Below are 107,354 nucleotides of genomic sequence, written 5' to 3' on the forward strand. Positions count from 1 at the left end.
CAGTGCGACACGTAGGTCCCTCCCCTGCCGCTCTCACCCCTTCTTGATAGGCAGAGTGAAGATCTACTAAGCTTTCACTCTGATGAAAGTTTTCGTTATGCCTCTGAGTTTTGATTTTTGGGGGATGGGGAGGTCTTTGGGCCACACCCAGCGGTGCTCAGGGGTTACTTGCTGGCTATCTGCTCAGAAATAGCTCCTGGCAGGCACGGGGGACCATATGGGACACTGGGATTAGAAACAACCACCGTTGGTCCTGGATCGGCTGCTTGCAAGGCAAACGCTGCTGTGCCAACTCTCCGGCCCCTGATTTTATATTCATTTTATAACGTACTCTTTGAGATGCTTTTGCTTTTGGGTGAAAAATTTTAGAGATGCCACTCTGACGACACCTGGAATAAACTTCCCTGTTCCAAGTTAAAAAAATGCTGATTTTCTTACTGAAAGACTCTTATGATGTAAGCAATTTCTTGCCTTGCTAAAATGATCTAGAATAGATCATGATGAGTTTGTGCTACTACCCTATAAAATAGCTGTTGAGGCCCTTGAGCTTGGTCTGGGGTGCTTTGCCTAGCCCAGACTCAAGTGTCTGATTGCCCAGTGTACTAAATACCTCCTTGTTCTGTCCCCATGACTTTGTCTTGGTGTGCTCCATTAAGGGAACTTCTGTTACAACAAAATAAATGCTTGAATGAGGGAGATGAGGGACGTTGGTGGTGGGAATGTTGCACTGGTGAAGGGGCGTGATCTTGTTATGACTGAAACCCAATTACAATCATGTTTGTAATCACGATATTTAAATAAAAATATTTTTAAAAATAAGCTTAAAGATCCCAGCATTAAAGACGTGTCCTCAGATGGAAACTTGATTTTTCAACTCAGCCTTGTGTTGCAAGCCAATGTTAATGTTAAGTTTGGGTGTTAATGAGACTGAAATCTTAATTCTTTTCCCTCTGGAAGTAGAATGGAACTAAGGATCTCACATCTACTCTGGACACTCTCTAAACAACTGAGACACCACTTTGGAGCCCTTTTCTAGGGGCAAATGATTGTGATTCTGGCCCCAGCAATCTTGAATGAAGACAATGGAAGAGGCAACGGGCCTTCCTGCTTCTGTTGTGGGGTGGGCCCATCATCTTAGTTGCTCAGGGCCTACTCCTGACTGCTTAGGGATTACTCTTGGCAGTACTTGGGAGAACATCTGACTGCTTTTATAGCTTCTACTTTTTAAGTCATCCTCCTCCTTTAGGATAAGGAGTATGAATTTCTTTTATAATGCTAAAGAAAATTTTTATTTTTTAATTTACTTTAAAGAATGTGTCACATAGTTTATCATAATACCTTTGTTTCTAGATAAGAGAGCAAAATTATTTAAATAAAAAGAAGCAAGAGAAAAAAATGTACAGTGACAAGCAAATTTGTGAAAATTATTTTGTCACCCTTGTCCCCAGAGTATAGAAAGAAGGAAAGAAACTGAATGGAGAAGTAAACACTCAAATATGAAAAGATGGGGGCCAGGGGCCAAGTGATCTCAAGTGCATTGGTAGAGAAAAAAAGACTCAAACTCAAACAATCTTAACTTTAAATGGGCCTGTTACATTTGCAGGCTGGGGGACAAAGGGTGGTGGTTGGAGTACAATCTGAGTATATGGTGGAGAGAGGTCAACTCTGGTGGTGGAATTGACCCTGATTCGTTGTATATCTGAAACCCAACTAACTATGAAGGACTTTGTAAATAACAACGGTTTCAATAACATAAAATAAAATTGTGTCAAATTAGGTTATTAAGACATTGTCAGAGGTTTAGTAAGCTCTTGTTTCTAGTTGACCATTCTGTTATGAAAGTTTTTATTTTTTTAATAGAGCTATCATAGTTCACAACTGCATTAAAGGCATCACTATGTTGTTTTTGTTTGTCACAAAATATAATAAAAAGGTCACTTAGTAAGTCTGAAATACTAGGCACAAACTGCTGACATTTTCCCCCCAAAGACTAATTTCCATGTTAACTAGATCTGGAATGACCTGTTTTCTCATATGTATTCACGAAAGGTCACAAAAATCATGTGCATATCCAAACATCATCAAATAGACATGGGGGTTCAGTGAGATAGTACAGCAGGTAAGGTGATTGTCTTGCACATGGTCTACAATCCTCATTCCATATGGTTCCCAGCCTATCAGGAGTAATTCCTGAATGCAGATTTAGGAATAAGCCCTGAGGTCCCAAAACTAAACCCAAAACAAAACAAAACAAACAGATGAGAAGACATCTCCTTTCATCAGTATCTCATTTCATTATATGAATTGTTTGCTTTTCTGAGCCAGACTCATCAGTGCATATGTATACAATTTCCCAGAACATGAAACTCTAGATTAATCTTTTTTGCAAAATATAATAGTAAATGTGATAGTAAGATAAAATTTTAAAATTAATTACATTTTAATTTTTTAAATGAAAAATTTTCACATCTATACTGCAGGCATTTATTTGTCTCCTAGGAAATCTATTGTGCAACTAAATGAAACAGAAGATAAGTTCAGAAAATTCTTCTTTGAAGATATAGCAGAGCCATGTATTTCTGTGGCAAAAGTTTTGGGTTTGAGGTGATTCTGTTAATTTTTGGGCCACTTTGAAAACTTAAAAACGATTTCCATTACCATCATGGGACACAGACAAAAATATAAAGAGCTAATTTGGGAAACCTTACAAAATAGACAATCTTTGATTAATGTGTAGATGAAATAAAAACAGAATAAAGTTACATTCATTAGCATTTTACTTTTAAAATAAAACCCAGTATGTGTTTAAATACCTACAGGAGATCTTCTACAGGTTATTTAAGGAAGCTAGACACAACACAAACATTTTATTATTGACAATCAATAATAAAACAAATTATTTTCATCTTAGAAGAAAATAGAATTAAAAGTAAATAACTCCATTTTGGAAAGTGTCTCAGATGTGGAGCTTTACAAGTTTACTGTAGAGGCCACACTTTCCACTGTACATTTCCGTCATTGTTTGGTTGCTTTCCCCTGTGAAAGCTGTTAGGTTCTGAAGCAAAGATTTTAAAGGCTGTTTTGTTGGCAGCCTCGGATGCATCTGTGACCTCACCAAAGTGGAAGTGAAAGCTCTCCGTTTTTCTTCATTCTTCTTCTTCTTCTTCTTTTTTATTTTTGCAACAGTAAATCTACCAATTTTACAGTCAGTTGAACAGCAATAGATTAATTTGTGTCAAGTCTGCATTCACAAAGAAAATCTGAACTTCAGGGCCTTGAATGGTTGAAACTGCAGTGTGATGGCTGAAAGATAGACACTTACAGCTTGTTCTAGAAAGATGCAGGCAGCACACTGTCACCTGCTTCTCTGCACAGGTGCTGACCCCTCGGTCGATGCAGGGCCTCCTGATGGGGTAGCAGGAGGGCTGGGCCTTTGTGTGTTACAGAGAAGGCTTTTCCAAGGCCTGGCCCAATGTGCTCCGGCAGCCACAGGAAACAGAAGAAAGAAAAGGTTAAGGGCCATTTCGAGGGCCAAGATGGGTTAAATTTAGTTAACATCTGAGGTTATAGCTTTTAACAACAGCTTCAAGAAAACTTATTCCAAGATGCAATTTGTTTCTTCTTTGTCAACTGTTTTATTTTTTCACTCTATTGATAGTGACAGCTTAACAAAGTTTTTATATTCTAGAGGTTTTCATCCTTTAGAAAATAAAGAACTGTGTTCTTAAAAAGAGATGCAGGTGGACGACTTTATAAATGCTTCCATGATTTTTAAATTGGGGGCTTAAAAATAGGCTCCCTGCTTGGATAAGCTAAAAAATAATCTGGGAGGGGTATTGACAAACTCCCCATTAGAAATGGAGGAATGCTTCAGCAGTCAAACACATCTATATTAGATGCTTCTTTGTATGTGTTTTACTTTCAACCAGCATAGTTGAATTTTCCAACTTGGGGCTGAGAATTAAGGAAGACACCATTTCAATTTTGACATATGTATTTTTTTAATGCAGGAAACAACCATAAATACAACTAGTTGTTTATTATTTTATTTATTTTATTTTTTGGTTTTCGGGGCTCTGTGCTCAGGAATCATTCATAGTAGGCTCAGGGAACTCTAAGGGGTGTCAGGGATCAAATCCAGGTTGCCTCATGCAAGGCAAGAATCCTATCTGCTGCTTACTGCTCTGGACCCAGTGTTTATTATTTTATGAAAGTAAAAATGTTGGCCACAGATTGTGCCCATTATATTCTTGTCAGTTTGTTATTTCATGTTTAGTGCTTAAGGACTACTGTATTTAGAAAACTAGTCTCTCAAGAAGGAGACATGCCTTTCAAAGTTTATGATCACCTCAGTCTGAGATTGAGTGTCTTCTGCTAGACTAAGGCCTGTTTATCTCTAAACTATGTTCTGATGATCAATAAGAGTGTTGGTTTTTTTGAGAAGATATTCTTTTAACTAAAATTTTTATATGTTGAGTTTGGGTTCCTAGAATCACATTTTCTACCTGATGGTCAGCATGATAATGTAGATTATACAGCTAATACTGAATTATAATATATACTTGCAAACATGTATGTTCAAATATGATTATGTTCATGTTTGAAGAGCACATACTAATTCTCATTTGATAAAAGATGTATTTTGCATAAAAGAACTTTCCAAATACCTAAATTTTCATTTCAAATGAACACAAAGCTTCTTACCATTTTGAGTATGGTACTCTATATATTGCATTAACAAATTTATTGTTTCTGAAAATGGAGTAATGATTATCTTTCTAAGAATGGGGTTACTATTAAAACTTATTATGTAGTAGAATTTAGTATAGTCACAGCTGTCTATACTAATTATTCAAGCCCCAACTTTTAAAAATGCAATTCTACTTTTTTTTTCTTTTTTGGTTTTTGGGCCACACCCGGCGATGCTCAGGGGTTACTCCTGGCTGTCTGCTCATAAATAGCTCCTGGCAGGCACAGGGGACCATATGGGACACCGGGATTCGAACCAACCACCTTTGGTCCTGGATCAGCTGCTTGCAAGGCAAATGCCGCTGTGCTATCTCTCTGGGCCCGCAATTCTACTTTTTATAGATTTTTCTTAAACTTCTCTCTTACCCTTATGCTTTCAAGTACCTTTTTTTGCTGCTGCAATTGCCTACCTAACTTTGATAGTTCTTCTCATCTGTACAGTTCAGTCTGGTTTAATGCAAGATAATATTTAGGCTTTTACTAACTTATTCCAAATCAGCCCACAAACAATGTCCCTGGGGACCGCCATACCATTCATTTTCTAGCTTTTAAAGGAATATGTCTGACAGTGTGTTAAAAAGAATGCACCAGGCAGTCTATATATTTAAAAAGAATATATCTGCCAGAATAATATTTGAGCCTCCCTGCTTAAGTGGTTGTGATATTCTCCCTTAATGTTTTCTCCTCTGGATTATATAAGTGTCTGTGTAGAGATAAGTCAGCTTTCTTGCTCTGCTCAGACCTCACTTTCAGTCTCTGCTCCTAAACTTGTGCCCTAAACTGGGAGCTTTCCAGTCCAAATGCCTAACTCCCACCTTTTCCTATTCATAGTTGATTGGACAAAGCTGGAACCCATATCTATATCAGGCCACAGACTGTGACAACTTGTTTATTCAAACTGGGAGCCATGTAAGATGGCAAAGCCCTATAATATTAATTAAAAATCCATCTCCATGGGACACATACATAGATGTACAGAATAACCTACAGAACTTTAAGTTCAGTATGCTTAGAGATGAGTATAGGCTTACAGCCAAGTTCTTCCCAATAGAATATATAAAGCAGAATACCTATGTTTTGAGAAAAACCTGGTGTGCTGTTAATGGCTTAGAGGTGGTCTCTTTAATTCTCACAAGTGTTTTTGTGTAGGGTACTGGAGAGATAATATGGCTAGTAAGGTGCTTGCCTTGCATGTGACTGCCCTGGGTTCAATCCCTGGCACCCCATATGGTCCCCCAAGTCCTACCAGGAGTGATCTCAGAGCACAGAACTAGGATTAAGCCCTAAGCAACAGAAGTAATGACCTCCCCACAACAAAAATACCTCAAGTATTTAAAGTATAGATAGCACATTACATGATCACCATTATAAGCAGATATATGTGGAACTTCTAAAAGGTTTTCTTAGGAGTGTAGGATTTCCTTTATTTTAACTGGAGCTGGAGTTTGGAGAGCTTCTGGATCATGAGAGTATCATGTAATGAAAACCATATGTGGCATAATGAAGTGCATTCATGAATGCTTTATGAGGAGAGAAAAGCAAACTTGTAACCCTGAAGCTAAATGTGGTTCTCAGCTAGCTGGTGCCTAAGCTACAATGTCTTCTGTTAAGTTAGTAACATGAGCATGCTGATCCTAAAGATGTGTTGTGTATGTAAATATTTCATGGGATTATTATGTTACTGACCCTACCCTGATGGTGATTGTGCCCTACCCTAGGGTGTGACCTGGCATTCTGCCCCCACCCTAGAGTGGTACCTGATTCTGCTTCCACCATTGGGTGGTATCTGATCCCACCATTGGGTGGTACCTGATTCTGAGGGATAAAAACAAGGGTCTGTGGAAGGTGAGAGGCTTTTTGCTGGAACTAAGGCTGAGACTTTGGACTTCAGTCTTGTCCACCGAATAAAGCTAATATTTCCACAGGCCTGACAGTCTGTGAGCTGTTTATCTGCCATTTCAACTCAGAACCATCGGCTGGACGGGGCGGCACTCCGAGCTGGAGGGGAAAGACCTCATCCTCCATCCCTCCATCAGTCAACCCCTTCAGGGGCTGACTTGCAACACAGATGAATTGGCCTACAAAGAAAATTGAGAGAGTAGAATAGATATGGGAAACAGAATAATGAGACTGAGAAAAGAACACAGAAATGAGGCATAACATTTCATTTCTAACATTCTATTTCCCATGGTATTCCTTTGCTACTTTTAGATCATCAGACATCTGTGCAGCTTTAACTCTTTTTTATCTATTGTTGTGAAGTGTAGTGCAGATATACAAATGACTACTTGCAATTTTCTAACCACAATTTGTGCTTTTTGCTTCTATGTCAAATCTTGCTTCACCTTCTACCCAGAATTCTCAATCATCTTTCAGCTTCAGTATTACCTCTTCCATAAGATGCTTCCTTCCCACTGTTGGATCAATTCCTTCTTGGATCCTTTCATTGTAAGTATACTTATTCTAGAACATTCCTTTTTCCTCTCTTCTAATACCATCGCAACTTTTGTCACTTTCATTGTCTACATCATCATTCTCTTAAAGGCCAGGGCTACCTACCCATTTGCTAGTTATGTGTCATCTTTAGCAGCCAGCCTAAGCCCTGTATATCTTCAACGTGTATTAAATATTTGTTGGACGATTGTGGCATTGTTCAATAGCACAGCCATTGTACTAGGCATTTTTCAGTTGTCTCTGGAAAGTAAGAGAAATATTAAATAATATAAGTAAGGAGTCAGAGGAAGACTGAATGAATATAGGAGCTTTGGTACCATGATTCATGTCTTCCTTTGGAAGTTTCACTTTTTTTCTTTGACTTGAGTGCTTAACATGAAGATGTATTTCTTTTTTTCTTTTTGTTCATTTTTTTTGTTTGTTTTTGGACCATACCCAATGATGCTCAAGAGTTACTCCCAGCTCTACACTCAAGAATCACTCCTAACTGGCTCTGGTGACCATATAGGTTGTAATTGATAATCTTTGACAAGTGACACTATTGTATCATGTATAGTCTCCATGTACTGATTAAGTCCTGGATAGTAAAGATGTTTGTCTATAAACTGTCACTAATTTTAATGATTGAATTTTTGCTATTAGAACAAAGTTGAAGTTTTTTCTTTTTTTAATTGGCCTTCAGGTTATTTGTTTTCTAGAATGGGGCAGTGAAAGCTCTGAATCATAGTTGGCACAATCAAAGCTACCTCTCATTTGAACTTAGATCATTGTCTGTTTCCCCGACACCCTTGAGTGGCCCATGACTCACATGCATGCTTCATCAGCATGTGCAGACTGCCCTGAAAGGAAAGGAGAGGAAATAGGCAAAGGAGATGCTATAAAAGCACTACAAAATGAGATAGGAAGGATGTTCATATGCTTTAGTGTTGCAAAGTTAGAGAATGAAGCACAGGACAAGAAAAACTTAAACCTGTGTGGGATGTCTAAAGACCACGGAGGCATATACTGGCTACCAGTAATGCCAGCAAGAGGAGTATAGACCAGAACCTGGTGGAAGGGCCAGCTGGTTTGACCACATTGTGTCTTTGGTGATGTCCAGGAGTCCCTTACCTAGAAGGCTTCTAGTCTCTCAGTGGTGTAGGATTTACATCTCTGTGTCTCAGTTGATTACATCTCAGAGCTCTCAGAATACTATGCTGGACAGAGTCAGCTTCTGAGGAAAAGCAACATGCTGATTTGATCCCTTAATCCACCATAGATAACTGTAGCTCTCCTGAGGGGGGCAGTACACACAACCTTTAGGAGAGCCAAGCTGGAAAAAGCTGTAGTATCAGAAGCCATCTGCCAGTGAGGGAGAGGACTAGGAGAGGGAAGAAAGGGGTGGGGTGGGGGTTGGAGAGGAAAGAAAAAAAGGATCACATCAACACTGAGAAGTGACTTCCAGTTAGTGCCACACCCTGGCTCTGAGAGAGCTCTCTGGTCTCACTGAACTGCCTTCACTATCTGTATCATCTGCAGCTTCAGTGCTTTCTGGAAATGCTTCTGTCACCAGGATGACCCAGGCACAAGAACTGGAAGGGTGGGAAGCTAGTTATAAAATATTGGCCAGTGTTACTATTATTGCAGCACTCTCTGGGGCTTACCTAGATATGTCAGGCAAACATTTCTTCTACCTAGAATCTAGTCCTGATGAACTTTGTTTTGTATGATGCCCAGGGGCACTCATGCTATATGCATTATCCTCTTGTTTTCTCTTCTCTCTCCTTCACCCTTTGACCACCAACATGAAACCTTTCCTGCACCCCCAAGAAGGTGAGTCTTATTTTGGATTCCCTCCGCATTTGAAAGCAGCTTACAGGCAGAATGATTAAACATTTGTGTCTGGTTTGTCTCTAAACTAGAAGCCTGGATATTTGCCATTTTTCTACTTTCAGAGCTTGCTACTTTGCTATATTTGCCATTTTTCTACTTTCAGAGCTTGCTATTTTGCTGAATTCTGCTGCTCATTTCTGCAACAGAAGATAGGAAGGAATGAAGGGACAGAAGATGTGGGAGCGGAGGGTTAGATGGGAAGTTTTTAGCATGTTATGGCAGGAGTTAATAGTTGTTCTCTGAACCACATCAGCTTTATTCCCCTGATGCTCACATAGGATGATGTAGACTTCCAAGAAGGAAATTCTCAAAGCATGACTTTTGACATGATCTGGAAATTTTAAGCCCAGTTACTGCTGATTTTATGCCATAACCTAGTAGGCATGTGTTAGATGCAGTGAACCACACTTTGACCTTCCCTTGGGTCAGATCTAATCTAGCAGAGGAAAAGACTTCAACTCATTGTTCTTGTGCCTACAGCTGCTTGAATTGCTGCTTGGAGGTGAGGGGGGGTGGAGAGCAGGACTCCAGAGGAACTACACAATGGACAAGCAAGGTCAAGGAGACCAGAAAAAAGGCAACAGAACATGTATGATGAAAGACAATAGGGTCTTTCCCTAAGTCCAAATAAAAATGGGCTTCCATCCAGAAATGAAGAATAGTTTAAGAACCCTGTTCCTACAGTTTATTACAATAGCTATGGTTGAGAAGACCATGGGCTAAACAGCTATCATGTTACAGCAGCCTCATGTTTTCCTTGCAAGAAAGAGGGCGACAGAGCCTGCTGCTGCTACAGAATCAGGGAACCATAACTGAACCCTATTTCCCTTTTGAGAATGAAAATATGACATCAGTAACTTTCCTTCAAGTTTATGGTTCTAACCATGTACTCTGTATGATGCCTACATCCTTACATTTGCAGTCTCTGAGAGCAAAAATGAGCTCAACCTGGAGGGAAGAAGATAGTATTCCAGGCAGCATCAGCCACTCAGAGTGGCTATCCCTGGATGGAGATCCCTGGCACTGGACTGAGTGGGAGAGAGTGTGGGCTTTGCTAGAATATGTGACTGCACTTACACCCGAGCTTTGTTAACTCATTTTCTTTTCCAGGTTATTGAAGATCTTTTCTTTTCCCGTTTGCTTGTTTATCAGCCATATGAGCATACAAACCTAAGTGGAATGTCTAGTAAATATTAACTGCAGTTTTATTGCAATTATTCTGAGACAAAATTTTCCACAAAGTACTATTCAAGGTTCCCATGAAATAGAGATGTCAGAAGCCCAAAGAAGAAGCAGTAACATTGGGTCCATTCTGAAAGAGATCTGTAAGAAATGTTTTGCATCACTTTGACCAAGGGCCAGTGGATGAGAGTGGTACCTTCACATCTGCTGGTCTTTGTGCTGCTTTACAGCCAAGAATTCCTGCTCCTTTGCCTCCTGCCAGAAACTTGTCCCTACCTTCCTAGTACTATTGCATGTAGGTCAGCATGGGGCATGTTTTTGTTGACATTATAATTCCTACAATTACTTTGGTAGGGCATGGGGATTCCCAAATTGGGCTCAAGAGGCTTCAGAGGCTCCATCAGTGATTTTGTCCCACTGAATGGGGTGGTTCAATGCAAAGGGTAAAGATGAGATACTACTCTACCCTACTGTGCCCGAGATACTGGCTCTCCCCATCGGTGATTTCTCTACAGCTACACCCACTAATGTATGTAGACTCTGCTCCCCAAATATATTCTTTTGTTATTTATTTTTGGGGCCAGCCCTGGCTGTGTTCAAGGCTTATACCTAATTCTGTGCTCAGGTATCATACCTGCATCTGCTTTTGAGTACCCTATGCAGTACTGGGGATCAAACTGGAGTTGACCACTTTCAGGTATTTTTTTTTTGGTTTTGGGGTCACACCTGGCGGTGCTCAGGGGTTACTCCTGGCTGTCTGCTCAGAAATAGCTCCTGGCAGGCACGGGGGACCATATGGGACACCGGGATTCAAACCAACCACCTTTGGTCCTGGATCGGCTGCTTGCAAGGCAAACACCACTGTGCTATCTCCCCGGGCCCTTCAGGTATTTTTAATCCCTGTTCCATCTCTCTGCCCTCTCCATTTTTGGGACAGGGGCCATAGCTCCTGGTGTTCAGTACTTACTCCTGGTGCTCAGTAGTTACTCAAGACTACATGTGATGCAGGGGATCAAAACCAAGTCTCCTGAGTACAAGACAAGTCCCTCCCCCACTGTGCTATCTCTCTGGCCCCACCCAATCCCAATACACTCTCCAGCTACTGCTGACTACTTCCTAAATGGTGCAACCTGTTGTCCCATGTTTCTTCCAGAATTTGTCATCCAATAGCTCCTGGAGAGCACAGGCTGTTCTAGTTGAACTTCTCAATACAGTGCTTGAGTGGGGTTGTGGAAAGAAGGAGGAAGAGAAGTGAAGAGGGGTGTGAAATGTGGAAGCATCTGTGCAGAGGAGGGTGGGGTTGTGACTGGGCTGATAAGAGTTATGTTCCCAGGAGCACAGAGGCGCCTTTGAAATATGGCTGCCTGGATGGAGGTCCCAGCCCAGCCTTTGTTGTGCCTTCAGAGGGGTTATTTATACATTTGTTCTGCTGCAGTGTTGCCTCCTCTGTTGGTGGCATTCAAATGTCACTGAAGTAGTGTTTAAGAAGCAAGCAGTAATTATTCGTTGGGTACCCAGAGGTGGGGATCAGAACTGATAGGGAACAAAAGCATCCACACTTGCTTTCTGTTCCTACTTCAGGGGAGATCTATTATTTCTTCATTTCTAGCCAGAGGAAAGTTCTTGGAATCAATGAAATGAGAGCATTCATGCTGTCAAAATGCATCAAAATGCATCCATATTTAGAATTTTGGAGGCAGGGAGTATACATTCTGGCCTTTATGCTGAGGTAATTTTATCTTTCTTTTTTTTCTCTTATTTCAACATAATTACAAAGTTATTCATGATTGAGTTTCAGTCTTTCACTATACACCAGCTTTTTACCCATGATTTTATCTTTAATTCTTCACACATAACTAGGTTAAAAGTAAAGGAGGTACCGTGTCCATGCATCCAAACTAAAAAAAAAAAAAAAAGTAAAGGAGTAAAGGATGTTGAAATATTTGACTTAAAGCAATTTTCACATGCCTTAATTCTTTTCCTTCCCATTCTTAGTTTAGCAGCTTATTTGACAGAAGCCTAGAGCTTTATCTTTTTTTAATTTTAATTTTTTACTAATTGAGCTTCTGTGATTTTCAATACTGTGACTGGTTTCTCACATAATTCCAACTCATATTCACTACCAGTCTAACTCAACTCTCTTCCTCTCTTCCCTCAAGGACTCCAACACTTCTTCCTTTCAATCCCTTCCTCCCACTGACTCATTGGCTCAGTCCTTTGTTACTATCTTTCATTCCATTATGTACTACAACTTCTTAAACATTCATCCATCATTGGGCATTTGTAATTGTTTCTATACTTGGCCAATGTACTAAGTGTAACGATGAAATAGGTGTGCATATATCCTTTCAAAATAATGTTTCTGTGTTTAGGGGATAGATACCAAAAAGTATTATCATTGAATTGTATGGGAGTTCTTTTCCTGGGTTTTTTTTTTTTTTTGAGAGATTCCATATTGCTTTCAAGAAAGAATGTCTGAACCAGACAACATTCCCATTAACAGTGAATAAAGGCTCCTTTCTCACCACAACCTCATCAAAACTTGCTGTTTCCAGACCTTCTTATATGTTCCATTTTTACTGGCATGCGATGGTATCTCAGTGTTGTTTTGACCTGCTTTAACCATGAAAAATGATGAGAACTTTTTCATAAACCTGTTGGTCATCTGTGTATCTTCCATGGGGTGGGCAAGTGTTTCCTTGCCCCATTTGTAAATGGGGTTTGTGGGGGTTTTTGTTGTTGAATTTTGTGAGTGCAAAAGCCTAAAGCTCTACTATTATATTATCAAAACAAGTTCTGCTGTTCTGACTACAACTGAGATCAGTCGAAGAATCATTCAACTAAACCCTGATCAACCTGCAGATCCACGAGAAATAATGACAAGGATAAACAATGTAAAGAACTAGATTAGAGAGTGCTTTGGTATATAGTAATAGAAAACCACAATTGAGCAGAACATTTCCTGGAACCACAAAGAAAGACTTTGGGCTTCAACAATGAAAAGGTCCAGAGCCCACACTGTCGGGCTCATGACAGTATGCTTCAATAGTGGAGACATCCTGTATCTCTTAGCCAAGGGAATTTCCCAAATACTTGATGTGCAAAAACAAAAACAAAATCCCTTACCATACCAGCCCCATCTTTTTTTTTTAATTTATATTTATAGCTTTTAGACAGGGGCTCCTGCCTGCTTTTTTATTTTTCTTTTTTAATTAGAACCATAGAACATGAATCATCTTATTTGACCTCATATTTCTCTAGCTTCCTATAAACTGGAGGGAAAAAGTGGATGGTACCAGGGGCAAAGCAAAGCAGTCTCATTAGCATTGAGTGGAGATAAAAAATGATCAGACCTAAATACTCAACCCAAAATCAATGACAATAGAATCAAGAGATCCAAACTACAACAAGCTATACACAAACAGGACCTGTTAAACTAGCAGTCCAGGGACTGAGAGTGAAGGTATAGAATGCATGTTTATTGCACCATTTATAGGACTTTCTATATTTCTGTAAAGGGGATGGACAGATGGCTTGCTAGAACGTCATAGCATGGATAACTGTTTCAAATTATCCCCAAGGAATTTTAACCAAAAGGCCCACTGTGGACGTCTCACCACTGCATGGATAGTTGGTGAAATTCCATAGAGATATTTTTGAGATTCATATAATGGTACTGACATTATATTTCCTTCATATTATTTGGTCTAAAATTATTCTCCCTTCTGCTGTGCATATTTACAGGCAAAAAATATAGGCTCTATTAATCTCTTTACCTGAAAGATTCAGCATCAAAAACAATTTCTTTTTTCCTTGTCTTTGAATGCCATAGCAGTTTGTAACAGAAAAGATTGCCTTGCTTCAGGGACTTCCCCTAGATACTTGAATACCTGCTAACTAATCTGCACTTCAAAAAGGTTCGGTCAGAATAGCATTGGGCTATAGAACTAATTAAATTAATATGAGTCGTTGATGGTGCTAGATGATGGTGGATGAATGGTGAGGCCTTTCTCAGCCAGGCACCTGCATCCCATCCCAGCCAGCAGGTCTGTGGGTTCAGAGTAGTGGCAAGGAAATGACCCACAGCAGTTAGATTTCAGGAGACATGACACTTTATTAATAATAAACCCTAACCACCATATGTGGCTTCTAGGCTAGCCTTTAAAGTAGGCTCTCTAAGCAGCCCTGCACTTAAGCCTGTTTCTGTTCTCTCTCTCTCCCTGCCTCCTCCTGAGGCTTCTACTGAATCTCTTTACACCCCTCAGGCAACTACTTTGTTACCTTCCATAGACCCCTCCCAAAAATGGACTGATCTTACCATCAGGTAAGATTAACATTTTGCCCTGGGTGGGGATGACATTGGGCTATTTAATTTTATTAGGTATAGATTATGTACCCCTTTCAAAATCTGACCTTAGGAAGTTAGTTATTTGTTATGAGCCTCTAGATCTAAAGCAGGGGTCCTCAAACTTTTTAAACAGGAAGCCAGTTCACTGTCCCTAAGACCATTGGAGGGTCTGACTATAGTAAAAACAAAACTTATGAACGAATTCTTATGCACACTTGATCAAAACTCTCAGCAAGATGAGAATGAAAGGAACCTTTTTCAATATAGTTAAGGCCATCTACCATAAGCCAGTGGCAAATATTATCCTCAATGGAGCAAAACTAAAATACTTCCCTGTAAATCTGGCACAAGGCAAGGCTGTCCTCTCTCACCACTCCTATTCAACATAGCACTGAAAGTCCTTGCTATAGGGATCAGGCAAGAAAAAGATATCAAGGGAATCCAGATAGGAAAGGAAAAAGTCAAGTTCTCACTGTTTGCAGATGACATGATACTCTACTTAGAAAACCCTAAAAACTCTACCAAAAAAGCTTCTAGAAACAATATACTCATATAGCAAGGAGGCAGGCTACAAAATTAACACACAAAAATCAATGGCCTTTCTATACACCAATAATAATAGGGAAGAAATTGATATTAAGAAAACAACCCATTTACATTAGTGCCACACAAACTCAAATATCTTTGAGTCAACTTGACTGAAGATGTGAAGGATCTATACAAAGAAAACTATAAAACTCTGCTCCAAGAAATAAGAGAGGACACGTGGAAATGGAAACACATGCCCTGATCATAGGGCATTAAAATGACAATACTCCCCAAAGCATTGTACAGATTTAATGCAATCCCTCTAAAGATACCCATGACATTCTTCAAAGAAGTGGATCAGGCACTTTGGAAATTCATTTGGAACAATAAACACCCTCGAATAGCCAAAGCAATTATTGGGAAAAAGAATATGGGAAGCATTACTTTCCCCAAATTTAAACTTTACTACAAAGCAATACTTATCAAAACAGCATGGTATTGGAATAAAGACAGACCCTCAGATCAGTGGAAGAGGCTTGAGTACTCAGCAACTGTTCCCCAGACATACAATCACCTAATCTTTGATAAAGGAGCAAGAAGTCCTAAATGGAGCAAAGAAAGCCTCTTCAACAAGTGGTGTTGGCACAATTGGATAGCCACTTGCAAAAAAGTGAATTTAGACCCCCAGCTAACATCATGTATGAAGGTAAAATCCAAATGGATTAAAGACCTTGAAACCATAAGGTATATAGAACAACACGTAGGTAAAACACTCCAGGACATTGAGACTAAAGGCATCTTCAAGAAGGAAACTGCACTCTCCAAGCAAGTGAAAGCAGAGATTAACAGATGGGAATATATTAAGCTGAGAAGCTTCTGTACCTCGAAGGAAATAGTGCCCAGAATACAAGAGCCACCCACTGATTGGGAGAAACTATTCACCAAATACCCATCAGATAAGGGGCTAATATCCCAAATATACAGGGCACTGGCAGCACTCTACAAGAAAAAAATATCTAATCCCATCAAGAAATGGGGAGAAGAAGTGGACAGACGCTTTGATAAAGAAGAAATACAAATGGCCAAAAGGCACATGAAAAAATGCTCCACATCACTAATCATCAGGGAGATGCAAATCAAAACAACTATGAGGGACCACCTCACACCCCAGAGATTGGCACACATCACAAAGAATGAGAGCAAGCAGTGTTGGTGGGGATGTGGTGAGAAAGGAACTTTTTTTTTTTTTGCGTTTTTTTCTTTATTTAAACATCTTGATTACAAATATGATTGTGATTAGGTTTCAGTCATGTAAAGAATACGCCCCTTCACCAGTGAAACATTCTCACCATCAATGTTTCAAATCTCCCTCCATCCCACCTTACCCCCACCAGTACTCTAGACAGGCTTTCCAGTTCCTTCATTCATTCACATGATTATGGTAGTTCTCAGTGTAGTTATTCTATGACTGCACTCACCACTCTTTGTGGTGAGCTTCATGAAGTGAGCTGGAAGTTCCAGCCCTCCTCTCATTGTCTCTGAGGATTGTTGCAAAGATGACATTTATTTTTCTTAAAACCCATAGATGTGTGAGACTATTCTGCATCTCTCTCTCCCTCTGACTTATTTCACTCAGCATAATAGACTCCAGAGAAAGAAACTCTTATCCACTGCTGGTGGGAATGCCAACTAGTTCAACCTTTCTGGAGAACGATATGGAAATTCCTCCAAAAACTGGAAATTGAGCTCCCATAATATCCAGCTATACCACTCCTAGGAATATACCCTAGGAACACAAAAATACAATACAAAAACCCCTTGCTTACACCTATATTTATTGCAGCCTATTGCAATATTGCACCTATATATATTTACCATAGCAAGACTCTGGAAACAACCAAGATGCCCCACAACAGATGAATGGCTAAAGAAACTGTGGTACATATGCACAATGGAATATTATGCAGCCGTCAAAAGAGATGAAGTCATGAAATTTTTCTATACATGGATGTACATGGAATCTATTATGCTGCGTGAAATAAGTCAGAGAAAGAGAATAAGAGGCAGAATGGTCTCACTCATATGGGTTTTAAGAAAAATGAAAGACATTTCTCAACTATTTTCAGAGACAAAAGAGAGGAGGGCTGGACGTTACAGCCCACCTCATGAACCTCACCACAAATAGTAATGAGTTTAGTTAGAGAAATAACTACCTTGCAAGCTATCCTAAAAATGAGAATATATGAGAGAATTAGAAAGCCTGTCTAGAGTACAGGTGGGGGCGAGGAGGGGAGGAGGGATATTTGGTACACTGGTGATGGGAATGTTGCACTGGTGATGGGGGGATGTCCTCTTATATGACTGAAACCCAACCTCAATCATGTTTGTAACCAAGGTGTTTAAATAAAAAATAATTAAAATTTTTTAATTTGATTAAAAATAATAATTTAATTTAAAATAAATATATAAAACAATGATAAAAAGAAGAGTTTAATCAGATCAAAGTTCCTGTGTCCACAAAGTGGTTCCAGTTATAATGTTTTTTTGCTATTTTAGGCCTATTGACAGAGTAAATTCTTTAATTTCCATTAGTTTTATTATATCCCAAGACCTCATTGCTAGGATGGGGGGCTATCTATATGCCTGTATCAGATTCATCATTTGGATCACTCGTCTGCCTTTTTCCAAGAACTTACCTACTGGGAAACTGAGTTAATGGGTTGATGGTACTTTGTATATATGAGGTTGATGGAACCATAAATTAATTAAAAACAAACCTGATTCTGTATCTACAACGGGAGAATTTCCCCCATTGAAGAAGCTGACGTGGCTGTGTTCCTTTTTCAGTGCTAACTCTAGCCTTCCATTTATTTTACTTTATGGTTTTATGTTTGTTTGTTTGTTTGTTTTGGGGGGCCACACCCGGGGGCTCTTGGTATTTACTCCTGGCTCTGTGCTCAGAAACTGCTCCTGGCAGGCATGGGGGACCACCATATGGGATACCGGGATTCGAACCGTCCTGGGTCAGCCGCTTGCAAGGCAAACCACCATACCACTGTGCTATCTCTCCGGCCCCTGGCCTTCCATTTTATGGCTTCATACTTGGAGGTGCTGTCTCTGGGTCTTTGCTTTCAGGGCATGCCTCCAGGATCCTATTCCGTCAGTTATGCTCTGCAAGTTCCTCTGGGCTTCTTCCCAGCACTGCCAATCTCTACTGTTGGTTCTGATGTTAGCTTCATCTCCCATGCAAGATGTCAACCTAGGGTTCTGGTTGCCTCTGAATAGTGATTTACATGCTTGTGGGGGGCTACCTATTTAACTTTGAACTATGCTGATGACCTCGAATGAGGCACCTGGCTTCTCAGAATTTTCGTTTTGTCACCTGCAATTGCCTCGCTCTTGCAGGTTTGTTGAGAGATTTAAAGAAAATAAAGCACCACCTTGGCACATAGCACATGATAGGAAATGTCATTGCCTTGCTTGTCTCATCGCAAATCAATTGTTAAGGGCTAAGGAATAGAAAGTGCTTGCTCTCATTGCACCTTCAAATGGGGCTGGTTCTGTGAGAGATGGTGTTTCCTTTATTTTATTTTATTTTTTTTGAAAAGGGGATGCTGAAGATGGTCTGAGGCTCCAGTACCTCATGGGGTTCAGAAATTCTCTTTAGGACCCAGAGAGATAGCACAGCGGCATTTGCCTTGCAAGCAGCCGATCCAGGACCAAAGGTGGTTGGTTCGAATCTCGGTGTCCCATATGGTCCCCCATGCCTGCCAGGAGCTATTTCTGAGCAGACAGCCAGGAGTAACCCCTGAGCAATGCCGGGTGTGGCCCAAAAACAAAAACAAAAAAAAAAAAGAAAAGAAAAGAAAAGAAAAAAAAAAGAAAAGAAAGAAAGAAATTCTCATTTGTCCTGAACCTCCACTTCCTCTCCTTTTCATTCTGTGACCATATTATTAGCTCAAAGGAGAGGTGGTGAAAAAGTAGAGGATGAAATCCTCCTTAGAATTGCTACGATTCAGTCACTTGGCCACCGAACTTCTGCTGCTCATCTTGATTGAGAGAGATAACCACAAGTCCAGGATTTCATTTTGTTTGTCTCCAGTACAGCCAGCAGAGCTACATGTTCCCTCATGGGGCTTCATACAGAGCAGTGTCAGGGTTATTAATGGGCATGATTAGAATAAACCTTGGTACAAACACACAGACCTTTGTTAAATGATTGATAGTTCCCATTGGAAATGCCAGACTAGAGCCTCAGAAGTATTTATCTGGTAAGAGAGGAGTTCTGAATTTGTGTTCAAGCATTCTTTTAGATTCAGAGCTGACAAAGGAAGGCACATAATGTGGGACACCTCCACTGGGACTTTCTTTTCAAATATCATTTGGGTCAGGCTACTTCTATGCAAATCATTTAGAACATTTGTTCTATTTTTCATTAGCATAATATCTCCTAGGTCATCACCTCAGCTTCATTTCTTTGAAACCTTTCTGAGACAAGAAAGGCTACATGGGGAGGTAATTCTGCCTCTTTGTGAGAGAGGTAAGAGTGTTTCTTCACTTCTCTGGCTGCTCTAGGTGTGTGCTTTCCCAACATTGTAGAAACCGTATTTTTCAGTCAAGAATGAAATTAAAACCCTGGATTACACAGCTCTGTATCTCCAAAGAGCTCTGAATTCTCCCCAGAGTGCACTTCTGTACCAGTATATACATGTTAGCTAGGAGACATGCCCACACCGAGTAGAGGCAAAGGGTTTTGTGCATCACAGACTCCTTGAAGAGGACACTTAGGATACACCTCCAGATGGAGGGTCTGTTTTGTATAGGGATATCTATGTTTCAGTTTTTTTAAGGGATGGCTTCTGTTTCAGTTTTTCAGCTACACTCAGTGATTTCTGACTCTACTCAGGAATCACTCCTTGCTAGGTTCAGAAGATCTTAGAGCCAGGAATTGAGCATACAAGACAAGCATCCTATCTACTGCACTTCCGCTCTGGCTTTCTAAGGGTAATCTCTACCATCATTTTATGATCTGGAAGAAAATGTTCTATTTCTAAAATAAATAAATAAATAAATAAATGAATAAATAAAGTGAATGAGACAAAGCATCAGTACTCTGGCAGTATGGTCTTGCTGCTCTTTACTTTCCCCAAAGCCTCGTTTTTCAGTTTGGCACTTTATTTGCATGGGCACAGAGAATGAGCACAGATGTTGCCTTTGCTGGAAACAGCCAGGAGGCCAGGAGAGCCATGAGAATGCTGCTTTCAGGAACCACCACATTACCTAACTGCATAGAATAGGTGTTGGTATCCTTGTGGCAGCTGCTACTTTCTGTGGATTTGAGGCTGGAGAAGCTTGCATGGCAGGGGAAAGTGCTGGTATCTTTCTCCCTTACCCTCCTTCTCTCTTCCACTTAAGACTCCTGCTCCAAACTCACCAATATTAGCTAAGCTTGAAGTCTTGGGATTTCCTCCTGGAAGCTAGCCAGAAAGGACAGGCTCTTCCATATCGAGGGCAGACAGGCTGTGCATCACACATGATTAGACCTGTCCATGATTCAGAATGTCCTTGAATCATGCCAGGTAGATGTTTTTTAAATCTCCATATCACTACATGTGACAAAGCTGGACAGACCATTAGTTTAAAAGGGCTGCCTCTAAATATTTATAAATAATGGGGCTTCCTGATTTCCTGCATGAGGCTGCAGAGAAAGACCTCCAGCAAACGTAATCCCATCAAGGCTCACCAGCAAGGTAGGCTGTCCCCACCCACAAAGGGTGGTGCCAGAGGAGTGTGGCAGCTCTGCTTCACTTCGCAGCTGCCTGCACTTTCTAGACAATGAACTCCACCATTATGCTTAGAAAAAAACCACACTACTGAGAAGTGCTCAAATCAAGCAGAAGAGGGCAACACAAAGCCTTGACTATCCTTTATATCATAAAGGAACTAGCAACAATGGAAACTGGTTTAGAGTGAACAGGTGTGCAATCAATCTCTAACTACAAAGGCCTATAATAATGTCCTAATGTATTTATCTACAGAACCAGGTGAAGAATATGATTGGAAGCCAGGGACTCTGACTGTAGTGATTACTAACAATATATTTTAATGCCTTAATTTTATTAGGTATAAAATAACCCTTCAGCTTCTTTGCCCACAGTAATTATTAGAAACATAGGGTAGACACCTAATTTTGTGCCTCCATACTCAATCATACTAGATACCATATACAGTGTCTTGGTAAAATACTCCAATTTACCCATTTTCTTTTGCTTATGTCTTCTATTAGGACCTAAAGCATATTATGAGTGGGACCTGTAACTTAAGTCTGTGGCGTGCTGTTGACTGTTTCAGTGGTTTGAATGATCATTTCCTTTTCCACCATATTTTTTCCTACTTCTTTCCCTCTCTCTTTTCTTCTTCTTCTTCTTCTTCTTCTTCTTCTTCTTCTTCTTCTTCTTCTTCTTCTTCTTCTTCGTCTTCTTCTTCTTCTTCTTCTTCTTCTTCTCCTCCTCTTCCTCCTCCTCCTCTTCCTCCTCCTCCTCCTCCTCTTCCTCCTCCTCCTCTTCCTCCTCCTCCTCCTCCTCCTCCTCCTCCTCCTCTTCTTCTTCTTCTTCTTCTTCTTCTTCTTCTTCTTCTTCTTCTTCTTCTTCTTCTTCTTCTTCTTCTTCTTCTTCTTCATCAATTCAGTCTATGTCACATAAAGCCCACGCTGTAAGTTTCTCTTTAGGAAAGGAACAGAAAGCAACAGAAGATACTACATAGGGTAGCCATCTCTTATAGTCCTCACTACCACATTGCTTATTACTCTTGATATGAAATAATATTTTATTTAAACACATTGATTACAAACATTATTGTGGTTGGGTTTCTGTCATGTAAAAAACACCCCCCATCACCAGTGCAGCATTCCAATCACCAATGTCCCAATTCTCCCTCCTCCCCACCCCACCTGTACTCTACACAGGCTTTCTATTTCCCTCATACATTCTCATTGTTAGGATAGTTCTCAATGTAGTTATTTATCTAACTAACCTCATCACTCTCTGTGGTGAGCTTCATGAGGTGAGCTGGAATTTCCAGGCCACCTCTCTTTTGTCTTTAAAAGTTATTGCAAAAATGTCTTTCATTTTTCTTAAAACCCATATATGAGTGAGACCATTCTGTGTCTTTCTCTCTCTCTATGACTTATTTCACTCAGCATAATAAATTCTATGTACATCCATGTATAGGAAAAATTCATGACTTCATCTCTTCTGACTGCTGCATGATATTCCATTGTGTATATGTCCCATAGTTTCTTTAGCCATTCATCTGTTGAGGAGCATCTTGCTTGTTTTCAGAGTCTTGCTATAGTAAATAGTGCTGCAATGAATATTGGTGTAAGGAAGGGATTTTTGTATTGTATTTTTGGCTTCCTAGGGTATATTCCTAGGAGTGGTATAGCTAGATCGCATGGGACCTCAATTTCCAATTTTTGAAGGTTGTAAGTCTTTCCTCTAAATTCTAGCACAAGGCAAGGCTGTCCTCTCTCACCACTCCTATTCAACATAGCACTGGAAGTACCTGCTATAGCGATTAGGCAAGAGAAAGATATCAAGGGAATCCAGATAGGAAAGGAAGAAGTCAAGCTCTCACTGTTTGCAGATGACATGATACTCTACTTAGAAAACCCTAAATAATCTACTAAAAAGCTTCTAGAAACAATAGACTCATATAGCAATGTGGCAGGCTACAAAATTAACACACAAAAATCAATGGCTTTTTTTTAATACACCAATAATAAGGAAGAAATGGGCCGGGCGGTGGCGCTGGAGCTAAGGTGCCTGCCTTGCCTGCGCACGGACCGCGGTTCGATCCCCCGGCGTCCCATATGGTCCCCCAAGAAGCCAGGAGCAACTTCTGAGCGCATAGCCAGGAGTAACCCCTGAGCGTCACAGGGTGTGGCCCAAAAACAAAAAAAAAAAAAAAAAAAAAAAAAAAGAAAACAACCCCATTCACATTAGTGCCACACAAACTCAAATATCTTGGAGTCAACTTGACGAAAGATGTGAAGGACCTATACAAAGAAAACTTTAAAACCCTGCTCCAAGAAATAAGAGAGGATACACAGAAATGGAAAAAACATACCCTGCTCATGGATTGGCAGGACTAACATCATTAAAATGGCAATACTCCCCAAAGCATTATACAAATTTAATGCAATCCCTCTAAAGATATCCATAACATTCTTCAAAGGAGTGGATCAAACACTGTTGAAAACCCTGCTCCAAGAAATAAGAGAGGACACACAGAAATGGAAAAACATACCCTGCTCATGGATTGGCAGGATTAACATCATTAAAATGGCAATACTCCCCAAAGCATTATACAAATTTAATGCAATCCCTCTAAAGATATCCATAACATTCTTCAAGGAGTGGATCAAACACTGTTGAAAATCATCTGGAACAATAAACAACCTCGAATAGCTAAAGCAATCATTAGGGAGAAGAATATGGGAGGCATAACTTTCCCCAACTTTAAACTGTATTACAAAGCAATAGTTATCAAAACAGCATGGTACTGAAATAAAAACAGACCCTCAGATCAGTGAAATAGGCTTGAATACTCAGAGAATGTTCCCCAGACATACAGTCATCTAATATTTGATAAAGGAGCAAGAAGTCCTAAATGGAGCAAAGAAAGCCTCTTCAACAAGTGGTGTTGGCACAATTGTCTAGCCACTTGCAAAAAAGCGAACTTAGACCCCCAGCTAAAATCATGTAAGAAAGTAAAATCCAAATAGATTAAAAATCTTGATATCAGGCCTGATACCATAAGTTATATAGAACAACACATAGGTAAAACACTCCATGACATTGAGACTAAAGGCATCTTCAAGGAGGAAATGGCACTCTCCATACAAGTGAAAGCAGAGATTAACAGATGGGAATACATTAAGCTGAGAAGCTTCTGAACCTCAAAGGAAATAATGCCCAGGATACAAAAGCCACCCACTGAGTGGGAGAAACTATTCACCCAATACCCATCAGATAAGGGGCTAATATCCCAAATATATAGGGCACTGACAGAACTTTACAAGAAAAAAAAATCTAATCCCATCAAGAAATGGGGAGAAGTGGACAGACACTTTGATAAATATGAAATACAAATGGCCAAAAGGCACATGAAAAAAATCACTAATCATCAAGGAGATGCAAACCAAAACAACTATGAGGGACCACTTCACACCACAGAGATTGGCACACATCACAAAGAATAAGAACAAGTAGTGTTGGCGGGGATGTGAAGAGAAAGGAACTCTTATTCACTGCTGATGGGAATGCTGTCTAGTGAAACCTTCATTTAGCGAAGTTCATCCCTGTCATTGATGAATTGCCTAGAAATTGGAAAACCTTCCAACTCCAAGGCACCGGACCAACTGTATTTACTTATTTTTCTGTTTTCTTCTCTCTTATAATTTGTTTTCCCTTTCTTTTTCTCCTAATATATATCTTAACTAATTATTTTTCTTAATTCAATTATTTCTTAATAGCTCAGATATATCCTATGGGCCTCCAAAAACTTAAGAATAGATCTCTAGTGCCTGTCTATATGTAGGCATGAGTTTGTATACACTGGACTCCTCTCTGATTGCCAAATCAAAATTGTAAATAATTCATGCCTATAGTGTGTATAGTTCCTCTTATTTATTATCCCTCCTCCCCCACATCAGAAATAATTCTATCCTCTCATCCCCAAATTCTGATCCATTATCCCTCCTTATTTAACCTCTTTACACTCAGTTCTTAACTCACTAGGTACTGAGACCAAGCTCCTCCCCCAATCAGCCACAACCCAGCTCCCAAAGTGAAAGGACACCCTCTCAGTCCCATATCTGATGCCCTGGCTAGAAACAACAACCAACACTCCTGCTGACACATTCTATGTGGCCCTTCTTCTCACCCCCCCCCCCAAATGTGAACTGTTGCATGCTACTGGATTCAGCTTCATAAGGGCCCCCAGCTAAAGGACACTACCTGATCCCTTACTGCTGCAAATCATCTACAAATCATTTCTCAAACTCAACAGGACCATGGTGTGGAGTGAAAATGTGCCCTGGATGAAAATGTGACACAAGAATATCTCAAAAGACTTCAAGGAAATGCCTATAATTCCTTTGTATGTTTAATACCTCTATAATAATGCCTCTTAGTGTATTTATTCTCAGGAATCAAACTCCCCCTTGAAAATTTCTAATACTGCTCTGGCACCAACTTGCCCCAGTTTTGATATGACATCCAGACAACGAAGAAACTGCAACAACTTGATCTAAGAGCAGGTTGCCCTATCTCATCACCTAATGGTACGATGAAATCAGGAGAGCGTGTCATCCTTTAATCCAGGGGTCCTCAAACTTTTTAAACAGGGGGTCAGTTCACTGTCTCTCAGACCATTGGAGGGTCTGACTATAGTAAAAACAAAACTTATGAACGAATTATCATGCACACTGCATATATCTTATTTTGCAATGAAGAAACAAAACAGATACAAATACAATATGTGGCCCACGGGCCATAGTTTGAGGACCACTGCCTGTGGAAAAAAAAAATAAGATCACTAACTATAGAAGACTGACTTTGACAATCATGACTGGGCAGAACTTATCCTGGGACAAATAAGAAAGAACCTAGCCTAGGCTTAGGCCTAGCATTTGTACAAAAACCAAGATCTCTAATTCCAGAGGTCTGACTTTGACTACTGTGACTGAGCAGAAGTTCTGGAACTATAAAGAAAGACTCTATCCTGGACTTTGTCCTATGACCTGTGCAAATACCAAGATCTCTAGCTACAGAGGCCTTATCATCCACAACTGAGCGGGACATTTCCTGGCACAATAAAAAGGCCTTGGGGTTTGATAATAGCATGTACAGAGCCTGTAGTTGTTCCCATGGCAGTATGCATCACGAGCAAGAAACAATGTATTTCTTAGGCTAAGGGAATTCCCTTTCTACTATCCCCAATACTTACTGTGCATATGTAAAATAAAAAAAAAAACACAAAATGTTGCCACACCAGCCCTTCTTCCTTTTTTCTTTATCTTCTTTTTCTTTCTTTTTTTTCATTCTTGTGGTTGTTATGTTGTTGTTGTTGTTGTTTTGTTGCTGTTGTGCTTTTTTGTAGTTGTTGGTTTGTCTTATTTTGTTTTTGTTTTTTTTATTTTTGTTATGCTTTTCTTCTTTTTTTCTCATTCTTCTCTTAAACTGATATTTATAGCCTCAAGAAGGACCCCTTTCAGTTTATTTTTTCCAACAGAAATACATAACTTGAATCATCTTGTTCTGTCTCATAAACAAGCTATACACAGAGGAGACCAGTTACTCTAGCAGTCCAGGAAGGGGGGAGGGGCAAATGAGGAAGATGCAAGCTGAGAACTGGGGTGAAAGGAGGACAACACTGGTGGTTCCTGATTCCTTGTCATTATGTACCTTAAATATTAATATAAATATTTATAATTCACTTTGGTCACAATAAATATTATTAAATAAAAAAGTGAAAAAAAGAAAAACACATCACAAGCAAGACAGTGGAGAAACAATGCAGGCAAACTCCATACATAGAGAATGAAGGTGGCAGCTCTGATGACCTGAGAAGAGCCAATTACCTATTTAGCATCTCAGGTAAGAAGTTTAGAGAAGAAATATGGAGGATCCTCATAGAAATCAAAGAAAGCATAGATAGAGCTAAAGAGACCACAAAAGTAGAAATCAGAAACTCAAAACTGAAATAAGAGGCCTGAAAAACTCAGTAAATAAGATGAAAACCATAATGGAAAGTCTCTACAACAGAGTAACAGCAGCTAAGGACAGAGTCGTGAGCTGGAAGAAGAGATGCAAAAACAACTCCATACAGCAGAGGAGATTGGGAAAGAGCCTTAAAGTAAATGATCAGACAATGAAAAATATACTCAAAGAATGCGAACAGATGAAAATAGAAGTCTTTGATAAACTCAGCAGAAACACATAAGAATCCTTGGAGTCCCAGAGACACAGGAAGAAAATACCCAGGAAGATCAACAGTTAAGGACATCATTGTAGAGAAATTCCCAGAACTAAATACGCATGCAACCAAATTCTGCATGCTCAAAGAGGATCAGCTAAAACAGACCTGAAGAAAAGCAGCCCAAGACACATTCAAGTCATAATGATGAATCCAACAGACCTGAAGAAAAGCAGCCCAAGACACATTCAAGTCATAATGATGAATCCAACAGATAGGGATAGAATACTGAAATCAGTAAAAATCAAAAAGGGAAAGTACATTCAAAGAAACATCCCTAAGATTTACAGCAGACCTGTCACAAGAAACCCTCAAGGCCAGAAGGCAGTGGTGGGATATAGTGGCAAATTCAATGACATGAATGCTTCATCTAGAATATTGCACCCAGCCAGACTCACTTTCAGGTTTGATGGAAGTATATTTAGCTTCACAGATAAGTATTATCTTCGCAAATAAGAATTTATCCGTTTCTTCCAGGTTCTCATGTTTAGTGGTATAGAGTTTCTCAAAGTAGTCTTTTAGAATCTCTCTACATTATCTATAGCATCTCCCCTTGTTCATTTCTAAACCAGTTTATTAAGTTTCTCTCTCTTTTTCTTTGTGAGTTTTGCTAATGCTTTATCAATCTTGCTTATTTTTTTAAAAAACCAACTTTTGCTTTCGTTGACCCTTTGAATTGCTTTTTGGATTTTCTCTCATTGATTTCTGCTCTAAACTTTATTATTTCCTTTTGTCTAGCTATTTTTGGTTCCTTTTATTGATCATTTTCTAATTTTATAAGCTGTGTCATTAAGCTTTTTATATAGGCCAATTCTTTCTTTCTGATGAGTGCTTGCAAATCAATAAATTTTCCTCTTAGTACTGCTTTTGCTCTGTCCTATAAATTATTACAATTTTGTGTCTTCATCTTCATTTGTTTCCAGGAATGTTTTATTTTTTCTTTGATTTTATTTCTGAGCCACTGATTGTTCAGTAGTGAGCTGTTTAATTTCCAGATTTTAAAGTTTTTCTTCTAAAACTACAAAACCCTGCTTCAAGAAATAAAAGAGGACACAAGGAAATGGAGACGCATACCCTGCTCATGGATTAACATGATTAACATCATTAAAATGACAATACTCCCCAAAGCATTGTACAGATTTAATGCAATCCCTCTAAGGATACCCATGATGTTCTTCAAAGAAATAGATCAAACATTCATGAAATTCATTTGGAACAATAGACATCCACAAATAGCTAGAGCAACCCTTGGATAAAGGAGTATGGGAGGCATCACTTTTCCAAATTTTAAATTGTATTACAAAGCTATAGTCATTATAAAAGCTTGGTACTGGAATAAAGACAGACACTCAGATCAGTGGAATAGACTTGAGTATTCAGAGAATGTGCCCAGATATACAATCAATTAATCTTTGATAAAGGGCCAAGAAATGCAAAATGGAGCAAGGAAAGCCTCTTTAACAAGTGGTATTGGAGCCGCTTTGCAAAAAAGCAAACTCAGACGTTTATCTAATACCATGCGCAAAAGTCAAATCCAAATGGATTAAAGACCTTGATATCAGACCGAAACCACAAAGTATATTGAACAACATGTAGGTAAAACACTCCATGACACTGAGACTAAGGACATCTTCAAGGCAGAAACAGCACTCTCCATACAAGTGAAACAGAGATAAACTGATGTGACTATATTAAGCTGAGAAGTTTCTGCACCTCAAAGAAAATAGTGCCTCAGATACAAAAGCCACTTACAGATTAGGAGAAACTATTCACCCAATACTCGTCAGACAAGGGGTTAATATCTAATATATACAAGTTACTGACAGAACTTAATAAGAAAAAATCTAACCCCATCAAAAAAATACAAATGGCCAAATGGCACATGAAAAAATGCTATACCACTCCTAGGGATATACCCCAGGAACACAAAAAAGAAATACAAAAATGCCTTCCTCACATCTACATTCATCGCAGCACTATTAATAGACAGAATCATCTGGAAACAACCAAGATGCCCTTCAACAGATGAATGACTAAAGAAATTGTCCTACATATACATAATGGAATATTATGCAGCTGTCAGGAGAGATGAAGTCATGAAATTTTCATACACTGGATGGACATAGTGAGTGAAATAAGTCAGAGGTAAAGAGAGACACACAGAATAGTCTGACTTATCTATGGGTTTTAAGAAAAATAAAAGACATTATTGTAATATTCCCCAGAGATAAGGGCTAGAGGACTGGCTCATAATATGAAGCTCACCTCAAGGAGTGAGTGCAGTTAGAACACTAACAACTAATCATGACAATGTTAAGGAGTGAGAGAAGTAGAATGTCTGTGTCGAATACAGGCAGGGGGTGTGGGAGGAGGGATATGGGGTGAACTGGTCTTGGGAACGTTGCCCTGGTGAAGGGGGTGTTCTTTTTGTGACTAAAGTTTAACTATAGTCAGATTTGTAATCATGGTGTCTAACTAAAGATAATAATTTTTCTTCTGTGTCATTTTGTAGTTCACATCTAATTTCAGTGCATTGTGATCAGCAAAGTTAGTCTGAGTAATTTCTATCCTCTTGATTTTTTGGAGGTATGTTTTATGGGCCAGCATGTGGTCTATTCTGGATAATGACCCATGTGCATTGGAATAGAATGCGTATTCAGGTTTCTGGCAATAGAGTGCCCTATGTATATCTACTAGTCCACTTTTTTTCATTTCTCTTTTCAGAGCTAGTATATTTTTGGTGGGTTTCAGTCTGGTTGACCTATTAAGGGGCAACTGGGGCTGACCTATTAAGGGGCAACAGGGCAGTGTTGAGGCCTCCCACAATTATTGTGTTGCTATTAATATCTTCTTTCAGGTTTTTTGTTTGTTTGTTTGTTTGTTTTTGTTTTTTGTTTTTGTTTTGGTTTTTGGGCCACACCCAGCGGTGCTCAGGGGTTACTCCTGGCTGTCTGCTCAGAAATAGCTCCTGGCAGGCATGGGGGACCATATAGGACTCCGGGATTCGAACCAACCACCTTAGGTTCTGGATTGGCTGCTTGCAAGGTAAACACCGCTGTGCTATCTCTCTGGGCTCTCTTCTTTCAGATTTGTCAACAATTGTATTAAATGTTTTGCTGATCCCTCAGTAGTTGCATATATGTTCAGGAGTGTGATTTCTTTCTGCTGTACATATTCTTTGATTAGTAAAACATGTCCATCTTTGTTTGTTATAACTTTTCTGTAAATAACGTTTGTTTCTGTCATTTGATATTAATATAGCCACTCCAGCTTTTTTAAGGGTATAGGTGTAGTTAGTTTGGATGATTTTTCCTCCAGCTTTTGACTTTGAGTCTATATTTGTTCTGACTACTCAGATGTGGTTTTTTGTAGGCAGCAAAATATTAGATTCAACTTTTTGATCCATTTTGCCACTCTATGCCTTTTAAAAGGTGCATTTAATCCATTAATGTTGAGAGAGATAATTTTCATGGGACTTATTGTCATCTTTGTGTAGAGGTTTTGTGTGTCTGTTGGTCTGTATTGTCTTAAAGTAGACCTTCAAGTTTTACTTTTAAGGCTGGTTTTGAGTCTGTAAAGTTTCTGAGCTGTTATTTATCTGTGAAGCTAAATATATTTTCTTCAAACCTGAAAGTGAGTCTGGCTGGATGCAATATTCTAGGCAAAATACTCATATCATTGAGTTTTGTCACTATTTCCCACCACTGCCTTCTGATCTTGAAGGCTGTTTGTGACAATTCTGCTGTAAGTCTTAAGAATGTTCCTTTGAATGTACTTTCCTTTTTTGATATTGCTACTTTCAGTATTCTATCTCTATCTGTGGGATTTGTCATTGTGACTAGGATGTGTCTTGGGGTGCTTTTTTTAGGGTCTCTCTTAGCTGGTACTCTTCGGACATGCAGGATTTGGTTGCATACAGGGAGTTTCTCTGTAATGATGTCCTTGACTGTTGATTCTTCCTGGAGATTATCTGTTTCTGTTGAGTTTCTATTGTGTTCTATTTTCATCTGTTCACATTCTTTGAGTAATTTTTCCATTGTCTGATCATTTGCTTTAAGGTTCTTTTCCCATCTCTGCTGTATGGATTTGTTTTTGTATCTCATCTTCCAGCTCATTGTTTCTGCCCTCAGCTGCTGTGACTCTATTGAAGAGACTTTCTATTGAGGTTTTCATTTCATCTACCGAGTTTTTAAAACCTGTTATTTCAGTTTGAAGGTTTCTGATTTCTATCTTTATATCTCCTTGATTCTTATTTGTGCTCTGTTCAGCTTTATCTATGCTTTCTTTGAGTTCTGTGAACATCCTCCTTATTTCTACTCAAATTCCTTATCTGACAGGAAAACTAGGTGGTTGGCACCCTTCAGGTCTTCAGAGCTGCCATCTGCATCCTTTGTGCATAATATTGTCCTGCATTGTTTACCCATTGACACACTTGTAGCATGGATTTTCACTACCTGGTGTTCATGGGCTAGAGGATGTGCACAGCCATGATGAAAAGTAAAGTGGCCTCACACCTCTGGCTCCACCTTTTGTGGGTGGCATCAGCCTCCATTGTTCAGAGCCCTGAATTAATTCTGTCTGCTGGGGCCTTTCTTGGCTGTTCTGGCTCCTGATGACATTATGTCTGCTGGGGCCTTTCTTGGCTACCTCATGCAGAAAAGCCTCCTGTTAAGTTCTGTCAGTGCCATGTATATTTTTTTTAATATTAACTCTTTATCTGGTGGATATTGGGTGAATAGTTTCTCCCATTCTGTGAGTGGCTTTTGTAACCTAGGCACTATTTCCTTTAAAGTTCAGAAGCTTCTCAGCTTAATATAGTCCCATCTGTTGATCTCTGCTTCAACTTGTTTTAAAAGTGCTGTTTTCTCCTTGAAGATGCCTTTAGTTTTAATGTCATTTCAGCACCATGTTGTTTTAATGAAATCAGAAGACACATTATTCTTTGACATGTCTTTGTAGTGCCTTTGTAGTTTTTTTTGTATAGGTCCTTCACCTCTTTAGTTAAGTTGACTCCAAGATATTTGAGTTTGTATGACACTAATGTGAATGGGATTTTTTTTGTTGTTGTTGTTTTTGGGCCACACCCGGCGGTGCTCAGGGGTTACTCCTGGCTGTCTGTTCAGAAATAGCTCCTGGCAGGCCCGGGGGGCCATATAGGACACTGGGATTCGAATCAACCACCTTTGGTCCTTGATCGGCTGCTTGCAAGGCAAACGCCGCTGTTCTATCTCTCCGGGCCCATGAATGAGATTTTTTTTTGGGGGGGGCCACACCCGGCGGTGCTCAGGGGTTACTCCTGGCTGTCTGCTCAGAAATAGCTCCTGGCAGGCACGGGGGACCATATGGGACACCGGGATTCGAACCAACCACCTTTGGTCCTGGATCGGCTGCTTGCAAGGCAAACGCCGCTGTGCTATCTCCGGGCCCATGAATGAGATTTTTAATGTCCATTTTTTCCTCTATCATTATTGGTGTACAAGAAGACCATTGATTTTTGCGTGTTAATTTTGTAGCCTGCCACTTTGCTATATAAATCTATATATGAAGTAGAATGCCTGTCTCTAATACAGGTGGAGGGGAAAGAGGGATATGGGGTACATTGGTGATGGGAATGTTGCACTGGTTAAGGGGGGGGGGAGTCTTTATATGACTGAAACCCAACTACAATCATGTCTGTCATCAAGGTGCTTAAGTAAAGGAAAAAATGTAAAATAAGAGAGGACAAGAGTCATTAAACTGGCACTAAAAACACCACCGGCCATTAAGACAACCCTACTTGCTAATTTTGATATCTCATGTTCTCCAAGTAACTATGCAATTGGAATTTGGTCTCTCTTTGAACTCCAATTTAGAGAGAAATTATTCATTTTAGTCTCTCTTTGAACTACTATTTAAGTAGTACTTAAAATAATAAATGAGCACTTACTAAAAAAATGTTAGGTGTGTTTGATCTACTTATTTGAAAAAATATCATGAATATCCTGATAGGGATTGTATTAACTTTGTACAGTATTTTGGAAAGAATTGACATTTTAATGATATTAATCTTCCCAATAATAAGCAAGGTGTGTTTTAATTTCCTGTGTCTTTTATTTTGTAAAGTAATGTATATTTTTGTTTGCATATGTCATCTGCAAATAGTGAGAGCTTGCCTTCTTCCTTTTATATTTGGATGCCCTGACATACTTTTCTTGCCTAATTGCTATGACAAGTACTTCAAGTATTATGTTGAATAGAAGTGGTGAGAGGGCAAAACCTTGTGTTGTGTCAGATCTTAGAGTAAAGGCTTTTAGTTTTTCCCCATTTAGTATAATGCTTTCTATGAGCTTGTAAATGGCTTTGGCTATATTGGGGAAAGTTCCTTCAATTTCTATCTTGTAGAGAATTTTTTTTATCATGAATGGGTGCTGAACTTTGTCAAATGCTATGATAATATAATCTTTATATTTTCTTTTGTTGATATGATGTATTTATTATAGTTTTACTTTAATTTTTATTTATTTAAAGGAAATAAAATCACATAGTTGATCATAATACATTTGTTTCCAGATAAGTGAAAGCTAAGTTACTGAAAAAAAAAATGGAAAAAAATAAAATGGAAGAGAAGAGAGAAAAGAAAAAAAAGTATAGTAGCAAGCTCATCTGTGAAAATTACTGTATCATCATGAAGTAATTAATACAATGGTGGAAGGTTTAGTAAGCTCTTGTTGTTATATGTCTAATCTATTAAATTGAGTGTTCCTTTAAGGATGAAAGCATTAAATGAAGTTGTCCAGAAATCCAAAGATATGATACTATGAATTTTTGAGGCATATACTCAGCTGCATCCATTCTTGAAGAAGAACCAGTTCTAACATGGAGACTGCATTCGTAGGTGTGGTTACAGCTGCTTGGCTTTTCTGTAAGAAGAAAGATATGGGAAAGGATGCCCAAACTCACCCCCCAAAAAACCCTGGTGATATCAGCCTAATAACCAGTTTATTTGAAGTGTAGTCAGATGGAAGTTTCTGTAGGTTTGTATAGGGTCAGTGATGAGGCAGGCCAGCCAGAAAACGGTGATTCATTGGGGCCCGAGCAGTGGTGCAGCAGTAGGGCATTTGCCTTGCAAGCAGCTGACCTAGGACGGATCATGGTTTGATACCCCAGCATCCCATATGGTTCCCCAAGCCAAGAATGATTTCTGAGCGCAGAACCAGGAGTACCCCTGAGCGTCACTGGGAGTGACATTAAAAAAAGAAAGAAAAGAAAATGGTAATTCTGGGTGAGAGAGGCAGCAAGTGTGACTTTGGCAGGATGAGGGCTTGGCCTACCCTCTCCTCCTGAGTTGGCTGGCTTTGTGCTTCCTGGGTCAGTGCTGCCATAATCTTTCACAGCTTGACTTAAATCTAGTTTGAAAAAAAAAGTGAGTCTATAGAGCTGGCACAGTTTAAACATGGCAACTGCTTTTGTGGGCATGGTTACAGCTCTGTATTTATTATATTGATTGACTTGCATATGTTAAACCATCCTTGCATTTCTGGAATGATTCCTGCTTGCTCATGATGTATGGCCTTCTTGATGAACTGTTAGATCTTATTTTCTAGTATTTTTGTTGAGGATCTTTTTGTTTTATTTTGGTTTGGTTTTTGGCCACACCGGGTGAGTTATAGGAATTCAAGAATTTATCTATTTCTTCCAGTTTCTCTCATTTTGTGGCATAATAATTCTCAAAGTAATTTCTGATTACCATTTGAATTTCTGTAGTATTTCTATTGACATTCCCCCTTTCATTTCTGATTCAATTAAGTTTCTCTATGAGATTTACTAATGGTCTATTAATCTTGTTTATTTTAAGCAGAACTCTTGCTTTCATTGATATTTTGGATTTTTTGGATGTCCAGTTCATTAATTTCTGATCTAAATTTTATTGTTTTCTTCCTCCTGACTTGGCAGATTTTTAAGAACAGATGCTCTTACTCCAAAATGAGTTGAGTGGATGACATTTATTTGTTCCTGCTGACATTTAATGTCACCCATTTGGGCAGGTTGTCTTTTGGGGGGCCACACTGGCAGTGCTCTGGACTTAATCTGGATTTTGCACTCAGAGATCACTCCTAATGAGCTAAGGGGACCATATGGAATGTGAGGGATCAAACCCAGGTCAGCCACATACAATTTAAGCCCTGTAATCTACTGCACTGACTCTCCAACTCTTCATTCCTTTCTTTCTTGTATACCTATTGATATTGGTGTAGTTGCATCTTAATCTGCCTTTGGTTTTCAGCATCTTTAGGTGATATTTGATCTCCTTTTTCAAGCTCATCTTTTGCTATGTTAAGATGTGATGCCTCACAGTCTCATTCTTTAACAGCATTCAGGTTTAGCTGCTCATTCACAACTCTGCTGTTCTCTAATTCCTTTCAGTTTGCAAAGTCTCTGTTTTTCTTCATTTGAATTTTGTTTCAGCTTACTGGTTGATGATGAGCTCATGCTCATCTTGCTATTTTGTCAGATTTTGTAAAGATCACACATTTGAGGCTTCTTATTTCTGATTGTTAGGTTTTTATGACTAAGTTGTCAGTGTTTCCTTTTCACAAAGACTCTTGTTGAGTGCTGTGCTCCAATTTGCCCTTACATTCTTAGTCTGGAATTTATCTGCACTGTTTTTATGGTTCTAAGAGAATCACCTATGGAGTTGAACTTATCAGTGATCTCTGAGGCTACTCCTCCTCTTGAGATGGTCTCTTTTTCCTGACTCTTAATCATATGTTTTTAATTTTAGATTTTCTCCAGCAAGATTATTTGATTTTATATGAGTCTCCAGACTTCAGTTTCAGCACCTTCAGTTGGTGCTTTCTACAATCAGAAAACATTTTCTCCGGATAGACTCTGAGAAGAATTTCTCCCTTTGTTGTCATTTTCTTTTCTGTCACACCCACAATATGGATTATTCCCTTAATCATCATATAATGCCCATCCCTGTGTGTCTCTACATTTATTGTTTTGATTTTGAGTTTACACCTGGCAGTGGCCACTGCTTACTTCTGACTCTGCTCAGGGTCATGTGTTGTGCTGGGTTCAACCTAGTTCAGCCATGTATAGGCAAGTGTTCATTACATGATTTCTTATATTTCTCTTTTGAGGTTACCATGCAGCTTACATGTGTGATACTAAACTTATGTGCTTATGCATTAGTTTTAAATTAAAAGCAAGAAAACTCTGAATTTGTTCAAGAGCCTGCAAGTATTTTGTCTTTGCCTTTTACAGAATTCCTTTTTACACTTCTTGGAGAGCTGGTTTAGTATCTATAAGTTCCATTAACTGATATTTGACAAGCTCTTTATAATGTCCTCATACTGGGTGATAGCTGGGTTTAGATTATGATTGGTTGTAAATATTTTTATTCTGTACTTTATATATACATTATGATAGTTGAGTAGGAATCATAAAAAACAAAAGCAACTAGATTTGCTCTAATGACATTTCTCAATTCTAAGATCACACAAAATAAATAACTTATAAGCTTTAAGAAAGGGGGAGCAGAAACTGCCCCTCTTAAAGAACTATCCTCAGAGATAAAGGAAACAGAGTTCTTATGAATCGCATCAAGTGTTAACACAGAAAGAAATAATATATCCTGAGAGGAAAAAACTTGAGCTTGATTCTATATCCACCCAATCTATTTCCTGGTAGTATAAGTTATGTGCTCATAACACAACCTGAATCTTTTATTAGTTTAAAATATATTTTTTATACATATATTATTAATGTGTTTGAAAAAGAGACTAAAAGTCCTCCAGGGATATGCACCAAAACAAGTACTTCAGAAAGGAGGAGGACAAGAAATAGTGATAGATCACAAACTCTATAATTATCTTTAAAATTGCTTTAAATTAAGCTTTAAATAATAAGCTTTGCTAACATTAGCACATTTTAAAAGTTTTAAAATAGAATCATTACATAAAAACAATAGCACAAAAAACCACTCATATTATTTCAATATGCCGTGAAATTTTGGGAAGGAAAATGGAAAGGAGTATGTTAAAAGTTGCACAAAATTCATAAATCTGGAAAACTTAGCATGTTGCTTAATTCTTGACATTGTTAAAAAGCAGTGTTTACCAATGTTTGTTAGAAATAGAATTATAGACAAATTGTCAAAAATAATGCAGAATATATATGAAGAGCACATATAAAAAAATTTTTTTTTTTTGGGTTTTTGGGCCACACCCGTTTGACGCTCAGGGGTTACTCCTGGCTATGTGCTCAGAAATCGCCCCTGGCTTGGGGGGACCATATGGGACGCCGGGGGATCGAACCGCGGTCCGTTCCTTGGCTAGCGCTTGTAAGGCAGACACCTTACCTCTAGCGCCACCTTCCCGGCCCACATATAAAATTTTAATAGAATAACCCTATTATAATAGTAAAAAAGCAGTTACTATATTTATACTATGCCTCGTCACATCACTTATTTATACTGTATTATTTTGTACATTAGAAGTATGTGAATTATAGAAATTTTCATTGTACTTGGTGTTTTTTCTTGTTTTTAAGTTTCTGAATTAATATGACATATTTATGATACTGTCTGATACTTGCTTTATATCATAATTGCTTTATATCAGATTAAAGATGATTATTTTGTATTCTAAGTGGATATTTATTTTATTAAAGACTTTTTTGCTTATAATCATGTGAATATATAACTGTCTACCAGTGATGAATTATGTTGACTACTACTCATTGCTATATGAAAGACTCACTTTATCTTGACTTACATGGAGTTGGGTTTGACCTGTAAGTTCGAAAGTAACAAAATATATTTTCTCTTCTGAAGGAGAGTGAAGGATAAAAATAGGATTCTAAAGTATTCAGTTATGAGAGAAAGCTATGTTTTTGGATTGTTTTTGGTTTGGGTTCTGGTTTGGGATCATACCCAGCAATGCTCAGAGGTTACTCCTGACTCTGTATTTAGAAACTACTACTGGCACTGCTCAAAGGATAATATGGGTTTCTGGCAGACTGAACCTTGTGGCCACATGCAAAGCAAGCACTCTATGCACTGTACTATTTCTTTGGCCTTGGGAAAGCTGGTTTTTATTTTTACTTTTTTATGATTCTTTACCTAGTTATTTACAATGAGCCTGCATAAATTTTTTTCTTTTTTGGTTTTTGGGTTACACCCAGCAGTGCTCGGAGTTACTCCTGGCTCTGTGCTCAGAAATCACTCCCGGCAGGCTTGCAGGACCATAAGGGATGCTGGTATTCGAACCACCGTCCTTCTGCATGCAAGGCAAATGCCTTACCTCCATGCTATCTCTCTGCCCCCAAGCCTGCATAATTTCTGAAAAATGAAAGGGGGGGGGGACAGAGCACAGCAGTAAAGGCATTTTCCTTGTACAGAGCTGACCCTGGTTTGATCCCCAGCATCCCATATAGACCCCCAAGCCTGCCAGGCATAATTTCTGAGTGCAGAGTCAGAAGTAACCCCTGAGTGTTGCAGGGTGTGGCCCAAAACACACACAAACACACACACACACACACGGCTATATTTTCTCTATTTTTATTTATTTTTTTCTCTATTTTTAAAGTTTTTGAAAAATGATTAATTAAAAAATTAACTCATAATCACTAGAAAGATAAGAACTTTTTGTTGTTATTAAATATAGAATTCGGAATCTCAAACTTACAAAACTCATGCTCTATACCTAGTCCATGAATTTCTTTAGTTTCATTATAAAAAGGATAAAAAAAATTTATTTAAAGAATTGCAAAGATTTTGATTGTTTAAGTTTGTTGGTGATCCTATGATGATTTAATCTAAGAAAATTCCTAACAGCATTATAGATGTGGTGAAAAGTCAATGAATTGAGCCTTCTTTTTTTTTTTTTTTTTTTGGTTTTTGGGCCAAACCCAGCGGTGTTCAGGGGTTACTCTTGGCTGTCTGCTCAGAAATAACTCCTGGCAGGCACGGGGGATCATGTGGGACACCGGGATTTGAACCAACCACCTTAGGTCCTGGATTGGCTGCCTGCAAGGGAAACACCGCTGTGCTATCTCTCCGGGCCGAATTGAGCCTTCTTGAGCTTCAGCTTGGTGGTAAAAAAAGTGATCACTCCCAGTGTGAGAGATTGAATCTTAACTCCAAATTGAATGAATTTGAAAGTTAATGTTAAATTGGTTATAAAATCAGGTAATCAGAATGGAGCCCTTCCAATTGGTATCTAAAAGTATTCTTTAGCACTTAACATGGAAATGCAAATCTAACATGACAGTGAGAATCACATACATTAAAAAGATTGGAATCAACTAGTGCTCCAGGGATTGATAAGAGTGTATTCTAGTATATCATCTATAGAAAAAGATAATAGAGACTTTTAAAAATAATTAAAAATAGATTACAATGTGACCCAGAGATTCTACTTTTGGGTACCTACCACAAGAACAAAAACATTAACTCAAAAAGATATTTGTATTCTTTATGTTTCTTGTAAAGCTGTTCTCAACAATGAAGATCTGAAAATCAACAAGGACTTGCAAACAGATGAGTGGATAAAGAAATTATGGTGCGTATTGTGCCTCAGAAAATAAAGTACCTTAGAGTCAACTTAACTGAAGAGGTGGAAAACCTATATAAAGAAAACTATAAAACACTGTTTCAAGAAATGAGAGGGTTGGGGCCAGAGTAATAGCACAGTGGTAAGGCGTTTGCCTTGCACTAGGCCAACACAGGACAAACCCCCAGTTCGAATCCCAGCATCCCATCTGGTCCCCCACACCTGCCAGAAGTGACTTCTGAGTGCAGAGTCAGGAGTAACTCTTGAGCACCGTGGGTATGACCCCAAAGCAAAGCAAAGCAAAACAAAAAAAGAAACAAGAGAGAGGCCAGAAAGAAAGCACAGCAGTAGGGCGTTTGCCTTGCATGCTGCCAACCTGGGAGGGGTCCGGTTTGATTTCTGGCATCCTATATGGTTCCCCAGTCTGCCAGGAGTGATTTCTGAGTGCAGAGCCAGGAGGAACCCTTGAGCGCAGCTGGGTGTGGCCCCAAAACCAATAAATAAATAAAGTTTTAAAATTTTTAAAAAAGAAATAAGATGATACAAGGAAATAGAAACATATACCCTGATCATAGACTGGGAGGATTAACATCATTATTATGTCAATACTTCCCAAAGCACTGTACAGAACTTTTTAAAAATTTTTATTTATATCTTCTAGATAGGGGCTCCCACCTTTGTCATAGAACCTTGGAACATGAATCATTTTGTTTTGCCTTATATTTCTACGTCTTTCTATAAATTGAGAAAAAAAAAAGTGGATGGGACCCAGGGGGCAAGTGGTCTCAGGTGCAAGGAGTGAAAAATAAAATGGTCAGAACTAAATTCCCAAGCCAGTGTCAATGACAATAGAATCAAGAGACCCAAACTATAACAAGTTATAAACAAAATAGACCTGTTACACCAGTAGACCAGAATAGAGATATGGGATGCATACTGGCAACTCTGGTGGAGGGACATCAACATTGCTCGTGGGAATGGCCCTAATTCACTGTCACTATATGCCTGAAATGAAAGACTTGTAATTCACAATGGTCTCAATAAGAAATAAAAAAAATAATGCAATACCTTTAAGGATACTCATGACATTTTTCAAAGAAATGGATCAAACAGAGACCAGAGTGATAGGCGTTTGCCTTGCACTTGCACCTGACCAACCTGGGATAGATGCAAGTTCAATTCCTGGCATCCCATATGATCCCACAAACCTTTCAGGAGTGATTTATGAGTGCAGAGCCAGGAGTAACCCTGATCGCCGCTGGATTGGCTCCCAAACAGACAACAATAACAACAAAAGAAATGAAACAAATACTCCTGAAATTCATTTGGAACAACAAATTCCCATGAATAGCTAAAGCAGTCCTTGGGAGAAAAAAGATGGAAGGCATTACTTTCCCCAACTTTAAATTGTACTATAAAACAATAGTAATTAAAGCAGCATGGTTTTGGAATAGATAGACCCTCATATCAATGGACTAGACTTGAGTATTCAGAGAATATACCCCAGACATAAACCCTCATATCAATGGACTAGACTTGAGTATTCAGAGAATGTACCCCAGACATACAATCAATTAATCTTTGATAAAGGGGCAAGAAACACAAAATGGAGCAAGTAAAGCCTCTTCAATAAGTGGTGTTGGACAAATGATCATCCACATGCAAAAAAAGTAAACTCAGACTCCATCTAACACCATGCACAAAGGCCAAATTAAAATGGATTAAAGACCTTGATATCAGACTTAAAAATATAAGGTATATAAAAGAAAACACTCCATGATATTGAGACTAAAGGCATCTTCAAGGAGTAAACACCATTGTCCAACCAAGTGGAAACAGAGTTAAATAAATGGGATTACATTAAACTGAAAAACTTATATACTTCAAAGGAAAAGTAACTAGGATACAAAGGCTGCTTATGGACTGGGAGAAATTATTCACCCAATACTCATCTGATAAAAGGCTCATATCTAAAATATATAAAGTATTGAAAAATAAACAAGAGAAAAACCTAACACCATCAAAAATGGGGAAAAGAAATGAACAGACATTTCCTCAATGAAGAAATACAGATGGTCTATAACATTACCAGGAAGTAAACCTCTACCAACCACTGCTCTGGCATTGACTTACTCCAAAGAGTGCTCTCTTAACACCCAGACGACTTATCAACAGCAACAACCTGCTTTCAGGGCAGGTGTTTCCTCATCTAAAATGAAACTAGAGGACACTCCACATCAACCTGACTGTAGGAAATGCACAGAAGCCAGAATCTTTAACTACAGGAACCTGGCACCAGCAACAGCTAATGTGTGAATAAGTTTCGCCTGGACCACAGAGAATGACTCAGGGGTTGGGCAGCCTGGATCCCAGAGTCAGTCTTATGCCAGAAAACTTCAGAGGTGAGGCCTCCTTGTAATTAGGCTGAGGCTCTTTTTCCGTTTTCCCCATATTTTGCTGGGCCTATGCAAACAATGGCGGTTGCCACTCTCACACCGTTACTACTGTATTGTTTTTAACACTTATTCTTTAAGAAAGAAAGAAACCAAAGCAGCTTACTAAACTTTAAAAAAATATATAGGGGCCGGGTGGTGGCGCTGGAGGTAAGGTGCCTGCCTTGCCTGCGCTAGCCTAGGACGGACCGCGGTTCGATCCCCCGGCGTCCCATATGGTCCCCCAAGAAGCCAGGAGCAACTTCTGAGCGCATAGCCAGGAGTAACCCCTGAGCGTCACAGGGTGTGGCCCAAAAACCAAAAAAAAAAAAAAAAAAAAAAAATATATATATATATATATATATATATATATAACTGTAGTAAAATGCCTGTCTCGAATTCAGGCAGGGGATGGGAATGAGGGAGGGGGGCATTGGTGGTGGGAATGGTGCACTAGTGAAGGGGGGTGTTCTGTTTATGACTGAAACCCAACTACAATCATGTTTGTAATCATGGTGCTTAAATAAATAATTTATATTAAAAAATAAAAGAAATACAGATGGCCAAAAGATACATAAAAAATTGCTCCACATTACTAATCATCAGGGAGATACAAATCAGAACAACAGTGAGATATCTCACACCACAGAGAATGGTGCATATCACAAAGAACAAGAGCAACCAGTGTTGGCATGGATGTGGGGAGAAAGATTCATTCATTCCCTGCCAGTGGGTTGCTGTCTAGTCTAGCTTTTCCGGAAAACAATATAAATATCCCTTAAAAAATGGAAATTGAGTTTCTTTATGATACAGCAATACCACTTCTAGGGATATACCTTAGAAACACAAAAACACAACACAAAAATAAACTCTGCATTGTTATGTTCATTGCTACACTATTTAAATAGCCTTAATCTAGAAGCAACCCAGCTGCCCAACAACAAATGAGTGGCTAAAGAAACTGTAGTATATCTACACAATGGAACACTATGTAGTCATTAGAAAAAAAATGAAGTAATGAATTTTGCTTGTACATAAATGGACATGGAGAGTTTTATGCTGAGCTAAATGAGTCAGAAGGAGAGAGATATAGAATAATCTTATGCATCACTGGGACATAAGGAAAATAAAAGACAGTATGGGGATGATATCCAGAGACAATAAAGATGAAAATCAGGAAAATTCCATGGTAGGTAGCTTGACACAAAGAGCAGAGACTGCAGTTAGAGTAGAGAAAGTCTAATATGAAAAGGACATTCATGGCACCTCTTTATTTGCAATAGTAAAACACACAATGTCACACAAAATAAATAAAGGGGGAGAGAGAGAGTGAGTAAGCAAGCAAGAGAGAGAAAAAGAGAGAAAGAGAGAAGTAAAATGCTTGCCCCAGAGGTAGGCAGGAGAGGGTGAGTGGGAGGGCAGAGGGCATCAGAAAGTTAGGGATGGGGCCGGGGAGATAGCACAGTGGCGTTTGCCTTGCAAGCACCCGCCCCAGGACCTAAGATGGTTGGTTTGAATCTCGGTGTCCCATATGGTCCCCCGTGCCCTGCCAGGAGCGATTTCTGAGCAGATGGCCAGGAGTAACCCCTGAGCACCACCGGGTGTGGCCTAAAAACCAAAAAAAAAAAAAAAAAAAAAAAGTTAGTGATGATGAGAGGTAAACTGCTGACATTGGTGGTAGAAAATGCATGCTGATGAAGGTTGTACATTGTATGACTATAACTCAATCACAAACAACTTTATCTGAGAAAAAATTGTATTATGAACAACCTTGTAACCATGGTGTTTAAATAAAAATATATATATATTAAATTATGGTGTACATATACACAATGGAATACCACTCACCTAAAGAAAAGATGAAATCTTGCAGTTTGCTACAAATTGGGTAGAACTAAACAACATCAGGCTGAGCAAAGGGGCAAGAACAAAATTAAATCATCTCACTTACATGCGGAATATGTGGAATATAAAGAAAAATAGGGAACTTACAATTATAACATATCCTAGATATAATGGGCTCTTTCTGTTACACTTGCATCCCCAATTTTGAGGCTAAAGCCCTACCTCCAACTCCAAGAATAATTATTTTGGGTTTAATGCCTGTAGAGAGTTTATACAAACAAAGCTTATAAAACATCTGCTAATAGACTGAAGAGAGATATTAGTAGCAACACAATAGTAGTGTGATACTTTATAATCTTTTCATTATTTGAGTGACCATACAGATAGAATAACAATAGGAAACAAGAGCCCTAAATTAGTAAATGAAAGAACTGGGAATAATTAATTAATTAACTGTAAGAAAACTGCACTCTTCAGATGCCTGAATACACATTCTTCTCCAGAGCACATGAAACATTCTTCAGGATCGACTATATTCTGGAACATAATTCCAGTGTCAATTATGTCACAATAATAGAAATAAAGTGTCTTTTCATACTATGGTACCAAGAAATTATAAATTAACTATACATGAAAGTGGAAAAAGTTATGACACTTGAAATTAAACAATTGTTTAAAAACTTTGTAGTATCAAAGATAAAATCAAAGAATAAATAGGCCCTGCATAATGAATGAGAAGTAAGACAAACTTATCAGAACCTATGGGACAGTCGCTCAAAGGCAGAACTGGAGAAGAGGGGAGAGTTCATAGTAGTACAGGGTTATATCAGAAAAGAGAAGAAGCACAAATCAACTAATTCCACAGCTTGAGAAACTAGAAAAAGATAAACAAATAAACCCTTATGCAATTAGAAGAAAGGAAATATTTGAGCAGAAACCAATGATTAGAAATAAAAAAACAATACAAAAGCTTCATGTCACCACATTAGGTTTTTTTTTTTTTTTTTGGTTTTTGGTTTTTGGGCCACACCCGGTAACGCTCAGGGGTTACTCCTGGCTATGCGCTCAGAAGTTGCTCCTGGCTTGGGGGACCATATGGGACACCGGGGGATCGAACCGCGGTCCGTCCAAGGCTAGCACAGGCAAGGCAGGCACCTTACCTTTAGCGCCACCGCCCGGGCCCAGGTTTTTTTTTTAAAGAAGGATAACTATAATAATCAGCATATTATTTTATTTAGACTAGACTTGATAAAAAGAGAGAAAACTAAAATAGAACATATCAGAGATAAAGGGAGAAATTCAGATATAACAGAAATAGAAAAGATCATAAGAGGTTATTTTAAACTTTATGCTATAAGTAGAGAAATATAGAATACGTGAATTAATTCTTACATTCATACAACCTCTTGCAATGTAATCAGAAGGAAATAGAACTCCAGAAATCCATTAAAATCTCCCCAATAGTGAGAGAAAGAGAGAGAGAGAAAGTACTATAAGTAGGTGCCTTACATGAAATGATCATTGTTCAATCCTTAGCACCACATATAGTCCCTGAATCCCTGTCAAGAGTAATCTCAAAATGAATAGTAAAATCTGATGGTAGGATTCCTTTATAGTTGACAGTATATCAACCTAAAGTTATTTTGTACCAAAATACTATTTGAATTTATAAATTATTTTGATATAGGCTAAAATTATCTGTACAAAAATGTGCAAAATATATATTTAATTAAAATGTAAACTGCCTCAACAAGTGTAACAATTAGGTCACAATAAACAAACTACATTTGAAACAGGAAAAAAAAAGAGTAATCTTAGTCTACAGAGTTAGGAGTAAACTCTACAAAATATTGCCAAGACTAAAAGCCTAAGTCTGGATGGGTTTACTACCTAATTTTAAGAGACTTAGTCCTGAACTCTTCCAAATACTGAAGAAATAGAATAATTTCCAATAATACCTATCAATCCATCATTATTTTCATACGTAAAACATATAGAGCTATGACTAAAAAAATAAAATTATAGAAATTATAAATGGATATCCCCAATGAGCAATGATGCAAAGATCCTCAACATCAACTTTAGAAAGCAGAATCCAACAATGTGTCAAATGATAATGAAGTATGATTCTGGTATGCATACTAGGTATGCAAGTATGGTTTAACATATGCAAATCACCAATAAGAATGAAATTTATTTCCCCATATTGAAAACTGGCAGAATTCTTATCCTCAGTTGGAGGTCTTCTTATTTGATCTCTATATAAAAGATTTTGAAAATTTTTCCAAAAAATCAAGATTAGAACTACCATATGAACCAGCATTTCTACTATTTGGCATCTACCCCAACAGAACAAAAACATTAATTTAAAAAGATATTTGCACTCCTATGTTCATTCATTCTGATTGGGAAACAACTCAAGTGCCCAACAACAGATGAGTGGATAAAGAAGCTGTACATTATATACTATTTAAAATACGACTCACCTATTTGAAAAGATGAAGTTATGCAGCTTGCTGCATTTTAGATGGAACTGCAGAATATGATGCTGAGCAAAATGAGTTAAAGGGCAAGGACAAAAACAATTGATCTCATTCATGTGGAGTACCAAGAAACAACAAACTGAGACTACCCACAGAACAGCTCACCAAGAGGAGGTACAGGAATATGAGTTAAAGCAAGGAGGTACAGGAATATGAGTTAAAGCAGAGGCAGTAAAGGATAGGTATTTATTATCTGGTGGAGACTGTGGTGTCTAACATGGAACCCCTAAAATGTTCAGTTTAACACTGTGATAAATCACAGTGCCCAAATATATACATTTAAATACATTTAAAACATGACTTTCAGAAAAAAAGAAGAACATATAAGATAATGAAAAATGGGCCTTGGGTACACTAGAACTGATGTTCTCATAAGAATAGGATGATGGGGATGAACAGATGAAGGCCATGTCATGAACTTTAGGAAGTTGAATGTGCATACTAAGGACAAAAGTTGCAAGAGAAACATCCCTAAGCTAGCAGCTGAATGTAGAATGGAAAGTCTGTTGCTTAAAATCTTGCCATCTGTGGAGGCATTTTATTTTGGTTCTCCAAGAAGATGAAAACACAAATAAAGTGCAACTCATGTGCAGAAAGAGAAGCGGATTCCTTTGGAACACAACAAAGAGGAATTTGTTGGTACCTGGTGTCAAATGCCATCAGCAAGTGGGTGCTGGTGGTGACATTGCTAACTAGCCCTAGGATGTCAAATGTTTTATTCCAAGTTCTATTATTCCAGTCTAGAGTTGAACCACCAAAGAGCTTCACTCGCCTAATATCCTCCATTAAAATATTTTTTTTGTTTAGGCTCCACCACTCTGCAATTAAACCCAACCACTGTCACCAGTGATTTCTTTGAGAAAATAGTGTTGGAGAAGACCAGTCTGTAATATCTTTTTTTGCTATCAGGGAGGATTTATTTTTTATAAATTTATTTTTAATTATGAGAACAAAGATGCAAAGAAAGAGGAAAAGGTAAAGTTACTGTGGAAGGACAACAACCCATAAACAGAATTCTTAGAAGAAAACCTCTTGCTGATACCTTAATTTTGAACTTTCAGCCAAAGAACAGTAAGGAAAATAAAATAGAACCCATGTACAATTACTTTGTCCCTCAAGTCCCCAGATTTTAGTACATTATAACATTTCTTAGCAGTACACAAAACAATCTAAGGCCATAAAACTTATGTAACTCCTTAAACATTGAAGGCATAGTATTTTCTTACATTTCCTTGCCCATGAATATTAGTTTAAGTTAATCACAAAAGTTTTATTTATTTATTTATTTTTTGGTTTTTGGGCCACACCCGGTAACACTCAGGGGTTACTCCTGGCTATGCGCTCAGAAGTTGCTCCTGGCTTGGGGGACCATATGGGACACCGGGGGATCGAACCGCGGTCCGTCCAAGGCTAGCGCAGGCAAGGCAGGCGCACCTTACCTTTAGCGCCACCGCCCGGCCCCTAATCACAAAAATTTAAGTGGGTTTTTTTTTAAGGATTAAAGTCAAAGGAGCACCATATAAATGGTGTTAGAGTTGCAGCTATTGTTTGCATAGGCCCACCAAAATATGAGGGACACGGAAAGGAAAAGTCTTGGCCTAAATACAAGGAGACCCTACCCCTGAAGTTTCCAATCTATAATATCTTAAGCACAACAAGTTTGTGTGTGTTGAGTCCAGAAAGGGAATGGTGTTTTAGAAGAGCTGTCCTGCTTTATTTTCTGAGTGTATGTCATTTATCCTTATATCCATATGGTCCTTCTGTACCTTTAGCGTCAGGACACAGCAAAAATTTTGGAAGGGGCAGATCTCAGGATCCTAGTTCTCTGTTATAGTTACTCTGCCACTGAATGCCATTGAGCATAGTGGTATAGCCAGAGCTGTGTTGTGATTCTCCTGAACAGATTAAGGCTGAGAATTCACTAGCACTTCTAGTCTTCTGAGTGGTGCTTCCCACATGTTTTCGTCCCATGCAATGCATAGAAAGTGATGGTATTTGTTGTTGTACTTGAGGTTCAAGGTTGATAATATTTAAAGTCAGCTGGGAATAATCACTATCCCAAGTTTCAATTGAGTGCCTTCAGGCCATGGGAACTAACTAATTTCCCAGGTAGGACTGTGACCAATTTACAGACACTGGCAGGAGTGCTTTGCCCAAAGAAAGGATGCTCTGGGATCAGCAGTCTCCCAGGAATGCAGAGACTCGGGGACTGTACCTTTAATAACTATGTGGAATGGAAACTCAAGAAACAATAAAAAATCCTGGTTTGAGTCAAATACCTATTTTAAATTTTGGTTTCAGATATTATCATAAAAAGGGCACTCTTAAAGGTTTTTGGAACATGGTGTGACTTGGTCTGGTGCTTGCAAGCACGTGAGAGCTAACTCTTCAAATTAGATTTTGTTCTTCATAGTATGGAAACAAAAGAATGTAAAAGTGATCAGAACTGGAGTTTTTGTCTGCAAAACTTAGCTTACATGGAAGAGGGTTGAGTGGTACCTTGGAAAGCTGGTGGAGGGAAGTAGGCTTTCTGTTGATGGCTGTGAAATTGGAATGATGTATTTAAAAAAGCATAATTAACAGTATTGTAACTCCTAGTATTCCAGTAAAATGGTAAAAAAAAAAATTGAAAAAATCAGGGCCAAATGATAGCACAGTGGGTTGGGCATTTGTCTTGCACGTGGCCAACCTGGGTTATATTCCTGGCATCTCATATGATTCCTGGAGCCTGCCAGAAGTGATTTCTGAGTCCAAAGCCAGGAGTAACCTCTGAGCACCAATAGGTGTGACCCAAACAGAGAGAGAGAGAGAGAGAGAGAGAGAGAGAGAGAGAGAGAGAGAGATAAGAGAGAGAGATAAGAGAGAGAGATAAGAGAGAGAGAGAGAAATTGTAAAAGACAAGGATGCGGAGGTACCACTGTTGAACCGGGCCAGGCTGCCTCCCACCATCCACCTGCACCAGTGTTCGCTAGGCAAATGAGCACAAGAGTTGAATGATGAACTCCTGGACCTATTTCTATGAACCAGTGCCCAGTCCAGGATTCTCCTTCTGAAATGAGCAAGCCTAGGTTTTCTTCATTCCTCATTTGCTGTGTGGAGCTTGTGAGGGTTTGAATATGTGTTTGCCATGAGAGTTACCTACATCATCTCCTGCCACTCTTTCTTCAGTGAGCAACTAGCTGCTTGCCCCTGCTGGCTGTACTGCTGCAGGCTCTTCTGATCACTGCACTGTCTACCAGGCAGTGCTCTATGACCACACCCTAGTCTGTGTCTGCTCATCCCACTGGCCCCCAAATCACCTGTCCTGCTGGCAGCTACCTGCAGTGCTCAGGATCCTGCACTCAGACTCCAGGACATGCCTACTTCCAGATCTTGGAAAGAAACAAGAAGCTACTGCCCCTCAAATACAGAGCCTATGAAGGACTTCTGGGATGCCTACCCATGCTTCTGCCTACAAGTCCCAGGATGAGCACTACTACATAACAGATCTCTCCAGTTCATGAACCCCTCACTCTACAAAGTGTCCCAGGAGGAAGCTCTGCAGGAGGTCTTCAAGCTCTTCTAGACATTAGGATTGTGGCACCTGGTGGTGATGGATAACTTCTGGTGGTCAGGAATGACCTCACCAGGTTTCAGCTGGGGAAGAGAGGCCTGGAGGAGCTCGCTCTGGCTTAGACATGAGGATGCACCACTCTGCCCTACTCCCAGCTGCTCCTTCCTGGGTCTGTTTGCCTGTGTGTATGCATGTGTGTATAAGTGCATGTGCACAACTGTCAGAGTGGGTGCACCATGCTCAGGAAGCCCTTCTGGGCTACTTGGGTTGACAGGAGCAGCCTGGCCCATGCCCCACATTCCTTGGCAGGGAGTAAGTGTGCTGCCAGAGGCCTTCTTCCCTCTTAGGCTGCTCAGGAGCCACACCAGAGAGCGATCCACCTGTCCCGCAGAGACATGATGGGGGTTCCATACCTTTTGGAGCTGGAATCTAGGCTAGGGTATAACTTAACTTGAGACTTGGGTGACCCTGCCGGCCTCTACAGATATGTGGTCTATCTACCCAGCTGGTGACCTGGTACCAGCCCTGAGCCAGCAAAAGCAGGATGGCTGCAGTATTTGGCATGACACTGCATTCCCTAGTTTGGGTAGGCTGGACCTGGAATGATGAACTCACATTCTAGGAAGCACCAGCTAACACTGCTTATCTCAGACTTTTCTAAGGGTTGGGGGAAGCAGAGTCTGAGTAGGTATGACCTCTTTGTTACAGACCGGTTGGTCTTGACACAAAGAAATCTTCTGGAGGTCCCTGGAAAGGTGTGTCCCGGGGCCTACTGATGGGTAACAGAGGGCTAAGGAGTCAAATTGGTATCAAGCTCTGTTCCGTTTATTCAAGGCACAAAGTATAATACTTATACTCAATTTCTTGACAGATCATAAAGGGAATTTATTTTTAAAAAAGGCATAGAGGGGCCGGAGAGATAGCATGGAGGTAAGCATTTACCTTTCATGCAGAAGGTCATCGGTTCGAATCTCGGCATCCCATATGGTCCCCTGTGCCTGCCAGGAGCAATTTCTGAGCATGGAGCCAGGAAAAACCCCTGAGCACAGCCGGGTGTGACCCAAAAACCACAAAAAAAAAAAAAAAATGGCATAGAGGCAAATTGTACAAGACGTATTTCTGATGCAGGATAGTTTCACTTTTGAGGCTGCTTCTTGCTATCAGTAGTTTCACAGTAGCAAGATCAATTGAAAATTGTTTTGGTTTTATGCTTACTGAACTGGGGCCTGAAATGTTAACTCTCAATATGGTGCATGTAGGCTAAGAGCAAAGTTAGATTTAAGGGTGATTATTCTGTAAGACTAAATAAAAATACTTATGTCTAAGCAAATGTTGCTCATAGGGATTTTATATGTCTAAGTAATTTTTAATGTCAGTGAAATAATGTTTCAAATAATATTTATGCTATATTCCTTTATTTCCCAAATGCCTCATGGTCAGGCAACCAAGTTTTTTTCAAGGCCCCAATGCCTGTGAGTACAGGCTATTTTTTAAAACATCTTTTCTTATAGGTGCTACTTTTTTTCAAATGTCCTCTCGAGTACAGACTGCTTTGAAAAAGTTCCTGTAATAGCAGACAGCTTTTAAAAAGCCTTCCCTTTGGCAATGAGGGCCTTTATAACCTTGGTGCCTTCCTACGCCTCAGGATTTGTTAACACAGGGATGTAGCATTTCTTCACCATAAATACAGACTTAGATCCTATGTGAAGCTGAGATAGTGAAAAGAGAGCCAGCACTGCCTACAGCACAAAGCTGTCTTTGGGATTCATATGGCTATTTCTTAAAGATTTCCAAACGTGAGCAAGTGTGGGCATCATCCACCCGTATCTTCTTTCCTCCAGGAAGCCTGGCCATGCCCACAGTTGTTGGGCCAGCTCTATAGACTCACTCTTTTTCTCAAACAAGATGTCAATCAAGCCGTTAAAGATCATGGGTACACTGGCACACACAGCAGGAAGTTGGCCATCTTGGAAGGAGAGGGCAAGCCAATGCCACCCTGCCAAAGCCATGCCCGCTGCCTTCATCACCTACAATTACCATTTTTCACCTCTGTATGATTCCTTTCCAGGACACCAATCTGACCAAATTTTAGATAATAAGGTCTTTGGGATGGTATCACCAGGGCTCTTTAGAGCAAGTATAGGCACCCTCCCCTTATCTTACTTCTTCCAGGAGGAGGCCTAGTAGCCAAGTGCATGCCTCTAAAAGTTGCAGTACTGGTAATAGTATTTTGAATTTCTAGACAATTCATTTTTTAAAGTTTACTAAACCTTTTGTCATTGTATTAATTACTGCAGTGGAGATACAATAATTTATACAAATTTACTACTGTACTTTTTCTTTTTTTTTATAAAAACTTAATTTTCTTCCTTTTCTTTTTTCTAGAAACAAATGTATGTCAGCTATGTCAACTATGTGATGCATTTTCTTTCAAATAAAGTGAATAAGAAAAAAAAAAAAAGAATTCCAAAAGTGAAATACTTTCCTTCTTGGCTAATTGCCTATTTTTTCCAGGTCTTTTCAAGATCTTTTGTACCTTTGCTCTGGTGATTTTTTGTAATTGAGACACAGATGATGTGAGGATTGGGCTGCCCAGAACTGTCTCTCTTGTACATGGAGGATGTTTTCTAGTTATGAGGTTGAAACCGTGCTGAGTGCTTGGCCTATATTTGTCTTTAGCTACAAAGAGCTTTGCTAAATGGTCCTCAGAACAGCAAAAGATAGGAGTTTTCCTGAAAAACAAGTTAGGAGTTTTGGTTGCTGATGGTAGTTTGGTCACTCAGTGATGTCATCAAGGGCCATCAGCCTCTTCTGCCCTTCTTGTTTGAAGGTTTGTGTTCCTTTAGTGAAAATAAACATCTATTTGATAAAAAAAAAAGCAAAAGGCATGTAGAAAAGGGAGGGCTGTAAAGGATGTCTCTCCCACCACCTCTCTCTTTGTAGTAATAGTTACCATCCACCTCTGAAGTGAAGTGAGCCACAGGCCTAACCTTACATAGATGAAGCAATGGCAAGAAAGAGTTTGGTTTTACTGGCTCTTAATTTCAAGTGAATGAATGCTCTTGACTGAGCATTCCATTGCCAGGGAAAATGGGGATTCCATAAGAAGAAAAAAGGGACTGGTTTCTGGGGAGGTACCAGTACCTGTCATAAACCTTTCATTGTTATGAATCACTATAAGGAAAGTATCTCTTACTTATAGGGAAAGGGGAACTGAGTTTTCTGAGAAAACTTCATCTATATTTTTATGCCCCCTCTTAGAATCCACTAGAGCAGGTTGTCCAAAGAGAGGTTACAGAGATGATGTTTTTAAATGCATATAAGGCACATGTTCACTAACATGAAAAGTTGGAACAAGAGATATACTTCAATATAAGAAACAAGAAATACTTTTTTTTTTGTTTGTTTGTTTTTTTTGGGCCACACCCGGCGGTGCTTGGGGGTTATTCCTTTTATTTAAAAAACATACATAGGAGTTACCTCCATTGGGAATGGAGATTAGCTGGTAAAAGATCTGAGGAAGTCTGCTGCAAGAAGAGAAATGTTCTCATTTTTGACGAGGTATATAGGGTGTATCATTTGTCAAATTCGTTCTGCAGAGGTGCGTATGTTTAAATGTCTGTAGTTCTGACTATAGTAATAGTAGGAGGAGCATGACCATCTCACAATATGTATGTATACAAAACAAGAATAGCAGAATGTGGGGTCAGAGCGATAGTGCAGTGGTATTTGTCTTGCATGCAGCCAATCCAGAACAGAACTGGATTTGATCCCCAGTGTCCTCTCTGGTCCCCCGAGCTAGGAGCAATTTCTGAGCGCAAAGCCAGGAGTAACCCCTGAGTGTCACCAGGTGTGGCCCCCCAAAACAAAACAAAAAACAGAAAAACAAACAAACAAAAATGAATAGCAGAATGTTGCTAATTGGTGTTATGGGAACTTGAGTTTCACTGATTTCATTCTATTTTATGTTTGAAGTGTTCAAAATTAAGAAGATACAATTTTCTCCTCTCTCCTTCATGCCTAGTTTGTGTCTCTGATATTTTTCTGAGGCTTGCTTCAGCCCCTCCCTTTTCTGCTTTCAGGACAGTGCCTGGTTTTCTCACTCAGGTTGTGTAACACTGGCTTGTAAATTCTGTAGTTGTAATATGCAATCTTTGGATTCCATGAAAGCAAAAAGAGTCAATATCCCTGTGTGCCTAGCCCCTTTGTACACAGTGATTGCTCACTGGTGGTTTGCTAGTAAAGAAGTGAATCAGCAGGAGAATTAAGGCAATGAGCTGGCATTGCAATAGACTGTAAACCTTGTTTCAAAAGTGCCAGAAGGGGACCAGAAGATGGTAAGTGGGAGCATGTGCCCAACTCTGGCAAAAATTTCTCAGCACTGCACAGTTCCCAGAAATTGTCAGCCCTGGAGGCACCCAGGGTGGACCAAGTATCCCCATCACTGCAGGGCCTGAGCAGCACTGCATCCTCAGGCTTCTATACTGACCTGAAAACCTGGTCGGTGAGAATTATTATATGGGCTCCCAGCCTCCTGAGCTCCACCTCTACCTAATAAATACATAAAAATAGGATTGTCATTAGAAGAATCTAACAAGTGAAAGAATGGCAGAAATTCAGTTATTAACTTTTTGGTTTATCTCTCCTTTGAGGGGTGGGAGGAGTTTAGGCCACACAGTAGTGCTCAGGGCTTACTACTGGCTGTACACTCAATGATCACTCCTGGCAGGGTTTATGCAACAATATAGGGTGCCAGGGTCAAACCAGAGTCTGTTACATGCAAAGCAAGAGCCCTACCCCGCTGGTACTATTCTTCCAGCTCACTGTTTTGGGGAGGGCATACCTAATATTCTCAGGGCTTACTTCTGACTCTGTAAATCCTACCTGGCAATACTTACAGGACTCTATGGGGTGTCAGGGATCAAACCCAGGCTGACTGTGCAAGGCAAGTGTCCTACTATACTATTTCTCCAGTTACACTTAGATTTCTTGATAAATTTTTCCCAAGCAGTTGCAAACCATGACAACTTACTTATAAATGACATGATGTAACAGTGTGTCAATAAAAAATGTATTTTCTGAAAGATGATAACCCAGAGCAAGGTTGACAAAAGGGCTTTTTAGAAGCTTCTCTCTGCCAGGCTGCCTGGATTCTATGGGCATACTTTCTCAAACCCTGCCCTCATCACAGAGTGGATTTCAGAATTTCTGTCCAGAAAAATGACTCGAAGATATTGTCTTGAAGCAATATATGTCTGTGCTGAGATTGCAGATGCCATAGCAATAGCACAGCAGGTAGGGCTTTTGCCTTGCATGCAATCAACCAGTTTTGATCCATTTGTCCCCCAAGCCTGACAGGACTAATTTCTGAGTGCAAATCCAGCACCTATAGGTGTGGCCCCCCAGAAACAAAACAAGCAAACAAATAAAAATACAAACAAAAAAAAAAAACATGTTGCCAGTCTTTCCCAAGATGATGCCTGCCTGGAGAGGAACAAGTACCAGTAGCCCTGGAGCAACCAACTCAGAAACTGTCTGAAATGACAGTGGCCCTTTATAATGAACTGTGACACTTTCAGGGGTTTCTTTTTTTTTTTTTTTTTTTGCGGGGGGTCACACCTGCGGTGCTCAAGAATTACTCCTGGCTCTGTGCTCAGAAGTTGCTCCAGGGCAGGCTCAAGAGACCATAGGGGATGCCAGAATTCGAACCGGGGTCTTTCCTGTGTTGGCCATGTGCAAGGCGCTTACAGGCTGTGCTATCACTCCGGCTCCAACCTTCAGGGGTTTTCTAATCTCCCCATAGAACATGCCAGCTGCAGCAGAGGCAGAACCATTGCAAAGAAAGTTTCCAGAAGGTGGATGGAGGACCATTGCTTAGTTTATCAGTGTTTATCAACGGCTCTGAACAAAAAAACATTCAATATACATGTATCTCATGTCAGTATCAAGGACAATCCAGGAAGGAATTGTCAAATTACCAGAATTTTACAGATGGGGAAAATAGAGGCTTAGAATGAGGGTTGTACTGGTGGAGAAAGAAGAAATGCTAACTTAGGATACCTAAGCTTCACTGCCTCGCAGCCCTCTTGCACTGCCAGTAATTCGATCACTCTTGTCCCAAGTCGCCTCTACTGTTCACCTCCTATTGGGAATGCCAGGACACCCCATCCAGACAGCCAGTCTAGGCAAGCAAGAAAGCTGAGCTCCAAGCACCTCGCAGGCTTGGCAAGCATAGGGGCTTCTAGCATCCAGCCAGCTTCTTCGATGTCTTCTGCCAACCTGGCTCTTCACTAACATGGAAGAGCAAGGAAGAACTCTGGCAGGCACTGGATAAAAGCACCCTGTTTGAGGACCTGGGACAGCAATTATTCTCTTTGCTTCAAGCCATTATGACTTGTGGTGACTGATAGAAGTGTTTTTATGCCTTTTCCAGTATAAAAGGTTGCTCACTTGCCATGACCTCTTGCACCAGTCCAACCTTGGTTATATTAAAGCATTTTTCATTATTGACTTTGATCTTCTCATCTCTCTCATACAGGGAAACTTGCATTTACATTTAGGCAAATTTGGATAATGCAGGATAAATTTGGATAATCTCCTCGACCAGAGATCCTCAGTTTAGACACCTATAAAAGCCTGTATTGCCATGTAACCTCTTTCATGTTTGGAGGAGTAGGCTATGTATAGATAAAACCCATGCCATGGACAGTTGCTTTATTTATATACCCATACACCCAGAATTTCCCCTGGATTTCAGTGTGGATGGACCTAAAAGCAAGTCTACATAATCTGCCACAAATAATTCTCTTGGAAGTATAAATCTGGAGCATGTTGAGAAGATGTAAAAAAAGAAAAATCACTGCCCTCTCACGTAAATGAATTGGTATCCTTTTTCCTATTTTTCCTCCAGTCCTTGGCTAAGTGCAGAGGATCTAACAAAAGGGCAATCATTTGAGTTTACATTTACAATGTTCTGTTTTCTTATCTTGTTTAAAGAATTCATAGCCATGAGGAATTTAATGCATTTTTAAATCTTGTTTTCTCCAAATATTTTTAATTACCGGGATATTTTTTAAAATTCCCTCCATCCTCTTTTTTTGTTGTTGAGATGATCAGTTACACATCACAACACATAACTGGTTGTGGCATTTACACATTTTCACCTGTAGTGCTCATCAGGTGTCACACATCAGACTGTGTGGTACTTATCCAGTGAGCTGTTGCAGAGTCCTCCAAGGTTTGTTTTTGTTTCATCCTGCATATACATATGCTACACTCTCAGTTGAGTCACACAAGTGATGGTTGTACATGGAAGGATTAGTTGTGACATCCTCACAGCTGATTTCCTAGGTCGTATTTCCTAGCATGGCACATGCACGTCTTCTTTTATCCCAGTACATTTTATTTAATTTTTCTTTCCCTGGCCAATATTCGTTTTTATTTTTATAAATAAATTATTTAATTGACTCACCATGAATAGTTACAAGTTTGTTCATGATTGGATTTCAGTCATAAAATGTGCAACACCCATCACCAGTGCACATTCTTCGCTACCAAAACACATTTTTAATGTAAAAAAGGACATAGCAAGAATTTTATTTAAGCACTAAAATGATAGTAGAGTGGGTAGGGCACTTGACTACTCAGTATCCCACATTGTCCCCTGAGCCCTGACAGGAGAGCTCCCTACGTGCAGAAACAGTAGTAAGCACAACCAAATGTGGCTCCAAAGCAAACCAAAATAACCCCAAACAAACAAATAAAAAGTAGTCATTTAAAACACTCTGGGTCTGAGAAATTTATAGAACTTTACCCCAGGCTTTGGGTTTCTATTGCATTTTCCATACATCCCGGCTCCAATCAACAGTGGACCCATGACTCAGCTCTTTCATATCCCCCCCCCCGCAGAGCATTAAAGATGTTTACATAGAAAGTCTTCAACTATGTATAAATGCATATATAATACATTATTTAATTGAATCACGAGATAAAGTTCTTCATGAAGTTTCATTCATACAATGTTCAATAAAATCTATCTTTCTGCTAAACAGAAAAAGCATGCAGGAACCACATGAATGTGAGGAAGAGAGAAAATATATTAGAGGATGACTAAACAGACGTTGGCCTCAGGGATCTTTTCAAGTTTATTTCTTAATATCCCAGCCCAGCAGCTGAGTATTACAAGACTATAGTGTTGGCCAGACATGTGGGCTGCTTATGCCAAAAGTATTTCTTGCTGAAATAGCAGCTGCTGATGCCTCCCATAGAGAAGGAGAAGACAGCCAGCATGAAAAGTAGCCTGGAAGTTTATTCAATCCTGCATCTAAAGGTTATTATGATGGTGCCAATTTATATTTTTAAATCTAATAAAGGTAAGGCAAAACAAATTTTACTGTAAAAGAAAAATTAAAACACCCAACCTTGGGTCTGTAGTTTCAGTAATTAGCTCAATGTGCTAATGAGAGTCTTCAGGGAGAATGGCACTAATTAATGGGCGAATTTCACTTTAATAAATGTATCGGCAATTTTCTAAGTGCAGATGGCCGAGTCCTCCCTGATGGCTCTACCTAGAGCCACTCAATATGGTAAGTGTCTCAGGAAAGTGGTTAATTTGTAAAATGCTTCATGATCCTGATTAAAAGAGAAATCATGCTTGTGTTTGCTTCCCAATGTATTATTCATCTCTACCATCCGGGAACTCCAGCATCCCCCAACCTAACAGTTCTCAGCCTTTTGTTACTTATTCCTGTTGTCCTGAATAGGAAGATACACACACACACACACACACACACACACACACACACGCATGCTTGTACACATACAGATGGACTACACTGAACCTCTCACTCTCCTCCTGTGGGCATTCTATCTGAGGTGAGTCCCTTCTCTCCAGTCTCTGAGTTACTAGCAGGGGCCAGAATGAGATGTGGGCAGATCGGTGGCCCTAGTCTAGAGAACATGCTATTCAGGAAATGTAACTCTCCAAAGTTCTGGTTCTTTGATAAATGCTGTGTTAACTATTAATCACAGAAAAGACACTAGTGATGACTATGGTTAGAGATGTACATTCTCATTTATTTTTTAAAAATATTTTATTTTCTTATCTCTTTACAAATAATTTAAATTGAATCACAAGTGGTTCACAATTATACAGTTGTTCATGATTGAATTTCAGTCACACAATGTCCAACACTTCACTAGTGCACAATTGCCCCAGTTTCTCTCCTGTCCTTCCTCTGAACTCTCTCCTGCCTGCCTCTGTGGCAGACATTTTTCTACTTTCCATTTTTTTCTTTTAGACACTGTTGTTTGCAATATTGTTATTGAATGGATACCATGCAGATCACTTTATCTCTTTTTTAGCACTCAGTTCTTGTCCAGAGTGGCCATTTCCAAATATAATTGTCATAGTGGTCTCTTCTCTACCCTAAGTACACTCTCCCATTATTTGTGGCAAGCTTCCATGGACTGGTAATTCTGGCCCTTGTCTCTACTGTCTTTGCATATTATTACCATGCTATCTTTTTTTAATATACCATAAGAATCTGATCATTTTATGTCTATCCCTTCCCCTCTGACTCATTTTACTCAGCATAATACTCTTCATATATATCCATGTATAAACAAATTTTATGATTTAATTTTTTCTTTTGGTTTTTCAGGCCACACCTGTTTGATGCTCAGGGGTTACTCCTGGCTAAGCACTCAGGAATTGCACCTGGCTTGGGGGGACCATATGGGATGCCGGGGGATTGAACCACAGTCCTTCCTTGGTTAGCGCTTGCAAGGCAGACACCTTACCTCTAGCGCCACCTCACCAGCCCCCTTATGACTTAATTTTTAACAGCTGCAGAGTATTCCATTGTATCAGTGGTCCTCAAACTTTTTAAACAGGGGCCAGTTTACTGTCCCTCAGATCGTTGGTGGGCCAGACTATAGTAAAAACAAAAACTATGAACAAATTCCTCTGCACACTGCATCTATCTTATTTTGAAGTGAAGAAACAAAACAGGAACAAATACAATATGTGGCCGGCGGGCCATATTTTGAAGACCCCTGGAAATGTACCACAGTTTATCTACTTGTCTGTTCTTCATCTGTTTCCAGGTTCTAATTATTGTGAATAGTACTGCAATGAATACAGAAGTGCAAAGTACTTTTCTCATTGTGTTTTTGGGTCCCTACAGTATATTCCTAGGAGTGGTATTGCTGGTATTTCTGGAAGCTCAATTTCTAGTTTTTTTTAATAGGAATATCCATATTGATTTCCAAAAAAGGCCAAACTAATCAATAATCCCACTGGCAGTAAACATATCCACACCAGCATTGGTTGTTCTTGTTCTTTTTAATGTGTGCCAGTCTTTGTGGTAGGAGATGATACCTCATTATTCATTTCATTTGCGTCTCCCTGATGAATAATGATGTGAAACATTATTTTCTGTGCTTTTTTTCTTCTTTGAGGAAGTTTCTGTCTATCTCTTCTTCTAATTTTTGGATAAGCTTAGATCTTTTTATCTAATTAAGCTCTACCAGTGCCTTATATATCTGACATTAACTCCTTATCAGTTGGGTAGTGAGTTAATAGTTTCTCTCATTCCATGGGTAGTCTTTGTATCATAGTCACTATTTTCTTTGAGGTGTAGAAGCTTATTAATTAATTTGGGGGTTGTTGGGCCACATCTGGTGGTGCTCAGGGATTACTCCTATATCTGCACTCAGAAATCACTCTTGGCAAGTTTGGGGACCATATGGAATGCTGGGGCTCAAACCTGAGACCATCCAAGGTCAGCTGCATGCAAGGCAAATACCCTACCACTGTGCTATCACTGTGGCCCTAGAAGCTTATTTATTTAATGTAGTCACATTTGTTTATCTTTGCTTCCACTTACTTGGTCAGTGATATTTCATCCTTGAAGATGCTTATAACTTCAATGTCATAGAATGTTCTGCCTACATTTTCCTCTATGCACCTTATAGTTTCAGCTCTGATATCAAGGTTTTTAATCCATTTTTATTTTACTTTTGTTCACAGCATTAAAGAAAGGTCTGAGTTCACATTTTTATAGTAGGTTTCTCTTTGAAAAGCCTTAGGCTTAGCTTCTCTTCCTGCTTCATTGTGGCATACACAGTGGACCAAGTGAGAACCCTCATTCCAATCTGGGAAGTCAAGACTAGTGAAATCAAATAGTTTGGGATCAATAAATTTAAAATATTTCAAAGCTTATGGTAACTGTTATTTTGATGATGAAAACTCAATGAAATATACTCTATTTACTGCAGTTAAATGAATTGAAATATCCAGTTATGGTGAAATGACTTGGCTTGTGAGTCAGTTGTTTTTAGAATTAATGTGGGAAACTGCTTTTGCATCACAGCTGTTGCTTAGAAATGGGATGAATGGCCAGAGTGCCTGCTGGTTTGAATCCAACCTCCTCCCTCTCTGGGTGTGTCCCTATTCATGGGGACACCCACTCATCATTACAGACCACATAAACCTGTAACAATATGCAGGAGATTTCCAGGCACGTCCATGACTTCCATTAGCCTCCCTTAATCTTCTTTATGTGACACTCAGAGTGGGGTTCTATGCAGGAAGTAAGATTCACCCTACCCCGGCTTGCCACTCAACCTATAGTTAAATGTATCTGATGGACATCCTCTTTGAGGTACTTTGAATACAGTACAAAAATCCAGGACCATCAAAGAACATTGGTTATCATGGTGACCTATGATTTGAGGAATCCCAGAATTGAACCGGTATGATTGGAGTGGCTGGATGGAAGTGCTTAGGCAGCACTAGACTTGCTGCAAAACAGCTAGCTCAAGTAGAAAGAAGTGCAGAACCAGCTCACAACCTGTATCTGAAACCTTCTGTCTCCTTATTCTTTTTCTTGCCTTTAATATTATGGCATTCTTGCTCTGAACTTGTCTAGTTTTGAGTCTCTGGAATGAATAGGCTGCTAAATTTAATGCAGCTAATTTAGCCAAGTGAAGAAACTAGCATTGCCATGCCAGGACACAAAGCAGCTTCACCACTAATATAACATCTGCTGGAGACACATTTCTAAGTGTTGGATCCCCCAAGAAAGCAGAAGAATGTAATCTACGATTCATTTTATAAGTGATCTGTGAGAAGTTTTCCTTCCACCATACTATTTACAGCTAATGCATTTTTTTTATTTTTCTTAGAAATGGAGAATACAGGGGTAAGAATCTTGCCTTGCACACAGTTTATCCCAGTTCAAACCCCATCATCACAATATGGTGTCTCGAGTGCTATCAGGCCACTCCTGAGCACAGAGCCAGGAGTAGTCCCTGGGCACTGCTAGTTATTTTCCATATTCCTCTCCACATTACCAAGAGGTTGGAGAGAAGCTGAATGCCACCTAGATTATTCTTCTAAAGAGATAGAAGAAAGATTATGAGAAGGATAGGGAGCTTTTCAATCCCTCTCACCCCTTCAGCACTATGTTGAGAGACTTTTGTGGGGACCAGTTTGTCTAACAATCTATTATTAAAAGTTTTCTTCTCTTTAGTGAGTTTTCTTGTATATTCTGAAAAAGTTCATTACCCCACGAGCTTTGGGAGAGAGATAATTGACAGACCCACTCCTAGGTCAATGTTAAGGAAGTTGCTTAGAGTTTCCACATAATTCCATAGGTGTTTTCAAGTGTGATTTTTATATCTTATTATCTAATTCATGAAAAACAGGCCATTTATTCATTTAGCCAATATGCTTTGAACTTGTCACCTTCTTCTTTCCAGGTCCTAACATCTGGGGCAGAACAATGCAAAAAACAGTAGCCATCCAGGTCCTCACCATGGTCTATATGTATGGTCTGGAAAGTAAATCCACCCAGAATTCACAGTAGATCCAGAGAGCAGCAACATGCCCTCTGCCTTGTCTGCTCAATGTCAGCACTTTCTGGAGACAGGCCTTGGGTGTTGGCAGAGCAGATGAGTCTAAAAGACCGGCACCATAGATCAGCAAGACTGGAATCAGCAGTGAGGCCAAGACTGAGAGGGACTTTTTGAGTCAGACTGTGTGAATCACTTTCTTCTCCCTGCTGCTCCCCACTTGTGTGGATTTGGGAAGGAAAATGTGCATGTCTGAGCTTGCTTCCTCTGAGGAAGTGTTGGGTCGATTGTCTGCCTCAGAGGGTGGCAGTGAGATCATAGAATGATGCACAACCAGGTGAACCCAACCCTGTGCTGTACCCCCTGTAGAAAAACTGCATGCTGAGGACTTGCCAACATTCCAGTATTGTTTGGCTTGTTGAGGGCAATTCTGTTGATTTGCTTTGTGACCATAGCAATCTCAACAGTGGAGAGAACATGAAGGTGTCTCAGAGGAATGTGAAAGCAGCACTAGGTGAGGAAGCCAGGTTTGGAAAAGGCAGGCCAGGAAGCAAGCTGGGTTGTGTCTTTCCCTCTCAGTCTGAGTACAAGGCACCATTGCATCTCGTGAAACTGGAAGCTGGGGGCTACAGAGTGACAGGGGTACAGCCCAGAGTTGAAAGCTAGTACTCTCTCTGAAACAAGATCAGATCTTTCAGACATCCCTCTTGCTTGTTGCTAGACAAATTGAGGTTACATTTGCTCCTATTTCTGAGTCCTGCTTTCCTAAGGAAAACAGGACCAGGTGTTTATCAGTCTTCATTCTTGCTGGAAGGATGAGCAGCAAGGACTCCTGTCCTGTGCCTGTCTGTATGAGAGTTTAAGTTCATAGTTTAGGTTTTAAAACTGCAATTTGAGCCCATTAGAGAGAGATTGGGCTACTGACATCTGCAGGAGATCAGTGCATTAGCCTATTTCCATCCTGTAAAGACCTGTAAAAGCTGCTGTGATTTTTGCAGAATGAGGTTGTTGGCAACCAGTAATCAGTTTGGGTATCGCTAAAACTCTAAAATCAACCAGCGGGCTTGGGAAGGGTCGGATAGGACTAGTGAGGCTGAGAGACAAAGTATCTTGTCTAGAACTTAAAGAAGTCTATCTCCAAAGTCAAAGAAACTAAGTGGGGGGTCCCTATCTTCTCATTTGACAGATAGAGATGCTGGGGCTCAGTGCACAGTCACCCACAATTCAAGGAGGAGGAGGTGAAGCCAGCATTCTGTTAACCTGCACCAGGGATTGGCGGTCATGAGCAATGTTTGAATTCCACTTGGGCACCTGTAGCAGGTGGCCTTGAGTGATCCTGACTCACCCAATGGTGCGGAAGATTAAAATAGAAAATGCACAGTATGTTTCTCTTTCCTGATTTACTTCACTTACATGATTTCTCCCAATTCCAACCAGGTTGCAGCTAATTGCATGATTTCATCATTCCTTGCCAACTGCATACTATTCCAATGTATGTATATGTATATATGTATACATATATATGTAAGTATATATACCAGTGCTTCTCAAATAGTGGGGCACACCCCCCAGAGGGAGTGCGAGGCTCCATAAGGGAGGTGCATTTAACCTTGGCAAACACTGTCATAACAAGCTAAGCCCCGTGCTTATGTCTCTGTATGTCTCTGGAGCTGAGAGTTGCTGTGTCCTGCTTCAAACCCCGCTTCGAAAGCTATGCAATGCAAAACGTGCTCATTGTAGCCATCCAGACATCAGCTCAAATTATTTTATATATTTTTGTTTTGCAAGGTTAAATTTTTTTTAATAAAGATACTATTTATAGTTGCATGGGGGTGGTGCAAAAGTGTTTTCTTCTTCCTAGGGGGGCATGACAGAAAATAATTGAGAAGCACTGATATATATACACACACCACTTCTTCATAATCCATTTATCTGTTGTTGGATACTGATGTTGATTCCATATTGTATTGAGTGCAGCAACAAATAATGATGTGCCATTGTCCTTTTGAATGAATGTTCTTTTTCTTCTCTAGTTGTGATGAGAGAGACAGAGAGGAGAAAGAGAGGGGAGAGAGAGAGAAAAGAAGAGAAGAGAAGAGAAGGAGAGGAGAGGAGAGAAGAGAGAGAAAAGAGAGGAGAGAAAGGGAGAGAGAAATAGAGACACAGAGAGAGGAGAGGGAGGAAAAAGGAGAGAGAGAGATGGAGAGAGAAACAGAGACACACAGAGAAAAGAGAGGGGGGAAGAGAGCAAGACAGGGAGAGAGAAACAGAAAGAGGAAGGGGAGGAAAGAGGAGAGAGAGAAAGGGAGAGAAACAGAGGACAGAGACAGAGAGAGAGTAAGGGGAGGAAAGAAGAGAGATGGGGAGAGAGAAATGGAGAGAGACACAGTGAGAGAAGAGGAGGAGCAAAGAGCTGAATGAATGTTTTTAAGTGCTGGGGATAGGTACCCAAAAAACAGAATTGCTGACCATGTGGCAGCTCAATTCTAAGTTGACCAATTCTAAGTTTTCCATGGGTCTAGCAGCTAAAGCCAGTGACTAGGCCCAGGGAGGGCTTCTTCCCTTGTCTCAGACAAAGGTTCAGACTCACCCTGGGATCCACACCTCTTTAGGCAGAGATCTATTTTCCTGTATCTGTTTCTGTTTCTTCTTTCTTATTTGGGGGGGGGGCACACACTTACGTGTGCCCAGGCTCACTCCTGGCAGAATTGGGTAGGAAGCAAGCACGTGGGGTGCCAGGAATTGAACCCAAGTCATCAGCACACACTAACACCCTGTATGCTATCCTATCTCTCTGCCAAGATGTCTGTTTTCTTAGTATCCTATCTGCATCCACTTCCCAGTATTACCACTACCCTCAAATCACTCATGGGGTGACAGCTCATGTGGTGGCAGCTTCCCACCATTTCCAGGCCTTCACTTTTTCCCAGCTTCCTCATCTGGATGTGGAGGTTTTAGAGTGATTTATTCACTTGGGCATTATAGCAATTGCACAGCAGGTAGGGTGTTTGCATATGGCCGACCCACGTTTGATCCCTGACATTCCATAGGGTCCCCTAAACCTGCCAGAAGTAATTCCTGAGTTCAGAGCCAGGAGTGTGGCCCAAAACCCAAAAGTAATATTTCATTAATTTTTTTTTTTTTGGTTTTTGGGCCACACCCGTTTGACGCTCAGGGGTTACTCCTGGCTATGTGCTCAGAAATCGCCCCTGGCTTGGGGGGACCATATGGGACGCCGGGGGATCGAACCGCGGTCCGTTCCTTGGCTAGCGCTTGTAAGGCAGACACCTTACCTCTAGTGCCACCTTCCCGGCCCTATTTCATTAATTTTTATATTCTCTATGCTCTGGGGGAATTGAGGGAGGGGCGGGGTGTTAATCTTGATCCTGTTTAAGAATCCACATCTCTCGGAGAATGAATACAATTAACTTACTACACTGTCCAAAGTATTATTAGTGTTGTTGTAATGGCACATTTGTGCAGTCTTGCTCTGGACAACAGCTGCTACGAATAGACTTGAGGAAAGGTTAGGAGGCAGCTCATTTCCAAGGCACTGTGTGGACAGGCCTCCAGAAGGTTCCTGGCTTGGAGGAAATACTACCAGAACAGAGTTGAGAACCAACACAGATCCTTGAGGTTGTGAGAGCAGCTGGCTGCACTTTCTCTTCTTTGCTTCATGGGGTCAGGCTTAGGCCTTCCAACTTGTTGATGAATCACTGCAGTCAGCAAACCTGCTTTCTGCTCTGATAGATCCTGCAACTTCGAATTTCTGGAAGGCCAGGAGCATCAGGAAGGGACCTTCCTCTGTGATTCAGTGTGGTGGGAAGATGCAGCTCCTCTGAGACCTGGAGGGTGCAATTGTGAGCCAACTGTGGTGTGGCTCCAAGAGGATCTGTTTGTTTTCCTTTCAATGTCTCAGTGACTAGGCATGTAGAAAACATGTCTTTGCTTAGACAGTTCTGTAGCTTTGTAGTTGGTGAACATAAAAGGAAAGATGGTGCTTATAAGGAAAGGAAAATTCCCTCCCCAACAAGGCAAACACCCTACCACTGTGCTATCTCTCCGGCCCCAAATACATAGTCTTTTGCTGCATGATTTCTGAAGTGCCCAGCACTGTATCTGCTCCGTTTAGCACCCTCTTTTTTAATAGGGGCCTCCCCAAAACTGTTTGGGGACCCAAAGGCCCGGATTCAGTTTTGGAGTTGGCACTACAGCGCTGAAGAGGGCCTTTAGTGGAGAGGATCAAATTTGGGGTCTTTGGCATTCACTCCACTGAGCTCTCTCTCAAATTTTTTCTTCTTTCTTTTTCTTCCTTCCTTACCCAGGGGTTCTCTGGGCTTACTCCTGTCTCTGTGCTCATGGGTCACTCCTAGCAGGGCTCAGGGATAGGCAAGTGTCTTAACCTGCTGTGCTCTAGCACTTCTCTTTCTCTCTCTCTCCCCCTCTCTCCTTCTCTCCCTCCCTCCTTCCCTCCAGGGGGTCTATATCTTTTATGCCTCTTCTTAGTTTTTTTTTTTTTGTATGCTTTTTTTTCTGGGGGGTACACCTAGTGACATTCAGTGGTTATGCCTGGCTATGCATTCAGGAACCACTCCTTGTCGGTTCGGGAGACTGTAATGAAATGAAACATAAACAGATCATAGTCAGAGAAAAAGAGAGAGGAGGAGGAGAAAAATGAAAATTGCCTTTTAATGCTTGCCTGAAGTTTTGGAGGAAGGAGGAAGCGAGTGAGAGAATATGAGAAAGAGGAGAGAGAGATCACAAGCAAGGGTACCAGTGAGGAGGAGCCTGAAGCTCCGGGCCTGAAATTATACATTTCTTGTGGAGGGAGAGAGAGAGAAAGAGTATCAAGGTACATCAGGCCTGACGGAGTGGGGAGGGGTGGAGTGGAGGGGGCTTGTCTCCCCTGGGGATCCTGGCCCATATGCTTGCCCCAGTTTCTTTCTGGGCTCCTTTTATACTCAATCAGTTGACAGTTACAGGGGTGCATCATCACCCTTTAAAGATACATTAATATGTACATAGTAACTGGGGACCATATCGAATGCAGGGATTGAACCTGGGTTGACCACGTGCAAACCCCTATCCATTGTACTATTGCTCTGGTCCCAATCAACACTCAAAATTGTAATAGTTTTGTTGATGCCTGTATACTTTACAAGCCCTGAGTGCTTTGAAGACCTCATATATGTGTGTCTCTTTTATCTGTAGAGAATTAATGGACTTCTCAAAGGTATTCAGGATCTGCTGAAACAGGGGTGAGACAGATGGGTCAACCTGTGGCCTAGTTGGAGAAACTCCTTGTCTTGCTAACTGACGATTCACAGCTCCAAGCCAGGCCACTTGTAATGCAAAGTTTGCCATTAATTCTCTCCACTGGGCATTTAGAATGTCAGTGCCTATGTTTCATATCCAGACAGTTCATTCCCACTTATTTCTGGTTTGGGAAAAACACTGCTACTGTGGACTATTTAAAACAAATCTAGTCCTAAATTGATAGCTGAGAACAATCTATGGTCCAGCCTTGATGGACAAGGAGCCTTCCAGGAAATGACGTGGTACAACTACTAGATCTGGGCCCAAAGCAGCAGAAGCAGAAATCTTGCCCACACCACTCCATCTCCAGACTCAGGAGCCTGATGGCGATTGCCCAGTCCCTTGGATGCTGTTCTCCGCGAGCAGTCACCTGCACAGTTGATTGTCCTGAGCTCCTTAAAGTTGAGACACCCCTGCCAGCCTGGTATTTTCATTGTTGCCTCTGTTCCGTTTTCTCCCAGCTACTCTTTAAGGAGGAAAAGGCTGAAAACTGGGTCCTAATGGCCCAATTAGTCCTAATGCTGCATCGTGTTGACTGTTTAGTTACCACCATATTGTGTACAGAACTAATTGTGGTGAAAGCAAATGAATAGTCAGGAAACAAACAGACTACTAGAAAATAATTACTTGGAGTGTTTCTCTTTAGTACCTGTGCAGCAGATTTCATTATAGTCAACAGCCTCTAAGCTGCTTGAAATAGTGGTATTTGTCATTTTCATAGAAACTTGATAATGACATTAATTTATCTTAATGGCCTGTTCTATTGTTATAAATAGTAAAATTAGCTTAAATTGTCTTGCTTTTGCTGGTTTTGGATGGCTGCAGAGGGCCCCGCAGCCACCGACGAGTAGATAATTTGGTGTGCTTGACAGATTTCCAATAATTTGTTATGTGGAGCATGAGTAATGCTAGTACCATTAATGTTCATTTTCCTCTAAATTCATTACTGCCCTTTTCCCTTTTATCTTTTTTAATGTCTGGGCCATTTTTCTATATTTCAAGTGGAGCCACAGAGCCTATTCATATTCAGCTGGCTATTAACATTCTGCACATAGCGAACATCCTGTAGAAAACAACTCTTTATAAAATTATGAGCCTGGTCGCTCTTGATGACAGAAAAAACAGGCCGAATGGGGTGGAGGGGGTGGTGTGCTTCCTGGTATCAGGGCCTGTGTATAATTAAGTCAAATGTAATTTTAAAGAAATTTAAATGTTTTCATTTTATGGCAAAGGTAAAACATACTCAAGGGAGAATCTAAGAAGGTGTAAATGCATTAATGACACTCACTCCTCCTTCCTACTGCTCCAATTTCAGCTTAGCAGGGCCCTTTCTCAAAGGTTACCATGCAGCATGCCTATTAATTCAATTCTAATGAAGGTCTGAAAATGGTTCCAACATTTTCATTCCTGTGAGCATATATGTTGACATAATATTTGGAATAACCTGAAAGCTATTTATCAGCAGAAATCACATTTCTTCACTCTTCCAGTCTTTGGTCTGCTTTTCCCCAGAGTCTGGGAAAACCCACACAAGCTGTTGCTTCCATAACTCCATGTTTTGAAAATACTTCTTTTCCATCATGATAGGAAGGCTAATATAATGAAGAAGCTGATTACAATTCTTTATCATTTTAATGATGTGCATATTTTTTTCTTGACATGAATAAAATGTGTGCAATATTTATCTTGGACAAAGGAAAGAACTTTATTTGGGGGGAACCTACATCCTGGGCTTACTCCTGGTTTTGCACTTGAATCAGTCCTGTAGGAGTTAGGGGATCATATGGGGTGCTGGGGACTGAACTTGTGTGGATCACATGCAAGACAAGTGCCCTGCAAATTTTTCTATCTCTCTGACCCTAAGGAAACTTTTTTTTTGTTTTGTTAGTTTTTGGGGGCCACACCCCATGACGCTCAGTGGTTATTCCTGGGTATGTGCTCAGAAATTGTTGCTGGCTTGGGAAACATATGGGACACCTGGGGATCTAACCTCGGTCTGTCCTAGGTTAGCACATGCAAGACAAACGCCTTACCACTTGGGCCACCACTCTGGCTCTGTGGAGAAACATTTTTATGGCTTGAGCAGAATAATTTTTAAAGCTCAAAGAATTTGTTCTTTTCTTTATCTGTGTTCATTTTATTTTTGTTTTGGAGCCGCACCAGTGGTACTGGGGGCTAGACGCAGCTCTGTGTTTGGGAGTAGTGGTGCTAAGAGGACCATGATGCCAGCGATGAAACCTAAGGCTACAGCATGGGGAGGCCTGTAGTCTAAGCCTTTGAGCTAGCTATCTTCCCAGCGTCCAGACACAAATTCTTAATTTAAGTTCCCACCAAACCTTTAACCCCAGGGATCAAATGCCATGTGGGGTACAGTGAAAACATGAGCATATTTGGTAAGATAGACTTCTATGATAAAAACTGCATTGGGGGAGATACTCACACTTGGCTGTGCTTGGGGCTTTTTTCCTGTCTCTGTGCTCAGGGGTCACTCCTGGTAGAGCTAGAGAATCATATGGGAGTCAGGGGATTGAATGCAAGATAAAGCCTTACCCTCTGTACTATTGCTACAGCTCCTGCATCTATTTTTTTCTTTTAAGTGAACCCAACAAAAGAAAGTTTGACTTCCTTACAAAGCTTTGTTCCCAAGGTAAGGAAGATTCTCCTTTCCTAAAGCGTGCAAATATTGTTTTGCTTTCCCCTTGGGAAGTGCCAAGTTGCAAAGGGGAGAAGAAAGGTATTTTCTTTTTTCTTTTTTGGTTTTTGGGCCACACCCGGCGGTGCTCAGGGGTTACTCCTGGCTGTCTGCTCAGAAATAGCTCCTGGCAGGCACGGAGGACCATATGGGACACCGGGATTCGAACCAACCACCTTTGGTCCTGGATTGGCTGCTTGCAAGGTAAACACCGCTGTGCTATCTCTCCGGGCCCGTGAGAAAGGTATTTTCTATAAATAAAATTTTAATTGAATCACCATGAGATTCAGTTACTAAGTTGTTCATAATTGAGTTACAGTCATATAATATACAACAGCCTTTACCAGTACACTTTTCCCAACACAAATGTTCCCAGATTTCCCCCTGCCCTCTCCCCTGCCTCTCTCTGTGGCAGTTTTTCCTTTCCTCTGTCCCTATTTCTCTCCCTCCCTCCCACTCACTTATTTTCTTACTCCTTTTTCCTTTTAGATGCTGTGGTTTGCAATACTGTTACTGAAGAGGCACAGTTCGTATCACTTTATCTCCTTTCAGCAGAGTCATCATTTTCATATATCATTGTTATAGTGGTCCCTTCTCTACCCTACTACACTCCTCCAATGAAATGTATGCCTCACCAAGAATACTTCACCCAGCCAGACTCTCATTTAGGCTTGAAGGAAAGATACACAGCTCAGGAACTTCACAGACTCAAAACCAACTTTAAAAGAAAAACTAAAGGGGGTACTTTAAGGTTTTTTAAAATCAGATTCTGGACACTTCTGTCCACAGGCCCCACACAATGACTTTCACACTGAAATAGCAAGGTAACATTTAAAGAACTTTTCCTGTTCAGGAGGCAAAATTATTTCTTTTATCAATAATACAAACCTATTTTAAAAGCATCCTGTTCAATAAAATCATCCAAATGTACTCCTGAGTGTCTACCCAGGCCCTTGAAACCTTGGGAGGAATGAAGGATAATGTACTAATAATGTGATGTATCAGAGGGGCAATTCATAAAATATTTATCCTAAAGCAGAAAATGTGTGTCTGCCTTGTTCATTTATAAAATAATAGTTTAGGGGAATTAGGTACCAGCTAAACCCCTTAGTCAATGTGGTTGGTTTCACCCAGAGTCCATTAGACTAGGTTATGTATCGGTGCAGGAAGATGCAGTCTGTCAGTGGTGCATAATGGATCGTGAAAGATAAATGGAATTAGGCAATTGAATAATTAGAGTAGTGGCCAGCAGTGTGGCTCTAAGTGAAGGCTGTGTGGATTTCCATTAGAAGCTTCCATTTCAATGGACAGAACTCCATCTGGGGAAATTTGGCTGGTGCTGAAAGTTAGTGCTAAGTGGAAAATGCCAGGGAAAGAATCATCCTAGGGAGTGTCCTTGTAGCCCACAGCCAAAGATTGGATAATGTATAAGCCATGAATGCAGCACAGACATAAGACTCCCCCCCCAACCCACACCCTCCATTGCTCCCACTTAAACCAATCTACCAAGCATCAACTTTGATGGAATTATACATTTACCTGAAAAAATGAAGATATGCTCTGCTTTTTTGTTCAATGCTGAGATGCTTAGGGAAAAGCTGTGCTCTAAATGGTGATCCTGGAACTATGCAGTGTACAACCTACACAACAGTGCTCAGCTACACCTCAAGTACTAGCATGCAGGGGCTGCTCAGCAGCATCTTATTCATAAGCTATCCAGCATATCACTTACTGAATGCAATGAGGATCAAGTTAAGACAATTTGCAGACAAAGGTGAGCATAGGATTGGCAGGAAAGATTAAAAGAAGAGGCATAGCTTTCTGTAGGTGCATTCAGAGAAGAAAATTAAGTATCTGGGTTATTTTTTGACAGGGAGAAACACATTGGGTTTACGTCTATCTCTGTGCTCAGGGATCACTTCTGGAAGAACTCAAGAGACCAAATCTCAGGGATCAAAACTGGGATCAGATGCATACAGGCAAGCATTTTGTCTGCAGTATTATTGCTCTAGTCTCTCTGGTGCCTTTTTCTAAAAAGCCAGGTATGTTTCTTAACTTGGTGGGGATGGATGAATAAGACCCATTATGCTAGATGGGGCATAGTAAGAGGGATACAAAGGGGATACATGTAGCCAGAGCAATATTACAGTAAGTAGGTCACTTGCCTTGCATGCATTTGGGCTAGATTCAACCCCCCAGCAATCCATATAGCACCCAAGCACCATCAGGAGCAATCCCTGAGTAAAGAGCCAAGATTAATCCCTGAGCTTTGACAGGTTTGACCCCAAAACATAAACGAGCAAACAAAAAACCCTAAGAGCAGACATATGCTCTTATCTTGGAGCTAAGTGCCCAAGTACAGAGGACTGTTCCAGATGTCCCTCAGTCTGTAAGGAAGGCCTTGATATCTACACGCCTGTGTGTGCAAACCTTCAATCAAATGCCTTTTTTTAATGCAATAGCTTCAATAGATGCAACTCTGTTCTGTGGATTATTGCTAGGAGGAAGACAGTTTTTATTAAAGGCCTGCCTCTATAAGAAGTTGTGCAACTACATAAGACACAAGCCTTGCTTCTGATTAGCCAGGCAATATCAGACCAGCCACTGATGGTTTTAATCTATTTTATTAGTGTTTATGGAGTTGATAATAGTCAACTAGAGAGAATTCTGGGCTTTACATGAGAGACAATAAGCCCAAGTATACTAGGACCTCAAAACATACATTTTGGGCCCGACTGTGAAAAATTGTGAGTGCTGCCTGTGTGTGCCTGTTACTATCCTGTCACGTGAAACTCTTGGAAGTGGGCCGAAAATAGGCTCCAGAATAGCACGGCTGCTCCGCTTCGCTAAGCGGCCATGCACTCTTTCTAAGAAAAGAACACCATTGCAACAAGAAGAAAAAAAATCACACTAAGAACTATGCTGGAACACTGAAGCCCAGCATTTCTCTCCGGACTGCCTTCTCTGCTGTGTGCTCAGGCCTAAGATTTAATCCTGTGAGAGGCTTCATCCACGGATGACTCCCCTGCTTTGGAGGAAAGTAAACCCACCCAGAAAGAATGGAGCCAGAGGAGTGTGGCTCTGTACATCATTTAGCCAATGAATACCACCACAACACGTAGAAAAACCCACAATACAAGTGTGACAATGGGAAAACAACACAGGCCAGCATCAGACATAGAGAATGAAAATGACAATTCTGATGACCAGATAATGACCAACCAACCAATCAATCTCTCAGATAAGGACTTTAGACAAGCAATATGGAAGATGCTCAAAGAACTCAAAGAAACATTGGATCGAGTTGAACAGAACACTAACAAGAACCAAGAAAATATGAAGACAGAAATCACAAAACTCCAAACTGAAATAACATGTCAACGAACAGGCCTGAAAAAGTCAGTAAACAAAGTGAATGACAAAATGGATAAGCTCTGGGACAAGGTAACAGAAGCTGAGAATAGAATTGGTGCTGTGGAAGATGAGATAAATAACAATTTCATACAGAGGGACAGATTGGAAAAAAAACTTAAAGCAAATAAACAGACAGTGGAAAAATTAGTCAAAGAATGGGAACAGATGAAAATAGAAGTCTATGATAAGCTCAACAGAAACAACTTCAGAATTATTGGAGTCCCAGAGACCCAGGAAGAAAATTTCCAGGAAGAATCAACAATCAAGAATATCATTAGAGAAACTTCCAGAGCTAAAAAATATATGTGATCAAATCCTGCATGCTCGAAGAGTTTCAACCAAAAGAGACCCCGAAAAAAGGACCCAAAAATAGGGAGACAGGCGGAAATAACAAAGCTGAGAGCAGAAATCAAAGAAGTGGAAACCCGAAAAACAATCCGAAAGATCAACGAAAGCAGAAGTTGGTTCTTTGAAAAAATAAACAAGATTGATAAACCACTGGCAAAACTAGCAAAGAAAAAGAGAGAGAGAAACTTGATAACTTGTATTAGGAATGAAAAAGGAGAGATAACTACAGATATGGCAGAGATTCAAAGGGTAATCAGAAACTACTTTGAGAAACTCTATGCCACTAAAAATGAGAACCTGAAAGAAATGGATAAATTCTTCTACTCTTATAATCTTCCATGGTTGAAGGAAGAGGATGTTGCATATCTAAACACCCCCATCACTATTGATGAAATTAAAACGGTAATCAAATGTCTGCCCAAAAACAAAAGCCCAGGTCCAGATGGATTCACTAATGAATTCTTTCAAACTTTCCAAGAGGAACTACTACCAATCCTGGCAAGACTCCTTCATGAAATTAAACAAACGGAAATACTTCTAAATAGCTTTTATGAAGCCAACATCACCTTGATGCCTAAACCAGACAGAGATGCTACAAGAAAAGAAAATTACAGACCAATATCGCTGATGAATGCAGATGCAAAGATCCTCAACAAAATCCTGGCAAATAGGATTCAAATATCTCAAATATCTCGGAATCAACTTGACTAAAAATGTGAAGGACCTATATAAAGAAAACTATAAAACTCTGCTCCAAGAAATAAGAGAGGACACCCAGAAATGGAAGCACATGTCCTGCTCAGGGATTAGCAGAATTAACATCATCAAAATGGCAATACTCCCCAAAGCTTTGTGCAGATTTAATGCAATCCCTCTTAAGATACACATGACAGAGCATAAAAACCGGCTAAGCTTTGCAAGAGCTGGCTCCCTGTGTGTGACACCAGGCGGGGAAAATCCGCGAAAGTACACTGGCCCAGTGGGGCTCAACTGTGAAAGACTGTGAGTGTGACCTGTCTATGTCTGTCTACTGTCCTCTTGCGTGAAACTCTTGCGAGTGGGGCAAAAAGAGCCTCCAGAAACCTCGCTCGCCCAGACGCCATTTTCAGGGAGGGACTTCAGAGCATAAAAAACCGGCTAAGCTTTGCAAGAGCTGGCTCCCTGTGTGTGACACCAGGCGGGAAGGAAAATCCGCGAAAGTACACTGGCCCAGTGGGGCTCAACTGTGAAAGACTGTGAGTGTGACCTGTCTATGTCTGTCTACTGTCCTCTTGCGTGAAACTCTTGCGAGTGGGGCAAAAAGAGCCCTCCAGAAACCTCGCTCGCCCCAGACACCATTTTCAGGGAGGGACTTCAGAGCATAAAAACCGGCTAAGCTTTGCAAGAGCTGGCTCCCTGTGTGTGACACCAGGCGGGGAAAATCCGCGAAAGTACACTGGCCCAGTGGGGCTCAACTGTGAAAGACTGTGAGTGTGACCTGTCTATGTCTGTCTACTGTCCTCTTGCATGAAACTCTTGCGAGTGGGGCAAAAAGAGGCTCAGAGGAGCACGGCCGCTCCGCTTCGCTACGCGGCCGTGCACTCTTTCTAAGGAAAGAACTCCATTGCAACAAGAAGGAAAAATCACACTAAGAACGGTGCTATATCACAGAAGCAAACATTTCTCTCTGGACTGTCTTCTCTGTTGCATGCTCGGGCCTAAGATTTGACCCAGTGTGAGGCTTCATCCACGGAGGACTCCCCTCCCTTAGAGGCAAGTCAGCCCATCCAGAAAGGGAGGAGCCAGAGGAGTGTGCTGCCTACATCATATAGACAATGAATACCACCACAACACGTAGAAAAACCCACAATACAAGTGTGACAATGGGGAAACAACGGAGGCCAGCATCAGACATAGAGAATGAAGATGACAATTCTGAGGACCAGATAATGACTGAACAACTAATCAACCTCTCAGATAAGGACTTTAGACTAGCAATATGGAAGGTGCTCAACAGACTCCAAGAAACCATGGATCGAGTTGAACAAAACACTAATAAGAACCAAGAAAATATGAAGGCAGAAATGACAAAACTCCAAACTGAAATAACATGCCAACTAACAGGACTGAAAAAGTCAGTAAACGAAGTGAATGACAAAATGGATAAGCTCTGGGACAGGGTATCAGAAGCTGAGAATAGACTTGGTGCTGTGGAAGATGAGATACATAACAATTCCATACAGCAGGAGAGATTGGACAAAAAACTTAAAGCAAATGAGCAGACAATGGAAAAATTAGTCAAAGAATGGGAACAGACGAAAATAGAAGTCTATGATAAGATCAACAGAAACAACTTAAGAATCATTGGAGTCCCAGAGACCCAGGAAGAAAATTTCCAGGAAGAATCAATGGTCAAGAACATCATTAAAGAGAAACTTCCAGAGCTAAAGAATATATGTGATCAAATCCTGCATGCCCGAAGAGTACCAACCAAAAGAGACCCCAGAAAAACCACCCCAAGACACATCCTAGTCACAATGACAAATCCCACAGATAGAGACAGAATTCTGAAAACAGCAAGATCAAAAGGGGAAATCATGTTCAAGCAAGCTTCCCTGAGATTTACAGCAGACCTGTCACCAGAAACACTCAATGCCAGAAAGCAGTGGTGGGATATTGTGACAAGACTGAATGAAATGAATGCTTCACCCAGAATACTATACCCAGCAAAACTCACTTTCCGGTTTGATGGAAGAATACATGGTTTCACAGACAAAAAACAGCTCAGAAACTTCACAGACACAAAACCAGTCTTAAGAGAAAAACTGAAAGACCTAATCTAAGACAAGACTACCCAAAAGACACACCAAATTTTGAAATAAAGATGGCGTTAAATCCCAGGACAATTCTTTCTCTCAACGTCAATGGACTAAATGCACCAGTTAAGAGACACAGAGTGGCTAAATGGATCAAAAAACTCAATCCAACCTTCTGCTGCCTACAAGAAACGCACCTGAATAGTCAGAACAAACATAGACTCAAAATAAAAGGCTGGAGAAAAATTATCCAAGCAAACAACACCCATAAAAAAGCTGGAGTGGCCATACTAATATCAGATAATGCAAACTTTATACTCAGGAAGGTTGTAAGGGACAAAGACGGACATTTTATATTAATCAAGGGGTACATAGAGCAGGAAGAATTCACTCTCCTAAACATATATGCACCGAATGAGGTGCCAGCAAAATATTTAATACAACTGTTGACAAATCTGAAAAATAATATCAACAACAACACAATAATTGTGGGGGACCTTAACACGGCTTTGTCAACACTGGACAGGTCAACCAGACTGAAACCCAACAAGAATATACTAGACCTGAGGAGAGAAATGGAAGAAAGAGGCCTAGTGGATATATATAGGACACTCCATCCCCAGAAACCTGGATACACATTCTTCTCCAATGTACATGGGACATTCTCCAGGATAGACTACATGCTGGCACATAAAACATACCTCCATAAGATCAAGAGGATAGAAATTTTGCAGACTACCTTCACTGACCACAAGGCTCTGAAATTATTTGTGAACTCCAAAGGGACTCAGAAGAAACACTTTAACACCTGGAAGTTAAACAGCCTCATGCTCAATAACCAGTGGGTCCGAGATGAAATCAAGGAGGAAATAAAAAGGTTCCTGGAAACAAATGACAATAAAGACACAAACTATCAGAACTTATGGGACACAGCAAAAGCAGTACTGAGAGGAAAATTTATAGCTTTGCAAGCACACATCAGGAAGGAAGAAGGAGCTTACCTGAGTAGCTTAATGACACAGCTAATAGAACTAGAAAATGCTCAACAAAAGGACCCAAGAATAGGAAGACAGAAGGAAATAACAAAGCTGAGAGCAGAAATCAACGAAGTGGAAACTCAAAAAACAATCCGAAAGATCAACGAAAGCAGAAGTTGGTTCTTTGAAAAAATAAACAAGATTGATAGACCACTGGCAAACCTAACAAAGAAAGAGAGAGAGAGAAACTTGATAACTCGTATCAGGAATGAAAAAGGAGAGATCACTACTGATATGACAGAGATTCAAAGGGTAATCAGAAACTACTTTGAAAAACTCTACGCCACTAAAAATGAGAACCTGGAAGAAATGGATAAATTCTTGGACTCTTATAATCTTCCACGGTTGAAGGAAGAGGATGTAGCATATCTAAACACCCCCATCACCATTGATGAAATTAAAACAGTAATCAAATGTCTGCCGAAAAACAAAAGCCCAGGTCCAGATGGATTCACTAATGAATTCTATCAAACTTTCCAAGAGGAACTACTGCCAATCTTGGCAAGACTCTTTCATGAAATTGAACAAACAGAAACACTTCCAAATAGCTTTTATGAAGCCAACATCACCTTGATACCTAAACCAGACAGAGACGCTACCAAAAAAGAAAATTACAGACCAATATCACTGATGAATGCAGATGCAAAGATCCTCAACAAAATCCTGGCAAATAGGATTCAATGCCTCGTTAAGAAGATCATCCACTACGATCAAGTAGGTTTCATCCCAGGAATGCAAGGCTGGTTTAATATCCGTAAATCTATCAACATAATACACAACATCAATAATAAGACAAATAAAAATCACATGATCATATCAATAGATGCAGAGAAAGCATTTGATAAGGTCCAACACCCATTCTTGATCAAAACTCTCAGCAAGATGGGAATGGAGGGAACCTTTCTCAATATAGTGAAGGCCATCTACCACAAGCCAGTGGCAAATATTATCCTCAATGGAGAAAAACTGAAAGCCTTCCCTCTAAATTCTGGCACAAGACAAGGCTGTCCTCTCTCACCACTCCTATTCAACATAGCACTGGAAGTACTTGCTATAGCGATTAGGCAAGAAAAGGATATCAAGGGAATCCAGATAGGAAAGGAAGAAGTCAAGCTCTCACTGTTTGCAGATGACATGATACTCTATTTAGAAAACCCTAAAGACTCTATCAAAAAGCTTCTAGAAACAATAGACTCATATAGCAAAGTGGCAGGCTACAAAATTAACACACAAAAATCAATGGCCTTTCTATATACCAATAGTAATAAGGATGAAATGGACATTAAGAAAACAACCCCATTCACAATAGTGCCACACAAACTCAAATATCTTGGAATCAACTTGACTAAATATGTGAAGGACCTATACAAAGAAAACTATAAAACTCTGCTCCAAGAAATAAGAGAGGACACACGGAAATGGAAATGCATACCCTGCTCATGGATTGGCAGGATTAACATCATCAAAATGTCAATACTCCCCAAGGCATTATACAGATTTAATGCCATCCCTCTAAAGATACCCATGACATTCTTCAAAGAAGTGGATCAGACACTTTTGAAATTCATTTGGAACAATAAACACCCTCGAATAGCTAAAGCAATCATTGGGAAAAAGAATATGGGAGGAATTACTTTTCCCAACTTTAAACTGTACTACAAAGCAACAGTTATCAAAACAGCATGGTATTGGAATAAGGATAGGTCCTCAGATCAGTGGAATAGGCTTGAATACTCAGAAAATGTTCCCCAGAGATACAACCATCTAATTTTTGATAAAGGAGCAGGAAATCCTAAATGGAGCAGGGAAAGCCTCTTCAACAAGTGGTGTTGGCACAATTGGATAGCCACTTGCAAAAAATTAAACTTAGACCCCCAGCTAACATCATGTACAAAGGTAAAATCCAAATGGATTAAAGACCTCGATATCAGCCCCAAAACCATAAGATATATAGAACAGCACATAGGCAAAACACTCCAGGACATTACAGGCATCTTCAAGGAGGAAACTGCACTCTCCAAGCAAGTGAAAGCAGAGATTAACAGATGGGAATATATTAAGCTGAAAAGCTTCTGCACCTCAAAGGAAATAGTGCCCAGGATACAAGAGCCACCCACTGAGTGGGAGAAACTATTCACCCAATACCCATCAGATAAAGGGCTAATCTCCAAAATATACAAGGCACTGACAGAACTTTACAAGAAAAAAACATCTAACCCCATCAAAAAATGGGGAGAAGAAATGAACAGACACTTTGACAAAGAAGAAATACACATGGCCAAAAGACACATGAAAAAATGTTCCACATCACTAATCATCAGGGACATGCAAATCAAAACAACGATGAGATACCACCTCACACCCCAGAGAATGGCACACATCACAAAGAATGAGAATAAACAGTGTTAGCGGGGATGTGGAGAGAAAGGAACTCTTATCCACTGCTGGTGGGAATGCTGTCTAGTTCAACCTTTATGGAAAGCGATATGGAGATTCCTCCAAAAACTGGAAATCGAGCTCCCATACGATCCAGCTATACCACTCCTAGGAATATACCCTAGGAACACAAAAATACAATACAAAAACCCCTTCCTTACACCTATATTCATTGCAGCTCTATTTACCATAGCAAGACTCTGGAAACAACCAAGATGCCCTTCAACAGACGAATGGCTAAAGAAACTGTGGTACATATACACAATGGAATATTATGCAGCTGTCAGGAGAGATGAAGTCATGAAATTTTCCTATACATGGATGTACATGGAATCTATTATGCTGAGTGAAATAAGTCAGAGAAAGAGAGAAAAACGCAGAATGGTCTCACTCATCTATGGGTTTTAAGAAAAATGAAAGACACCCTTGTAATAATAATTTTCAGACACAAAAGAGAAAAGAGCTGGAAGTTCCAGCTCACCTCAGGAAGCTCACCACAAAGAGTGATGAGTTTAGTTAGAGAAATAACTACATTTTGAACTGTCCTAATATTGAGAATGTATGAGGGAAATGTAGAGCCTGTTTAGGGTACAGGCGGGGGTTGGGTGGGGAGGAGGGAGATTTGGGACTTGGGTGATGGGAATGTTGCACTGGTGATGGGTGGTGTTCCTTTTATGACTGAAACCCAAACACAATCATGTATGTAATCAAGGTGTTTAAATAAAAAAAATTATAAAAAAAAAAAAAGATACACATGACATTCTTCAAAGAAGTGGATCAGGCACTTTTGAAATTCACTTGGAACAATAAACACCCTAGAATAGCTAAAGCAATCATTGGGAAAAAGAATATGGGAGGAATTACTTTCCCCAACTTTAAACTTTACTACAAAGCAATAGTTATCAAAACAGCATGGTGTTGGAATAAGGACAGGCCCTCAGATCAGTGGAATAGGCTTGAATACTCAGAAAATGTTCCCCAGACATACAGTCACCTAATGTTTGATAAAGGAGCAAAAAATCCTAAATGGAGCAAAGAAAGCCTCTTCAACAAGTGGTGTTGGCACAACTGGCTAGCCACTAGCAAAAAATTGAACTTAGACCCCCAGCTAACATCATGTACGAAGGTTAAATCCAAATGGATGAAAGACCTCGATATCAGACCTGAAATCATAAGATATATGGAACAACACGTAGGTAAAACACTTCAGGACATTCAGACTAAAGGCATCTTCAAAGAGGAAACTGCACTCTCCAAGCAAGTGAAAGCAGAGATTAACAGATGGGAATATATTAAACTGGGAAGCTTCTGCACCTCAAAGGAAATAGTCTCCAGGATACAAGAGCCTCCCACTGAGTGGGTGAAACTATTTACCCAATCCCCATCAGACAAGGGGCTAATCTCCAAAATATACAAGGCACTGACAGAACTTTACAAGAAAAAAAGCACCTAATTCCATCAAAAAATGGGGAGAAGAAATGAACAGCCACTTTGACAAAGAGGAAATACAAATGGCCAAGAAACAAATGAAAAAATGCTCTGCATCACTACTCAGGGAGATGCAAATCAAAACAACTATGAGGTACCACCTCACACCACTGAGATTGGCACACATCACAAAGAATGAGAACAAGCAGTGTTGGCGGGGATGTGGAAAGAAAGGAACTCTTATCCACTGCTGGTGGGAATGCCGTCTAGTTCAGCCTTTATGGAAAGCAATATGGAGATTCCTCTAAAAACTGGAAATCGAGCTCCCATATGACCCAGCTATACCACTCCTAGGAATGTACCCTAGGAACACAAAAATACAATACAAAAATCCCTTTCTTACACCTATATTCATTGCAGCACTATTTACCATAGCAAGACTCTGGAAACAGCCAAGATACCCTTGAACAGATCAATGGCTAAAGAAACTGTGGAAGATGTTCGTAGAATTAAAAAAAAAAAGCATAGATCAATCTGAACAGAACACAAAGAAAGAAATCAGAAAACTCCAAACTGAAATAACATATCTGAAAAATATGGTTGCACAACTGAAAACCTCAATGGATAACCTCGCCAACAGGGTATCAGCAGCTGAGGAGAGTATCAGAGTACTGGAAGATGTGATGCAGAAAACTCAACACGACAGAAGAAATTGGAAAAGAACCTTAAAACAAATGAACAGGCAATGGAAAAAGTATCAAGGAATGTGAACAGATGAAAATAGAAGTATTTGATAAACTCAACAGAAACAACATAAGAATCATTGGAGTCCCAGAAACCCAGGAAGGAGATCTCCAGGAAGAATCAGCTGTCAAAGACATCATCAAAAAGATACTCCCAGAGTTAAAGACTACATGCAATCAAATCCTGCATGCCCGAAGAGTACCAGCTAAAAGAGATCCAAAAAAAAAAAAAAACATCCCAAGACACATCCTCGTTACAATGACAAATTCCATAGATAGAGATAGAATACTGAAAGCAGCAAGACCAAAAAGGGAAATTACATTCAAAGGAGCATCCCTAAGACTTACAGCAGACATGTCACAAGAAACTCTCAAGGCCAGAAAACAGTGGTGGGATATTGTGAAAAGACTGAATGAAATGAATGCCTCACCGAGAATACTGCATCCAGCCCAACTCACGTTCATGGCTTCATGGATAAACAACAGCTCAGAAACTTCACAGATGATAAACCAGCCTTAAAGGAAAAACTGACAGGTCTACTCTAAGACAAGAGAGACCAACAAACACAGCAAACTTATCTACAAAAATGACATTATATCCTATGACAATCATCTCCCTCAATGTCAATGGACTAAATTCACCAATTAAAAGACACAGAGCGGCAAAATGGGTCAAAAAGATAAATTCAACCTTCTGCTGCCTACAAGAAACACATCTGAATAGTCAGAACAAACATAGACTCAAAATCAAAGGCTGGAGTAAAATCATCTAAGCAAACAACACCTTGAAAAAAGCTGTGGTGTCCATATTAATATCTGATGACACCAACTTTATACTCAGAAAAGTGATAAGGGACAAAGATGGACACTATGTACTAATCAAGGGATACGTGCAACAGGAAGAAATCAGACTATTAAACATATATGCACCCAATGGGAGACCAGCAAGTTATCTAATACAATTACTGACAAATCTGAAAGAAGGAATCAATAATAACACAATAATTGTGGGAGTCCTCAACACGGCCCTATCAACACTTGATAGGTCAACCAGATTGAAACCCAACAAAAACATACTAGCCCTGAAAAGAGTTATCAAAGAAAGAGGACTAGTAGATATATACAGGACACTCCATCCCCAAAAATCTGGATACACATTCTTTTCCAATGTACATGGGTCATTCTCCAGAATAGACTACATGCTGACACATAAAACATACCTCCATAAAATCAAGAGAAATCTTGCACGCTACCTTCGCTGACCACAAGGCTCTGAAATTAGTTGTGAACTACAAAGCCACACAGAAGAAAAACTTTAACAATTGGAAATTAAACACCCTGCTACTGAACAACCAGTGGGTCTGAGATGAAATCAAAAAGGAAATCAAGGGCCCGGAGAGATAGTATAGCGGTGTTTGCCTTGCAAGCAGCCGATCCAGGACCAAAGGTGGTTGGTTCGAATCCCGGTGTCCCATATGGTCCCCTGTGCCTGCCAGGAGCTATTTCTGAGCAGACAGCCAGGAGTAACTCCTGAGCACCGCCGGGTGTGGCCCAAAAACCAAAACAAAACAAAACAAAAAGGAAATCAAAACTTTCCTGGAAACAAATGATAATGAAGACACAAACTGACAGAATATATGGGACACAGTAAAAGCAGTCTTGAGAGGAAAATTTATAGCTCTACAAGCACACATTAGGAAGGAAGAAAGGGCATACCTGAATAACTTAATGACGCAGTTCAAAAAATTAGAAAATGACCAACAAAAGGAACCAAAAATAGGGAGACAGAAGGAAATAACAAAGCTGAAAGCAGAACTCAATGCAGTGGAAAACCAAAAAACAATCCGAAAGATCAATGAAAGCAGAAGTTGGTTTTTTGAAAAAAATAAACAAGATTGATAGACCATTGGCAAAACTCACAAAGAAAGAAAGAGAGAGAAAACTGATAACCCGTATTAGAAAAGAAAAGGGGGAGATCACAACAGATATTGCAGAGATCCAAAGAAACTTTATGCTACTAAACATGAGAACCTAGAAGAAATGGAAAAATTCTTGGACACTTATAACCTTCCACATTTAAGTAAGGAGGATGTAGCATATCTAAATACTCCCATCATTACTGAGAAAATTGAAACTGTAAACAAATATCTGCTCAAAAAGAAAAGCCCAGCCCCAGATGGATAATTATTTCAAATCTTTCAAGAGGAGCTACTACCAATTCTAGCCAAGCTCTTCCATGAAATTGAAAAAAACGGGAACACTCCCAAACAGCTTTTATGAAACCAACATCACCTTGATACCTAAACCAGACAGAGACGCTGCCAAAAAAGAAAATTACAGACCAATATCTCTGATGAATGCTGATGCAAAGATCTTCAACAAAATCCTGGCAAATAGGATCCAATGCATCATCAAGAAGACCTTACACTACGACCAAGTAGTTTCATCCCAGGAATGCAAGGATGGTTTAACATCCGTAAATCTATCAACATCATACACAACATCAACAACAAGAAAAATAAAAATCACATGATCATATCAGTAGACACAGAGAAAGCATTTGATAAGGTCCAACACCCATTCTTGATCAAAACTCTCAGCAAGATGGGAATGGAAGGAACCTTTCTCAATCTAGTTGAAGCCATCTACCACAAACAAATGGCAAATATTATCCTCAATGGAGAAAAACTAAAAGCCTTTCCTCTAAATTCTGGTACAAGACAAGGCTGTCCGCTCTCAACACTCCTCTTCAACAGAGTACTGGAAGTTCTTGCTATAGCGATCAGGCAAGAAAAAGATATCAAGGGAATCCAGATAGAAAAGGAAGAAGTCAAGCTCTCATTGTTTGCAGACGACATGATACTCTACTTAGAAAACCCTAACGACTCTACCAAAAAGCTTCTAGAAACAATAGATTCATATAGCAAAGCGGCAGGCTACAAAATCAACCTACAGAAATCAATGGGCTTTTTATACACCAATGATAGGAAAGAGATGGAAGTAAGGAAGGAAATCCCATTCACAATAGTGCCACACAAACTCAAATATCTTGGAGTCAACTTGACCAAAGACTTGAAGGACCTATACAAAGAAAACTATAAAGCCCTGCTCCAAGATATAAGAGAGGACACACGGAAATGGAAGCACATACCGTGCTCATGGATTGGTAGAATTAACATAATTAGGATGGCAATACTCCCCAAAGCATTATACAGATTTAATGCGATCCCCTTAAAAATACCCATGACATTCTTCAAAGAAGTGGATCAAACACTTATGAAGTTCATCTGGAAAAATAAACACCCTCGAATAGCTAAAGCACTCCTAGGGAAAAGGAAAATGGGAGGCTTTACTTTCCCCAACTTTAAACTTTACTATAAAGCAATTTTTATCAAAACAGCATGGTATTGGAATAAAGAGAGACCCCCAGATCAGTGGAATAGGCTTGAGTTCTCCAAGACATACAATTACCTAATTTTTGAAAAAGGAGCAAGAAATCCTAAGTGGAGCAGGGAAAATCTCTTCAACAAGTGTTGCTGGCAGAACTGGTTAGTCACTTGCAAAAAAGCGAGTGTAGACCCCCAGTTAACATCATGTACGAAGGTAAAATCCAAGTGGATTAAAGACCTTGATATCAGACCTGATACCATCAGGTATATAGAACAACACGTCAGTAATACACTCCATGACATTGAGACTAAAGGCATCTTCAAGGAGGAAACTGCACTTTCCAAACAAGTGGAAGCAGAGATCAACAGATGGGAATACATTAAACTGAGAAGCTTCTGCACCTCAAAAGTAGTGCCTAGGATACAAGAGTCACCCACCGAGTGGGAGAAACTATTCACCCAACACCCTTCAGATAAGGGGCTAATATCCAAAATATACAGGGCACTGACAGAACTTCACAAGAAAAAAACATCTAATCCCATCAAAAAATGGGGAGAAGAAATGAACAGACACTTTGATAAAAAAGAAATACAAATGGCCAAAAGGCACATAAAAAAATGCTCCTCGTCACTAATCATCAGGGAGATGCAAATCAAAACAACTATGAGATACCACCTCACACCACAGAGATTGGTTTATATCACAAAGAATGAGAACAATCAGTGCTGGCGGTGATGTAGAGAGAAAGGAACTCTTATCCACTGCTGGTGGGAATGCCGTCCAGTACAGCTTCTATGGAAAGCGATATGGAGATTCCTCCAAAATCTGGAAATTGAGCTCCCATTCGACCCAGCTATTCCACTCCTAGGAATATACCCTAAGAACACAATAATACAATAAAAAAAAACCCTTCCTCACATCTATATTTATTGCAGCAGTATTCACAATAGCCATACTCTGGAAACAACCAAGATGCCCTTCAACAGACGAATGGCTAAAGACACTATGGTACATATACACAATGGAATATTATGCAGCTGTCAGGAGAGATGAAGTCATGAAATTTTCCTATACATGGATGTACATGGAATCTATCATGCTGAGTGAAATAAGTCAGAGGGAGACAGAGAGATGCAGAATAGTCTCACTCATCTATGGGTTTTAAGAAAAATAAAAGTCATTTTTGCAACAATCCTCAGAGACAATGAGAGGAGGGCTGGAACACCAGCTTACTTCATGAAGCTCATCACAAAGAGTGGTGAGTACAGCTATAGAAATAACTACACAGAGAACTACCATAATCATGTGAATGAATGAGGGTACTGGAAAGCCTGTCTGGAGTACAGGTGGGCGTGGGGTGGGATGGAGGGAGATTTGGGACATTGGTGGTGGGAATGTTGCACTGGTGAAGGGGGGTTCTTTACATGACTGAAACCTAATCACAATCATTTATGTAATCAAGAAAGAAATCAATAAAGAAAAAAATTTAAAAAAACCCAAGTCTTTAAACATTTTCTTTGTCCCTCAACACTCATCTTAACATTTAGACTTTCTTTGTCTTTTTGCAAGAAAATCTCGTTTATTTTTCTTTCCAAATGCTGCCCCTTTTCTGCAACTTTCAGTCTCATGCATGTACAGTACAAGGGAAGAAAAAGTTTTCTTTTTTGTTTTGTTTTGTTTTGTTTTTAGGCCACACCTGGCAGTGCTCAGGGGTCATTCCTGGCTGTCTGCTCAGAAATAGCTCCTGGCAGGCACGGGGGACCATACGGGACACTGGGATTCGAACCAACCACCTTTGGTCCTGGATTGGCTGCTTGCAAGGCAAACGCTGCTGTGCTATCTCTTCGGGGGAAGAAAAAGTTTTGATTGTGATTGTTGATGGCCTTGTATCATGAGATCTTCTATTTTCTCACTTTGACAGTGTGTTGATGCCAATCTTCTTTAAAGCTTTTTTCCCCTTTGACCTCCCCTACCTCCCCTTAGCTATCTGTCCTTCACACACCCTGTCCAGCTGCAGATGTTCACCCCCCACCCCCGGACTTTGTTTTGTGACCTCAATGCCGCATATTTGTCATGGGCTGTGTCAATTGTCAATTGTCAGTTGTCTGATTTCTAGATTTATGTGCAAATTCCATAACATTGTTTATCCTTCTAGCATTTTCTTCTTTCCTTCTTCCTCCACCTTTTTGCACCATCCAGCAGTACTCAATGTCTGGCCTGGATTTGAATTCAAAAGTTCACTGTGTTCAGTCATCTCTTTATGGAGATCTCAAAAGCAAAAATTGAAGAATATGTACTACCTGCCTGAAAGTTCAGAATTGCCTTCATACTCGACATCTAACTCACCATTAAGTCTGCCAAACCCATTTCATTGATGCACATTCTCCTCCCCCTCCCCACCCGAGCTCCTGTATGCTCTGTTGTTTTGTAATGTCCCACCACCATAATGTCTCCAGCTAGCTGTCTCTGTTTCTTCATACACCTCATATGAACACACACACACACACACACACACACACACAGTCTTTCTAAAATGAGAAATAAATTATTTGTTCTATCAATGCCAAAGCTTGAGTATATGAATAAAAGCACTGTTCTGGGCTCTGGAGATGTCGTGGCAGATAATTAGACAGGCTTTTCCTGCACAAAGCTTATGACTCAGGACCCTGCCACCTACCTAGCCCACTCCACCCCCACTGTGTCCTTTGTACTCACCACACCCATTAGCTTATATTTTCTTGAACACATGAATCTTCTCAATTTTTTACTTGGGCATGTGCTTTTCGACAAGGAAGTTCTTCCCTAGTTTTTTTTTTTTTGTTGTTGTTTTTGATTTTTTTTTTCTTCCAAACCCACTGGTGCTCAGAGCTTACTCTTTGCTCAGGGGTCACTCCTGACAGGGCATCGGAGTCTATTTGGGGTGCCAGGGATGGAAACTTGATCAGCTATATGCAAGAAAAGAATCTGACTGTCTCTTCAGCCTCTCATCTTTTTATTTCAATGGTAGTAAAGTACACATAACAAAATTAGCCATTTTAACCCTTTTTTCCAATTTAAATGTTTATTTTTTACTTTTGTTTTTTCATTTTTATTAGGGCAACATGATTCACAATATGGTTAATAATCCAGTTTCAGAAATATATTGTTCCAACTTCATAGCTACTGAAGTGTTTGGATTCTCCCACCAATGTTTCAAGGTCCCCTTCCACCCACTAGCCAACTCATTCTCTTATTAAAGTCAGTTCTGTCAACCTATTCTTGGGGTCTGTTGCCATTGGTCATTTGTTATCTTCTTACTGTTTTTCTTCAGCCATTTTAACATTTCCAAGAGGACCACTGCATCATGTTAAAGATATTATTATGCAATTTCTAGAACTCCGTTCATCTTGCAAACCTAAATCTGTATAACCTTCACCACCACAGTCTTTCTCGAAAGCTCTGACAACCACCATTTTGTGTCTCTATAAACTTGACTCTTCTAGGTAACTCATATCTGTAGAATTTGATAACATTTGTTCTTTTGTGATTAGCATATTTCACTTAGCATAATGTTAGTCCTGAGGGTTCATCCTGCTGTAGAAGGTGTAAGAATTTATGAGTCCATTATATGGACATACCGGTATTTGTTTTTGTTTATTCCTTCCTCTGTAGACTATTGGATTGTAACTTCTTAGTTACTGTGAATAATGTTGCTATGAAGATCCAAAACATTTTTCTTTAAATTTTGGTTTGGGGGCCACATTAGGTACTACCCAGGGCTTAGTCCTACTGTATGCTCAGAGATCACTTCTGCTTGGGGCTCAGGGCTCACTGCCATAGGTAGTGCCAAAGATTGAACTCAAATTGGACACCTACAAGGCAAACCTCCTATCCTTTGTACTATTTTTCAGGGGATATTTAAATACCTTTTCAGTACCTTGATTTCAAGTCTTTTGATTATATATATTTAGAATTGCTAGAGCATATTAGAATTTTATGTTTTAGGGGGAGTAGGGAAGTTTTCATCATGCTCAGTGTGCTCAGATCTTACTCCTGGCTCTGTGCTCAGCAGTCACTTTGGGTGGTGCTTGGAGAATCACAGCCAGTGTCAGGAATTAAATTATGGTTGACTGCATGCAAATGCCCTACCTGGTGTAGTATTTCCCCAGCCCCCCGAACTTTAAAGTTAAGCTAGTAAATCAGCAAAAGAGTGAGGCTAGGGCCCGGAGAGATAGCACAGTGGTGTTTGCCTTGCAAGCAGCCGATCCAGGACCAAAGGTGGTTGGTTCGAATCCCGGTGTCCCATATGGTCCCCTGTGCCTGCCAGGAGCTATTTCTGAGCAGACAGCCAGGAGTAACCCCTGAGCACCACTGGGTGTGACCCAAAAAAAAAAAAAACAAAAAAAAAAAAAAAAAAAAAAAAAAAAGAGTGAAGCTAAACTTGGGTGGCATTCATTCATTCAACAGTATTTCTCAAGTATTTAGGGTATGCTAGAGAATTTCTCAAGTATTTAGTGTGTGCTAACCACTACTGGTTTACCTTCAAGACACTGAAAAGCCATATCAAATTTTCAATGGAGATCCATATAAGGAAAACACTTGTAAGGAGGAAAAAACTTCAGAAAACATGGTTGAGTTGAGAACAGGTATCAGGGTGTACACAAAACGCAACTTCAGTGTATGGAAACTAAGGGAACTTCAGCAGGAGGTTTATATTACATCTCAGAAAGTAAGCAGAATCCCAATAAGATACAACCTTGCACCCAGTAGGACAGTTAGTATTGAAACCATAAAATAAGGGGCTGGGGAGATGACTTGTGTGGTATACAATAAAATAAAAAAATTAAAAATAAATACAGTTTGGAGGGGACTGTAGTGATAGTACAATAGGTCCTGCATATGATATATAATAAATATAGGGTTTGATCCCCTATACCCCATATATTCTCAGAGCTCTGCTAGGAGTTATTCCTGAGTACAGGACCAGGAGTAAAACCTAAGCACCCCCACCCACATCAAACTATTTTTGAAAAATGAAGTTGGGTGCTCTAACTAGTTGAGAGTAATCTAAACAGCACAGTAAATTGCAGAGCTGTCTGTGCCTTCTTCCAGGTGACGAGAGCATACTGAGGCACTCTAGAAAGTTCCTTGGGCACTTGAACCAAAGAAATGTCTATGCTCTAATGTATGCACTAAAGTGTGGAAGTTTTTTGAATCCTGTGTTGCTTTGTCTGGTATTAAATGTCATCTACATGAAATCAAGGGCTACCTTCTTTTTGGCATCTGACTTCTTTCACTTGGTGAATATCTTTTGATTCCTCATGTTGCTGCCTGTGCTGATGACTCATTCCTTTCATTGCCAAGTGAAATCCCACTGTGGCAGAGAGCACAATTCTACAGTCTCCTGTTGATGGGTATTTGGATTGTTTCCATTTGGGGTGTAGAGTTTGGGGTGATGCGTGTGTTTGTTAAAGTTGCTATAAACATACCTGACTACTTAAGGTAAAATCATATCTGTCATACTCCCTCTGTGGATTTATCATGTAAAATACCAACGCCTTTGTCTGGAACTTCTTGATTTAAAGTGTCAGTGCCCACTATTTCCAGTTTTTCAATGTGGTTGAAGAAATTGACACTCTCATCAGACACTGCAGTTCCAGTTTATATTCTCTACTACTAGGTATTGTCAATCATTTTGATTATAATCATGCTGGTGAATGAACATAGGCATTTAATGGATTTTTAATCTAGTTTCTTTTTGTTTTTGGTTTCTGGTTTTTGGGCCACACCCAGTGATGCTTAGGGGTTACTCCTGGCTATGTGCTTAGAAATCATTCCTGGCATAGGAGGTCATATGGGACACCGGGGATCAAACCCAGATCTGTTCTGTGTCAGCCACATGCAAGGCAAATGCCCTACTGCTGCACTATCGCTCTGGCCCCTAGTTTCATTTTTTAGTAGCAATGTTTTATTTGGGGGCCTATCCTGTGATGCTGGGCACCACTGGGGATACATCAGAGATGCCAGGGACTGAAACTGTTGCCTTATGCATGTCAGATCTGTGGTTCAGTCCTTTAAGATCTCCTCTCAGCCCAGTAATGTTTGCTTTTTGTTGGTATTTAATATTTATCTGTTGTGATAATTTCTTCTATTCATGGCTTGATGTATTTATTAAATACATTCTCAGAAGTGATTAGATCTTTGTTAAAGTTTGTGAATCTGGACTTGAAAGTCACTGAAGCTTTCAGTGCTGTATCAAAGTTCTTTTATTTTCCGGTCAGAAGCAGTAGCTGGGTTGGGGCTGGCCTGTTCCCTGACTTTGCACCATGGACAACAGATCTGCGAGTGAGCTGTGTGTAGCTTTCAGAAACTTGGTGATTTCATCCATAAAATCAGGATCATAGTAAAATATTTCTCACTAAGTTGTTATTAAAATTACATGAATGATTGTACTTTGACTAAGCCTTGGCACAACATGAATACAAATGAAATAGTAATTGTTATCAGGTCCATTTTCTCCAGACATTTATTAAAGGCAGCTTACTTTTCTAGTTTTTCTTTTTTCCCCAGCTTAATTCCAGTAATAATACTTGTAAAATTTAGATGGATAACTGGAGTCTATAATTAATTTTATTGGTCATATTTGTCTGATCTTAAGTCAATACTTAAGTATTATAGTCTGATTCATTACAATTTGATCTATTTTATAACTAGCTAGGAAGTGCATTTTATTCCGTTTATTCTTTCCCAATGTGATATATTTGCCTATTTTTCTGTATGAATTTAGAATAATTTTTGTGAGAATATTCATTTATTTTTAACCCCATTTACAATTAGCTGCAGAACAGTTTTTAATCTTTTTTTTTTTTTTTTTTTTTTTTACTTTTTGGGTCACACCCAGTGGTGCTCAGGGGATACTCCTGGCTGTCTGCTCAGAAATAGCTCCTGGCAGGCACGGGGGACCATATGGGACACTGGGATTCGAACCAACTACCTTTGGTCCTGGATCGGCTGCTTGCAAGGCAAATGCCGCTGTGCGTATCTCTCCGGGCCCACAGTTTTTAATCTTTACCATTTAAATCTTCCTAGTCTCAAACTCAATTTTCCAATATGTTCTTTAGCCTTTCCACAAAGATTAAATTTTTTGATTGATTTTTAAATTAAAACATGGGCCACTGGAGAGATAACTTAAGGGGTTGGAGCTCACATATTGCCTGCTAGGAGGAGAGATGAGGGAGACAGTGATCTTAGTAAGTAAATTGTCATGAGCCCCTTTAACTACTTAACTTTATTTATCCTGAAGTTGGACTAGAGAACAATGGAAGAAGTTTTGGGATAGAAATGGATGAGAATAGAAATAGATGTGTCAAATTCCTGTCAGGTATAGAAAAATAGATTTGACAGATAGATTTTGTTTGTATTTGTTTGTATTTCTTGTTTAGTTTTGGGCCATACCCAGTGGTGCTCAGAGATTATTCTTGTCTCAACACTCATGAATCACTCTTTGTGATACTCAGGGACCATGTGGGATGCTGGGGATTGAACGCATGTTGGCTGCATGCAAGACAAAAGCCCTACCACTGCATTATTGCTCCAGCTTCCAAACATTGGCTAATACCTCAGTTTATCTCATTGGATGTTACAGTCTCATCTTTCTCTAAGACTACCTCTCACAAGTCTGTAAGTCTTTTTATTAATTCAAATGTAGAGGCTAGTGAAATTCTCAAACAAAGGTGGCACATTGACTTTGTATCTATGGTTACCAGGTCTGCCCCTAGAACACTTGCCAACAATATAGCCACAAAATATCCTTTGCTGGGCTTTAGAATTAAAAACATCAGGCCCTAATTTCTGGGTCAAGTGTTATCTGCAGAAGCTACCTTCCACCCCTGAGTAAAATTCCAAAGTAAACCAAGCATAGAGAGCCTAATTTAAAAATAGAACAAGGACAGGCCAAAGAGATAGCACAGCTGGTAGGGCGTTTGCCTTGCAAGCAGACAACCCAGGACAGACGGTGGTTGGAATCCCGGCATCTCATATGGTCCCCTGAACCTGCCAGGAATGATTTCTGAATACAGAGCCAGAAGTAACCCGAGCGCCGCCGTAACCCGAGCGCCGCCGGGTGTCACCCAAAAACCAAAACCAAAAAAACAAAAAACAACAAACCCACAAAAACCAAGGATTTAAATACATAGTCTTCTGCAAGACATAGAATATGGCCAAAAAGCATATTAGATGTTCAACATCACTATCCAAAGCACAGTGAGATATACTTTCTGAATGAGAATGGCTACAATGACAGGAAGGCAATGGGGAGTGGGGGGAGATAGTGCATGCTTTCAGGTTCATGCATAGCATTTGTGGGACCTCAGTTCAATCCCAGGCACACATGGCCTCTCTTCCCCAGCACCATCATAAATAGCCCACCTTTAGCAACCACTGGAAAGCCCTGAGCACTACTGGGTATGACTCAGGTAGTTCTGAGCACTGCTCAAGTGACTCTGGTAATCCCCAGCACTACAGAACCTGAGCAGCACTGCATTCTTGGATCAAAGCAATGAACCATACAGCCAATATTGGCCACTAGGATTTGGTCTGGCTGGGCATGTGGATTTGGTAGGCTGGGGTAGGTTGGAGTGGCCTCTGGGCAGTAGAGGAGGCTCTGGGGACAAGTCTATGGTTGCCAGTCACAGAACAGTGCTATTGGCACTGAGGTAGGAGGTAAGTTGGGGAGAGAAGAGTGGGAAATCTCTTGGCTATGGAACATTTATTTTATTTTTTTGGTTTTTGGGTCACACCCAGCAGCGCTCAGGGGTTACTCCTGGCTCCATGCTCAGAAATCACTCCTGGCTGGCTCGGGGGACCATATTAGATGCTGGGATTCGAACCAATGACCTTCTGCATGAAAGGCAAACGCCTTACCTCCATGCTATCTCTCTGGCCCCGGCTATGGAACATATAAAAATTTAAATTTTGGGGCCACACCTGGAAGTCCTCAGAGATTACTTCTGGCTCTACATTCAGTAGTTACTCCTAGAGATTGAACCTAGATTGGTTGCAATGCAAGATGTTCAATTACTGATCCTACCCTAATCAATATTTGTACTCCACCCTAGGGTGTGATCTGATTATGGGATACTGGATTATTTCCTACTAGGTATCTCTCTCCCACCCTCCCACTCTAGGGTGGGGCCTGATTCTTGTCAATAAAAGCAGGGGGCTGAGGAAGGCAGAGGCTCATTCTTCGGTCTTCTTCCACTGAGCTGTATTCCATTTTAGGAGCAGAAAGTTTGGGTGGCTAAATTCCTTGCTTGAGTGCTGGATTTCCTGAACCTGTTCTTGTGCCTCTTCACTGTGTGGATTATTTTCTGCTTGGATGTTTGCTTTCAGGCTTGTGTCTCACCAGATCCTCATTTTGGAGCCTTAGGCTCCACTAACATAAAGTCAAGTACCTTACATGCTATTCTATTGTTCCAGTCACGATGGCATTAAAAAAAATATTTTTGAATCACCATGAGACAGTTACAAAGTTGTTCATGATTGAATTTCAGCCATGCAATGTATAAAACCCTTCACCAGTGCATATTTTCTGCCACCAATGTCCCCAATTTCTTTCCCACTCTCCCTGCTGCCCTTTCATCTGCCTGCCTCTATAGCAGACATTTTTCTTCTTTCTCTCTCCCTCTTTCCTCTTAGACACTGTAATTATTGAAGGGGTATCATGCACATCTCTTTATATCCTTTCAGCACCCAGTTCTTGTCTAGAGTGATCTGTTCTAATTATCATTGTCATAGTGGTTTTTCTTCTCTGTCCTAACTGCACTCCCCCGCTATTTGTGGCAAGCTGCCTACTATGGATTGATCCTCCTGGCCCCTCAACTCTACTGTACCAGGGTATCATTACCATACTAGCTTTTTTTTTGGGGGGGGGTCACACCCGGCAGTGCTCAGGTGTTACTTCTGGCTCTGTGCTCAGAAATTCCTGGCAGGCATGGGGATCATATGGAATGCTGGGATTCGAACCACCATCTGTCCTGGATTGGCTGCTTGCAAGGCAAACACCCTACCGCTGTGCTATTTCTCCGGCCCTAGTTATTTTCATTTTTATCGCACAAATGAATGCGGTCATTCTATGTCTATCCCTCTCTGTCTCATTTTGCTCAGCATAATACTCTCTATATCCGTCCATGTATAAGCAAATTTCACAACTTTATTTTTCCTAACAACTGTGTAGTATTCCACTGTATAGATGTACCATTATTTCTTCTTTGTTTCTGTTTTATTGTTCCACACCTAACGGCGCTCAGGGGTAACACCTAGCTTTACATTCAAGAATCACTTCTAGCAGGCTCAGGGGACCATATGAGGTGCTGGGGATGGAATCCTTGTTGGCTGCATGCAAGGCAAATGCCCTCTCTATTGTGCTATCACTCAACCCCCTATAGTTTCTTTAGATCACCCCCCCACCCCAGACTGCACATAATAAGTATTTAATTATGATTTAAGAGTCCTTTTCCCAAAAAAAAATCCAAGCCCACCACCCTCCCCCGGGGCTGCCCCAGCCTGTGGATGGGGGTGAGGGGCGGATATCAATTTTCTTGGCAGTCAACTTCCTCCTGGCCACCAGTAAGTTGCTCAGTTCTTCTCATATCCTCTTGGTCTGATGTGTGTCCCAACCAGTTTGGGGATGAATTTGAGGGCGCATTTGTCTGCTTTTCCTTGGAGACGAGCAACAACATGGTGCATCACTGGTAGGGGCAAAGCTGCAGACCTATTGGATCCTGTCCCTCACCAACTTGGTGTGTTGGTGAAGTGCCTGCTCTGGCAGCTGTGCCTCAGCTTGCTCATGTTCTTGTTCACCTTCTGGCTCTTGTTGAGGCCCATGGCCATAGGGTAGCGCAGAGCCATGGCTGCTGCTCCTTGATGACTACCAAAATGGAGCGCTGCTGCGCGAAATTCTCTTTATAGCACTTTTTAAATAGTGTATAATTTTGCAGTGGCGGCGTCCTTCATCCCTAGAGCTGCTCCTAATCTGAAAAAGATGAATGCCAGTTCCAAAGCAGGCGATGTTGGTGGAGGCAGGCTATTGCCACCACTGGCCTCAGCATGAGTCCCAAGCCCACTACTATTCTAGCTTCCAACGAGGAGTATATATTTCATCTCTAAGTGCACTGGCCTGACTAGCATGCAGAGCCACTCCAGGCACCAGTCAGAATCAGAACATGCAGGATACTTGTGTATCCTGTGGATACTTGTGTATACTTGGGAAGAATTCTCAATGGTCCTCCACCTACGACACTATAAGGGATGATGCTTTAGTGGAATATATACATTCACTCTTCTGTCATTTGCTGTGAGCACTGTTGGATCTGCACATAGGCAGGCACCATTGTCCCTGGGAAATATTTCATCCCTCTCCTTCCTCCTCAGTGTATATTTTGTATATCATATAGCTGTACAGCAGGGGGAAATTTGACTGAATCTAATTCTGATGCTGTGTACAAAGTTCAAATCTGATAGAGTGTGAAAAACAAAACCTAAACATAGGAAAATCTCACAATTACTGAAGCAGGAGGAAGAGGATTTCTTAAAGTTTCCCAGCATAATAATTATCAATGAAAAGACTGGTAAATGCAGCTACAGTAGAATTAAAATTCCCTTCAAAAGAAAATATAAAAATAATTAATAAAGAGTTCACAAAAAATGCACAGCGGTGTCCTGGACTGGCTCCAGCAAGAGAAGCTGCTGCTGACACAGGAGGCAACAAAATAAACAGCCTATGTGGACCCGCAGAAGCTCGCCCACATGGGCTTGTCTGTTCTAAGAGATGCTCCCTGACAATGTAAGAAAGTATAGTGAGGAGTGAATGGCAATTCTATCTGGTGTCCTGACAACGCTACATTGTCTAAACTTCTCTCAGATAAAACATTTATTCACAACCTGGGAAACTAGACTTGCAACATGTAATCAGGAAAGGCTTTTAAAGAGTTGCAAAACAGTAGGAAGATGTCTTAACATCTAACAAGTCATGAGCAGATATTTTTCAGAAGAGAAAACAGACAAGAAATACATAATGTAAGATGATGATGGTTTCATTCAAATGACCAGATAACTCTAGAAGTGTTATCTGTAACTATACAACGTACTGGTGAGAATATGAGACCATATGTGTGGTCTCTGGAAGAAATCTGAGGACCAGCTGTTTGTTCCTTTCCTATACATGCCCCATAGGATATGCTTCTCTCTTACTTGAACACCAAGAGGTATTTTGGTGGAGCATCATAGCAAAAAACTATCTGGTGGTGGGGGCCGGGCGGTGGCGCTAAAGGTAAGGTGCCTGCCTTGCCTGCGCTAGCCTCGGACGGACCGCGGTTAGATCCCCCGGTGTCCCATATGGTCCCCCAAGCCAGGAGCAACTTCTGAGCACATAGCCAGGAGTAACCCCTGAGCGTTACCGGGTGTGGCCCAAAAACCAAAAAAAAAAAACAAAAACAAAAAACAAAAACTACCTGGTGGAATATCAGACAGTCATGAAAATGGATGAGAAGCAAGGATGAATCTGAGAACATTATTGAAACAAAAGAACATAAACGGCATATGGCAGACATGGAGAACTGCCTCTTCTCTACAGAGTGCTGGACTTTGATCCACCCCACCCAGATCATCCCCTGAAGGCACTTCTTCAAAGGTGAGCAGTCCCTGTACACTGATTCCTGTTGTGTGTGTGTCAGACTTTGAGAAATGCTTCTTCTCTACAGAGTGCAGGACCTTGAACCACCCCGCCCAGTTAGTTTCCTGAGGGCACTTCTTCGGAGGTGAGCTGTCCCCGCCTATGAAGAGCAGAGCCAGACGAGTGTGGCCACTCTACTTCACAGATATCAAAGATACACAAGGTACTTACAGAACAAGAAAAAAAATCTAACCCCATCAAAAAATGGGGAGAAGAAATAAACAGACAATTCCTCAAAGAAGAAATACAAATGGCCAAAAGGCACATCAAAAAATGCTCCACAGGGACAGGCAAATCAAAATAACAATAAGTTACTATCTCATGGCACAGAGACTGGCACACATTGCAAAGAAGAACAATCAGTGCTGGTGAGAATGTGGAGAGAAAGGGACTCTTTTTCACTGCTGGTGGGAATGCCGTCCAGTCCAGCCTTTATGGACAACAATATGGAGATTCCTCAAAAAACTGGAAATTAAGCTCCCATATGATCTAGCTATACCACTCCTAAGGATATACACCAGGAACACAAAAACCCAATACAAAAAATATCTTCTGCACACCTATATTCATTGCAGCGCTATTTACAATAGCTAGACTCTGGAAACTGAGATACCCTTCAACTAAAAAACTGTGGCTAAAAAAACTGTAGTACATATACACAATGGAATATTATGCAGTCATCAGGAGAGATGAAGCCATGAAATTTTCCTATACAGGAATGCAAATAGAAACTATTATGCTGAGTGAAATAAGTCAGAAGGAGAGAAATAGACACAGAATAGTCTCTTTCATCTATGGGTTTTAAGAAAAATAAAAGACATTATTGTAGAGATGAGCACTGGAAGGACCAGCTCACAATATGAAGCTCACCATAAAGAGTGTGGTGTACTCTTAGATAATTAACTACACTAACAACTATAATAACAATGGTAATGTGAGAGAAGTAGAATGCCCATCTTACATACTGGCAGGGGGTGAGGGAGGAGGGATTTGGGGCACTGGTGGTGGGAATGTTGCACTGGTGAAGGGGGGTGTTCTTTTTATGACTGAAACCCAACTACAAACATGTTTGTAATTATGGTGCTTAAATAAAGATATTATAAAATATAATAACCAACACTCAGTATATTTTATTAATTTCAAAATCAAAGTTAAATTTCACTTTATGGGACTACATTTAAAAGAACATGGAGTTGTAAACACAATTTAATATAGTGGTTTCCCCAGGTTTGAGGATAAGGTATGGTATTCGTTTAGGCAAGAATGACACAAGTACTTTTTGTGTGCTTAAGAGATGTTCTTGCGGGCCCGGAGAGATAGCACAGCGGTGTTTGCCTTGCAACAGCCGATCCAGGACCAAAGGTGGTTGGTTCGAATCCCGGTGTCCCATATGGTCCCCTGTGCCTGCCAGGAGCTATTTCTGAGCAGACAGCCATGAATAATCCCTGAGCAACGCCGGGTGTGGCCCAAAAAGCCAAAAAGCCAAAACCCCATAGAAACACACCAATTTAGATGTCAAGGTGTATCGGAAGCCACCTAACGATCAGAAACAAATGAATTAACAGAATGGTCAACTAGCAACAAGAGCTTACTAAACCTTCTGACAATAACTTAATGATATCATTGAATACAATAATTCTCACAAATTTGCATGTGGCTGTACTTTTATTTCCTCTTCCTTTTGTTCTTCCTTTTCTTTTTTCCTTTTTAAATAATTCTCTCACTTATCTGGTGATAATTGTATTATGAACTATGTGATATATGCTCTTTATAAGGGAAGGAAGCAGAAAAAAAGAAAGTAAATTAAACAAAAAAATCTTTTGAGTGCTTCTAGAGGGGAATGAAGCTTTCAAAATCTTCAAGACACACAGAAACTGCATCTTCTCAGCTGGACTTCAAGCCAAGAATGTTGATGAGATCGTTGGGGAGACTGTGGGAATTGTGGGAGAGCTGTAGAGAGACTGAGGGAGACTGAGGAAACTGTAGAGAGACTGAGGGAGGAGCTGTGGGGGAACTGCTGATCTTGGTTGACCCTGTGGCTTGTCATGGGTGGTAATGGAGCAATGCTTCAGACCTGAGGCAGCTCTTGCCTATGGACAGTGAATGCTGTGTCTATTCTACTGACCTGGGGAAAGGCTGCCCATGGGAGTTTACTGGGAATGGAGGACATTGTTCCACTATAAAGGAGTCTCAAAGCACCAAATAGGGTACTTTATTTTATTATTTTGGAGTCCCAAGCAGCAGTGCTCAGGGCTTACTCCTAGCTTTGTGCTTGGAAATGACTCCTGATGATGCTTAGGGGACCCTAAGGTGTCAGGATTGTACCCAGGCCAGCCACATGCAAGAAAGCACCTTAATTGCTGTATTCTCTCCATCCCCAAATACAATCTTATGAGACATGAACAGAACACAGCTTCCTGGTTCTTCCTGCAGCTGGGATAAAGCTGGCCATGCTCTGGTTAAGAACCTGCCTTGTCCAGTCTGGATCTCTTCCCTTCAGCTGTCCCCTTTGTCTCTTCCTCTGTCTCTATATCTCTGTACAGGACTCCATGTTTCCACTTGTGTTATCATTTTTTAAATTTTTTCTTCATTTTAATTAAGTCTGTTCAATCCTTGTGATGGTTATATTAAATAAGTGTATTGGGGAGGGTTAAACAAACAAACAAAAACACCTAAGTGCTTTTCCCAGCTCCCATGGGCTCCTCAGAACCTCTTCAAGTTCTGACTCCTGGGACAAACCCAAACTCTCCCTTACTGTCCTTTGCCACCTTGTTTAGATTGTCTCCCACACCGACTCTACCCCAGTAAGATAGTATTGACTGGCCAGCCTTCTCGAATCTGTCCTTGAATCTTCAACCAGACTAACCATCAGGGTCTAGGCATTGAGGTTCCTTCAGCTCCAGGCCACAGCTGTAGTGGGTGCTGGACAGGGCCTGGGCCTAGCTGAGGCCTAAACTGTGGTGGCAGATGCATCATTGCACTTGTGCTCCCAGAGTTTCCAGAGAAAGTGGATACTTTCATTTGGAGGCAAGAGGAAAGTAAGTGCTGTCTTCAAAGGCATATCTGTAACTTTCTGGGCTCTTAGCTGTTGTGTGGTTCTATTTGCCTTCCTTTGCCATGTCTGCCTTTCTCCGTATGCCAAATTCTCTTTCAATCAAAAAGACTCTTACTAGAACTCAATTCCTGTGTTTTGGTTCTTGTTTTCAGAGTGGTCCATTTCTCTAAGCAGTAGAATCAGATGACATTCACACCAAGCAGTGGCTGCAGGCATCTTTCTCCCCACATCCTGCCAACAGGGGTTGTTTTTTAATCTTTGTGGGATGCATGCACCTTGCTGCTATGTGGATGGGTCTGGAGAGTATCGTGCTGAGGGAAGGTAGTAAGAAGTAAAGAGGCAGATATAGAAAGATCTCTCTGAAGTGAGATATGAAGTAGCCTAGTAAAGAAACCAAAAGTGCTCAAAGGCAAAAGAAACTGAGAATTGATCTTTAGTAGGAAGTATATCACTGGAGAGGGGATGGGGCTATGGATTAGGTGGGGGATACTCTTACAGTGATGGCTAACCTTTTTGAGCCCAGTGCCCAAACTGCCGCACAATTACCGATCCACCCAATGACCAGTCTGGCCCTGTTGCCAGGTGAGTTGCAAAGCAGACACTGGCACACTCCCCTCCCACCGCGCCTCATATCTTAATTGTGGACCTTTCCATAGGTTTGCCATCGAGGTTCTAGGACATGGTGGAGGGCAGCTGACACTGGTGGAGAATGTTAGAATGCTTTTTGCATAAAATCCTGCCATTTTCAATATTGTAAACCTCGGTGCCTAAAATTGAAACTATATATATTTTGGTTTTTGGGCCACACTCAGCGGCGCTCAGGGGTTACTCCTGGCTATCTGCTCAGAAATAGCTCCTGGCAGGCACGGGGGACCATATGGGACGCTGGGATTTGAACCAACCACCTTGGGTTGGCTGCTTGCAAGGCAAATGCCGCTGTGCTATCTTCTCCGGTCCCAAAACTATTCTTCTAAGGAAGAACATTCTTGTCATTGCCAGAAAATCAAGACATGGTAACGCTCTAGTTCCATCCACATAGCAAATTTTGGGATTTATAAACTGAACACATTATGTACATATTTTTTACCTTTTTGGTTGTTGTTTTGGGGTTACACCCAACAATGCTTGGGATTCATTCCTGGCTCTGCAATCAGGATCACTCCTAGCAGTGCGAAGGAGACAACACAGAATGCTGGGGATCAAACCTGGGTCAGCTGCATGCAAGGTAAATGCCCTACCTGCTGTGCTATCACTTTAGCCCATTTCTTTTCTTTTCTTTTTTTTTGGTTTAGGACACACTGTGCAGTGACTCCTGGCTCTGTACTCAGGGATCACTCCTAGCAGGCTCATGGGAACAGATGAGGTGTTGGGATCAAGCCTGGATTAGCTATGTGTATAGCAAGCATCTAACCCAATATACTATGCCTCTGGCACCTTTTACAGTTTCTTTATATGTTCATCCCTTTTTGGACTCTGGATTGTCTCCAGATATTCACAGAATATTGGTTACTGTGAATATTTCTGCAATGAACAGAGGAGCACAAATGCCTTTTAGAAATTGTGTTTTTGGGCTTTTGGGGTAGATACCTCCAAAAGTAGACTTTATTGGTCATGTAGAAGCCCTATTCTTTTTTTCTCATGTAATCTTCATATTACTATCCTTAGAGCCTAAGCTACCCAATGTTCCCACCTGTAGTGGATGAGGGTCCCTTTTCCCACACCCCCACCAGCACTGGCCCTTTTTACTTTTCTTTTTCAGTTGAGTGTCAGCTTCTTCTTTTAAACCTTTTCTGTTTATGTCCCCTTTTTGTTTTGGGGCCACATCTAGTGGTGCTCAGGAGTTACTCCTGGAGGGCTTTGGACCATTTGAGTCTCCAAGGATCAAACCTGGGTTGGCTTACCCTCAGTATCCTTCATCTCCGATTTCTGAGGTGTCAGTTTCCAATATTGTCTAAGTCATTGTTTCCCAATTGCTGAGCTACAGCAAGATTCCCCCCCTCCCCACCCCCATGTCTGTTAGTTCCTAATGTTCCCTGTTGGGCTAAACAAGGGCTGAGCATGTATGAAAGATACAGCCCTGATGGGCCAGGTGGATAGGTGGGTAAGGGCTCAGAAAACAGAGATTTTTATTTTAATCATAGTGGCTTACATATCGTTGACAATAATATTTTAGGTACATATTAACATAAAATCAGGGGAATTCCCTGTCCTCCCTCCACCACCGTTCCCTTCCTCCCTCCCATATCCTCTTCCTTCACCCCCAGGGCTGCTAGAATAAGTGGTCCCCATTGTGCCTAACTTACTACTTAGTGGTCTTACACCTGTTTGGTCTTAGTACCTCCCTTATTTCCCCTCCTAATTGGGAAGCAGGACTAGATATACAAGTTATGTGGTTTTGTTTGAAGAAGAAAAAAGTAATAACCTGGGGAAAAAAGAAAAAAAAAACATCAAATACTCCGGAAATGGGCGGAGTCCTTCTAGAGGCTTTCATCCTTGGTTTGAGGGACAAAGGGGAAAAAGAAGGTGAAACACCACAACAGTACATAAAGAACTGTCAAATAAAATATCCAGTGAGCATTCCAAAAAAAAAAACAACCAAAACAAAACAAAACAAAAAAACAAGGGTAAGCACCACCTAAAAGCCATGGTATTGAGATAAAAAAATGTGGCAGAGCACATAAAGAAAATAAATATAAATGGAAGGACATCCACTTCAATAACCAAAGCACAAAGAAATCAACGAAAAAATAGATAAATAAATAATAATAATAAAAATTGTTTTGTGCTTTTTGCCTTTTTTTCCCCTCCTGCACATGCACAATAAATATTGGGGTCATTCGAAAAGGAATTCCTTTGCCTAAGAGATACAGGGATTTTCCACCCTTGAAGTATATTGTCATGGGATTAACTATAGACTCCTTTCAGGTTCATTTACTCTCTCCTTGGTGCTTTTGTGGTGTATGAAAGACTTCTGCTCCGTTCTGGGTGATAAAATCAGACCTCTGTATCTAGAGGTCTTAGTATCTGCATGAGTCAAGGAGTTGAACTTATGATGAAGTCTTTCTTTGTGGTTCTCGAAGTTCTGTTCCCTCAGTGTCGTTTTAATCCGTCTTCTGTGGTTGGCGGTCCTGGTGTTTGCGCTGATCCTAGGAAGGGGCCTGGGATAGCGTCTTTCGTTGTTTCCAGAAGTCCCATTCTGTTGTGAATTCTCAGACAGACCTCTGGAACTAGAGATCATGGTTGTTATGCAGGTCGTAGCTCACGCCCTAGACTAGGGCTTTTTTATTGGTCCCAGGATACATACAGTCCAGCCATGGTTCTGTCAGCCAGTCATCTTTAAATCGTGTTCTTGGCATTTGGATAGACCAAAGGGTGACAAGTCTTCTGATTTTGTCTTATCGTTAGCTGGTGAGGTAGGATAACTTGTTCTTAGGTCAAGTTGTTCCCATTTTCCTCGTTGTCAGGGTATCATATTAGGGCTGGCACTTGTTGGTGTCCGAGCACTATTAAGGATGTCCTGGTTGGGATTTGTTTCCTGTGGCTGTTATGAAGAAGTTTGTAGTTTCTATGCCTGGGATCCAGGGTTCAAGGCTGGACAGTTGGTGTCTAATCACCTGGGGTCTAAGTTGGGTCCATGTGACATACTTTCAAGGTGGGAGATGCCCCTGTATTGTAAACAAGTATGAGCTCTTATCCCTAGTAAATAAGAGCTCATTTTTATACGTATGATTTCCCCCTTTTTTTAGTGTGCCTTTGCAGGGAGAAAAGGTGCTACATTATATTGCCGGTGCATTTGAGGGTGGAGAGAGACAGGAAACAGAGATTCTATAGGAGAAGCTGGGAGCTGTATCTTCTTGTGCATCTGGCTCTAAGGTTGCTTACAAACCCCTTCCTTCCTCTGTTCCTTTCTTCCATTCCACACTGGGCTGTGCTTGGGGCTTACTACTGTGCTCAAGGGTCACTCCTGGCAGTGTTCAGGGGACCATAAAAGGTGCTAGAGATAGAATCCAGGTCAGCCATGTGCAAGGCAATACACTACCCACTGTACTATTGCTTCAGACATTTCAATTCTTTTCATCTTTTCTGGTTTCTCTGAATGCACCAGCACCTTGTAGGCCTTACTTTTGAAATAACTCCCTTCTGCCTAACTCCCCTAATGACAGGATTTTTCCCACCAAAAGCAGATACTTGGGTTCTTGGGTGGGAAGAATTTAAAATGGAACTATTACCTAAGCCACCACAGTAAAATCTCTCCTCAGTGGAACTACCAAGCACAGGTATTTGGGAGAAGAGGTGGGAGGTATCAACCAATGAGGTGACATCACCCCCACCCCCATCCTGAGTCTAGTGGTGGCTCTAACATAAAGTGGTTCTGGCTGGAGACCAAGGGGGTTCAGTGGGTAAGTTGCTTGACCTACTTTTCTACAAAAATGCTCAGTTATTCTAAGGGGTTTGCTTGCCTTTAGGTCAATAGCAGATTTCATTTTCCATGTCCCCAGGCTTGATACCTACTAAGAGCTTACAGCTCCAAAAACTTGAATTACTTCATTGTCAAATCAGGAGAACTGCTTCTTTTTGCCTTTCTCCTCTGTCAGGTATGTATGTAATGGACCCTGAGGTCTCTTGCAGATCATGCGTTGGATGATCTCCTGAGTTCAGTTTTCAGCAGAGCTCTGCACTGGCACTTACATTTTGTTAATCATTTGTTAAATAGTTTGGTTTTTATTTAGGAGAAACATCTAATGTATGAAGTGCATGAGAAAGGTTTGCATTATATAAATTATTTTCCCATTTGAAACCCAGAATCTTGCTCAAATGGTTTCCCCACCCATATTTTACTGAAGTATCCTGTTTATTCCATTAACTATTCACCAGAGTCAACTGGGGAACCGTTGTTATTAATTTCAATGGAAAGCTAAAATGCAGTTCATTTTCTATAATTGCAGGCCCACAGTCTAAAGAGCCAGCAAAAGCTTTTAATCTGAGTCATTTTTAGAGGACTATGATCAGAATTACATTGAAGATCTTTTGAAGGTACATAATTATGAAAAT

General features: G+C 40.3%; 1 pseudogene; it reads right to left on the bottom strand.

The window, feature by feature from the left end:
• Positions 1-2,956: 2,956 nt before the first annotated feature.
• On the bottom strand, positions 2,957-97,425 carry LOC126015919 (60S ribosomal protein L36-like; annotated as a pseudogene).
• Positions 97,426-107,354: the final 9,929 nt, after the last annotated feature.

This window comes from Suncus etruscus, chromosome 8 (assembly GCF_024139225.1).
Source record: "Suncus etruscus isolate mSunEtr1 chromosome 8, mSunEtr1.pri.cur, whole genome shotgun sequence".
Taxonomy (NCBI): domain Eukaryota; kingdom Metazoa; phylum Chordata; class Mammalia; order Eulipotyphla; family Soricidae; genus Suncus; species Suncus etruscus.